Source organism: Oryctolagus cuniculus, chromosome 18 (genome assembly GCF_964237555.1).
Source record: "Oryctolagus cuniculus chromosome 18, mOryCun1.1, whole genome shotgun sequence".
Lineage (NCBI taxonomy): Eukaryota > Metazoa > Chordata > Mammalia > Lagomorpha > Leporidae > Oryctolagus > Oryctolagus cuniculus.
The window spans coordinates 38,809,347-38,951,578 of NC_091449.1; the positions used below are offsets into that span (position 1 = coordinate 38,809,347).

General features: G+C 48.2%; 3 protein-coding genes and 1 long non-coding RNA gene across 5 annotated transcripts; 3 read left to right on the forward strand and 1 right to left on the reverse strand.

Annotated features, from left to right (window-relative positions):
* Window positions 1-6,890: 6,890 nt before the first annotated feature.
* Window positions 6,891-32,287, forward strand: MMP2 (matrix metallopeptidase 2). The gene is given in 13 exon segments (NM_001082209.1): window positions 6,891-7,043; window positions 9,904-10,130; window positions 10,909-11,057; window positions 12,074-12,202; window positions 12,435-12,608; window positions 15,901-16,074; window positions 16,780-16,953; window positions 18,636-18,791; window positions 19,835-19,976; window positions 24,060-24,196; window positions 25,675-25,834; window positions 30,027-30,136; window positions 31,496-32,287. Coding segments are annotated over 13 exon segments (1,989 nt in total). The 3' UTR covers window positions 31,600-32,287.
* Window positions 32,288-34,159: 1,872 nt separating this feature from the next.
* LPCAT2 (lysophosphatidylcholine acyltransferase 2) lies at window positions 34,160-113,572 on the forward strand. 2 transcript variants are annotated; one of them, XM_070061931.1, is made up of 14 exons: window positions 34,160-34,435; window positions 49,863-50,002; window positions 53,115-53,332; window positions 54,924-55,036; window positions 57,138-57,198; window positions 58,181-58,239; window positions 60,767-60,801; window positions 64,706-64,760; window positions 73,951-74,033; window positions 77,269-77,394; window positions 79,318-79,471; window positions 100,323-100,565; window positions 107,378-107,513; window positions 111,600-113,572. In XM_070061931.1, the coding sequence occupies exons 1-14, from the start codon at window positions 34,271-34,273 to the stop codon at window positions 111,782-111,784; spliced, it is 1,773 nt and encodes a 590-aa protein (XP_069918032.1). In that variant the 5' UTR covers window positions 34,160-34,270; the 3' UTR covers window positions 111,785-113,572. The 2 variants fall into 2 exon arrangements, with proteins under 2 accessions (XP_069918032.1, XP_002711569.1); XM_002711523.5 differs by having other exon boundaries at window positions 34,162-34,435; window positions 100,467-100,565.
* CAPNS2 (calpain small subunit 2) lies at window positions 92,575-93,626 on the forward strand. Its single transcript, XM_002711524.5, has one exon. The coding sequence runs from the start codon at window positions 92,681-92,683 to the stop codon at window positions 93,455-93,457; it is 777 nt and encodes a 258-aa protein (XP_002711570.2). The 5' UTR covers window positions 92,575-92,680; the 3' UTR covers window positions 93,458-93,626.
* Window positions 100,247-119,161, reverse strand: LOC138846390 (uncharacterized). The gene is made up of 2 exons (XR_011383868.1): window positions 118,977-119,161; window positions 100,247-100,698 (listed from the first exon to the last, which is right to left on the reverse strand). It is a non-coding gene; the product is annotated as an uncharacterized lncRNA (long non-coding RNA).
* Between the last annotated feature and the right edge of the window lie 23,071 nt (window positions 119,162-142,232).

Sequence of the window (142,232 nt, forward strand, 5' to 3'; positions counted from 1 at the left end):
CCATGCCTTCTCTCTGCTGCTGGAAGTCCCATCTGGAGTCTACCCAGGTTCCTCTTGATGCAGCTACAAATGGACAACCCTGCGCTGAGACTCCCCAAAGTCTCCTGTGGTCTTGTCCTCTCTCTGCCTCCCTGGGGCAGACAGGAAAACTCTTGGGCAGAGTTCCTGAGCTGGGAGAGCCCCTGAGGACCGAGGCAGCCGACCCACCACCTGCCCAGCCCAGCTGGACACCCGGTGCTGTTGCGGGGCTTCCTCCCACCTCGAGGCCCACGTCTCCTTCCCCATCTCTGCAAACAGGGCTGCTCTCCCGGCATCCAGGGGAAAGCACTCTTGCATTCAAGCACTGACTCCCTCCATCAGTGTTTGTTGAACACCTGCCGCGTGCAATCCCCTGTTGTAGGAGCAGAGATGCAGCCAGCACCCCAACGAGTCGGTAAAGGAACAAGTCACACAGGGACAAAGTGTTTAAGTGGATGGACAGTCAAGGATGGCAGGTGCGCTGAGACCAACGAGATGAGAAGGGGGCAGGTGTTTGGCCAAGCACTAAGGACAATGCTTGGGGCATCCGCATCCCATATCAGAGTGCCTGGGTTCAAGTCCCAGCTCCATTCTGAGTCCAGCTTCCCGTGTGTGTGTGTGTGTGTGTGTGTGTGCATGCTGGGAGGCAGCAGGGGATGGCTGTGGCACTTAGGTCCCCGCTACCCATGTGAGAGGCCTGGACTGAGTTCCTGGCTCCGGGTTTTGTCCCAGCCCAGGGCCAGCTGTTGCGTGTATGTTTGGGGAGTGAACCAGCAAATGAGAAGTCTCTCACTCTCTCCACCTGCATCTCTAGCTCACTCTCCCTGCCTTCCAAGTAAATAAAATAATAAAAATTTAAAAAATGAAATAAGGGGCCGGTGCTGTGGCACAGTGGGTTAAGCATCTGCCTGCAGCACCAGCATCCCATATGGGTGCTGGTTCTAGTCCCGGCTGCTCCACTTCCAATCCAACTCTCTGCTATGGCCTGGGAAAGCAGTGGAAGATGGCCCTGGTGCTTGGACCCCTGCACCCATGTGGGAGACCTGGAAGAAGCTCCTGGCTCCTGCTTCTGATCAGCATATCTCTGGCTGTTGCGGCCATCTGGGGAGTGAACCAGTGGATGGAAAACCTCTCTCTGTGTCTCCTTCTCTCTGTAACTCTCTCGAGTAAATAAATAAATCTTTAAAAAAAAAAAATGGAATGAAAGACAGTAAGGCTTGCGGGACTAAGGAGCAGTGAGTGCAAATCAAACAGGAGTGGTCATGTCCGCAGGGTCTCAGCGCACTCTGATGCAGCTAGGATTCTGAGAAGCTGGGGAGGCAGAGGTAAGGCCTGAGAAAGAAACTGGGGGAATCTCAGGCCTCCAGCTCTGCAAAGGCACAGCTGCCCGGAGGGGGAGCTCTGGAGCAAGACTGCCCCGGGAGGAGGCCTGGTGGGTCGGCCAGGCACCGGTGCCCACCTCGCGATGGTACTTGGGGTGTGACCCGAAGGTCAAAAGTGTCTGTGCAAAGCCCAGGGCCCCACAGCTACAGGCTGCCAGCTCAGCCCTGCACCCGCGGCAGCTGAACAGACAGGTTCTTTATCGAAAGAAGTTTCTGGAAGCTGCCATCTCTCAGGAGCAGAGAATGCCAGTGTGGCTGAGTTTACAGAGCCAGGCCCAGAGCGCTGGGGAGGACGTCAGAGCTGGGTCCCCTAAAACTCCCTCCCCACAGCCCAGTGCCCTCCACCTCCCAGCCTCACCTCACACTGCCCCACCCGGGGCTCCTGTGCTCCAGCTTTGGTCTGAGTACAGCCAACCTGCAGCCCAGGGAGAGAGACCGGAGTGAGCGTGTTTATTCTCTGGTGCCTGTGGGCCATCCCCTCGCCCCAGGAACCCAGGGACCTGCAGACCCCCTGCCAGCCCCGCGACTCCAGGCCCAGGAGCCTGCCAGCTACCTCTCGGCTTCCGGGGCCCCGCACCCATACACCCTGGATTAATCCCCTTCTCAGTAAGCTGTGCTGCACTCGGGCTTATCCACGCAGCCATCTGCTCCGGGCTGGGCAAGGAGGGGTTGGGCCTTCGGAGCCTCTGCATGGACCAATCCACGGGCCTGAGCCAGGGCTGGGGCACGGGGCACCCTGCAAGAACTCTGCGGCTGCCTGGGGTGCCCAGGGCCCCGGCCAGAGCCCCGCCTCCACTCCTCAAGTGCTGTGAGTCCCCAAACACTCCTGGGCCTATGGGACAGGGAGGCGGAGACAAGACCAGGAGGGCAGGACCCCAGGCCGAGGGTCTCACTGGCCCCGGCTTCTCAACAGGTACCTCTTGCTGTGGGTGCCTTGTAGGCTACAGATGCAAACAGATCGAAGCCAGAACAAAAGGAAACTGAACTCTGGGCTCCAGGAGGGCAGTTACTGGTCCCCAAGTTGGAACATTCAAGACACATCTGGCTGTGGGTGTGTCGCAGAGGGGAGAGAGACCCCTGGGCTGGCTCAGTCCAGGCTCCTGCCTCCACAGGCGAAAGAATTCAAGGAGACACAGGGAAAGGGGGCTAGGAAGGCAAGACTGATGGAAACGCAACAGATAGTACACACCCAGGCGGGAGCACAGGCACCCTCAGGGCTCCGATAGGATTTGGGGTGTGGGGCCACGGGGTGGCAGAGCAGGTAAAGCCATTGCGTGGATGCCGGCATCCTACGTGGGCACCGATTCAAGTCCTGGCTGCTCCACTTCTGATCCAGGTCCCTGCTATGGCCTGGGAAAGCAGTGGAAGATGGTGAAGTGCTTGGGCCCCTGCACCTGCATGAGAGGCCCGGAAGAAGCTCCTGGCTCCTGGCTTCAGATTGGCCCAGCTCTGGCCATTGCAGCCATCTGGGGAGTGAACCAGCAGATGAAAGATCCTCCCCCACCCCGGCTCTATCTTTTGAATAAATAAGTAATAAACTCTGACTTTTGAACAAATAAGTAAATCTTTTAAAAAAAGACATTCAACATCATGAGTCACTAGGAAAGTATATATTTAAAAAAAAAGATTTGGGGTGATGATCAAGGCAGGACCTAATTGGATATTCAAAGGAGATGGAGTTAGGGGCGGGGCTCTGGGGTATGCCGTGATCTCTATTGGTGTTACGGTGTTTGGTGCATGATGGGAAGTGGAGCTCGAGGCAGTGCTGGGTTGGCACAGAAGGGGGTGGTGTTGGCTGATGCATGAGTGTGCACAGCCAGGGTAACGGCAGGCCTTGGGCCCTCCTCCCTCCCGCCCCTGCACCAGGCAGGGCTGGAGTCTGGGCTCTGCTGGCTTTGCCGTGGCTGCAGGCTCCAGGGGCCACTGTCTCTCAGGGGTACCCCCCCTTACGTCCCATCAGCTCCGTTTACAGCTGAATGTCTAAGTGCCGGCCCGGCCCGTGCACCTGCCACGAGCCTGCTCCCCGGGGTGGAGCTCCTGGCTCCAGGGAGCTCACAAACCCCTCTCGGGCTGCTGCTGCCCCAAGTGTCCCGGCCCCGCCAGGCTGGGGTCGCATGGCCACTGTGCAGCCGGGAGGGAGGCCGCATCCATAGACCCCAGACCTAGAGCTGGATGAAAACGAGTCCCAAGAAGAAAACTGAGGGCACCTGTTGAAAGCAGGAAGCTGGGGGCTTGGGCTGGCACGGGCGGCCCTGTCTTCTCACCCACGGTGTCTTGCGTATCGCTTCTGTCTCTTCTCCAACACAAACCCCATCTCCAGGCTGCTGTTCCTGGAGTTCACTGCAGCTTTCCTGAGCAAACGCTCGCCACACCACGATCCCCTCCAGCCGCAGCCTGTGTGATCTCGCAGCTCTGCCCTAACACAGCGCCACGCACCACCACTGAGCGGCTCAGAATCACAGGAAGCCAATGTCTCATCGTTCCGGAAGCTGCAAGTCCAAAGCCACGTGGCCGCAGGGCGTGCCCCCTCTGGAGCCTCGGGGGGAAGCGTCCTGCCTTGCCCGCTCTGGCCTCTGGTGCCTCGGAGCCGGGTCACTCCCACCTCTGCCTCCGCGGGGGCACAAGTGGCCACTCTACAGCCCTTGAACACATCTATTGGGCCTGGCCGGAAGACGGTGAGGCGTGTCCCCAGCTCTCAGTGGCGGATGATGAGAGGATCTGGTTTCCACTTGAGAATCAGCAGAGGGTCTCCTGGCCTTCATCCCGTGGCTTTGCCAGGTCAACCTGGGACGCTGGGGATTGCTCACCCAGGCAGGGGCAGGGCGATCTGAGATGTGCACAGGAGCCTGGAGCTGTGCCTCACCCATGAACGCATTGTCGCTAGAGCTACAGCTGACCCCTGCCGCCGCTATGCTGCGCACAGAAGCCGCCCTCTCGCTGCAGCTGTTCCTGTCTCCAGACAGGCCTCAAGCGCCTACCGTAGATGCCAGTGACTTTGGAATGCCCGCATCGACAATGGCAGTGAAGAGGAGCAGCAAAGCTCCCCTCTGCCAGAGGAGCCCCAAAGCTATGCTGCTTGGACCCCAACATCTTACTAAGGCTTTCCAGGAGAGGTTAACACCCAAGCTGGGCAAGCAATGGAAACAAGCGGAAGTGAGTGAAGTGAGTCCCATGCAAGGCAATAGAGAGTGGTGAGGACTGTGGCAAGACAAAGCACATGCCTCACCCGCCGGGCGCAGCCACTGCTCAGCTTCAGCTGTGTGCTGCCCAAACTGGCCCCCGGCTCGCCAGAGCTTCTGGAATGTCTCAAAGAAAACCAGAAAGTCGGATTTTTACTTGAAGTTTCCTAAATTTCAAAATGCTGTTCAGGCCGGAATCAGCCCGCAGGCCACGCGTTTGCAACCCCTGCTTGACTGAGACAAGTTTTTCCATTCTCTCTCCTGGCTCTCGGCGCTCCAGCTTGGCTCTCACTATCCACAGGACCTGGGCCCCAGCCAAAGGGGCCTGGGCCAGCAGGCAGCCCCTCCCCCAGCTGACCTCAGGCCTGCCCTCCCCAAAATGGCTGAGGCGTCCCCCTGGGGCTACTCCCTCCCCCGGGGCCAGGTTCTTCCCTGGAGGAGGCGTCCAGCTGGCCCAGGCAAGCCTGTGCATGTCCGAAGCGCAGAGACCCCATGTGGCAGACGCTTTTCCAGGCACCCCCGATCAAGTCCAGATGCATCACTGTGATGACGTCCATGGGCAGCTTGCTCCTCACTCTTCCTGCCCATGACCTTGACCCCTGCTGACCCTTCCAGCCCCACCCTTCTAGGCCCAGGGGACATCCTTGCGTCTAGGCCTTTGTGTGGCTCCCCAGATCCTGCTGGAACCCCACCCCCCAACCACCCACCCAGCACTCACCCCTTTAGCTCTTCAGGTCTCAGCTGGGAAGTCACTTCCAGGAAGCCCTCCCGAGTCGCCCATCACAGTTTTCCCATATTTAATTATCCTTCCTGAGACAGTGAACACACACACAAGCACATGCATGCAGACACACATGCACACACACCCACCCACACCCACGCACAATGCACATGCGCATGCACACACACGCACGCACACCCTTTTTCCCCTGAAGTTTTTCCCTCAACCACGCACCAAGAGTGTGGATTGAAAGAGGCGGTAAATACTGAGACAGTGCGTGTGTGCACAAAGATAATGCGGGCTGGGCTGGAGCTGAGCTAACCTGAACGACACCCTCAGCCATGAATCAGAGTCACGGGACCCACACTTGGCCCCCTTCCCGTTCACATGTAAATCTGACGCCAGGCACATGGCCCTGACTGGTTGGAACCTGAAGATGGCCCCTTGAGACTCCAAACTCTCTCCAGCTCAGCTCACCACCTGCGGAGCGGAGAAAGGACCATCTGCAGACCCTGTAACCTGTGGCCTGTGACCCTGACCCGTATTTTCACCTTTGGAAGCCCTGGCCTGCCAGACTGTTGGGGGGTCTGGCACTTGGAGCCCCATCCAGGAGCCTAGCAGGATGAGCGCCAGCTTTCTCCCACCATCCCCTGGGGTCCCTGTTTGGTCTGCTGGCCTCAGGAGCAGAGCATCAGGTTTGGCTGATAACGAGGGAGGGGGCGTTTCTTCCTGGGGACAGGGACCCTGACTGCATGCTGCCCATGGTGAACCCAGCACGGTGTCTGAGGTCAAGCAAGCCTCCCAAATCCTACAAAGGAGAGAAGAGAGACGTGGGGGAGGGAGGAGGGAGCCGGAGGTCTCCTCTCCAACTGTTTCCATCTCTTTCCATGGCAGTGCGTTCTCGCTCTCCAGCTCCAAACATCTGAAATCCGTTTCTCATCACCCCTTCCCACCTCTGACCCACGCCCCCCGGGCCTGGGGCTCCCGCACCGCTCCAAGCACAGCTGCTCTCCAAACTCAGGAGCTCCGGGGCCTCGCGCGACGGCGGCGCCAGATGTTCGCCAGCGGGGGGTCCTCGGGCTGCACGCCTGGAGTCAGGAGAGAGGTCGCGCCCCGAAGGTGGTCGCCCAGGCCTGGTGGAGCCAGCTGCGGCGGGGGAAAGGGGTGGAGAAAGGAAAAAAGAGGAGGGCGGCGAGTGGGGGGTGGGGCGGAGAGGGGCGGGCCCGAGTGCGCCCCCTCCCCCCGCCCCGGGCTGCCAGCGCCCTCCCAGCCCAGCCGGCCACATCTGGCGGCTGCCCGCCCTGTTTCCGCCGCATCCAGACTTCCTCCGGCGGTGCCTGGAGGCTACGCATCTGGGCTTTAAATATACAAAGGGATCGCCGGGACCTGCGAGAGCAGGCGGCAGCGGCGCGGGCTGGGACGCGGAGCCGGACCATGAGCCGCTGAGCCTGGCACAGTCTAGGCGATCGAGCCCGCGGACCCCCCGCACGCAGCGTTGTGCTGCGAAGCCGGCGCCAGCCAGGCGGCTACGCGGCCGCCCGTCCCGGAGCCAGCGACCCCCGCTCGACGCGGGGGCCCGGGAGCGCAGCGATGGAGGCGCTAGGGGCCCGGGGCGCGCTCGCCGGCTTCCTGCGGGCGCTCTGCGTCCTGGGCTGCCTGCTGGGCCGCGCCACCGCCCCGCCGTCTCCCGTCATCAAATTCCCCGGCGATGTCGCCCCCAAAACGGACAAAGAGCTGGCGGTGGTGAGTTGCGGCGCTGGCCTCGAGGAGCCAAGTTGAGTCGAACTTTCCGAAACGGAGGATGGGGGCCGCCCCCGCCCCCCCTCCCCGGACTGGGCACGCGGCGTGGGGGAGGGGCCGGCACGCAGCTTGGGGGGTCCTTGGCAAGCGATTGCGGAGATCTGTTTTGCAAACCCTGGGGCGGCTTTGATCAGCGACTTGGCAACCGCCAGGACGCATGGGGGCGAGAAACGGCGGTGAAGGGCTCGCTTTGCGAATAAGGGGGACTTTGTCTTGTAGTTTGGGGCGGGGGTGGCCGGGGAGGGGGGTGGGGCGGGCTTTTAATCGGCTTTGAGACGCAAGCGTCACCGTAGGCCTGCGACAAGCAACTAAAGGTGTTTCTTTTGCCAACGGGGACCTTTTTTGGAAAGGGGCGCCTTTGGCAGACAGTTCGGGTAAACTTTTGCACACGTGAGGATAGCCAAAGACGGGCTTGGCATGCTTCTGGGAGCGGCTGGCACCCGTCTGGAAAGGGGCCTTAGCCAGACAGCTCGAGGGGACCGCTCCGCCAGGAATCCGGCGTTTGGGCGCATCTTTGTCGCCAGGCTTCACGGACACCTTGGCCAGAAGGGGCCAGGCCTGGGGCTCGGAAAGTTTCCTCGAACTGCTCCAAGGGGTCGGAGGACGGAGAGCCCTGACCAGGCGGGCGGAGGGAGGGGCGGGCGCCAGAGGCCCCGGCGCGTGGGGCGGGGGCGGATGGAGCCCCGCTCGGGTCGGAGAGCGGCCAGCGAGCCCTCCCTCCTGGCCCGGCTCCCGAGCTGCGGCTCCGAAGTTGTTTTGCGAGCGCGCGCGCCTGGCTCCGGGGGCTCCCTGGCCACCGCGTTGCATAAGCGGAGCCGGGAGGCCAGGCATTGCCCTTGTCCCTGTGAGCAGCCCAGGTCGCGGACCCCTGGAGATGTTCTCTCCAGCTGACAGAGTATCTGAGTCCCTGCTGCCTCGGCCATGCTGAAAGCCTACCTTCCGTGCGTCCTGCGCCTCCCAATCTGTGCCTCACAGGAGACCGGTGTCCTCTTGTCGCCATGGAAACTGCTTCCTTCGGGATGGGGGTGTGACACCAGCCCTTCCCTGCTCCCCCAGCAACTGCACCCTCCTCTGGGTGGATGGACTGGGGGACTTCCTTAGGGAGCTACATTTTTTTTTTAAGCGGCTGTAAGCTGGAGTGGATGTAGCTGCTGGAGTCACCCTCTGCAGTCTAGGTGTCCATATTGCCCGAGGCATTGCTTGGGGAGGGGGCGTGGAATTAAGACCCCCTGGCTTCAGGTTGTGTAGGGACCAACTGGCCTGGTAATCTCAGTTTCCTCATCTGCAGGCACAGGAGAGGCCGTCTCCACTGCTGGACTGTGGTTGGGCCTCAATAAGCACTAGCCACTATTACAATTAAGTCATTGTTGTGCCCTCCTGACCACGCCCAGTAAGATCAGGGCCATTGTCATCAGACCTCCTGGCTCCTTTTGCCACTCCAGTACAGCACTTACCACAGTAACTTTTGCATTGATCTCCGACCATCAGATCCCCTGCCTTGGGATTTGAACCACAGAGTCTAGAAAGTTCTGTCTAGTACATCAGTTTATTCCCAACTGTAGCACAGAACTTGGCATGTGATAGGTGTCAAAAAGCATTCGCAGAAGAGCTGGCACTGTGGCAAAGCAGGTAAAGCCGCCGCCTGCAATGCTGACATCCCATACGGGCGCCGGTTTGTGTCCTGACTGCTCCACTTCCCATCCAACTCCCTGCTAATGGCCTGGGAAAAGCAGCAGAAGCCTGCACCCACATGGGAGACCTGGATAAAGCTCTTGGCTCCTGGCTGCAGCCTGGCTCAGCCCCAGACATTCTGTCTGTCTGGGGAGTGAACCAGTGGATGGAAGATCTTTCTGTGTCTTTCCCTTGCTCTCAGTAACTGTGATTTTCAAATAAATAAATAAGTCCTTTTAAAAAAGGATGCATTGAATTAAGCAGTGAGTTGGAGGGTCCCTGAACCTCCACAGGCTCTGGTTGTGGCCTCCGTCTGGGCAGATCCCTGAAAGACAAGACTGTTTTCTTTTTGGCAATGGCATTCCAGGATTTGAACCCAGTTCTGTCTGCTACCAGAGCCCATCCATGCACATGGCCCTTGATCTCTTTATAAGAAACAGGGGCCAGCATTGTAGCATAGAGGGTTAAGCTTCGACCCTGGCGTCCCATGTCAGAGCACTAATTGAAGTCCCAGCTGCTCCACTTCTGATCCAGCTCCCTGCTAATGCACCTGGGAAAGCTGTGAAAGATGGCCCAAATGCTTGGGCTCCTGCCACCCATGTGGGAGCCTGGGATGGAGTTCTGGGCTCCTGGCTTTGGCCTGGCCCAGGCTCAGCCAATGTGACCATTTGGGGAGTGAATCAGTGGATGGAAGATCTCTCTCTCCCTCTCTCTCTTTCTCTCCCCCCCCCCTTCCATTACTGTGTCTTTCAAATAAATAAAAATAAATCTTTTTCCTTTTTTCTGAGAAAGGAGGGACATGTCCCTAAGTCTCTGTTAGGTGAGTAAATGAGATGGTGGAGGTAGAGGAAGGGTCTACAGTATGGAGTTGCTGTGAGCATTGAGTGAGTTCACAACGCGGATGCCAGGGCCCGTCATGAGCGCCCAGCAATGCCAGGTCTTAGCTGTGCCCTCTAGAGCTGTTCTTCAGCTAGTGGGTGAGGAGCTGGTCTGAGAACTGAGGACTGCCCCCAGAGCTCTGAGAGCCCTGGATTAGGTCCTGTCTGTCCCCCGAGGGTGGGTGCTCCCTGCCACGGTCACTGCTGAACTATCCTAACATAACTCCTTGCCCTGGGGTGCTTGTTTCTTCCAGCAATACCTGAACACCTTCTACGGCTGTCCCAAGGACAGTTGCAACCTGTTCGTGCTGAAGGACACCCTCAAGAAGATGCAGAAGTTCTTCGGGCTGCCCCAGACAGGTGAACTGGACCAGAGCACCATCGAGACCATGCGGAAGCCGCGCTGCGGCAACCCGGATGTGGCCAACTATAACTTCTTCCCCCGCAAGCCCAAGTGGGACAAGAATCAGATCACATACAGGTGCCAGGGCAGGGCTGGGGCAGCCAGGGCCGGGGGGCTCAGGGACACACAGTCGTCTTGGGGGCTCTGTGAGGGACCTGTGGGGAGCTTGACACCTGGGGAAGTTTCAAGCAGAGTTCTCAGCCAACGGAGTGAGACCTGGACTTGGATATCACATTTGAACGCCACAGGGCATTGGGCTCTCACTTCTCTGTGATCTGAGTGTCGACTTTGCAGTCCCCAAAATGGGGCTCACAGAGCCGTTCCTCATAGGGTTGGGGAGAACATGGATGGAAAGGGTTTCTGTAGCCTTCGGTACACAGCAAGAGTGTTATAAATGCCTGTCACTGGGTGGCTGGCACAGGCAGAGGGAACTTGATGGTGGCTTGCTAATTGATGTTTTATTTTATAGAGTGGTTTTAATTGGTTGCTAATTAGGCTGAGAGCTCTGCTCTGTACAGCTGGTGCTAGATTCCAAGGATGAGGTTCCGGCTGTGTGTCCCATAATGCACTATTTATGTCCCTGTTCCCCCAGCCTGAAGTGGGAGATAAATCTCCTGAGACAGGACCTGCACCTGTTGGCTGGTCTGGAACTCAAGACCCTGTGGGAGGGCTGTTGTGTCAGTGAACTCTGCTCAATATGCATACACACACACACACTTACACACATGCACACACATACATGCACACATTTGCATTCACACACTTGTGCACCCTCATGTGCCTACACACGCATGCACACTTGTGCACACACTTGCACATATGCACACACGCCAACATGCATTTCTGCCACCTCCAGGATCATCGGCTACACGCCTGACCTCGACCCAGAAACAGTGGATGATGCCTTCGCGCGCGCCTTCCAAGTCTGGAGTAACGTGACCCCGCTGCGGTTTTCTCGAATCCACGATGGAGAAGCTGACATCATGATCAACTTTGGCCGCTGGGGTAGGCGGACAAGGGGCTGGTATGGGGGTTAGCATGTAGATTAGAGAGGCATCTAGAGGCAGCTTAGCTTGGAGAGTGGGAGATGTAGACACTGGAGCTGGTGTGGATGGGGCAGACCAACATGCTGCAGAGACTGGATGTGAGGGCAAGGATGTGGCATGCGGTAACCTGGAAGCAGTGCAGACCTGAGGTCAGCAGTCCACTGTCTTGTCCAGCCCGCTAGCCAATAGGTAATATGACTGTTGAAACACAGGCATGCTTTGTAGCAAACACGAAGACTCAGTCTCTTGGTCACGCTAGCCACAAGAGGCTGGTGCATAGACACTATGGCTGCCATCGCAAGAAATTCTGCTGGATGCTGGTGGTGCATCCTGAGGAGCTGTAGCTTCCAGAACAGAGCAGACCATGGGACAGTGTAGACCGAGACCCAGGGGACTAGAACTCGGGGTGAAGGCTTGGCGGTGGCTTGGTGGTGTGCACACTGGCAACGGCATGGAGATGGAGGGAGCTCGTGTGTGACACCGAGTGGTGGATTAAGGAAGGTCAAGGACATGGCACAGAGAATAAGGTGGACGTGGGAGTAGGCAGTGTGGACCTCTTGGTCACAAAATAGGCACAGGGATTTGGTGTTACGGATCTTGGGGATCGTATGATGTGAAGGTAGGGGTATGGTTAGGAGGGCAATGCTGCCAGGCGAGGAGCCAGTGTAAACTCAAGGGACAATGAGGGGAAGTGGCAAGGACACCATATGGCACCATGGGGGCATGGGTGGGGTCATTGATGGTGGTGTAGACAGTGGGTGAAGGTGGGATGCACACCAGGTGCCCTGTGGATTTCAAAGGGTATTGTAGACCATGGTTTGATAACACCCAGGTCAACAAATCTCTCCTGACTTCCTGTTTTGTTTCCTGTTGTGGGTAAACCCAGGGTACAGGGGAAGGGGACATGTTCTACGTGCACTAAAGGGCTCCACACCAAAGGGAGGTGTGGGCGCTGAGAGCCAATGTGTATTGCAGAGCATGGAGACGGATACCCGTTTGACGGCAAGGACGGGCTCCTGGCTCATGCCTTTGCTCCGGGCACTGGTGTTGGGGGAGATTCCCACTTTGATGATGATGAGCTGTGGACCCTGGGAGAAGGTCAAGGTAAGAAAGGGACCTCCACATGCCCCAGACCTCCTCTCCGGTCCCCTGCAAGTCTCCCTGTCACCTAGCAACAAGGACTATGGCTTCTCTGACAGTGCTGAGCACCTCTGTCTACATCGGTGGGATCCTGGAGATGGGAGGGCAGGGAGGTCAGGCACCTCAGTGAGTCAGAATCCCAGTGTCCAGAGAAAGGTCTGGAGCATCCAACCCTCACCCCGTGTGTCGCCCCCAGTGGTCCGTGTGAAGTATGGCAATGCCGATGGGGAGTACTGCAAGTTCCCCTTCCTGTTCAATGGCAAGGAGTACACCAGCTGCACAGACACCGGTCGCAGCGATGGCTTCCTCTGGTGCTCCACCACCTACAACTTTGAGAAGGATGGCAAGTACGGCTTCTGCCCCCATGAAGGTGAGCATCTGCCCTGGCCCCAGGCTTTCTACACAGGCCTCAAGCCTTGTTGAGTTTCCCACTATACCCCTGGCTCTACTCTCACCAGGACTGGCACTGTCAGTCAACCAGTGGCTCGATTTCCCGTATTAAGGCTCCATAGCCCTGAAGTGAGCCATCCCTGTCTCTCTCACCAGAACTACTATTTATGTAATAGTTTTATTAAATCAATTCAATTTTTAAAATGTATCACCATTAGCAGAACTATTTGTGAAGCCACAGGTTTGAAGTGGTGATTATTTTTTTATAACCTATATTAGAATTAAATTGAGAACTATTAAAATGGCTAGTGGTTCTCTAGAACCACTCTGAAGATTGAGGGCTCAAGGGCATGAGGAGAAACTTGGTGATGGATGGAAAACCTTGAAATGGGAGGGGGAGGTGGGACTCATACCATCCTGGTATCCAACCTGGCGTGGGCATTCCAACCAGTGTCAGCCGTCGCTCCTTCCCTGGTCCTGATGCCAACTCTGCTCATGAGTGCTTGTGTGAGTGTGTATGTGTGAGAGAGAAGCAGGACCGTGCCATCTGCTTCTCTCCAGCTGTCTTTCTGTCCCTTCACTCTATCACACTTGTGTCTGCATCTCTGTCCACACAGGCATTTGGCTTCACTTAGTATTTTTGTGTGTGTGTGTGTCAGTGTTTGAGAATTAAAATTTTTAAAGATTTTGAAGCCATATAAGGGCAAAAGTTTTAAAAAGTAGTAATAATTGTATTATGCATACTCAATCTTTTGAAAAATATCCTTGACATACTTCATAATCACAAATCATAAAAAGTATGTGTAACTTCTTAATCTAGTCATCATATTTGATGAATTTAGATCAAAAGCCCAGGAAATTCGGGGAAAATAGGAGTAAATCTAACACTGTTTCTAAGTGTTACCTTCTTTCTCATCTTACAGACAGTTGAGCCTTTATAAAGACTCTTCGTATTTTGGGTGATAATTGCACATGTTTGTGAATCTCTTTTTGACCCTGAACTAAACACCAAACATCTTAAAGGAAGGAAAGAAACATAGCTGTTAATTGTCTTCCTGCTTATGCTTTTATTACAAAAACTAAATTTCGTATTAGGTAAGAGTTCAAGCCATTGACCATTAGTAAGTCAGAAAGTTTTAAATAAAAGCATTTTCTGTATCTTGCATTTCCCAGTAGGGATTCAGGTGCCCTTAACCCTTCCATGAGCCAGCCCCTCTGCTTGCAACAGAGTGTCTTTTCAGTAGAAGGTCTAACAGCTGTGTTTCATAAGTTTGGGAAGGGTTTCTCCCTGTCTTGGACATAAGCCATCGGCTTGGTCTTTAGCCAGGTACAAGTACGCACAGCATGCACGTGTCTGCGTCGTGGGGCAGAGTTTCTCGTGACTCAGGCCCTCCTGACTGCTGAGTCAGCGTCTGATTCTGGCAATCCTTGCTGGGGGTGGTCCAAGAGGAGAGAGGGGCTCCCTGGTGGTAGAAATACAACTGAGGGGAGAACAGAGGTAGAGGGCTGGCCTCGGGCCAAGTGAACACTGCCTTTCCCCCACTCTGAGACCACCCTGGTGTCTGAACTCAGTTCTGCCTCTTCTCCAGGGCCCACTGTTTCTGACATTGCAGGACAAGGTTTCTTGGATGCAGAAGGGCTCAGTCAGATGGGGGCCCCAGAGGCCAGGGACTGGGCTGCATTCTGGCCATGGTGGAGTTAACGGGGGCTGGTGAGGTCACCTCTGGCGCTGTGGTGCACAGATGGTCCTTGTTACGCACTTGTGGTTTTGCTAGTTGGCAGTTGCAAAGACACACCATTTTGTAGCTTTGGGGTGGATGAGGGGATGGGGGAGCAGGAGGACCCAAGACAGACAAGTCCAGACGACGAATCCCTCTCTCTTCGTCAGCTCTCAGGTCCTGGCCCCCATCTTGGTGAGGTTAGAATAGCATCCTGGATTATAGATTAAAGATGGCCGGAGATCACCTCCCCCTCCCTCTCTTCTCCTCTCACCCTCTGCCTCCCACAGGGACTGCAGCAGGGCCACCCAGGGTTTCAGGACGGAAAGGAGGGGAAGCTCTGTGTGTGTGTATTCATGTGTGTGTGTGCTAATGTGTGTGTATGTGTATGTGTGCGTGTGTGTGTGAATGTGTATCTGCGAATGTGTGTATGTGTGTGTGAACGTGTGTATATGTGTGAATGTATTTGTGTGAATGTGTGTATGTGTGTAGATGTGTGTGTGAATGTGTGTATGTGTGCATGTATGTGTGAATGTGTATGTGTGTACGTGTGTGAATGTGTGTATGTGTGTGTACGTGTGTATGTGTGAATGTGTATGTATGAATGTGTGTGAGCATGTGTATGTGTGAATGTGTGTGTGAATGTGTGTGTGAACGTGTGTATGTGTATGTGTGTATGTGTGTGTGAACATGTGTATGTTTGAATGTGTGTGAACGTGTGTATGTATGAATGTGTGTGTGAATGTGTGTGTGTGAATGTGTATGTGTGAATAAGTGTATGTATGTGTGTGTATGTGTGAATGTGTGTGTATGTGTAAATGTGTGTATGTGTGAGTGTGTATGTGTGAATATGTGTGAATATGTGTATGCATGTATGTGTATGTGTGTACGTGTGAGTGTGTGTATGTGTAAATGTGTGTATGTGTGAGTGTGTGAGTGTTTATGTGGGTGATAAGAGAGGGATTGAGGGAGAGATTGCCATTGGTTTATCATTTTTAGTTATGATCCTCATCCAAGTCTTACAATTATGGGACCACAGCCGCCTCCTAGAACCAAAGCCTCAGTGTCTTTGTCCATGAAATGGGAAGGAACCCTTGTGTCCTGCCCACCACAGGCAGTGTATTCAGCAGTCCACACGGTATAGGTGTCGAGCAGGCAGAATGGACAGGGCCCTTGGGACTGGGGCAGGAACCGGAGGTCTCTTGGGTACCAAGTGTTAACCAGTTCATGGCTGGTGTCCATGGACTGGGCTGGCCAGGGAGGCAGGAGCTCCAAGGAGTAGCTCTTTATCGAAGAGTAGAGACGGTTGTAATACAAGAGCACGTCAAAAAGTTCACGGAAAAATGGAACTAAAAGGTGAGTTTATCTTGGAGCAGAAATGTTTGAAATCCACACTTAGTTTTCTCATATCTTTTCCGTGAAGTGTTCGGAGACTTCTTATATCTTAACCTTCGACTTCACGGGTGTGAAGCTGCAGGTGGGCGGCTGGCCAGCCCTGTGCCGCGCAGGCGTCTCCCTCTCAACAGCGTCTTCCCCCTGTCTCCCCACACCCAGCCCTGTTCACCATGGGTGGCAACGCCGATGGGCAGCCCTGCAAGTTCCCGTTCCGCTTCCAAGGCACATCCTACAGCAGCTGCACCACGGAAGGCCGCACCGACGGCTACCGCTGGTGCGGCACCACCGAGGACTACGACCGCGACAAGAAGTATGGCTTCTGCCCCGAGACTGGTGGGTGCTGCTGCCTGGCCCTGCACACGAATGCCCCCCTCCGCCGCCGGGCTCCCTTCCCGTGACAGTGGTGCTGGGCAGAATGCCTGGAGCTGGGCTGGCGTTGGCCAAACTCAGAACACACATTGGGCGTTAGAAGTCAGGTGACACCAAGATGTCAGCTCTGTGGCCTCCTGACCAGGGCTGTCCTCTCCCTCTTTCCCAGCCCGTATTGCCGCGTTCTGCTCTGTTTGCCATTCAGCACTCCCGCTCCCTCCACCCTCTCTTCCAGTATTTGCTGAGCACCTGCTTTATGAAGCCGATACAGAGACTGGTCTCTGCGGGACCCTGCCTGGGCTGGGGGGAGGTGCACCATCTAGGGCAGGGTGTTGCCACCATCAGCCTGGCACCGCCTCCTTGACCTCTGGCCCCTCTGCCCCGCCCATGGGAAGCTGGTGATGGAAGCTCTGGGACCCGCCTGGGTGTGACCCTTCCCACAGGTGCCTGCCCAGTAGGCATCCTCATCTCTCCGTCCCCCCTATGCAGGACATGGGGTTACGTCGCTGTCCCCTGCACAGGGTTACTGGGTGTTGAAGGGGTGGGATATGAGTGAAGCACTTGGTGCAGTGCCCGGGGTGGAGCGAGTGCTGGGTGTAGCTTGGTCACTGCTTCCTGGCGGTGGCCTCAGACCCTTCTGCCCCCTCCCCCGTGTCCCTCTCCCCACAGCCATGTCTACTATTGGCGGGAACTCGGAAGGCGCCCCCTGTGTCTTCCCCTTCACCTTCCTGGGCAACAAGTATGAGAGCTGTACCAGCGCCGGCCGCAGTGATGGCAAGATGTGGTGCGCGACCTCAACCAACTACGACGATGACCGCAAGTGGGGCTTCTGCCCTGACCAAGGTATGAGGCCCTGTCCACCGGGCAGAAATGCTCGCCAGAGCTGGAGACCTCCCTGGGGTCCCGTTTCAAGCAGGCACCACCTTCCCTCGTCCCCCAACTTGGGCAGAGATAGGTTTCCTGCTTAGGCCCCGCCCATCTCAGCAGAGACCCAGCCTCCAAGATAAGGCATCCGTGCCTGCGCCCGCTTCCGCCTCCACCCCTGCCAGGCATGGCTGCTGCTACCCATAGACGCCTGAGCTCCAGCACAGCCGGCCCTGCCTCTGGGTGGTGCTGGCTCCCGAGAGACAGCTCCACTGAAATAAAGAGATAGCCTGCAAGGGACTGGGTGGGCAGCAGAGAAGAGGGAAGGGGGCGTGGCCCAAGGCCTGCCCCCCCACCCCAGTCCGGAGACTCCTGTGGCCCTCCCTGCCTCATCAGCACCATCCTTTGCTAAGGTCCTTATCAGTGACGGGTGCTGAGGACGCAGGGACAACTCTCTGCCCTCCAGGACTCGGGCTGCAGTATAGAGCGGCCAGAGACAGCCCATGATCCTAGGGGGCCATCAGTCCTGGGGGCAGAGTGCTTGGGCCACTGGTGCACTCCAGCCTGCGGGGCCCAGGGTCACTGGGGGCAAAGCTGTCTGATGGTCCGTGATGGCCTGGGGGGAGAGGGCTGGTCCAGGGTCTGTCAGCCTTTGGTCCTTATCATGTTAGTGGCATTTATTTATTGCTGGAACTTGGCAAGCGGCAGAGGTGGGCCAGAGGAGTTTGTCTTATCCCTTGCAAAATGACACGCTAGGACGGATGATAATTTCACCTGCTCCACTGCGGCCTTCTCTCCCAGAGTGGACGAGCCAGCACTGACTGGTTTCGGCTCCCCTGGGTTCAGTATCAGTCGCCTGGGGCTGCCATGACGCAATGCCACAAATCGGTCACTTGAAACAAGAGGCTACAAGTCTAACATCAAGGTGCCGGGGGGGCATGTGCCCTCTGAAAGCTGCTCCCCTCACGTCTGTCCCTGTCCTTGCATGGCCCGCCCCCTCTCTGTCTCTTCCCTCTCCCTGTAAGGACGCTGGCTGTGCTGGCCTCAGTATAGGGTGCTCTGTACTCCAGGAGCACCTCCTCCGAATTTCCTTCTTCCTCACATCTGCAGAGGCCCGGTTTCCAAATAAGCTCAGATTCACACGCAGCCAGGGTGAAGATCTGAACTTAACCTTTTGCAGCGGCCACAACCCCACCCACAAGAGGATGTGACACGGGCTTTGAGCACTGGCTGAGCCCGCAGCTGAGAGGCGGCCGCTCCATCTGGGAGAGCTTTGACGGCTTGCCCAGGGACGGACTCGGCAGAGCCGCGGGGGCGGCCTCTCTCCACTCTCCCAGCCTCTTCTTGGCAGACCCCGTGCAGCAGTCCCGGCCCCCAGTCTTCACAGAGAGACGCCAAGAGGGGGGCCTTCAGTGTGGGGGTTGCCGGTCTGCTCGTCCTCTTCTCTGTAGCATGTGAGAAGCGCACGCTGGGAAGGGGCCAGGGGTCTCTGGATGATTGCACCGGAAAGCAGCAGGCTGCATCTGCTATCCCAGAATTCTTGGGAGAAGGAAACGTCTAGACCCCGTGGCAGAGCTGTCCCCGGAAGTCTCTTTTGCCAGAACCAGTTCCTGACTCCAGTGTCTCTTCCCTCCCCCTCCCACCCCTGCTGCGCCCCCCAGGTTACAGCCTGTTCCTCGTGGCAGCCCATGAGTTTGGCCACGCCATGGGGCTGGAGCACTCCCAGGACCCCGGGGCCCTGATGGCGCCCATTTACACCTACACGAAGAACTTCCGCCTGTCACAGGACGACATCAAGGGCATTCAAGAGCTCTACGGTAAAGTTCAGCTTGAGGCCCCTGAGCAGGGCCTGGGAGGGCGGCCCCGAGCGTGGGAAGCAGTGAGGTCCCATCTGTCCGGGCGGGACTGCTGCAGCCAAGGATGGGTGGTGGAGGGGGACCTCGCTCCTGGAGCGTCGGGGCAGTGCTCCAGGGGGCTGCTTGGCCAAAGCTGCCGCTGAGAGCCCAGGAAGGTGATGATCTTGACCCAAGGTCACGATGTCTGGAATCCAGGAGAGTTGCTTAAGGTCAGGGCACAGTTTTCCAGCCTGGGGAGTAACCTGAATGATGCAGGGGAGAAAGTTTCTAGTTTTCAAAATGTGCTTTTACCGTGTCATAGAAATGTCATACTTGAAACCAGGGAACTCTGTTCCTTGCACTTGCAGTAAGGCTAAAGTTTAAAATGGCAGCCCATTAAGAAATAGATGCAATATATAAAAAGACCCTGGTGGTCCCCGGGCCAGGCCAACACGGGGCAGGTTGTGCCAGACCAATGACGTTTGAGGCTCGCGGGCTTTGAGAAAGAACCCAGGAGCTGGAGGAAGAGGCGCTGGGCTCAAGTGCTGCCCCTTCCTGCTCAGCAGCTGCAAGACAGCGAGCAGATGCTCACCCCTCTGAGTCCGTGTCCTCATGTGGCTGGGCGGCAGGGGAGTGCAGGAACTGACCCTTGAGAAATCGCCGGCCGTCATGCTGGGCGCACGAGTGGCCCCCTGTGGGCATGAGAACAGAGCTTTGGGTGTGACTCCTTGGGCAAGAGACTCAACTTCTCTGGGGCTCAGCTTCCTCACCTGTGAAGTGGGAATCATATGGCAACCAGCTCTCGGGGCTGGAGTGAGGACTGACCCAGCGGAGGTCCACGGAGAGTTCTGGTTTCTGTTCACTCTCCTCTCTCCAAGCACAGACACCTTTATTTCTGCGGGGCTCGCACTAAGGCCAGAAGGCGATGACCCTTAGCAGGCTTGGGTGGGCAGCCCTGGGGGCTCACTCTGGTGGGGAGAAGTGCTGGAGCTGGGGAGAGCCTACGGCCAGGTGTCCTCCCCCAGGGGCCTCTCCCGACGCTGGCACGGACGCTGGCACCGGCCCCACGCCTACGCTGGGACCTGTCACTCCTGAGATCTGCACACAGGACATCGTCTTCGATGGCATCGCTCAGATCCGTGGGGAGATCTTCTTCTTCAAGGACCGGTGAGTGCGGGAGCTTCCTGTACCACTGTTCTCGTCTCCCTGCCCCGCCCCCCAACTGGAGGCCCCGCAGAATGACCGCTAGTGGACAGTGTTGTGCCACCAAGCTACCGATCTCGGTGGCTCGCTGCCCAGGCATTTCTTTAGCTCCCCTGTGGTCTGTGGATTTACCAGGGGTCTTGCTTCCAGCCACAGTTCAGAGTCAGGTGTGCTTTGCACGCTGTCCGTTCTCCCGAGGTGAGTTAGCAGCTACTTGTGGTAAATTACAGGGTGCGAGAAGCCAAATCCAAGCACACAAGCGCATTGAAAGCCTTCGCTCACATCACGTCTGAGCATATTCCATGGACTGAAGCCAATCACACAGCCTAGCCCAGGACCTGCTTTAAGGGTGGCCCTGGCAAAATCGCATGGCCACAAGCATGGATGCACAATTCCAAAGTAGCCGTGCAAGGGAGCATTGGGAATCATAATCCAGTCTACCACAGGCCTTCTCCTGGAACGGCCTTAACCTCGCAGGGCCAGATTGCTGCACGTACGGGGAGCGAGTGACCACAGGACAGAGGGACACAGTATCTCGCATGCTATAGATAGAGGTTTCTTCTCAGCTGACCAAGAGTTGAGACTCCTCCCACTGCCCTAGGCCCCTGGGGAATGGCAGGCAGTGTCCAGGACTGCATTAAAGGGTCCATCAGGTCATCCTGCCATCGTCCATCTGCTTACTCATCCGTCTACTGGTCATCCAGCCATCCGATGATGGAGTGTAGCGTTTGAGAAGCTGGTCCTGGAGCCAGGCCATCTGAGTTAGAATATTTCACTTGCTTGATCATAGACAAGTTAATGACGTACCTTTTTTTTCTTTGTATCTGGGTTTCTTCAACTATAAAATGGGGCCAGTGTTCCAGCTATCTCATAGGGCTCTGAGGATTAGACAAGCTTAGTACTTGGAATCGTGCCTGGCGCTGAGTCAGTGTACTCACATTATATTATCAACCGATAATTATTTGGTGTCCCCTCTGCCAAGGCCTTTACGAGCTGTGGAGCTGTGGGAGGGAGGATGGCGTGCTGGGGCTAGAGAGGCGACTTAATGTCTAGAACAGTGTTCTCAAAGGCAGGTGCATGGGCCAAGTCAAATGTGAGTGATAAAGGTGTTGGCTTCTGTCCCCAGGTCAGGGCCCTGTGGCTGGAATCCCTGGGGTGTGAGTCCCAGGAATCTGCATTTTGCAAATTCCCCCAATGATCCCGGTGCCCATCACCAGTGTGGTATGGGAAGCAGAGGCAGAGGAAACTGGCAGTCATCCATGCAGAATGCAAGCAAAGTGAGCACAGAGGCATTGGCAAAAGGCTTATGTGGCCACATCCCAGGCCAGGAGGGCTTCCCAGCATTCGGGTGGGTCCGTTAGTGGGGAAGCAAGCCTCCCACACACATGTACAGTAGTGGGAGTGACAGGTTGGGAGGGTGCAGAGAAAGCCTTCGCGACACCAATGTTCATGGCTTCCAGGGGGAGGGTCGCAGAGCCTGGGAGGCTGGAGGATAGTCCACGGACTTGGGAGGGGCCTCCTCCGCTCCAGGTGTGGAGTGCAGGTGCCCTGCCCTTCACGGGGTCTGCTGGCCAATGGGGTGATGGCAGGGGTGCAGAGGGAGGTGAGAGTCAAAACGCGGGAAAAGTGAGGTTCCATCGGGCCTGGAATGCTCAAATCAAGCTGTGTAATAACAGCTGTCAGTCTGCCCCGCAGCCCTGATATGGAGATGAGGAAGAAGTAAGCTGGGGCCCCACTGCCCAGGAGTCTGTTTAGCCTGGAGCACTTCCCACGAAGGAAGCCTTGACCACGTGCACGGATCTGTGAGGCGGGGAGCTAGAACGGGCACCTGCCATATCACAACTTCTTTCAAAGGGATTTTGATGAATGTTTAATGCACTCATCGGAGGAATCTGTAAATATTTCAGCACTGATGGTGTGCACAACTTGGTGTTAGGCTGTGGCGGGACAAGGACAGTGCCACGGGATGATTCAACCTGGACGTTGCAGTCAGGTCTGGATTGGAATCCTGGCAATGCCTTAGCCTCTGTCAGCTTCCTTTGCCCAAAGGGAGATCTTGACAGTTTCCCGTACCAGAGTGTGTCACTGCAAGCAGCGAGAGAAAACGCGAGCAGCTTAAAAGGTGGAGAGAAGTCGCTCTTGCAGGGTACAAAGTCTGGAGGAAAGGCCCTTTCCAGGGGCACAGGAGGCTTTGTGACTTCATATCTTGCCTTGGCATCGGTTTCATTGCAAAACCGGATCCCCTCTTGGTCACACGATGGCTGCCGATGATAACCGGGGCTACAGGCTTCCCTGTTCACATCCCGCAGAGAGGGGTGTGGGAGGAGAGGGAGGGGGAGAGGGAGAGGGAGGAGCCTCTGCCCCTGCCCAGCTCCCCAGATGTGATGCACCAGGCTGGCTCCAATCTCATCATGCCAACTGGAATCGTATGGCAACTGCTCAATCAGTTAACAGGTACCAGAGAATTCTAAGCTCCGATTGGCTCAAAGCAGTAGTTCTCAGACTTTCTCCTGTGTTAGAATCATTTGGAAGGCTCATTAAAGCACAGATTTGGGGCCCTGAGCTCAGAGAGGCTGAGCTGTAGACCCCAGGTTGAACTCAGTAATCGGCCTTTCTTTCTTTCTTTTTATTTTTATTTTTATTTTTTTTTGACAGGCAGAGTGGATAGTGAGAGAGAGAGACAGGGAGAAATGTCTTCCTTTTGCCATTGGTTCACCCTCCAATGGCTGCTGTGGCCGGCGCACCACGCTGATCCGATGGCAGGAGCCAGGTGCTTCTCCTGGTCTGCCATGTGGGTGCAGGGCCCAAGGACCTGGGCCATCCTCCACTGCACTCCCTGGCCACAGCAGAGAGCTGGCCTGGAAGAGGGGCAACCAGGACAGAATCCGGCGCCTCAACCGGGACTAGAACCCGGTGTGCTGGCGCCGCAAGGCGGAGGATTAGCCTATTGAGCCGCGGCGCCAGCCTGTAATCGGCCTTTTTAACCAGTCTGCAGGCGGTGCTGATGCTGCTGGCTTGGGGACCACACTTGGAGCACCAGTGGCTTGGACTGATTGGGGTCTACTCCTAGGACGGGGATTGGGCTCACGGGGTGGGGGTTGGGGAGGGGAGGGATGGAGCAAGAGTTGGGGCTCTGTGGAAGGAAGGCCGCCAGGAAACGGGAGTCGATGCTGGAGAGAGACTGAGAGTGCACGGATTCTCTGTGAGATTAAATTACAAGGCACAGAAAGTGCTCAGCCTCAAGAAGTAATCACTCTTGGCCGGCGCCGCGGCTCAGTAGGCTAATCCTCTGCCTTGTGGCGCCGGCACACCGGGTTCTAGTCCCAGTTGGGGCGCCGGATTCTGTCTCGGTTGCCCCTCTTCCAGGCCAGCTCTCTGCTGTGGTCCAGGAGTGCAGTGGAGGATGGCCCAAGTGCTTGGGCCCTGCACCCGCATGGGAGACCAGGGTAAGTACCTGGCTCCTGCCATCGGATCAGCGTGGTGAGCCGGCCATTGGAGGGTGAACCAACGGCAACAGGAAGACCTTTCTCCCTGTGTCTCTCTCTCACTGTCCACTCTGCCTGTCAAAAAATCAATCAATCAATCAATCAATAAATAAGTAATCGCTCTTACTCTTGCCAGAGTGCATCTGTCTATTCCATTTCAATTCAGGAAATACCTTAGGGGCCCTGTTTCCTGCCTGAGTTGGCTTCTAATTGAACAGGAGGGGAAATACAAACAAACCTTGCTGTTCCATGCACTTAGTATTGATGATTTCGAGAAGCCTGGGTATGGACAGAGGTAGTCAGGGAAGTCTTCCTGGAGGAGGCGGGGAGGAGAGCAAAAGGGGGTCCCTTCTCAGCCTGACAGGTGTAGAGGGGACTCTGCTCGTTCTCCAACCCCCATTCGATGTCCCCTCCCCTCCCATTGTGGAATTACCACTGGATTTGGTTTGATTTATTTCATTTCCACTCGTTGGGATGGTTTGGGGTGGGCTTCAGGGGCGTGTGCGATTAGAGCTGCAGAGTGACGCAAGGCGTGGCTTCCGACCTCCCTGTCTGGCCCCAGGTTCATTTGGCGGACGGTGACACCGGGTGACAAGCCCATGGGACCCCTGCTGGTGGCCACCTTCTGGCCTGAGCTCCCGGAGAAGATCGACGCTGTGTACGAGGCCCCCCAGGAGGAGAAGGCCGTGTTCTTTGCAGGTGTGTGGGGAGGGTCCCACGGCGCACCGGGGCTCCCCACCCCGCCTCAGACCACGTGCCCCGTGCCCCTGGGGGCGCTCCCTCTTGGCACATCCATTCTCTGATCCCAGCCCCCCAAACATGGGCGTCACCGGGGAGACTGGTTCTGACACCCGGCATCAGTACAAACCTCGGCTTCTTGTTAGTCCTCCGTCAGCCCTTCCGAGTCCTGTCCCAGAAGGGAAACGAAATCAGTGTCATGCGTGTGCACGCGTCCCTTGCACCTGGTTAGTGCTGCAGTCTCTGACAGGCAGCAAGCTTAAGTGAGAAATTTTAAAACTGATTTTTATTTTTGAAAATTTAAAAAAATTCTTTATGTATTTAAAAGGTAGCTGACAGAGAGAGAGAGAGAGAGAGAGAGAGAGATCTTCTATCTGCTGGCGTGCTCCCAACATGGCCTCAATGAACCAAGGCTGGTCTGAGCTAAAGCCAGACTCCAGAGCTCCATCCGGGTCTCCCACGTGGGTGGCAGGGGCCCAAGGACCTGGGCCATCTTCTGCTGCCTCTCCAGGCACGTTGGACAGGGAGCTGGATCAGAAGTGGAACAGTCAGGACGCAAGCCGGCGCTCTGATACAGGATGCTGGTGTTGTAGGTGGCAACTTAGCCCTTTGCACCATAACACCAGCCCCTATTTTCATTTGTATTTAACAGAAACTTGTTTTATGCGAGGTAGTTAGTTACGACTGCATGGTCATTTCACACCAGGGAGGAAATTTATCATTCAGTAAATGAGAGGTAGACAATCAAGAGAAATATTTAAAAATAAGTTTCCTTCTAGAAGATTTCAAAAGGAACTCATTGAAAGCAAAATATTAGGTAAGTGAGAGTCGAATGAGTCTCCGGAAGTGGGAAGGCATCGAGGCAGGGTACATAGCTGGTGTTTGAGCGCCTACCATGTGCTGGGCTGTGCCCTGCTGTGGCTCACAGGCACCTTGGGGTGACAGCCAGCCAGGCTGTCAGCAGGGACTGCAGTGTGGACTATGAGGGGGCACCGAGGGGGTCCCCAGGTGGTCTGAGGTGGGGTACGGGGGGCTTCCTCAAGCCGCTGGAGGCTCAGCCTGGGCTGCGGTGCTTAGTGTCCCAGGCAGCTTCCATCCCCCCCCCCCCACCGCGGTGATCCAGGGTCCTGGGCGGGCAGCTGCTGGCTCACAGGACACTCTGCAGATGAGGCCAAGGCGCCTCCTCATGGCAGGTGTGGCGTTTGCCCGGGCTGGATCTCCCCGCATTGGCTTGGCACCCTCTCTGATCAACTGTGTGTGGGACCTGATTCTGGATACCAGACCCGGATGGGAGCTGAGAGCCGTGCCCTGCTGAGGACGGCCCCAGGGAGGGCCTCTGGGCGGCACAGGTCGGGGCGGTGGCGGGTGTGTGGGGAACAGGCTGGGGCGGGGATTTCAGCAGCAGCCACCGACCGACGCATCCTTTGCCTCCACTGCAGGCAATGAATACTGGGTGTATTCAGCCAGCACCCTGGAGCGAGGGTACCCCAAGCCTCTGACCAGCCTCGGGCTGCCCCCGGATGTCCAGCGAGTAGACGCAGCCTTCAACTGGAGCAAGAACAAGAAGACGTACATCTTTGCTGGAGACAAGTTCTGGAGGTGAGGACAAGGGTGCAGCTGCCAGGTCTCCAGGGTCGGGTTCAGAGGTTGGTGGGCCACGGAGGCCCCCTCTCTGGTCACCAACCTGCCGGGGCTGCAGAAAGTCACCGGAGCATGGCCCTGCCTGGTAGCCACTGCTGCTGTATGGTTGTGCTTGCAACCCCTCCCCCTTCTCAGAAGTCTTTTGATCGAGCCATATCCATCTGGCCCACGTTCACATTTTGGGGTGACTCCTTGAGAAAGAGAGAAATAAAAATAATTGCCAGGACTGACTTCATGAGTCAGAAGCTAGTCCCGGGGCTCTAGGAGATGGGCGTGATTGTTATTATCCCAGTTTTTAAGATGTAGAAACTTGGGTTCAGAAAGGTTGAGTAACTAGCGTAAAGTGACACAGCCATGTAGTGACAGGCTGGGATCTGAACCCTGTTATTCTGGCTCTCAGAGAACAAGCCCGTCTTCACGTGCACTGTATCTGGGGTAACGGGGGTCTCAAGAGATGGAGTAGAGGAGGCAGGGGTGGCAGAGGGTGAAATGCAAAGATAGGAGCCAAAAAAAAAAAAAGACAGGAGCCAGTACCCAAAGCAGCAGTAGGCATCCTCTGGTCCACCTGCGCAGGCTCAGTCGCTGTGGACACAGACTGGCAGGTGCAGGTGGCCCTGTGCTCCAGGTCACCGAAAAGCAAGAGTCCAGTTCCAAGAGGCCAAGGTCAGAGGCAAGGTGCCTAGGGGTGCAATGTCCAGGCCCGATCTGTAGGAGGCGTCCCACACATAGAAGCTGGGTCATAATTCTTCCCACTGTCCATGTGAGGAAACCAAGGTCCAGAGAAATCAAATCGCATATTTTAATAATTCACTGCAACTTTAATTAAAATAACTCATTCTAAGTTATTTATAGATACAGGTGTTGGCACAGAGCCTGGATTCGGCCGGGTCTTCCAATGCAGTGCCCCCTTCCCTGTACCTGCCGGGTTGTCTGTCACAAGGAAGGAGAGATTGGTGCACAAACCGTTTGGGGTCTTTCCCTCCCCTTCCTCATAGTGGCCCTGAGTTCCTTCAGTGGCTGCCTCTGCGTCTGCTCCCTACCCAGAACTGTAACTAACAGGGCACGCCCTGCCCTGATGCCTTTGTCTGCCCCTCCTGGAAAAAGCTCGCTTCCTTCCCAAGGCCTCTCTCCTCTCCGCCTTCGCTCGGCTCCCCGCCCCCGCCAGCAGCTGCCCTGAAGTCAGGCGCTGCTTCTGTCCCGGGCCTGCCAGTGGCAGGGTGGAATTCCAGACCTCTTGCTAAGGCTCTAGGCTAGCTCAGCTGATTGCTATCTCGAGAAAGCAAACAGTCAGCCAGGAAACCACAGACAGGGCCCTCTGCTTGCCTCCTCCCCAGCACAGGCGGGGACTGCGAGTGGCAACTCAGGGTGGCAGGCCCGAACCCCCCAGTCTCACAGTCTCACATGGCTGGCGACAGGCACTCGGATTGGGAGAGCCCTGGCGTCTTTGAACCTCGCTGTCAGAAAGACGTTCACAGTCCTGCTCTCGCCATGCGCTCTGCAGATGCAGACGTGCAGGAGAGACGAGTCCGTGTGTGGACGTGAGTGCAGTACACACACGCACAAGCACAAGCACACATACAGGGACACACTCAGGCACACACCAGCTCGGGCGGCGCCTCGCTGGGTTTCTGGGCGGTTAGGTCCTTCTCAGTCCTTGTTAGCGAGAAACCCTCGTCTTCAAGGCAGGGTCCAGGAGGGACAGCCTCCCCTACACAGGACGCTCCAAGAGACTCCCTTAGAAGAGGCAGGACGATGCAGGGGCCTGGCTCGGGCCCTGGGCAGGGCTGCCACAGCAGACGACTCTCTCCCCCAAGGAGAGCGGGTTTATGAGCTTGAGACACTGTCGTGGTATGGAGAGAGATGGTGAGCCGCTACCGCCAGCGTGCCAGGGAGAGCTCAGATTCCACTCAACCCACAAATATGCCTTCTGTGTGCGCTGTCCACCAGGCGCTTGGCTGGCTGCTGGGGAACTGTGAAGGAACGACACTGAAACAGTGAAGGCGGGAACTGATGCGGGCAGTCGTGGGCCTGAGCCTGTGCAAGCCCCCTGCATTGCTCACGTAGAGTGGCAGGTTGTTAGCCCCGTTTTCCAAGTGTTGCAGTTGAGGCTCGAGTGGCAGCGAGATACGGCTGTGCGGAAGCTGGGACCCACGTGTGTGTGTTCCTGACACCTGCCCCACCCTGCGTCTCCTGCAGCTGCAGACAAGTCCCAAGCGTTACAGGGAACCTGTTCAAAACAGTGCGTCAGCGAGTGGGGCTCTGACCAGGGGATGATGGGGAAGGAGGAGAGTGAAGGTCGTGGCTCCTGCAGAGCCAGCTCTATGATGTTGCACTGCTGAGTTCCTCCTGGACGTAAAGATGTTGGAAGCAAATTAGTTCATGAACCTCAGTTCATGAACCTCAGTTTCTCCAGCCAAAAAGTGGGGTTGGTTCTTTAGTTTTCGTTTTTACTTATTTGTTTGAAAGGCAGAGAGACAAAGGCAGATCTTCCATCCACTGGTTCACTCCCCCAAAATGCCTACAGCAGCCAGGGGTGGGCCAGGCCAAAGCCGGGAGCCTGGCACTTCATCCGGGTTCTCCCACGTGGGTGGCAGTGCACTTGCTGCCTCCCAGGGTGTGAAGAGCAGGAAGTTGGAACCAGAAGCAGAAACAGGACTTGAACTGGTGCTGTGATGTGGGATGCCTGTGCCCCCTGCAGTATGTCAACCATCGTGCCAAACCCTAGCCCCAGAGGGGTTGATTCTTGTACTCTCCACCTTGTGGGAGCAGAATGAGAAAGACATGGGAATGAGTTCCAATGTGAGGCGCCTGTATCTGAGCCATCCTGACTGTAGGGGCTGGACCGAGAGGTCGGGGGAGGGGGCGTGGACACTGAGCTGGGGAACTTGGCTTTGGTAACACAGGTCACGAGGAAGTATGTTAGGTTTTGCAAGAAACAGTCTTGTGATGCAGCCGGCGTTCAGGAAGGTCTCTCTGGCAGTTCTTGGGGGTGATGGGCAGAGGCATAGAACCCCAGTGGAAGGAGCCTATGGAAGGGGAGGCTGGTGTGAGACTCCGTGGAGAAGTGAGGCTTCCGTAGAGAAGCAGAGAGCCAGCTAGCAGCACTGTCGAGGAAGGCTCGGAGCCACCAAGATGGAATTCAAACACAGATCTGTCCAGAAAATCAGCGCCTCGGAAACTTGAACTTGGCAGGTCCACACTGGGCGCTCGTTAAGTATTTGCAGAACAGTGAGTCCATTGAGTTTAAGTGGAGTGGTGCAGAAATCAAAATGACAGCAGCATTCATTAAAAACGTTTTTCAGAAAGTCGAAAAGACAGAGGCAGAGCTGGCCAAGGAGAAGAAGCTGCCAGCGGGTGCCCCAGGTATTCACCGGCATTGAAGGTGGGGCCCCGAGTGGCTGTGCACCCTGACAGCTGCAGCTGCGACGCCCTGTGACACATAGGCTTTGGGCTCACAGCCACCTCCCGCACTGTAACCTCACTCTGCGAGCGCGGTCGTCTCCCAGGACGTGACTGTCGGCTCTGCTTGATAGATGAAGGAGCAGTATTAGATCTAAGAGATCTAAGTGACGGAGTCCAAGACCCGTGGAGCAGGTCCCCGGCCTTGGGGCTCCTGATCCAGGGCTCCTCAGAATACAGCAGGGGTCAGAGTTGGGAAGGAAACTAGCATTTCCCAAATGCTTCTTAAAGACCACACACAGGCTAGACCCTATTTTACATGCGTTATATTAAATACAATCCCATTTTACAGCTGGTACAATTGAGGTTTCAAGAGCAACTTACAGCCCTGGAGCCAGACAGGTCTGGCTTGGACTACCACTTAGAAGCCGGGAGTGCTTTGTAAGTCTCTGGTCTGTGAGATGAGGATGACAGTGGTAACTGTCATTAGACTGTTGACAGGATTGAGTGAGAAGGTGTATGGACAGTGACTGACACACCAGCCAGTGTGTGGTCAGTGTTAAAAGCTGTGTTAACATTGTTTTTATGGCATCGTCCAAAGTCATGACATCAGTAAGTGGAGTTGGGATTCAGATCCAGGTCTGACTCCCTGTCCTCCCGTGACCGCTGGCTGCCTCCCTGAAGGACTGAGGTGGGGGCCGCCTGGCCCACGGAGAGGCCTGGCTGGCTCAGCATGTCCGGTTTGTTACAGATACAATGAGGTGAAGAAGAAGATGGACCCCGGCTTCCCTCGGCTCATCGCAGATGCCTGGAACGCCATCCCCGATCACCTGGATGCTGTGGTGGACCTGCAGGGCAGCGGTAAGCAGCCAAGCCCCTCCCTGCTCTCTAGGACCCCTGCGCCGAGCCTGGCCACAGCCCCTCGCAAGCACACACGCCCTCATTGTGCAGGGCAGCCATGCCGCGGCCCGGGGAAACAAACCAAGCCCTTCAGCCAGTGCTGGGCAGGATTCCAGACCCCCGACCTCTGCTCCCTCTGCCGGGCTCCTGGGCAGCAGGGCCCCTCACAGCTGCAGGGCCTGGAGCCAGGGCCGGGAGGGGAGGGGCCCTGACAAGGGGGCGGGGAGCATGGGCCCGTGCCCTCACTCCATGCTGGGTCTGATCCTGGCTCCTTTGCTTTTTGCCGGAGGGCACCCGTTAGCAGAAGGATGCACTGTGCTATGCAAGCCACTCTATCCTGATCACGTGCCAGGAATCCCCCACCCGACTGGTGCTCCCTGATCCCTTGGTGAACGAAGCGCATCCAGTGTCAACAAGGCTGGGAGGGGCAGTCGGAAACCGTGTTCCCAAGGAGGCCTCTGTGAGCTCTCCAGGGCCCTGGAAATGAGTCGAGTTCAGCTGTTTACAAGAGATGTCAGCTCAATGCCACAAAGGTTTTCTGAGGCCCTGCCATAGGGCACGCACATAGTCCAAAGCTCCCGTGGCTCCAGATCTCACCTGTGCAAGAGAAAGCAATGCACAGTCAGGTGCGAGGTTAAGGATTACGTTCAAGGATAAACATCTGGGTACCAGGGCTTTCAAAGAAGTCAGTGGGACCATGTGAGTCGGGAGTCGCACATGGCAAAGCCTCCACAGGCCGGGCGGGCAGCACTAGTGAGGAAAGCAGGCGGTAGGGAGTGGTGGCATCTGTGGTGACCCAGAGAGCGCATGGCTCATTTGCAGGGGGCCTCTGTTTCCTAGTTGCTGGCCTGTAAGGATCGGGGCCCAGGGTTGTGAGATACTCTAGTTAATGTTTAAAAGAAGCCAGAAACCCTTGTTTCATGTGATTTTGTAGCTGTTTACATATTGGCAGCTTAATCAGAATTAAAAGACAAAACAAAGTGTGTGAACCAAGTAAAAGCCATCTGTGGGCCCCGGAGGGCCGGCAGCCTTCTGGTTTGCCATCTCTGGGACATGGAAAGTGTTTACTCTGATGCCGGTGTGACCGGAGGCCGCTGTCATTACAGTCAATACCAGCGCTAAGTTAGCTCCCAGTTAGAGGTGCGCACGCAGGGACCGAGAGGCCTTCCTTCCACACCATTTCCTTTCCTCGAACCCTGGAAGGGTCTCTTCCGGTTTAAAGGCTTCTTGCTTACACCAGACAGACATTCTAGAACCTTCTGTGCCCCCTCCCCTTTGTCGGTATGGGGTGGTCACAGACTCTCTCCTTTCTGTGTTCAGGTCACAGCTACTTCTTCAAGGGCACTTATTACCTGAAGCTCGAGAACCAAAGTCTGAAGAGCGTGAAGGTTGGAAGCATCAAGACGGACTGGCTGGGCTGCTGAGCCGGGCCCGGGGGCCTGGCCGCCGCACCTGCACTTCCGTAGTTAATCAGCCTTCTCACCCCCACCTGATAATCTAAGATTCCAGAGAGCGGCTCTACCCTGTGCCCAAGGAAAGGTGCTGGCTGTTTTCCTCCCCGGTGCCCCTTCCCCTCCAATCCCGTCAACCCTCAGAGCCACCCCCAAAGAGATACTTTGGTTTTACAATGCGGCCCTGCCTTGGGCTGCCCTGGTGCTGCCACACTTGAGACTCATCTCCCTCCACATCCTTCGGTGGCTCACGGCACCCTCGGAGCCAACAGGGACTATCTCAGCAGGGCACTGGTGGCCCGACAGCCTGGCATGGGGCAGTGGGATAAGGGCACGGCCAGGTGGCCACCCCAGACACCTGGCTTCTCACTGCTGGCTGCCTTAGAGCCTCCCTTGCGTTAGCAGTTTGCTTTGTATGCACTTTGTTGTTTATTTTTCCACTTGGAAACTGCATTTCCTGACACAAGGACTCAGGTCATCTGAAGTCACTGCACGGTGCAGCGCAGCCCGCCTAGCGAAGCTCCCTTGTTCACTCTGCCCAGTCGCTGCCTCCACTGGATGGAGGAAAATCCAGTCATGGCTCCCTGCTCCGCCCTCCCCACTGTCCCTTCAACCGTTCCCTGTGGGAAATGTCAACAGGTGTGAATAAAGACACCAGCTGAGTGGCAGTGTTTGCATCCGTGTTAGCCAAGAGCTGCCATAGCCCCACAAAGAAGAAACTTACAACGTCCGACTCTGCTTCCTGCAGGACACAAGTGATGCTTGCTAGAAGGTCAGAGCTGCCAAGCTAACTAGCAAGGGAGCCACAGGTGCAGGTGTGTTGGCCCGAGTCCCTTTGTCCCTTACGATTGAGCGAGCCCTGGAGCCCTAAGACAGCAGCAGTTCTGTGACTGCCCAAGTTCTGCTTTCTCTCTGACTCAGTTTCTTCCTCCACAACACCAGTTCTTACGCTGCTGCTGCTAACAACAGCCACCGCCAGTACAGCCACCGAAAGAGGTGGGTACGAGCTGAGCCTTAGCGAGACCCAGAGAGAAGTGATTTGCTCAGGATCCTACAGCTATTAGGTGACAGGGTCTAGGTCAAGGGCAAAGGATGACCTAGAGGAGGAGCCACGTACTCCAGAACCTTCATCAGCAACACATCCCCGCCGTGCCCCAGCCACCCGCAATAGACACACCCAGGGGAGAAACAGTGTGCTTGCTTTGTAAACAGCCACTCTGAGCGGGTGAGCACCTGCACCTTCCTCCCAGACTACCCACTCCTGATCCCCTCCCGTACGGAAATCCTGCAGGGGCTGCTCCAGGCCTGGGGGTGGTTGGTTTTCAGAGACCCCTGCCAGCTCTGAGGTTGCATAGCCTGTTGCCTCAGGCCCCTTCTGGTGAGGCTGGTGGAGACAGGAGTGAGGAATGGACACGTCTCTCTGGAGGTGACTTTGGTGGGGTCCCCAATCGCCTTCTCTCTCCTGCTGGCCTGCCCACCGGCTCAAGTTCTTGAGTGACAGCCTTTCTGCATGGTCTGCCAGCCCCGACTGGAAGCTTCCATCCTGACTACAATATTATTATATTATTGAGGTTCTCTGTTAGGAGAATTAAAAGGTGCCGTGTCGAGTGCTTTTCTACACTGTGCATGTGTTAGTTTATTTACTCCTCGCGACAACCCTATGGTGTAGGGGGTAATCTGCCGTTCCTCGGAGGGGTTCAGAGACTTAACTCAAGACCACCCATCTGTCCAGGAGGGTTGGGAGATTCTGCGATGGGTAAGTTTGGGGGAGCAGCCGTCTTAGGCTCCAGCCTCAGATTGTCATCCTGGCCACTTGCCTGCTGACAGATTGTTCCCTGTCCTTTCACTCTGGGCAGGTCCGCTCCTGCGCCCCTCCCCCCTCTGCCATCTGTGTAGGTCCAGACAAGCCCCTGACTTCCTCCGGCTGCAATGGAGCCCCCGCCACAGTCGCTTCCCTTTTTTGGGCCAGGTTCCTCACAGCTGTTGGTCTGCCTTCTTGGAACAGCAGCTCAAGCGCCTCTGTGCGCCCCCGTCGGTCCATAGGTTTTGAGGGGGACAGATCCCACTCCTGCACCAGTTTCTATATGAGGACTCCCACTCCTAAACAATGCACACCCAGCTCGAACTGGTTTGCTCCCTGACAAAGCACACTTGAAATCAAGCACTGGTAACACGAATCCAGGATGCAGGAATTCAGGGGGAGTGGATGCTCCTGGCGTGGCTGGATCCAGCTGTGTTTATCCCAGTTGTGTTTATTACCATCTGCTAAAGGAGGTGGGGAGGTCCATGGAGATGGCCACTTGGCTAGCATCGCAGAACCAGTAAAATGCATTGGAAATCCAGTCTGCCTGGTCCTAAAGCTGAGAACGGCCTCAGTGGCTCTCTTCGGAGTCTTAGGGATGCTTGGTTTGACATTGGTCCCAGGCAAAAGCATTCACCTCCAAGGGGGGCGGAGCTATATAGCCGAGGAGGAGGAGTCAGATAAGTAAAAGGGTGGAGCTAGAGCCTGGGGGCGGGGCGACAGCTGCCGGCATCTAGGTAACCGGCGCCTGCGCAGAGGCCCCGGAGCGGCGCCTCGGGCTGGGACTCTGCCTTGCGCGCTCTGTCCCTGTGGCTTTGCTCGGATCCGACGGCCGGTTCCACCATGAACCGGTGCGCCGAGGCGGCAGCAGTGGCGGCCACCGTGCCGGGCGCCGGGGAGGCGGGGCTGCGGCCACCCATGGTGCCCCGCCAGGCGTCCTTCTTCCCGCCGCCAGTGCCCAACCCCTTCGTGCAGCAAACGCGGATCGGCGCGGCGAGGCGGATCCAGGTGAGGGGCGTGCGTCTGAGGGGGGCGGGAGTCGGAGGCAGGAGCTGTGGATCTGGGAGCTGCGGGCATCGCAGGGGCTGGGAGTCTGACGCCGGCGGAGATACCTGGAGGATGCGGGGCAGGCCACCTGCGAGCAGGATCCCAAACACGAGGGGCGGAGCCAGGGCGGTGGCCGAGACGTCCAGTGCCCGGGAAGGGGCGATGAACCTGCCGGAAACTTGAACTTGAGCTCTTGCGCTCGTGCGCGCGTGTAGTGGGTTGCAGATGCAGACCTAGCCCAGTAGGGTGGGGTTCGAGAAGTCTTATTTATTTATTTATTTTTGGTTCAGGGAAGGAGAGGAGTCAGCTTGGGAGGGGTGGAGTGAAGACGGCAGAGAGCCCAGGTCTGGAAATAGAACAGGTAAAGCTGGAATGATCTTCTGAGCACAGGCATTGAGGCTAGAGAATCCGAAGCCCAGGAATGGGCTGTGAGCCGGAAGGTGTTCAGCGGCCTTTGGTCCTGTGCCGGTCTGCACCTGTGGGGATTCAAGGCTGAGAAGTAGCCCCGAGTGGTGGCTACCACTGGTGAAGACGGCCCCGGACGCAAAGCAAGTTCCTTTTCCTTCAGCGAGCAGTCGCAGGCTCTCTGCCAACTTCCTCCTCAGTGGAGTTGGTGCTGGGGGTGGGGGACCGCATCTGTCCTGTGCAGCCTGCAAGAGGAAGAGTGGTTTTGATGTTTCTGGTCTGCGTCGCACACTGCTTTACTTTGGATTTGATAGAGTAGAACTTGGGCACGGCCTCTGCCTGCAGAGCTAAGACCAGTGGGGGCTAGAGGAAGGGGTCGGGGGGGTGTCTGAAGAAGGATGTGAGAGCAAGAAGATGTGGAATATGGCAACCAGAGCCTCTTGCGGGGCCTGGAGCCTTTTTTCTAAGGAGGGCCATAAAAATGAACAACTTAAAAGTGATGGGGGCTGGCACCATGGCTCACTTGGTTAATCCTCCGCCTTGTGGTGCCAGCACCCCATATGGGCACCGGGTTCTAGTCCCGATTGGTCCTCTTCCATTCCAGCTCTCTGCTGTGGTTCGGGAAGGCAGTGGAGGATGGCCCAAGTGCCTGGGCACCTGCACCCACATGGGAGACCAGGAAAAAGCACCTGGCTCCTGGCTTCAGGTCGGCGCAGCGCCAGCCATAGCGGCCATTTGGGGGGTGAACCAACGGAAGGAAGACCTTTCTCTCTGTCTCTCCCTCTTACTGTCTATAACTCTACCTGTCAAAAAAAATTAAAAAAAAAAAAAAGTGAACCTGCTGCGGATGCATTGAATTTTGTGTCCCTCCTGCACTGTCTTGGCGAGGCCAGCCCAAATGCTTTTGCTGGCCTTCTGTGACCCACGGGCTGGTAAGAAACCGAAAGCTTAAACAATTTGACCTTCATGTCTGTAAATAGATAGATGTTCCCGTTGAGTCTGGGAACTTCCGAAACACTTCTAACTTGGACATTGACCATCGTCCAAGAGTAAATTTAGCCTGATCTGGTCAGATCACTCACTCTTAAAAGTATGGCCATCTATTTGGCTTCATATTTGGGAGGGAGGACTAGAGTGGCATGTGTATACGTGTTTGGGTAACACCTACGGTAAACTGTTTTTTCCACCTGGCCTGGGACTGTTTGGAGAGCTCATTCCCATAACTCATGAGAGCTATGGGATTATGGAAAACTCAGGACTCCTACACAAAACACCTGGTCATTATTAATTGTGTGACTTTGACCCAAGTCACTTAACCTCTCTGAACTACAGAGAGGTTATTGTTATGTAAATTGTAATATAATACCTCAAAGGAGGCTTACAATTGAGCTAATGTGTGAAAAACCTGGTATCGTTTGCTGATCTTAATACAGATCATCTTTTTGTGCTACTTGTTACCTACAAGTTGTATACTGTATTTAAAATTTTCTACTTGGATTGAATGTAATTGAACATTCTGGGTGTTAAATTAAAAACAATCCAAATAGACCTGATAAACCAAAGAGATGTCAATGGTTTGAATGGTCTGTGTATTTCAAAAAAGGTATTTAGAAACCAAGAAGGTTCCTATAGCTTGAATGGAGTGGGTCAGAGGCACATTTGAATCAGCCTGGTTGCAAAGCAATGATGCCTGCATTCTCCACTTTAAAAGATGGGCACACTTTCCCCTGAGTGTGACTTGCAATGATTAATTCAGAATACATTTATTTTAAGATTTTATTTATTTGAGAGACAGACACAAAAAGAAAGAGCTCCTTTACTCTCAGTGCCTGCCTCAGCCGGAACTGGGCTGGCTCAGGCCACAGCTGGGAGCTGGGAAATAAATCCGGCTCTCCCCTGGGGGTGGGTGGCAGGAGCTCAGAGACTTAGGCCATCACCGCGCCCTTCCAAGGCCTGCATTGGCAGGGAGCTGCACTACACCCAGGCATTCTGATGTGGGATGCAGGTGTCTTAACAGCTGGGCTAACCACCCGCCCATTCCAACCCGCTCCGTTCAGTCTTAAATGGTGGCCCATATCTGGCATCTGGCTTAAGCACTGTTGTCAGTTTTTGCATCTCCTACTTTGTGTCCCTTTTCTTTGGATTTTTTTTTTTTTTTTTTTTTACAATTTAAGGATCTGTTACCTTGGGGTGTGGGAAAAAAGAAGTAGCCTGTAGCCTGGCTTTCAGGTCCTTGATAGAATATAGAGTTGAAATGGGTGTTTGCTTGTAATTGTGGCATTATTTAAGTTGAATGTCATATTTGTTGAAAGCCTGCAATATAGTTCACAAGTGCTAATCTCTAGGAATATAGCAGTGAACAAGAGAACTAGGACCCTACCCATCTAAAGCTTACATTCCATTGAGAAGGTTAAAAAAACAGGATATCTAATTCCATGTTCAGTAAGTGCTATGAAGGAAAACCTAGGCATAACCCCAAGGGAATGCTTCCCTACAGAGATGGCATAGAACCAAAAGGAAACATGATGCAGAGTCCTCATAGATTGTCAGTCTCCTTGGAATTACTGATAAGTACTGTTACTTGTAGCAAGCCTTAAAGATGTCACAGAAAATAAGTTGCCCAACATCTGACAACTTGTTCGGCTAGCATCCATACTGGTTGTTCACAGTGAATATAAATATACCTTACTTTATTATTATTTTTTAATATACCTTACTTTAATCTCACTCCAACTCTTTCTTCAGGATCTATGCTATGGTTCTTGCTTATTGTCAATACTATTTCTTGGTCTTCTAGCTGTAAGACTTTTCAGAAAACTTGGGCAATGGTCTGCCAGAGTGAATGGGGAACTTTCGTCATCTGATCTCCCTGATACGGTTCCCCAAGTCTCCGTCACACCACCCACTCCAAATAAACATACATTCATTTAAAGCGGTGTGCTTACCATGTACACAGAGCTTCCATTTCCTAGATCCCAAATCCCTTCTATATAATAGTTCTGGAGCTCCTGTTTGTCTTACTTTATACCTTTTTTTTTTTTTTTTTTTTGGACAGGCAGAGTTAGACAGTCAGAGAGAGAGAGACAGAGAGAAAGGTCTTCCTTCTGTTGGTTCACCCCTCAAATGGTTATACAGCTTGCACGCTGCTCCAATCTGAAGCCAGGAGCCAGGTGTTTCCCCCTGGTCTCCCATGCGGGTGCAGGGCCCAAGGACCTGGGCCATCCTCCACTGCACTCCCGGGCCACAGCAGAGAGCTGGACTGCAAGAGGAGCAACCGGTACAGAATCTGGCGCCCCAACCAGGACTAGAACCTGGGGTGCCAGCGCCGCAGGCGGAGGATTAGCCTAGTGAGCCGCGGCGCCGGCCCTACCTATTTGTTTTGTAGGAGATAGAGTGATAGCAAAATTTTATGATATTTATGAGTCAGAATCATTTAACTGGGCCAGCTTTGTTCCCTGGAATGGTGAGTAGCTGAAATCAGGTAAACCTTTCCACAGTCAACAATTATAAATCCTGGTCAGTATGCACAGTCTCTCTGTCTCTCACACACACCTCTCTCTCTCACACACACACACACACACACACACCTCTCTCTGTCTCTCTCACACACACACACCTCTCTCGGTCTCTCTCACATACACACCTCTCTCTCTCACACACACACACCTCTCTCTCTCACACACACACACCTCTCTCTCACACACACACACACACACCTCTCTCTCTCACACACACACACCTCTCTCTCTCACACACACACACCTCTCTCTCACAACACACCTCTCTCTCACAACACACCTCTCTCTCTCTCTCTCTCACACACACACACCTTTCTCACACACACACACCTCTCCCTCTCTCTCTCTCTCTCACACACACACACACACACACACACACTATGTGAAGGCACTAGACACAACAGAACAAGACAGTGCAGGAGGCTTTCTCTTCCTTGAGAGACTAGTCCTGCCTATTCCCGCTGAGGGTTCTTACTTCACATCCTGGGAGGGGATGACGGGAAAGCCTCGGTCTCACTGGCCTGAGATAGCAGAGGAGAAGTAAGGGCAGTAAGAGTGACTGGAAATTGAAGGAGGAAATCCCAGCATGGGAGAGACTGCACCTGACACACAGCGCCTCTCTAATCCGTGGCTGATGCCTGAACTCTGTATCGGCAAAGGAACCTTGGAGAACCCAGGAAGAAAGCCACCGCTAGGACAAAGCCGGGGAACGGACCTTTCAACTGGCGACTGCCCCAGGGGAGGCACAGTTAGAATAAGACCGAGTCAGAGGCCCGAGTAGACACTGCAGGCTTTTTCTTGGACCCTCGCACAGGTGATGTCCAGATGAAAAGCTCTGTCAGGACTAAGGCTTCGGTCTGAGACTAAGGGCAAACATCAACCAGATTTTCCCTCACAAGTCACAAGGTGGAGGTAATGAGTCAATGTTTTACCTACCTGCTAGGGAAGGCGACACTCTTTCAGAGGCAGATGGCAGAACCTGGAGTACCATGCAAAATGGCCCACATAAAACCATACTAGAAATTCACAGAAATACAAATAATAAAAATAGAACCTAAAATGCCACCCTGTTGTAGGGATTTGCAGGTGACACTTAGAGCATCTGTTATAAACGTGTTCAGGGTCATAAAGGAAAAGAGTGTCCCAGTAAGAACACAGCTGGAAGGGCCTTAGCTGAGAAATAGAAAATGTAAAAGAGAACCAAGTGGACGTCCTGACACTGAAAGGAATTATGCCGGGAATAAAACATTCCCTGGATGGGCTTAACAGCACATTGGCAGTGGTGGAAGTGAACCTGAAAAGGTCATCAGAATCATTCAGACTGAAAAGCAGCGTGAAAAAAAATAGAGATGATCAGACCTCAGCAAAGACACCTGTGGGCAACGATTCCCCAGCTGGGCTTGTTCTGGGCGCTTGTCCCCACACGTGGAAGAATTCAGGGAGGAGACGGGAAAGTGAACAAGAAAGCAGCATTTATTTAGAGGGATAGTACACACTCAAACGTGAGTGCAGGCAGCCTCTCTTTATGAGGAGGGAAGAGCTGCTGCCCCCACCAAAGCTGGGGTCGTGCCTTTGCAGGACTGGGGTGATGCCATAGTTGGTTATCCAAAGGGGGTGGACTCTGGGTGGTGCTTGAGTGTCACTCACTTCCTTATCCCTTTGTTGGGTGGGAGGGCGACTCCTGGAGGTGTCATGGGGCTGCAGCATACACACGATCATCATGGCGTCTCATGGCATGATGGGAAATGAGGCCCAGGTGCATGATGGGGAGTAAGTGTGCTGAGTCTACAGCCATGTTGGATCGGTCTGGAAGAGGTGGGGTGTGTGCATTGTGGGGCTTGGCAGCTTGCTGCTGTCAGTCTTTCAGCTCCTCTCTGCTCACACGCTCCCTTCCTGTCCACATCAAGATAAGAGCCTTAGAAATTATTTTTTGGGCCTGCATGTGGTGTACTTGGTTGCAATGCTGCTGACATCCCATATGAACAGCAGTTTGAGTTCCTGATGCTCCACTTCTGATCCAGCTCCCTGCGAGTATACCCGGAAAAGCTGTGGAAGATGGCCCAAATACTTGGGCCCCCTCCACCAATGTGGGAGACTCACATGGAGTTCCTGGCTTCAGCTTGGCCTAGCCACAGCTGTTGTGGCCATCTGGGGAGAGAGCCAGCAGATGGAAGATATCTTTCTGTCTCTCTCTTTCTTTCCCTTTCTTTCACTCTGCCTTCCAAATAAATAATTTAAAAAAAAATTTAAAGATAAAAATCATTTTCTGGATAAAAGCGGTGAGAACTCTGGCAAGAATTTTTAAAAATTTAAATATAACTAAATTTTCAGAATCAATTTTGCACAGCTCTGAAAATTAACCATAAGTTTTCAGCAACCTAAATAGCATTTATTCAAGAAAAAGTGCTGACTTCCGGTGGGAACAGTAAGCGTCGTGAAAGGTTACTTCCCCTGCTCCCATTCTCTCTCCGCAGCTCATTCGTATCCTTGAAAACCAGGGTCCCTTGGTTATAGCAGAAACCAGCACCTGGCATCCAGTAAAGGGGGAAGTCTAGCAGTGGGCTCCTTCAAAGCGCCATCCCCAAGAATTGTCCATTATTGGATCTTCTGGTGGCTGCTTGGAATACCACATTTTCTTTTTTTTTTTTAATTATTTGTTTATTTATTTGAAAGTCAGAGTTAAACAGAGAGAGGCAGAGAGAAAGGTCTTCCTTCCATTGGTTCACCCCCCTAAATGGCTGCTACGGCTGGCGTGCTGCACCGATACGAAGCCAGGAGCCAGGTGCTTCCTCCTGGTCTCCCATGCAGGTGCAGGGCCCAAGGACTTGGGCCATCCTCCACTGCCTTCCCAGGCCACAGCAGAGAGCTGGACTAGAAGAGGAGCAACCAGGACAGAATCTGGCGCCCCGACCGGGACTAGAACCTGGTGTGCCGGTGCCGCAGGTGGAGGATTAGCCAAGTGAGCCGCGGTGCCGGCCGAAATACCACATTTTCAAGGCTCTCTTTACTTAGCCTGCCTTGGGAGCTTACCCAATGCAAATAGCCTTTTTCAGATTGTTTTTGAAAACAATCAGAAGCAATTTCTTTACATCACAGCTGCCTGAGGCAATGAGTAACAGCTAGAGCAAAGAACAGCCTAACCAGGAAACTTGAGTGGAAACAGGCAGGAGATGAAATGTCCATGGAGGGCTTTGAGAAGCGCTGGCATAACTGACATATCACCGGGGGTCTAGAATATCACTCAGTCACCTAGAACTCTGCATGCCAGAGGCTGTACACATGCTCTGAAAATGCTTGTGTTGCCCCAAGCCCCGCCTCTCATTAACCTCTAGGTTCTGCACATGCAGGAACTGGAGGCTAAGGCACAGGCTGAGTTGAAGAAGAGCCCACATGCACACAGAGACCCTTTGCAAACACCAGGAAACTAATTGGCTCCAGTCTCTTAAGGGGATCCCTATCTGATCATTAGCTGAATACTAAGCTAACTGTTTAGAAAATTCAGTAATTACACATGACAAAGAATAAAAACTTCACAGAATTTGTTCATAAAAGGCACTAAATAAATAAAAACAGAAACCATAGCAAACCCTGGTAGGCCAAAGGGTATTACATTTCAGAGTTGCTATGTTATAGTGTTTAAAAAGTTCAGTTGCTCCTCTTCCAGTCCAGCTCTCTGCTGTGGCCCAGGAAGGCAGTGGAGGATGGCCCAAGTGCTTGGGCCCTGCACCCGCATGGGAGACCAGGAGGAAGCACCTGGCTCCTGGCTTCGGATTGGCGCAGCACGCGGGCTCTAGCAGCCATTTGGGGGATGAACCAACGGAAGGAAGACCTTTCTCTCTGTCTCTCTCTCACTGTCTAACTCTTCCTGTCCAAAAAAAAAAAAAAAAAAAAAAAAAAAAAAGTTCAGTCTTGGGGCCAACACTGTGGCATAGCTGGTAAAGCCACCGCCTGCAGTGCTGGCATCCCATATGGGTGCCGGTTCGAGACCCGGCTGCTGCACTTCTGCTCTCTGCTATGGCCTGGGAAGTCCTTGGGCCCCTGCCCTCATCGGGGAGACCCGGAAGAAGTTCCTGGCTCCTGGCTTCGGATGGGCTCAGCTCCGGCCATTGCGGCCATTTGAGCAGTGAACCAGTGCATGGAAGACCTCTCCCTTTCTGCCTCTGCTTTTGCCTCTGTGTAACTCTGCCTTTCAAATAAACAAATAAATCTTTAAAAATCAAAAAGTTCAGTGTCATTATAAGAGAATCGCAAGTTATGTAGAGAATAAAGTAAGGCCCATAAATATAAAGCAAGCAATTGATACAAATTTTCCCTGATGAAGCCCTAATTTTGAAAGTACTCTATAAAGGCTGTATAAATCATATATTTTAAATATGTTCACAGAACTAAAGGAACTCATATGGAAAGTACGAAAGGAAAGCATGAGATGATGTCTTAGCAGAGAGAATACGAATAAAAAATTTTTTTCTTAAAAAAGAAACAACTTGAGGGCTGGCATTGTGGTACAAGTTAAGTCACCACTGGTGACACTGACACCAATGTTGTATTGCCGGTTTGATGCCTGGCTGTGCTGCTTCAGATTAGCTTCCTGCTAATGCAACTGGGAAAGCAGAGGGTGATGGCCCAAGTGCTTGGGCCCCTGCCATTTCTATGGGAGAAGGATGGAGTTCCTGACTCCTGGCTTCAGCCTGTCCCAGCCCTGGCTGTTGTGGCCATTTTGGGAATGAACTAGTACATGACAGATTTCTCTCTCCCTCCCTCCCTCTCTTTCTTTCTCTTTTCCCTCTCTCAATAAATGAATGAATCTTTAAAAACATTTAAAAGGAGGCCATCATTGTGGCATAGTAGGTAAAGGCACTGCTTACGATGCCGGCATCCCATATGGGCACCAGTTCATGTCCCGGCTGCTCCACTTCCAATGCAGCTCCTTGCTAATGGCCTTAGGAAAGCAGCAGAAGAGGGCCCAAGTGCTTGGGCCCCTGCTACACACATAGTAGACCTGGAAGAAGCTCTTGGCTCCTGGCTTTGGCCTGGCCAAGCCCTGGCCATTGTGGCCATCTGGGGAGTGAGTCAACAGATGGATGATTCTCTCTCTCTCTCTCTCTCTTTCTCTCCCTCTTTCTCTATAACTCTTTCAAATAAATCTTTAAAAAGAAGCAACTTAAAATTCTGGAGTTGAGGCCGGTGCCACAGCTCACTAGGCTAATCCCCTCCACCTGCAGTGCCGGCACCCCGGATTCTGTCCCGGTTGCCCCTCTTCCAGTCCAGCTCTCTGCTGTGGCCAGGGAGTGCAGTGGAGGATGGCCCAGGTCCTTGGGCCCTGCACCCCATGGGAGACCAGGAGGAAGCACTTGGTTCCTGGCTTCAGATAGGCGCAGCACAGTCCCGTAGCTGCCATTGGAGGGTGAACCAACAGAAGGAAGACCTTTCTCTCTCTCTTTCTCTCTCACTGTCTAACTCCACCTGCAAAAAAAAAAAAAAAAAAAAAAAAATCTGGAGTTGAAAAGTATCGTAGCTGAAATGAAAAACTCACTGGAGAGGCCCAGTAGCAGACTAGATCAAGCAGAAAAAGAATCCGCAAACTTCAGTAGAGGCCAAGTGAGATTATCCAGCTTGAGGAATAGGAAGAAGATGAAAATGAGCAGTCTCAGAGAGTGTGGATGCTGTTGTGTGCACCAAAATATTCCTAATGGAAGCCCCACAAGAAAGGGGAAGGGCATTTTTTTTTAAGAAATATCAGAAAACCTGCTGAATTTGGTGAACAGCATTAATCTGCATGCCAAAAAGCTCAAGAAATTCCACATGGAATGAATTTAAAGACACCTGCATCTGGAGATAGCTGAATCAAAGTTTGGAAGCCAAAGAGAAGGAGAAAATCAGGAAAACAGAAGCAACTCCATGTACCAGTGATCCTCAGTAAGATTAAAGGATGACTGCTCAGTTTGAACAGTGGAAGCCAAAAGGCATTGGGTGGCATCTTCAAAGTGCTGAAAGCATAAACAGTGAGAACAAAGAGTTGTATAGTTGGAAAACTGTCCTGAGGAAAGGAAGCAGAGATGAACAAAATCTGTATTTGTCAGGAACACATGTGACCTAGAAGAAATACTAACAGGAGTCCAGGCTGAATGAAACGATGCTAGACACTGATTAGGTCTGTATAAACAAAGAGCACTGGTACAGGGGATTACATTGGTAGGTACAGAAGACAGAGTAGCGGCTGGTGCTTGGGTCCCTGCACCTGCGTGGGAAGAAGCTCCTGGCTCCTGGTGTCAGATCAGCCCAGTTCTGGCCATTGTGGCCATTTGGGGAGTGAACCAGCAGGTGGAAGACCTCTCTCTGTCTGCCTCTGCCTCTCTGTAACTCTGCCTTTCAAATAAATAAATCAATCTTAAAAAGAAAAAGAAGATAGTGTAAAATTCGTTTGTTGTTTGTAAATATTTTTTCTTCTATTTGATTTCAAAAACAACAACATAATGCAATGAATATAAATCTATGTTGGTAGACATGCAATGTATAAAGATGTAATTTTTATGATAATAATAGCAAATACTTGTAGAGGGGGAAGGGAGTTGTTAAGAGGCCAGTTTTGTCCACTATTGACGTTAATTTGATATTATGCAAGCTAAATTAGTGTAAGTTAAGAAGGCAATATGTAGGGAACCTCCAAGAAAAACTAAATCACAGTAAGAAAAAAGAATATGTAATTATTATTGCCTCTAGCAAAGGTAATTAGGCTACAGAAATAACTGTATTTCTTTGCAGAAGCAACAGGCTGAAAATGAAATGGAAGAAACAGTTCAGTTTACCCTAGCATCAAAAATAATACATTTTAACAAAAGAGTTACAAGACTTGTACACTTAGAACAAAAGAAGTCATTAAAAGAAATTAGAAAAGAACTAAATAACTGGAAAGACAGCCCACATTGGTGGACTGAAAGACTTAACTAATATTCCCCAGCTTGATCACCAAATGCGATAGAATACCTATCAAAATATCAGCTGATGTTTTTTGCACAAAGGGACAAGTTGATTCTAAAATTTATATGAAGTGTAAGTGGCTTCAAATACCAAAGAGTCTTGAAAAAGAACAAAATTGGAGGATTCAAACTTACCAGTTTCAAAACTTCCTACAAAGCAGCTGTGATTGGCTGTGTTACACTGGTACAAGGATTTACACAGAGATCAGTGGAACAGAGCAAAGATTCCAGAAGCAAACCCTATGTCTATGGCCACTGATTTTCCACAAGGAAGCCGAGATAGTTCAGTGAGGAAAGAACAACCTTTTCAGCAAATAGTCTGGGACAACTGGATTGACATGTGCAAGAGAATGAGTGACTCCTCCCTTCACACAAATTAACCCCACATGGATCAAAATCCTAAATGTAAGAGCTGAAACTAAAAATATATATATAAAAAAGGTGTAAATCGTCATGACCTTGAATTAGACAGTGGTTTCCTAGGTAGACAGCAAAGGCACAAGCAACCAAAGAAAGAATTAATTGAACATCATCATAATTAAAAACTTTATGCTTCAAAGTATACTACCAAGAAGTTGAAAAGACAACCTATAGAATGGGATAAAATAATTATAAATTATAAATGTAATAAATAAATTCAAATAAATTATATATTATAAATATAATTATAAATTATGCATCTGATAAGGGTATAGTGTTGAAAATATATGAAGGAGCTATTCAGCAATCAAAAAGACAACCCAGTTCAGCTGTCAACCCAGAATTCTATGTCCAGGGAAAATATACTTCACGAATTAAGGGCCAATGAAAGTATTTTCAGGTAAGTAAAAAATGGAGGGAATCTATTGTCAGACTTGCATGTGAGAAATAGTATAGGAAATTTTTCAGGTTGTAAGAAAATGACACCAGATTAAGAACTGGATATACAAGAAAGAATGAAGAACACTGGAATTATTAAATATGGAAAGAGAAAGTAATGTCCCTTTTCCTATCATCTTAATTTAGTCAAATAACTAGAAAATGTCATCATTTCATACAAAAATTATAATATCATAATTTTTAGCTTACATGTATGCAATGTAGTTATAAAACCAAATGATACTGGAGATGGGAGGTGGAGTTTACTGCTTTTCTTTATGCTGTGTGATGTGACGTAGTATTAGTTTGGAGTCGGTTGTTGTATGTCAAGGACACACGTTATAATCCTCACAGCAACTGCTGACCGAAATTACAAAAAGTGTGGATGTGTGTGGGGAGCTGCTTAAGGCCCAGCATTTGGCACAGTGCTGAGGACACTGTGGGCAGCAGCCACCTCCCATGTCAGAGTGCCGGTGTCAGCTACTGGCTGTGCTCTTGACTCCAGCTTCCTGCTAACGCGCACCCTGGGAGGCAGTGTGTGCTTACTCAAGTAGTTGGATCCCTGCAACTGACATGGGAGACCTGGACTGGACTCCTGGCTCCTGGCTTTGGCCTTACCTACTTCTTGCTTATTGGGGGCATTTAGGATGTGAACCAGCAGCTAAGAGATTGCTGTCTGTCTGTCTCTCTGCTTATCAAATAAAAATTAATACATGAATAATTTATAAATTTATAAAAAGGTATGGCTAAGGAGGCATTATAGGAATTTAAATGGAAAAGAAATAGCAAAACAACAGGCCTGTACCCAAATGCATCCAGGATTACATTAAAGGTGACATTTATAAAAGACTACCAATACCAGTTGTTGGCAAGATCGACAGCAACTCAATTTCTCATACATTGCCAATGATACTTGAAAGTGATGCAATATGGGCAGGCATTTAGCTTAGCAGTTAAGACACTCTCATCATGCACTGGAGTACCTGGGTCAGTACCTGGCTTTGAGTCCTGATTTTGGCTTCCTGCTAACTCAGAACCTAGGTGACAGTAATTGACTCTCTGCCACCAACATGGGAGACCTGGGTTGAGTTCTTAGTTCCTGCCCTGGCCCAACCTGAGTCTCTGTGGGAGTTTAGGGAGTCAACCAGAGGATGGGAGCCCTTTCTCTCCCTTTTTCTGCTTCTCTATCTCTTCTTCTTTCTCTGCTTCTCAAATAAGTAAGTAAAAAACCAAACACAATAAAATACAATGATAACAGCCACTTTGGAAAACTGTATGGAAGTTTCTTGTAAAATAACATCTGTGATCCAGCAATTGCATTCCTAGGTATCTGGCTAAGAGAAATTACAACATATATCCAGAGAGAGGCTTATGGAAGAATGTTTATAGAGACTTTATTCTTATTAGCCCACAACTGAAAACAACGAAAATGTTCATCAACAGGAGAATCAATAAGCAAATTCTTATGTGGTGAAACAGTGGGCTGATACTCATTTGTATGGCTTTCACATTTTTTGCAACAAAATAAACTTTTAATTGCATTCTTCATGAACTGTTTTAAAGAATCCTCTTACTGCGCCATCAAGGAGAATGAATTGCTGACATATGTGACAACATGATTGGATTTTAAAAATTATGTGACATGGAAGGAGCTGGATGCACAAGAATGCATAATGTTTGATTCTGTTTATGAGGCATTCTTGAACAGATAAAGCCAGGCTGTGGTGCTGGAAGTCCAGCACTGGTCGCCTAGGAGCATAGGTATTGCCGGGAAGAGACACAAAGTGGCTTTCTAGAGTGACGCACGTATTCTGTATCTTGATTGGGGTGGTTGTTACATTCTTTACATTTCTCAAAGCTGAATAAATTGTACTCTCAAAATTTGTATACTTTTTTGTATGTAATTTTTATCTCAAACACAAGTGTGTACAAGTAATTTAACAGATTTCAGACAACTGGAATACGAGGGTGCCTCAAAAAATTCACGGAGAATGTGTTTTATGAAAAAGCTATGTGGATTAAAAAATTATTTCACCAAAATAAATTTTTCTTTTAATTCTATTTTCCATGAACTTGTTGAAATGTCATTGTGTTTTTGCCTTTTTTTTTTTTTTTTTTTTGATAAATTATCTGCATGGGCCAGTATAGGCAGCAGGGGGTGGCACTGTTCAAACAGTGTTAGTTGGATTCCAAAATAGGACAACATGTTATGTGGAAGGAGAATTTCCTTCACCTAAAAGGCAGTGTGGTACAAGGATTAGGAGCCAAGTCTTTCTTTTTTCTTTTCTTTTTTTTTTATTTTTTGACAGGCAGAGTGGACAGTGAGAGAGAGAGACAGAGAGAAAGGTCTTCCTTTGCCATTGATTCACCCCCCAGTGGCTGCTGCGGCTGGTGCACTGCGCTGATCCGATGGCAGGAGCCAGGTACTTATCCTGGTCTCCCATGGGGTGCAGGGCCCAAGCACTTGGGCCATCCTCCACTGCACTGTCTGGCCACAGCAGAGAGCTGGCCTGGAAGAGGGGCAACCGGGACAGAATCCGGCGCCCCGACCCGGACTAAAACCCCGTGTGCCGGTGCCGCAATGCGGAGGATTAGCCTAGTGAGTCGTGGCACCGGCCAAGGAGCCAAGTCTTTATAACCAAGCTGGGTTCAAATCCTGGCTCTTCCACTAACTTATAGTATGATTTAAGCAGTTTAGTTTATGTCCTGTGCCCCTCATTTCTTCTGGGTAAAACAATGTAGGTTTGTTAGAAGTAAATAAGTTACTACATGTTAAGTGCTTTGAGTGGCTGGTACATAGTAAGCATTGCTATTCTTGTTTATGTACTTTTCATTCTTTTTTTATTTGACATATAGAGTTAGCAAGATAGAGAAAGATCTTCCTCCCCTTGGTTCACCCCCAAAATGGCCGATACGGCCGGAACTACACCAATCCGAAGCCAGGAGCCAGGTGCTTCCTCCTGGTCTCCCATGGGGTGCAGGGCCCAAGCACTTGGGCCATCCTCCACTGCACTCCCGGGCCACAGCAGAGAGCTGGCCTGGAAGAGAAGCAACTGGGACTAGAACCTGGCGCCCATATGGGATGCCGGTGCCACAGGCGGAGGATTAGCCCAGTGAGCCACGGCGCCGGCCCTATGTACTTTCATTCTTACTGATTTCACTGTTACTCTCTTCTCTTCCCTCTCCTTACTGCTGTGATCGGAAAGGGCTGGCTGCTACATAAAGCAGTGCGTTAGCCTCTTCACATTCTAATGCCTCTTACTTCTGCTGCTAGCTCTCTAAAAGGAGTTTCCCCTCTCACCTTGCCAGCACCTGCTCACCCTGCGGGACTGCTCAGGCTGCAGCTCTCCCAGGAAGCTGTCCTGGTTGTGGAGTCGGGCACAGTTTCCCCAGCATCCTTGGTTCACTCTCAGTGTCACAGTGATCAAGGTGGCATGTGATTTTCTTCACTGCTCCTTATGCACATAGTATGCTGTGTAAGGTCAGGTATAATGTCTTATTTTTCTTTGTGCTTAAATCTTTGTCTGGTACAGGAGTGTTCAGTCCATCCTTGAGTAAATGCATGAATAGTATAGAAACCTTCCGATGGTGACATATTGAAAGTGTCCATTCATCTGCTTTTACTTTCAGATTTGCATTCTTGGAATTATCCTACTTCCACTTCGTGTCTTACTAGTGGGGATAATTCTGTTGCTGGCCTGGCCATTTGCTGCGATTGCAACAGTGTGCTGTCCTGAGAAGCTGACCCACCCAATGACTGGTTGGAGGAGGTAAGAAAGTTATATCCAGATATTAGGTAAATCAAAAGTTATGTTCAAGTATTAGGCAAATCGAGATTACAAAAAGGATTCGGCATAGTTTAGCCAGTGACCAGTAGTTTTATCTAATTGTTAACCACTCAGTTGTAATCATTTACTTTGATTCTTGGATGAAACTGGTGTTAATTTAGCCTATGTAGAAACTACCACCAAAGCACATTGTGATAACCTTGTGAGTTGTCATTTCCTAATGATAAAATGTTTCTTCTGCTGTGCCCCGGAAGTAATACATCTCTGGTTCTTGAACATAACCCGGGTAACATCCTGGAAACCATTGCAACTGTCAGGTCCTTTGCTTTCTTTTGCTCTCCCAGTTTTCACATTTGCTCTTGTCCCTCTGCAGTAAGAACATGCTTTCTGCACTGGTGTCACTAGCTGGGTCGACTCCGTTATCCTTTATTAATTAATGATTATTAGAACTTACGATATAATTATTCAAATAACCTAGCTTTTCAAAAACCATTAGCTTTGAGTCAGAATGGAATTACTTCTCAAGCATCATGTGATAAGGATGGTATTAGAGAAGAAACTGTGCATTAATGCAGCTCCCCGTAAAAGTTCACTTCTGTTGGACAGAACCAAATGATTGCCATCTGTGTGTTCTGAAAGTGGGGCCTGTTAATGCAGACCTCCTGGGTCCCAGATCCACAGATGGATTTCAGGGCACTGTTGAACTCTCTGAAAATTGTCTGCGATGTTTTTTTCATACGTGAGGGTGTGTTCCTTTCATCCAAATCTCAAATGTGGAGACGTCCTCTGAAATTTCTGAGAAACACTGTTCCAGAGACTCTTTAGGAGAGATTTAGATTGCTGTTCGGTTCAAGTTCTAATGAACAAATATCAATATCAAACACAGGGCTAGTTTGAAGTGGAAATGAATCCAGTGGTGGAAATGCCCCAGAGAAGCCTCCACCCTTGCCCATTGCACTTCTTTGTTTTATAACTCAAGGTTGCGTTGCATAAAACAACACTTCAAGAGATGTTTTTCACAACCCACAAATTCCTTTTAAATTACCTCTTTGGTTTGCGTTGTTAGTGGCTTGTGAAAACCTAGGGTAATGGAAGGAATAGTCTAATCATCTATAAAATAGATTTAATAAATGCTAGAAAGGGAAGGTTTGCTTTTGTCAATTCAATTGGTATCTTTATCTCCTCTCAGACAGCTCGTGTTGAAGTTATTATGTGGCACCAGGCTTTGAGTGGCTCTGAAGATGGGCTATTTTGAAACATAGTTGTCAGAAGTTACATCACGCTAGATGAAAACCGAGAGGTGTGTGACTTCCGTGCAGGGGCGCCCTCCCTGTCCTTCTGTGAATTGAGACTGCATCTCTAAGTTTAAGGGAAAGTCGGGGAATACAATTCTCTGTGCCCTCTGGAAAAGCACTCTGTTTTTCTGTGTCCCACTTCTCCTTGCTGTGAAATAGAAGTCACAGAAATGCCCTCTTCCTAACAGCTCCTCACTCTGTGACTGCGGGAACGTTGAGAGAATTAGGCAGGAAGGTCGTTTTTTAAAGCTCTCCTTAGATACCTCATGAGTGGTCAACACATCTTTGGTTTTTCGAGAAGAGCTGCGTGCTGGTTCATGGGCTGAGCTAGCCATCCTGCGCTTGCCCTTGTGGGAAATGTGTTGTTGTTTCTCTGCGCAGCTGAGCTGTTCAGGGTCAAGGTCTGGATCTTGTCTTGCGTGTCCCCTCCAGTTCCTGGCACAGTTAGATGAATTAAGTAATCCTTAATGACAGACTCTTTTTAAAGAGTTTCTGTACTTAGGTTAATTACTATTGCAAGCAACTGAGCCGATACATTGCCTTCTTAAGATTCTGAATGATGGCTAATTGCCGTGTGAGGGTTCTGAAAGAATTTGGAGACACTGGCCTTGTTATTTATTACCCCAGTGTAGATTCCCGAGATGACCACTTTGTTTTTTTTTTTATTTTTATTTATTTTATTTTTTTTTGACAGGCAGAGTGGACAGTGAGAGAGAGAGACAGAGAGAAAGGTCTTCCTTTGCCGTTGGTTCACCCTCCAATGGCCGCCGCGGCCGGCGTGCTGCGGCCAGCGCACCGCGCTGATCCGATGGCAGGAGCCAGGAGCCAGGTGCTTTTCCTGGTCTCCCATGGGGTGCAGGGCCCAAGCACCTGGGCCATCCTCCACTGCACTCCCTGGCCACAGCAGAGGGCTGGCCTGGAAGAGGGGCAACCGGGACAGAATCCGGCGCCCCAACCGGGACTAGAACCCGGTGTGCCGGCGCCGCTAGGCGGAGGATTAGCCTAGTGAGCCGCGGCGCCGGCCCCGAGATGACCACTTTGAAGGCCAGTACTGAGTGGGCTGTCTCAGTGGGGGAGTATGTGTGGACGATTCTTTTCTCAATCCCTTTACAGTCACAAAATAACGGAGCTGCTCTTTAGCCACACATCCCTGGGCAAATCATTTTACTTCTCCATGTTTCAGTTTCTTCATCTGTAAAATGGAACTAAGAAGAAGTCATACCTAGCTCATCAGATTAGGCTGGAGATTAAAGAGATAAACACGTGGAAAGCATCTAGAATAGTGCTGGCACCTGGTAGAAAACGCTTCCTGAAAGTGTCAGCTACTCTTCTTTTTTTTATTTTTATTTTATTTTGACAGGCAGAGTGGACAGTGAGAGAGAGAGACAGAGAGAAAGGTCTTCCTTTTCCATTGGTTCACCCCCCAGTGGCTGCTGTGGCTGGCGCACCACGCTGATCCGAAGCCAGGAGCCAGGTGCTTCTGGTCTCCCATGGGGTGCAGGGCCCAAGCACTTGGCCATCCTCCACTGCACTCCCGGGCCACAGCAGAGAGCTGTACTGGAAGAGGAGCGACTGGGACAGAATCCAGTGCCCCGACCGGGACTAGAATCCCGTGTGCCAGAGCCGCAGGTGGAGGATTAGCCTGTTGGGCCATGGCGCCGGCCATGCTACTCTTCTGAGCTCGTATTTTACAATGAGATGCTCTGGCATGTGTTGGTCTTACTGTATTTTAGACTCAAGTTCTGCTGCTGGCTTCAATGAGCACAGCTAATTATGTCTTTTTAATATTTATTTTCAAGGAAAATTGCTCAGCGAGCTTTGAAGTTTCTGGGTCATGCCATGTTCTTCTCGATGGGATTTGTAGTTTCTGTGAAAGGAAGGATTGCGAGTCCTTTGGAAGCGCCCATTTTTGTCGTGGCCCCTCATTCAACATTCTTCGACGGCATCGCTTGTGTTGTAGCTGGGTTACCGTCTTTGGTGTCTCGAAATGAGAATGCACAGACCCCTCTGGTTGGCAGTAAGTACTTGCAACATTGGCAACACATTTTCATGCACGTGCTTTAAGTGAAAACAATCATAAATCATTTCACTTGTATTTCCTTATTTTAATGAGGTACTATTGATCTTGAAAGAATGAACTGATGAGCAAGACTAGAGACTTGCCCACCTGTAGCTTCATAACTCCTTTAAAAACTCGTCTTTATCACCATCCCCCATCTTGTCTTTCTGTTCTCGTATATTTCCAGAAAGGTTGGCTTTCAAAAACTAAACACGCTTGATTTTTGAGAGAGAGAGAGAGAGACAGAGAGTGAGAGAGCTTAACCAAGGGATCTGTGGCAACACAGGTTGCATGCTGTTTCATGCATTTTTCTGTAGGGTATTAGGTGATAAATATATCAAGTCTTTTCTCTTCACTCTGCTTCCTTCATTACTATCCCCCCACCCCCACCATGTCCGTAAGGGACCTGCGTGTACATACAGTAAGTGCTTCCTGCCATAAAAAGTAAGGAAGCAAGCGACGTGTTTTTCCCACCAGATGCTGATTCCTCACCCTGAGGAATCCGTCTCCGAGTAACTGGTCCCAGTCGTCCGAGGGTACTGCAGGCACCGAGTGACGAGAGCGTGGCTGTGGGGGTTGCGTGTTGCTGCCTTGCTGCCTTGGAGAAGTGACAGTAGTTCGTGTGCCTCTGTCATGCAGCTAAGCACTGCACCTTTTCTTAATGGTTACCTTTATTTTTATGTAGTTGAAATGTAGAGAGAGAATTCTTCCATCCACTGGCTCACTCCCCGTATGCCCACAGCAGCCAGGATTGGGCCAGGCTGAAGCCAGGAGCCTGGAACTCTATTGGGTCTCCCACATGGGTGGCAGGGGCCCAAGCACGTGAGCCATCATCTGCTGCCTCCCAGGACGCATGCACAGGGAGCTGCATGGGAACCAGGAGCAGCTCGTCCTCACACCAGCACTCTGACATGGCATGTGGGTGTCCCCAGCGGAGGCTTAACCTGCCTGACCACAGCGTCCACCCCAAGGCGCTGAATTTTTGTTTGTTTTTTGATGAAGCTGGCATGCTTTGTATTGCAACAGATTTTTGCTACATTGAGGTTTCTTTTGCATGTGCTAGGAAGCTATCCTCTTAGAAGACTGATGTGTTGAAAATTTTAATGAAATGAGCAAGAACTTCCCTCTACTCATGTTTACAGTGAAGTTGGGTAATCTGTTTCTGTGGTATTTCTATAATAAAACAAGGTGATCTTGCAGTGTGGCACAGAGGTGTAATGTTGAGGGAGGAGCTTGCGTTTGCTTCTCTTCTATTCTTGCTGCTTTCTTCTATTAAATCAATGAAATATTTTAAGCATAAATATCCACCTCTTCTCCCAAAATTAGAAGCTAAGTTCTTGTAAACTTGTTTAAAATTTTTATTTATTTATTTATTTAAATATTAAACTATTTATTTATTTAAATAAAATTTGATTTTATTTAAAATGTTTTCCTTTGATTTGCTGTCACTATAATTTCCCATAAAATTTGTTTTATGATTTATCCAGTGTTATTGCTGTGGTGGTGTTAGCTGAAAAGACTTGGTTGTGACTTTATGTTTGTTTTAAAGGACTGTTACGGGCTGTGCAGCCAGTGTTGGTATCTCGTGTGGATCCGGATTCCAGAAAAAACACAATCAACGAAATAAGAAAACGAGCAACATCAGAAGGGCAGTGGCCCCAGGTAATGGGGCAGGAGACGGCCTTTTAAATAGATTGAGGGTTTACTGTACATCTCTAGACCCACTCATTTGGATCGCCCTATCCTAGGTAGTTTTAGTGTGACAGATGTAACCATCATAAATGGAGCAGTGAGTATTATGTAGTCCTCTTTCTTGTGAGATACTCTGTGGACTTGAGTGTATCGTTCTTTTTTATTCTCTGACCTCTTTAAATGATTTCTTTACCTTGTGTCATAAAATATGATCCTCTGCCTGTGACTTTAATTACCATTAAATTATGAATAATCATATAATTTAGTGCATGAGATACTAAAGCTCAATTATACTCAACAATATAGTTGGCCGGCGCCATGGCTCACTAGGCTAATCCTCCGCCTGCGGCCCCGGCACACCGGGTTCTAGTCCCGGTCGGGGCGCCAGATTCTGTCCTGGTTGCCCCTCTTCCAGGCCAGCTCTCTGCTGTGGCCAGGGAGTGCAGTGGAGGATGGCCAAGTGCTTGGGCCCTGCACCCTCATGGGAGACCAGGAGAAGCACCTGGCTCCTGGCTTTGGATCAACGCAATGCGCCAGCTGCAGCACGCCAGCTGCGGCGGCCTCCAATTGGAGGGTGAACCAATGGCAAAAGGAAGACCTTTCTCTCTGTCTCTCTCTCTCTCACTCCACTCTGCCTGTAAAAAAAAAAAAAAAACAAAAAAACAAAAAAAAAACCAATATAGTAGACCTACTGCCTACTGAAAAAGTGAGCAATAACTTTAATCTTGCCTGAAGTACTCAGGTATGTAGGTAGTGCTTTCTTGGTCAGTGGGCGTTTCAGAATCCCCTGTAGAGCCCCTGCAGACTTGACTGCCTCGCTGTTCCCTTCCGGGAATACATCTGAGGGTGAGCGAGAGGCGATACTTCCTGCATAGTCAGCCTGGGGTGATCCTGGTCAGTATTCCTCCATCTTGACCCAGTTGAAAACAAGTGATCCCTCACAGCCTCGCCGTCTGGTAGGGAGCTTCTGCCTCAGGTGCCATGTAGATATGAAGTACCAGGGAGAGTATGAGAACCAGGAAAAACGATTGGGAAGAGCCAGCATTTACAGTGAGGATTTGCTTTCTCTCTTTGGATCCGAGGAATACATCTAGGATTGGTACGCAGGATGTACAGGGAAAGACTTTAGCTCATTTCGCTCATGTCGAAGAAGAACTTCTGTGTGTGGAGATAGAATGGTCTGATTTAGAATCCTTTTCTAGAATGTTTAGGTATTGGCTGAGCAACCACTTGGGGGGGATATTGTAGAAAGAATTCAAGCACTGGAGAATGTTCCGGGACTCTTAATGCCTCTCCCAGCCCTGAGAATTTATGATTCTCTGTATTCATTTGTTGTTAGAAGCGTAGCTGTAGAATTTCCACAGAAAATTATTATAAAACATGTGTCACTAACTGCTCTGAGTACAGGGATTTTCTTTTTTATTTTATATACTTAGCAGTTGGCTCATGGCTGATTTAAAGGTTTCAGAAAATCAAGCTGTTATTTATTTAATGGAGAAACTATCTGTACTGTATATCTTTTACACGGAAGATGTAAAGACGTCTATTAAGAGCTAAAAACATTTCCTCAAAAAAAAAAAAAAAAGACATTAAGTTGTATTCCATATGTCAGCTAATTCCAAGGAGCATTAAGCACATTGTGTTTCTGTCTTTGTCCTCAAGGCATCCCTGAACTGTATGTTATGGGAGTGAGAATCATTTAATAGGAAAGTGGGAGTGAAGAAGTGGGACAGGATCTGGTTCAGGATGTGTGGCAGCAGCATTCGGCAGAGCCTGATGTAACCTTGACCATGACTTTTGGTTATTCAGATTGTTTGTCTCATCACTAAGTATATTCTTTATTCAAAGTGAAGTCCATTTCTCTGATTATCTTATTGGTAGTCAGACCATGCTTCTTTTTAGGGAAAGATAGAATAATCTGTTTATAGTTTGTGTGAGACTCAAGTGTTAGCCTTGTATTTCATTTCTGCTTTTTAAGTGTTCACAGCTGCTTATGAAATTGTAAGAAAGCAAGTAAAGAGATAATCTATTAACTAGCCTGAAATATTAAATCTATTTCTTTTCTCTCAAGATACTAGTTTTCCCAGAAGGCACTTGTACTAATCGTTCCTGTTTGATTACTTTTAAACCAGGTGAGATAAATTAAATTACGTATTGTAACAAAGTAGTGTGGAAGATTTCTCAAACCTTGGATAGTAGTAGAAACAGCAACTCTTTATTTTGCTCTGAGAATTTCTTCTTTTTGTATAAAAAGTGTTTAATCCACAAAACAATTTTGCTTTCTCTTTGCGTATCATTACCCTTTCTTCCTGGTAGAGTCCCCTGCACCTTGTGTGTGTGTGTGCGTGCGCGTGTGTGTGTGCACGCATGCATGTGTGTGCACGCGCATGTGTGTGTACCTGTGTGTGTTGCACTGAAACATGACATTTTAATTTTCCTCCAAAGAACTCTCCCAGACACCTGGAATCCAGTGTCACTAAATAGGATACCGTATTTTATTGTCATTATAATATCTTCAAAGGTTCACTTCTGTTTATGGTTAAGAACTCAGTCCTGAGTGCCGCTTGGGCTGTAACTCGTAACACTGGAACATGTTTTTGTGTCAGCTGCTGGAATGCTCAGCTCAGGGGCAGTTCTTCTTGCTTCATGCATTTGATCTCATGTAGATATTCTTATATCCTCTTGATTTTTGTCATAGATTTTGTTTATCCTGTTGAATAATAGGTATTTTAGAAATGAAAACATATGGAGGAATATGAAGGTACTTCAGAAAGTTTGTGGAAAAACAGAATTAAAAGATAAAGTTTATTTTGGTGCAAAAAATTTAAAATCCATGCATAGTACTTTCATAATAGCCATTTCCATGGTCTGTCGAAGACGCTTTGTTAATAAAGATGTAAATATTTTAAGTGAATTAGGCGCAGCATTTAACATTTTGCTTAACTATTTCTTAATGTTAAAATTGCTCATTTTGGCAAATACTAAAAATTTACTCAAGTTTAGCAAATAATTTCTGTTATGTATACTCAAACTGTGTTTATTATGAATTTTTTCTTTATTGTAACACTTTTCTTCACACGAAAGCCGCATCATAAGCTTTCCATGTGGTTCTAGGAGCCTTCATCCCTGGGGTTCCAGTGCAGCCAGTCCTCCTGAGGTACCCAAACAAGCTGGTAAGGAGAATATTTTACTGCGGGAAGAACTGCTCACATTCCACACAGTGCCGGGCCTCCAGGCCCCTCTTGATAGTTGCAGATACATGGCAGAAGCAGACTCATTGCGCTCACTATGTCTAGTTTTTAAACATTTGCAAGATAAGCACCCATTTGTGCACAGGTGTTGAACATTGTTGTGCTATTACTAAGCCGTAGGAAGACGTTCCTTAGTCTCTGTCGTCACTGGGGTGGGGTCAGTAAGTCTCAGGTGTAGGACCTCAGTTAGGCTGGAGTGGAGAAATTTAGGATTCTCACTAAGCCTCGCCGGAGACTTTGCCGTCAGAGGTGATGCCTGGTGGTGGGGTGGAAGCAGGAGGAGACATCTGGGAGCTGCTCAGTCCTTCTCTGCTGTGTGGCCCTTGGCAAGGAGCCTAGAACATACCAGAATATACCAGAAAAGCACTTGGCACCCTACAAAAAGTCCACAGTTGGTTCAGGAAAGTGGTCTCTGCTTCAGCCAGGTACATTGTCATCTCTGAATATTGATTTTTTTTAACTTTTATTTAATGAATATAAATTTCCAAAGTACAGCTTATGGATTACAATGGCTCCCCGCCCATAACTTCCCTCCCACCTGCAACCTTCCCCTTTCCCGCTCCCTCTCCCCTTCCATTCACATCAAGATTCATTTTCAATGATCTTTATATACATAAGATCAATTTAGCATATATTAAGTAAAGCGTTCAACAGTTTGCACCCACATAGAAACACAAAGTGAAAAATACTGTTTGAGTACTAGTTATAGCATTAAATCACAATGTACAGCACATTAAGGACAGAGATCCTACATGAGGCGCAAGTGCACAGTGACTCCTGTTGTTGACTTAACAAATTGACACTCTTGTTTATGGTGTCAATAATCTCCCTAGGCTCTTGTCATGAGTTGCCAAGGCTATGGAAGCCTTTTGAGTTCGCCGACTCTGATCATATTTAGACAAGGTTATAGTCAAAGTGGAAGTTCTCTCCTCCCTTCAGAGAAAGGTACCTCCTTCTTTGATGACCTGTTCTTTCCACTGGGATCTCACTTGCAGAGATCTTTCATTTAGGTCATTTCTTTTCTTTTTTTTTTTTTTGCCACAGTATCTTGGCTTTCCATGCCTCAAATACTCTCATGGGCTTTTCAGCCGGATTCTGGATATTGATTTTACAACCCTTTTCCTAAACAAAGACTTTTGGTTCTTAGAGGAACATTCTTTATGAGGAATTTATATGCTACCTAATTTATTAGCTATCTGTGATATTTAAGAACTCTTGATCAATTCAACTTTCTATTTAGTGGCTGGTTTTCTTTCTTTCTTTCTTTCTTTCTTTCTTTCTTTCTTTCTTTCTTTCTTGATTTATTTGAAAGGCAGAGTTACAGAGAGAGACAGAGAGAGAGAGAGAGAGAAGTCTTCCATCCACTGGTTCACTCCCCAAATGGCTGCAACAACTGGAGCTGGGCCAATCCAAAACCAGGAGCCAGGAGCATCTTCTGGGTCTTCCACATGGGTGCAGGGGCCCAAGCACTTGAGCCATCCTCTGGTGCCTTCCCAGGCCACAGCAGGGAGCTGGATCGGAAGTGAAGCAGCTGGGACTCGAACAGGCGCCCACATGGGATGCTGGTGCTGCAGACAGTGGCTTTACCTGTTATGCCACAGTGCCAGTCCCAAGGGGCTGGACATCTATGGATTAAAAAAAAAGAATTAAAATCTATTAAGTTTTACTCATTGTACTTCTCTGCCTATAGGTTTGAATCTATCATCTACTCAGATGTCACACTGCACTACTTTAATCTTTTCTACCAAACAACCTTTTTTTTTTTGAAAACAGATAAATTCTATTTTCTTTTTCTTTGGAAGCAAATTGATATTCAGATATGTTCATATCAGGAAAAAACAAACTGAGCATGTATAATAGTTTTCCAAAAAATTCAGAACTTGTTTCATCAAAAGATAGATGGGGATATAAAAAAGATGAATATTTGCTCTGTGGATATATAATCCAAGAATTTTTTATACCAGTTCACTGTTCTTAATAATAATAATATGCAGGGCTGGTGCTATGGCGTAGCGGGTAAAGCCGCCACCTGCAGTGCTGACATCCCCTATGGGTGCCAGTTCGAGTCCCGGCTGCTTCCCTTCCAATCCAGCTCTTTGCTGTGGCCTGGGAAAGCATCTGCGTGGGGGGCCCAGAAGAAGCTCCTGGCTCCTGGCTTCGGATTGGTGCAGCTCCGGCTGTTGCAGCCAACTGGGGAGTGAACCAGTGGATGGAAGACCTCTCTCTTCCTCTCTCTCTCTCTCTCTCTCTCTCTGCCTGTGCCTCTGTGTAGCTCTGCCTTTCAAATAAATTAATAAATCTTTAAATAATAATAACAATATGCATATTTTAATTTTCAAAATGTTGCTTTTAATTTCAAAGGAAATGTACATAAATCCTAATATTAAGATCTTTGCTTTCTGAGATCCTTTCCCTCTGGACTAACAACTTAAATACTTTGTTGTTGTAGGATACCGTGACGTGGACGTGGCAAGGATATACATTGTGAGTTGCTCAATGGCTGTTACTAGTTTATTTGAATGCTATGTGAGTGAAGAAAAAGGAAGATCGTGTAGTCCTCTTTATTGTTGTTTTGAAAAAACCTTGTTTTTCTAAAAGTAAAGATTCCTGATCAGTTTGAAATCCTGTAGCTGGTGAGTCTCTGCAGAGTCACTGTCTCCATGTGTCTCCTACGTGCAGAATTCTGGTCCTGTGTCATGTTCAAGTGCGTGTCAGGTGTGTGTTCACCAGTCAGGACTAGTCCAGGGACGTGGTTATTTAGCGTCATCCTTAGCTGTAATTTTGTAGTTTCACTTCCGTTGCAGATTGAGCATTAATGTCTCCATCCTGATTTTATATCTGGGTTTGCGTGGTTGAGAACAATTTAGTAGGACGGCCTGAAATAGTCATGAAGGGCCTGATAGGAGGGGGAACAGCTAATGAGGCTTTCAGTTCTGCTGTCGGATTTTGAAAGCATGGGGTCAGCGGTTTCTGTAAGAACTAGAAAGAGGAAAGAGAGAACAGCTTCGTTATTCAGCTTCGCTTAAGAGTGACATCAGCCTTGCACGTGGGATCTTGACTTTTTCTCACGATCTTTGGTTTCGTGCCGCCTGGATGAGCATGAACCTTTCTGAGGGTCGGTGATGGCCCATGAAACACTGCGGCTGAGGACTTTCCTGGGGGCTGGCCAGTCTTCCTCTATGGAGTACCGAGCTCTCAGGGCACTGCTGATGGACAGAGAGGGCGGCCGCCTGGCACTGTGTAACAGGAAATCCTCCCAGCCTCCCAGCCTACGCTGGGCTTCTTTAGATGGCTTTTACATAATCCAACCAACTGCTGAAAGTCAGATTAAAAATACTGCATAATTTCTCCATTTGTGTGTGTGAATTGCTTTGCCCCAGTACATTTAAATCAGAATAGATGGGCCGATGGAATAAATGTTGACACTTGCAAAACATTTATATTCCTGTTAGGCTTCAGTCCTTGGTAGTAGCAGTTAAGCAGACAACACCAACAAGAACGTGAATTGGAAAGGCTGTCTGGACAGTACATCATCTTTAACTCCAGGAAAGCAACTCATTCAATAGGCTGGGATACATGTTTCATGTCCACTGGTCTTGTAATCCTAGTTTTCAGTCTTTAATACAAAGGAGAATTAGGAAACACAAGTATTCTGAGAGCATTTTAGAGAAAGAAGGGCCCATGACTCAGGTGGGTGGCAGATTTATACTCCCCGGGATGTGTCATGCGGTGGGCCCCTTGACAGGTAAGCTCCTACAGAGACAGTGACTTGGGCTACAGTAAGTATGATTGATAGCTAACTTTCTATCATCTATCTATCTATCTCTATCATCTATCTATCATCCATCTATCATCTATCACTATCTATCATCTATCTATATATCACTATCATCTATCATCCATCTATCACTATCAATCTATCATCTATCCATTATCTATCATCTATCTATCTATATATCACCTATCTATCTACCTATCTATCATCTATCTATATCTATCATCTATCTACCACCTATCACTATCTATCCATCATCTATCTATTGCTATCTATCCATATCTATCATCTATCAATTTGTCTGTCTATATCTATCTATTATCTATCATCTATCTGTCTATATATCATCTATCTATATCTATCATCTGTCTATCTATCTGTGTGCAGCAGTCTGGGGAGATGTGGAGGTCAAGGAGAAGGCACCCTGGAAGGGGTGTCGGGGTAGGAACTAGAGTGGTTTCCTTCATCTCGGCTTCTACCTGGGAAATGTGTGATAAAGGGAAAGGAAAAGCGGCGGAGAGAACACGGAGAACGGGAGACAAAAGTATGCTGAGAGGCAGAGATTGCTTAGGCACATAAACACACACGAAATCTTCAAAATCCACGGTTTTGTTTTGTGCGGTGCCGTCTTGTACTTCCCTGTGCCAAGTCTCATCTCTGGCTTTGTCTTCTGCTATACTTAATGTTGGTGTCAGTGCTGTGTCTGTTACTTTGCTTTTTTTTTTTTTTAGGATGGACTTATTTATTTGCAAGTGAGAGTTATAGACCCCCCCCCCCCCCACACACACACACACAGGGAGAGACAGAGAGAGGTCTTCCATCCGCCAGTTCACTCCTCAAATGGCCCCAGTGGCCGGGGTGAGGCCGGGCACAAACACAGGGACCGTCTTCCACTGCTATCTTAGGCCGTTAGCAGGGAGCTGGACCAGAAGTGGAGCAGCTGGGACTCGAACCGGTGCCCACATGGGATGCTGGTGTTGCAGGCGGCGGTTTTACCCGCTCCGCCATGGCGCCCACCCCGTGTCTGTTACTTGTAGACCAGATTTCTCAATTGCCCTTGCTTCCATGCCACTCTGGATGTAAATTCTGCGGAAGAAACTTCACAAACCCAACACTTTTTAGACTGATAGAAAACAGCTTTTCCACCCCTGCCTCTTCTCTTAGATTATTCCCCGTCTCCTCTTCCTGAAGATACCTGCTTTGGTGTGTAGTGTGGATAAGACAGTTTAATAAAATCTCATGGGTAGTTTTGGAGGTTTTTTTTTTTCAACAACACTTAGAGTTTTCAGAATAGAATATCTATCTCTTTAAATAATTTAAAAACTATTTTATGGTAGATAATATAAATAGACTTTGGAGTTTATAGATTGTAAAAGACTTTGCCCTTTCATATTAACAATTTATAATTAATTACGTAAGTGATAAATCTATTTCCTAAATTCCTCCTTTTAACTAACTTCCTTGTTTAAACTCTTAACTTCCTCAAGTGTCCCTTCAGATAGTTTTTACAGATAAATCAAGTTTTACTTTCTGAGTAACAACCAAAGGAAGGTTGATTAGCTGTTGCCCTGCGCATGGAGTCTGCTCCACTCTGCCCGATTTCTGGGCCGACTCTGATGAGACTAAACCAGCAATCAACTCCCACAGAAATTGTATCCAGAGTGCAGATATGTGCTGGAGGCTGCAACTGCAAGCCTCCACGTCAGAAATTATCTCCGAGAGGGTTGGTCAGCTACTTTGAACGAGAGCCTTTGTCTTACTTTGCAATGAAGTTTTGAAACCTCCCAAAAGATTTCCATAGAACTCAAAACACTTATTCATATCTGGGACAATTTTTAAAATTATTTATTTTCATTTTATGTGGAGGACAGAGAGACAGAGAGAGATCCTCTGTTCGCTGGTTCACTCCCCAAATACCTGCATCAGCTATGGCTGAGCTAGACCAAAGCCAGAGCCCTGAACTCCATCTGGGTCTCTGATACGGTGGGCAGAGATCCAAATACTTGAACCATCACCTGCTGCCTCCCAGGAATTGCATTAGCAGGAAGCTGGATCAGAAGTGGAGTAGCTGGGACTCAAACCAGGCCCTCTGAGGTGGCAAGAGGGTGTTCCATGCGGGAGCTTAAGCCACTGGGCCACAGGCCCACCCCAGAACAATTTATCACATTGCTGCTTTCAAGGAAGCTGTCACTAATTTTGTGTGTTTGTGCATGTGTGTGTGTGCGTGCACATATGAAAAGAGTTTAGAAACCTGATATTCTACTCAGGAGTTTTCCTAAAATACAGTTATATACTTTAAACTGTGGCCCTGGGTCATTTCCCTAGGGATTTAGGCACGTGAGTTGGTGTTGTCAGGGAAACCTCACATCTGAGGTTTGCGTGGCTCCGATGCACAACACATATTTGTTATTGCATTTCGTGGTTTAGCTTTTGAATGTCAGGAATAGTTCTAAACCCAAGAAGTACTGTAGCTGCAGGGTAGCATTTCTAAATGAAAAATAATACCTGGAGTATGCTGGGGGTGGTGCTCATGTGTTCAGAAAGGACTGGTGACTGATGCTAAATGATGCTTTGATTACTCTCCATGGACAGCCCTCTCTTTTTTCTCTCCAGCCTCCAGCTGTGCGTACTGACCTTCTGCCAGCCCTTCACAAAGGTAGAAGTTGAGGTAAGTCATTCAGAATGTGTCCTGGAAACCTGGGATTTGGCCTCAAATTTCCAGCCTAAAGACCAGACTCAAATGTCTGCCACCTTTAAAATACGCTCTTGGTGTGGGCACTTGGTCCTTGGTTAAGACTGCACTTGGGCATCCACTTCCCATGGCGGAGAACTTGGGTCCCAGTGCCGTTATCTTCTCCTGATTCCCTCTTCCTGCTAATGTGCTCCCTGAGGGTCAGCAGGTGCTGGCTTAAGTAGTTGGGTCCCTGCCACCCACATAGGAGAGTTTGGATTGAGTTCCAGGGTTCTGGGTCAGGTCCTGTCAAGCCCTTGTAATTATGGACATTTGGGGAGCAGACCAATGGATAGAAGACCTTTATCCATCTGTCTCTCTTTTTTCTTTGTCTTGCAAATAAATTTACCAATAAAATAAAAATAACTCCTGGTCTTTGACAACTTGTGTACCTGAATCCAAGTCTCTGAGCATCATGTTAGGAAACACCTCTAACTCCTGGGAACTTCCAACTGGAAACTAAGCACCGTGGCTGGCCAGAGTCACACCCCGTTCCCATCCCTTTCCTTCCCTACTGCTGACCTCTGCAGAACCCAGTGATGTGCTTTCACACCCTAAAAAAGCAGGTGATGGTGGCTGGCCGTCCCCCAGCTCCTTGAAGAGTGTGTTTGTGTGTGTATGCTACGGAAGCTGAGCGGTGCAGCCTGCCTCGGGGAGGGAGGCACCGAGGTCAGAGCCTCACTATGGAATCCTTGTGCACGTGGCAAGCCTGGGGCCGTCATATCTGGGAGGCAGCCCCTACTGCCACTCCCAGGAGCTCTTTCAGTGTGAGTTGCAGCAGCAGGTGGGCTGTGGAGGAGAAGTTGGAACATTCTGAAAACTCTGCCCAGATTTTTAAGATGCTGCAGGTTGGCTCCAGAACTGTTTTTAGTTGCTGAATGGGAGTAGAATGGCCCTGAGCTCTGGATATGGTGAGAGAGAGAGAGAGAGAGAGAGAGAGAGAGTGAGAGAGGTCTTCCATCCATTGGTTCACTCCCCAGATGGCTGCAACCGATTGGAAACCAGGAGCCAGGAGAATCCTCTGGGTCTCCCATGTGGGTGCAAGGACCCAAGCACTTGGGCCATCTTCTGCTGCCTTCCCAGGTGCATCAGCAGGGATCTGGATTGGAAGTGGAGCAGCCAGGATTTGAACTAGCGCCCATGTGGGATGCCGGCGCCACACTCACTACACAGCAATGCCAGCCCCTGCCCCTCCTTTCAATAGCTGCTCACTCGAGTCAAGTAACCCTGGTCTCTTTTTCCAAACACCAAGAAAACCCATACTTAGAACAGCCATACAAATCTGGAAAACCTCTCTCTCTCCCCCTCTCTCTGTCTCTCTCTCTCTCACCCTCCCTCCCCCCTTCTCTCTCTCTCTCTCTCACCCCTCCTCTCTCTTCCTCCCTCTCTCCCTCCATCTCTCTCTCTCTCTCTCCCACACACACACACACACACACACACCCCTCTTTCCTCTAATTTTACACCTGTGCAGCCGAAACAAGATCTTAGCCCCAGATACGTGCAGATGCACACAGAGCTGTATGTCGCCGTCTGGCACATGTGTCTCTCAGTGGGCAAACTGCATTCCAACACAAGTATGCAAAGTCCTCATGTTTGAGCTCTGACTGCCGTTATATTTCCTCTCTGCGTCACGCGTTTCTTCCTTTCTTTTTGAAATGACAGTGTTTGCATTCTCCAGCTGGTTCTGGGACCTGCTTGGATAATATTCTGGGGCGAAGAAAAGAATATGCCCTTTGTTCCAAAGCTTCACAAGCGCAGTGGCTCTCCGCCAGCGGACAGTAGCTGAGTCGGGAGGGATTTGAGGTCCTGGGATTGTGGCGTAGGGTGAGAGGGAGGGAATTTGTAGACTTGAGATTTAGTGTTCTGATTTTAATTGTATTTCTTTTAGATTTAAGATGCTACCTTTCACCTGGGGGCCTCCCAACTACTTCATGATATTGGAATATTTCAACTCCCCACCATTCAGATATAGCGAAAACTATGTCTCAGCAACCTTCCGCCTCTAAGGAAGCTCACACGCTGGCTTGGGGCTTTGAGGGGCCAGGCACTGCCTCGGGAGCTGCAGCCTCTCCGCCAGTGCGCTGAGCAGAATGTGGTTCGCAGTCTCCAGTTGCAATTGTCTGGCAATTGGAAGCATTACCCTCACTTTTTTTTTCCCACCTTTAAAACTGTTGGACGATCTTGTGATTATCTTGAACTTGTTTTAGGTCTTCTTGAATATTAAGTAAACCTAATTCAAGATGTATTGTTCAAGAATGTAGTATTAGTTTTATAGTTTTTAAAATAGACTGAATTATTAAAGGGCCCTGTTAGGCCCTCCTGCTCCTGTGAGTCACAGGACGTTCCAGCACGTCAGCTGCTGTGCCCTTGACTTTCACAAGCCTCCCCTCAATCATAACGACTCCCAGACTCTTTGATTAGCAAGAGCTTAGGTATCTAAAATTTAATGAATATCATATTCACAAGCATTTCCTCACCGCTTTCCTCATCCCACTCCGATTCCCCGAAGTAAAGACTTCTTTTTGGAAAGCTTATTATGTTCTTGACTCTTGGGTCTGAAAAATGCAGTCAGTTCCAAACCGCGTGCCCTGCGTAACTGGCCCCCGGCATCCGGGAGCAGCGATGCAGGCGTGCATCTGCAGAGCGGGGCTTCCGTGAGTCACTCTTGCGTCCTCAAGTGATGTTAGTGCCTGAAGGAGCTTGACCAAACGGCTGCTTTACAAGCGCGCCTGGACAGCATATGGCCCAGGGTGCCGGGAATGAGCTCGCTGGCCTAGGAAACACTGCGAAATAGGATGTAAATTGGGAATCTGCTTGTTTATCTCATGAGAGGGAACATGTGCTAAGTCAGACTATTTAGCACCACGTGGGCAGCAGCTAGTTTATGAATGAAAACTGGCTGTCCAGTCAGTGTCTTTCTCCCTAGGCTGGGTATCATCTCAGTTTGCATTCAAAGTGAGTTGACTTCAGAAGCCTCCCAGTACACAATTTGTACATAAGCACGTTCTATCTTTAGGGATATAGACTGGTTTTGCTTTAGGAAAATTCTTTTAAGAAGCTTATGGTGAGATTCTCATGGCTAGCATTAGACCTAACATACTCCATGGTGGACAGTTCATTATCTTAAATCTAGAAAGGGTTTTTTTTTTTTTCTTTTAAAAGATTTTATGATTTAGGAAAGTATTATAATTAATAATGAATGTTAAATCAGTACCTATTAACATATATATATATATGTATCACTTTTAAAAATCTTCAGACATCTAATTACTTGAAGGATCATATACCTTTGTATGGTTTATTTAAGTATCCAGATACACTAAAATTATTTCTAATTGTGAATTGAAAATGAAAACTTCCCACGTGCAAATACATATCTTTTCACACACGTGTGCACACCACATATATACTTTATAAACAAAGGTAATTTCTTCTAGGCACAGGTAGAATTCTGGTATTTGTAAGTGCTGGCAGAGAAGTGGGGTGTTATAAAAAGAGTGCCATCTGAGGCCAGTGCTGTGGTGCAGTGGTTAGGCTGCCTCTGCCGTGCCGGCATCCCATATGGGCACCTGTTCAAGTCGCAGCTGCTCCACTTCTGATCCAGTTCCCTGATACTGTGCCTGGGAAAGAAGTGGAAGATGGCCCAAGTGTTTGAGTCCCTGCACGCACATGGGAGACTTGGATGAAGTTCCAGGCTCCTGGCTTCTGCTTGGCTCAGCCCCGGCCTTTGCAGCCATTTGGGGAGTGAACCCACAGATGGAAGATCCATCAATCTCCCTCCCTCCCTCACTCCTTGTAACTGGGCCTTTCAAGTAAATTAATAATAATGCAGAAGAGCATTATCTGGAGTTTTGGTTTCAGTTCTGTCTCTACCTACCTTGATGTGCTTGAGAAAATGACTTCACTCTCTCTAAGCCTAAGTTCTCCCCTTCGAAACGGGCATCTGGGTGCCTTCTGGAACGTGGTACAAGTTCGATGTGTACTGCCTTCCCCACCTAGATGTTTCTGTTTTGGGAAGGAAGCAGCAAGCATCAGTCATAAATATCTCCTTTATTTGCATTTGATCTCTGTGAACAGAGAACCACAGGAGAACTCGAGCTGCGCAGTCGTTGGATTGACCTTTTGAGACCCTTTTCCGTTACGAAGGAGAGAAGGAGACGATTGCAGAGCCGTCGCTCGTCGGCCCTCTCTGGCTCAGCGTCACTTATTTTGTAGAAGGAATGTACTTGATGTGGTCAAGGAACAATGACTAAGCCAGCGGCTGGTACTGGACATTTATGGAAAGTTCTAGTTCTGGTTAGTGGTGGCCTTAAATCATAGGCTGAGGACTTTTGACTTTTTCTTGTGTGACCTTCAAGGCCAAGAGGAGATGGAACCAAAGAGACAAATATGTCCATTATTCCAGTCCTCATCTGCGGACGGGATGGTGCAGAGGAAAACACGGTAGAGGAATAGAGTGTTTGGCGGAGAAGGGTTGGCTCTGGGGAGCCAGTCTCCCGTGCGGTGAGAAGGAGCCGGTGCCGGCTGTCTTCTTCCTGCCATTGGGAGTGAGCCATGCTTGGGCCAGCGGTGTGCGGGCGAGGTGGAATTGCAACTTGAACAGCGTGGAGGCTGCCTGGCTTTCTTTGGCATCCCTCAGCGGTCTCCAGCAGGAGCGGGAAGGCAGGGTCAGGAGAGGTGACCGAGTGCTTGTGATTGGCACTGTTTATGAGAGCTTCTGGCTGACAGCAGGGCTGCTCCGGGAGGCCTGGGTAGGTCGGCAGGCGCTTGTTGCAGGAGGGGAACGGATCAAGAGGGAACAGCAGGTCCTCAGGTGGCCCTGGGCTGTGAGAGCCTACGCAAGCCAAGTTAGGGGCCCGTGAAGGCACTGTGATGGGAATCTGACTCCCAGGAGATCAGCACCAGGTGTGTGTTTCCATGACTGCGGTGGAGCCGAGGCCCAAGTCTGTGACCAGGTGAAGGGGCCGTGAAGTCACAGTGAGGCTGGGGGACAGCGAGAGCAGAGGGAGGCAGAAGAGAGCACGTGGGACCCCGAGGGCCCTGGCTGCTCACATGTGTGTCAGAGGCGAGCACGGACGCGGGCAGCCGGGGTCCCATGGGTCATCTTCGTTTCCAAGTTCAGGGTCTGTCACACATGAGCCTTTACTGGCTTTGTGCACAATGGAAATGGGACGTGGAGGGCCCAGTTTATCCTAGAAGAGGTAACTTTTTTTTTTTTTTTTTTTTTTTTGTAATTAGAATTTCCATTGATTTCTAAGGAGACTTGGGACTGCCAAGGCCTAGGCGTGTCAGATCTAACCTGCTAATTATTTTGTATTCTCAGTGGAATTTTTTCCCTCGTGAATAAAATGCCATGCCAATATGAGAGTTACTAGAAGTCATTTTATGAAAAATGGTCCGTGCATGAATAGAAACCAAACCCATAGTTCACTGTATTATGTTTGGGTAACAATGTAACAGCAATTTCTTTTCTAGGGTTTTCAGAATGTTCTTTTCTGAAAAAAAAAAAAAACACATCCAGTGTTTTTTAAACAAGTGTCCATCCATGGGGACACTTATTTAAAAAATACAGAATTCTGTGGCAATTTAAAACTTTAATTGTTTATGCTATTTTATGAAAATTGATTTTAATTTAGTTTTCTTTTTTGGACTTCTTATTAAGCAAATATAAGAAATGTTACCAGGTGAGGATAGAGGGAACTTTTAAATACTTATTTACAGAGGTGGTTTATGGTTCTGGATCTATAAGTGACGTGGCGACCCCTGGTGGTGGCTTAGTTTATTTCTCCATCTTAAAGAGTAGCTGGATGCTGGAGAACCACACCTAGAATTCCAATGGGAAAGGACCTTGGAGACCACCAAGTCCAGGTTTTTCGGTTGGCAGGAGAGGGAGCTGAGTCCGCAGAAGCTAAAGGACTTTCCCAGAGTCACGACAGAGCCTAGGCAGCGGCCCAAGCCAGGTGCTTTCCCTGCAGCGTGCCCTTGTCCCCTTGCAGAGGAAGTTAATAAACGGTCAGCGTGACAGTTAAGTGACAGCACGTTATTCCCTCATTCCTACACACTTGTGCTACACACGCTGCTCGTGTCGCCGCCTTCCTCCCCTTCCTCGCTCCCTCATTCTGGGTCTTAAAGGACCGTCTGGGCTTTCTGTGTGCTTTTAGCCACTTCCTCTTCGCATGTCCCCTCCCCACCCAGGCGTGGGCATTTGGCCCAGCGTGAAGACCCCTGCATCCCACGTTGCAGTGCCCGGATGCCCAGCTCTGGCTCCTGCCACTGCAGGCCCTGGGAGGCCACGGGTGATCACTCATGGGTTCCTGCCACCCATGTGGGAGACAGGATTTGATTTTCCGGATCCTGGCTCTGGCCTCAGGCTCAGCCCCTGTGGGGAGCAACTGAGACTAGACTAAGTTACTGGAATTAAGACTTATTCTATGCATCTGCTCTCCCACAATATGGCGCTGGGGAGGGAGCAAACAACCTCTACGCAGCTGCCTCATCAGTTTGACTGATAAGCGGCAGGAGCTGATCCTGCTCCTGATTGGAGGAGAGCAGCGTGCTCGGCGTGTGGGCAGCAGAGTTGGGATTGGTGGAAGAGGACTATAAAGGAGGAGAGCGACAACATGCACCAGGAACATCTGAGGGAACACCTGAGGAACATCTGAGCAGCCCCGAGAAAGCCGGCCGGTGGTGTGCCACTCCTCCACGGAAGCGGGGAAAGCGGCGGGGGGTGCCACCCCTCCACGGAGGCGGGGGGGGGGCAGCTAACCCGGGACGGCGTTGTTCCTCCACGAGTGAGGGAACAGCAGCTAACCCAGGAAGAGCTGGGCAGAAAGAACAGCGCAGGGTCCGGTGTCGTTCCTCCGCGAATGGGGGAATGACAAGCCCCCGCTGTTCTGATATTTCGTTAGTGATTGGGAGCCCTCTCCCTTTCTCTCTCTCTCTGTTTCTCAAATAAATAAAATTTAAAAAAGAAAAAAAAATACTTAGACCTGGTCCTGCCACTCCCTTACCTAAACTTCATCTCTGAGTCACCAAGGCCCACGGGCATCTTAGCAGGATTTGAAACACAGGTCCCTTTGAAAAAGTGGGGCTTCGTTAAGCACATCTTTCTTTGTCATTCAGATTGAGGCCCTGCCACTGGTGTGTTGGCTGTGGCTATATTGTTATTGTTCAACCTCTGCAAGCCACATTCTTTATCAGATGGATAAAGTAGACCTTGCCCCAAGGAATTGTTGACAGAGTTAATGGTGTAAAGCCCAAGTACCCAGCACACAGTAGGTGCTTAATGAATGGTGAGTTACTGGTGGATTTCGCTCATTGTACCATGAACTTGTGCCCCCTTGCATAGGGAGCTTCCTGAGGGCAGGGGTCTCATTGCCAGGCTTCAGGGCTTAGTGCAGTGCCCAGTGCAGAAGAGATGCCTCAGCGGTATTTGACAAACAGATCTGAGCCATGGGCCTTTGAGCAAGTCTCTCATCTTTGTGAACTCCAATTCCTTTCAACAAAAAGAGAGGAAGAATTAACACAATGAAATAATACATATAAAGCACCCAGCATGGTACCTGGGCCATAGTTGTAATCCAACAAACAGAAGCTGTTGGCGGGGCCGGTGCTGTGGCATAGCCAGTACAGCCACTCCCTGCAGTGCCAGCATCCCACATGGGTGCTGGTTCAAATCCTGGCTGCTCCACTTCTGATCCAGCTCTCTGCTGTGGCCTGGGAAAACAGTAGAATATGGCCCAAGCGCTTGGGCCCCTGCACTGGTGTGGGAGACCCGGCAAAGCTCCTGGCTCCTGGTTCCTGGCTCCGTATTGGATCAGCCCAGCTCCGGCCATTGCAGCCATTTGGAGAGGGAACCATCTGATGGAAGACCTCCCTTTCTCTGCCTCTGTAACTTTGCCTTTCAAATAAATGAAATAAATCTTAAGAAGAAGCTGGGAACAAGTGATGGCCCAATATTGGATTCTGTGCCCCCTAGGCAGAAGACCTGTGTGGAGTTCCTGCTTCCTGGCTTCTGCCTGGCCCAGCCCCAGTGGGCATTTGGGGAACGAATGAGTGGATGGGATGTCTCTCTCTCTCTCATTCTCTCTCTCTTTCTTATTCTCCACCCCCCTTTCAAATAAACTTAATAGTTAAAAAAACATGGATCTTATTTAGGCAAGAGGAAGGTCCTATTAATCTTGCCTGGTGTGTGGTAGATGCTCAAAAAAATATTTAATGACTTTAATATGGCACCAAAACCTTTTTGGGTAAGAAAACTATAAAGACAAGGATGGTACAAATGAAGTATCACAGACTTTCAGGTGGAGAAGAAGTAAAATTAAAATGATAAAGTTTTGCCAGCGCCATGGCTCACTAGGCTAATCCTCCCCCTAGCGGCGCCGGCACACCAGGTTCTAGTCCCGGTCGGGGCGCTGGATTCTGTCCCGGTTGCCCCTCTTCCAGGCCAGCTCTCTGCTATGGCCCGGGAAGGCAGTGAAGGATGGCCCAAGTGCTTGGGCCCTGCACCCCATGGGAGACCAGGAGAAGCACCTGGCTCCTGCCTACGGATCAGCGCGGTATGTAGGCCACAGCACGCCAGCCGCGGCCATTGGAGGGTGAACCAACGGCAAAAGGAAGACCTTTCTCTCTGTCTCTCTCTCTCTCTCACTGTCCACTCTGCCTGTCAAAAAAAAAAAAAAAGATAAAGTTTTTTCTAAAGCAGAAGAAATGACAAAATACAAAGTTCAATCAACTAATACAAATATTGTTGCTACATGGATATGAAGGAGAGAGGAAAAGGATAAAAGGGGCGTGATCATGTGAAGGGGTGGGAAGTGCAGCTTCCCACTTAGCTCCAGCTTTGCAGCTTCCGGAACTCCAGACTTTGGCCCCCTTCGCCCTGACAACAGGCAGGGAAGCGGGCAGCCCGAGCCCGCTGAGGAGCTGAGGAGCCCGTTCAGTGAGACTAAGGGATGCAGACCCAGGAGCCCTGAGTCCAAGCCCCTGAGCCTTGCGTCACATGTGCCGCCTGTGCTCTGGAAAGGCAGTGGGCGGGGCCTGTTGCTGGCGAGCTCGTACATGGATTTCCTTGCTTCTACCGTCTGAGGCCCAAGAGTTGTGATGCCGAGGTCTGTTTGTCTTCCAGTTCATGCCTGTGCAAGTCCCAAGCGATGAAGAAAAAAGTGATCCTGTGCTTTTTGCCAGTAGAGTCCGGAACTTAATGGCTGAGTAAGTGTCTGCATACAATTATAACCAGTAAATAGTATGAAAATGGTGGGTAGACGTCACTTAACATAGTTTTAAGGCTTTCTGTTTCCCCTGAGGGCTGTCAGTCCCCAGCTCATTTTGGTAAGTAAAATGATGCACCAGGGACACGATCAGTAAGTCTAGAAATAGTTCCCCTGCTGGCTGCCCCAAAGATGGAGGAGGGTCCTTGGCTGACCGGAAGAGATCAGTCAGTGCCTTCTGCAAGGTGGGCTCTCCAAGCTGACCCCTCACCGTGAGACGGCCTGGTGGTGGTCTCGGGTGTCCGGCTCTGGCCCACCTGTAGTCTCCATATAGGAGGCTCCATATGGGATAGTCTTCTATACAGGGCAGGAAGGGAACAAGATGCACAGAGACACAGAAAAGTTACTCCTGGAAGGGATGGCTGTAAGTGTAAGTTTTAGAAAGTGCAAAACCTAAGGTCAATCATTTCCTGCACATAGGGCGTTTTAGCTGGCACCTCTTCCAACTAGCAGGATCACCCCGGCTTGCCACGGGAGAATGCGTTATACTGTACCTCCCTCCACCCAGGCAGCCTCAGAGCACTGCCGGTGTGCACACACTCTGTGGGCTGCAGCGCCCACAGTCACCCCTAGGAGCTGGTTTGGAGCTAACAGGGCAGCAGCAATGTTTATTCTCCTAGGACAGATCCAGTAGGAACTCTGAATTGGCCTTCAGACGGACTCTGGCTTTACTGCCAGATTTATTTACAAATGTATGTGTGCTTCTTCCGACATGTATCTAAACATTCTTAGCAGAATCAATTCATTTTTTAAAAAATAAATATTTAGGGGCCAGTGCCGTGGTGCACTAGGTTAATCCTCCACCTGTGGCACCGGTATCCCATATGGGTTCCAATTCTAGTCCCGGCTGCTCCTCTTCCAGTCCAGCTCTCTGTTGTGGCCCGGGAGGGCAGTGGAGGATGGCCCAAGTGCTTGGGCCCTGCATCCGCATGGGAGACCAGGAGAAGCACCTGGCTCCTGGCTTTGGATCAGCATAGCTCCGGCTGTAGCGGCCATTTGGGGGGTGAACCAATGGAAGGAAGACCTTTCTCTCTGTCTCTCTCTCTCACTGTCTGTAACTCTACCTGTAAAATAAATAAATAAAATCTTTAAAAATAATATTTAAATGTTCAGCTAAAAGAGTCTCTTACCAAGTATAACCAGGTGTGCTTGTTGATCTAGTTTCTAGATCAGCTCCAAATTTTGCTTTTATACTATTTTTTCTTTCTTATGTTTTCATACCAGCTCAGATCCAAAAGGTAGGCACTGAGAAAATTTACGTCAGCCATCTTGGCTTCCTAAAAACAGAATTTGCAGATGTTGAGGCCTAAAGGCCTTACATAAAGAGGAAAAGAGACTGTGATTAGCTGTCCCCTCCTAGGTTCCTTCTCACACGTGACGTGGGAACCAACCTCATTACCTTGCCCTTGTCGTGGTTTTGATTATTTTTTTAAACATTTATTTATTCATTTGAAAGGCAGAGCTACACTGAGGGAGACAGAGAGAGAGAGAGAGAAGGAGGGGGGAGCTGGGCCGATCCTGGAGCTTCCTCCAGGTCCCCTACGTGGGTGCAGGGGATTTCCCACTGCTTTCCCAGGCTGTAGCAGAGAGCTGGATCAGGAGTGGAGCAGCTGGGACTCCAACCAGCGCCCATATAGGATGCTGGTACTGCAGGCAGTGGCTTTACCTGCTACGCCACAGCACTGGCTCCTGAGGTTTCGATTATGAGATTCAAGGAGGATACTACATGATCGAAGCTTTTAAAAATGTTGAAGAGCGAGATAGATGTAAGGTGGTGGTGGTTACAAAGTGTGTGCTAGGCCCTTTGCCCGTGTCACCTAAAATTATCCTCGCAGCAGCTCCGTGAGTCAGGAGAGAGACCCAGGAAAGTTAAGTAGTTTGCCCCGAATTGTTGTAGCTTCTGATGGGCTGGGTCTCAACCTTGCATGTCCTGTTGCCAAAGCCAGGCCCTGAGCTGTTATGCTGTCCTCCTTATCAGTGTGATTTCCTGAGTATATTCTTACACCAAAATATTTCATCCAAAACAGCCTATGTATGAGGTGGGGCCACGGTTAGGGTGCTGGTGTCCTGTACAGAGTGCTGGGTTTCAGTCCCTCTCCGCTCCCGAGTCCAGCTTCCTGCTAGTGCACACCCTGGCAGAGAGCAGGTGATGACTGAAGGAGTTTGGTCCCTGCTGTGCACGTAGGACACCTGGCTTCTGTCTTGGCTCAGGCCCAGCTCGGGCTGTTGCACATACTTCGGGAGTGGATCAGCAGGGAAGAGCTGTCTGTCTCTCTCTTTCTCTGTGCTTCTCAAATAAATAAATAGATCTTTAAAATTAATTAATTAAAAATAGCCTATAAAAATGTTTTAGATAGAACTCAGCATTTTATTCTGAAAGCATTATTCAAAATCAAATATTCCTTCAATAAAATCAAATACAGTTGAAGTCATAACTTTATGATTTCCACTAAATATTTGTGCATAAAATCTTAGTGAAGAGGAATCGTTCAGAAATTTATTTCATGTACTCCACAAGTTTTCCTCTTTTTCAATTCTTATTCATATATATTTTTTCCAAATCTAGTTCCCCGTCTTTCTGTCTCTGAGCAGTAGTGAGGTAGGCAGTTGGAGTTCCACTGTCCTTTGAGGAAGAAATATCAGCTTATTATCAATTTGCTTTGACATTTTTAGAAAATTGTGTGTAGCAAGAAAGTGATTGTTAGTTGTAACAGCTGGAGAAACACAGTAGCTAGCGGTTTGGATAGATTGCTCACTTGAGCTGCCATCTATCTGTCCAGGGGTCCCCTGCCATCCTTACAGTAACCCCAGGAGGGGAGTGACTCCTATGTACAGACGAGAAAGGGAGGCCGTAGCTAAGTGCTGGCAGCTCCACGTCTTGTAAAACACAGCGGGACTTGAGCCTGAGGGTTCTGATTACTTCCCGCTGTTGGGCTCTTCTAGTTAAAGCTATCAGCCAAGCAGGTAAATGTGTGCAGATACAGAGGACGGAACTGAGCCTAGTGAGTCTGTGAAGGAGCAGACAGGGCTCTAGCTAGAAAAGCCACAGCTACTGGTCTAAAAAGTCCTTAGTGCTCTTCCACTTACTGTGATTTGTTGGGCACGTCAGGCCTCCTGGGAGAAAAGTCATTGCTTTATGGAACCTCGCGTTTCGCTGTGCTTCTCCCTGTTTTCAGAGCGCTGGGGATACCGGTCACAGACCACACCTACGAAGACTGCAGGCTGATGATTTCGGCCGGACAGCTGACGCTGCCCATGGAAGCCGGGCTGGTGGAATTCACGAAAATTAGTCGAAAACTGAAGTGAGTGTGCGTGGCAGTCACTGGGCTTTCCAAGGCGTCCTCCGTGTTTCTGCTTCTCTCACTGTCGGTGCTCAGCTCTAGAACCCACATCAGGAGAGCCAGGGATGCAAACTGGTCTTCGATTTTATCCACCCAATTCTGTGTTTTCAGCAACAGTTAACTCAGAGCCAGGGCTGGGAGGGACGTGATCCCCACCGACCCGAACTGCCAGCCCAGCCATCGTGGGAGGAGGGCGTCTTGGCTGATGCTGGCACATGGTGCCGAGCCCCCCGGGGGAAACATGAACACGCCCTACTGACCTGTCTAGTAGCAGTTCTGACCATCACTGATTGGTGACTACTTAACCTAGATTTGCCTTAAAAAAAAAAAAAAAAAAAAAAAAAAAAGAGGTAAAAACTTTCTGTGTGCTTTTATGATCTATTTAAACCAGTTGGAATATTCTCTTTGACCTATCTCGTATAAAAGGTGGAACCTGATCCTAAACAGAATTTATTGATTTTTAAAACGTATTTGTTGATTGATACAGATTTATTTTATCCATTTGAAAGGCAGAGTTACAGACAGAGAAAGGTCTTCCATCCACTGGTTCACTTTCCATATGACTGCAATGACTGGGCGTCAGACCAAAGCCAGGAGCCAGGAGCTTCTTCGAGCCTCCCACATGGAGGCAGGGGCCCAAGCACTTGGGTCATCTTCCACTGCTTGCCCAGACACATTAGCAAGGAGCTGGTTCAGAAGTAGAGCAGCTGGGACTTGAGCAGATGCCCATATGGGATGCTGGCACTGCGGTGGCAGCTTAACCAGCTATGCCACAATGGCAGACCCTATTGATTTTCTTTAAAAAAGATTTATGCATTTACTTGAAAGGCAGTTATGTATATACAGAAAATGAATCTTCCATCTGCTGGTTCACTCCCCAAATGGCCACAATGGCTGGGTCTAGGCAGGCCAGAGCCAGGAGCCTGAAACCCCATCCCTGTCTCCCGCATGGGTGTGGGGGCCCAAGCATTTGGGCCATCTCCCACTGCTTTCTCAGTGTATTAGCAGGGAGCTGGAACAGAAGTGGAGCAGCTAGGACTTGAACCAGTGTTCCTATGGGATGCTGGTGTTGTAGGCAGCAGCTTAACCTGCTGTGCCACAACACTGGCTCTAAGAATTTATTGATTTACTAGATCTTGGCATCTTTCCTGGGAAGGAACTGCAGAACCAGTTACTATGTCAGAGTTCAAGTTCAATGTTTGATACCCACTATAGAACATGTTACTTATATATTCCAGATAACAAAAATGCATCTGTTTTGATACTATGGACAGAATATTCTTTAGATTTGACAAGTTTATAAAGTTGCTGACTGTGGATAATTCAGCAAGTTAGTTTGCTTGTTTAATTTCACATGGCAAAGACAGGATGTGGTGTAAGCTAAAGTGTAAGTTCCAGTGTTTTATCACCTTGATTTTTATGGCTAAACTTGGAGCAAATGTATTGAGCCTAATGAATCTCCCATCACAACGTTGTGAGACATGAACTTGTCATCAGTTTGGAAGCCCCTTTACGAAAAGAGCTGTAATTTCTTTTGTAATAAGTGACTAAATACGATTGATTTATTACGTAATGGTTAGGTTAAAATTTGCTTTCTTAAGGTTTTTCATGAGTCACTGTTATTCCAGTACATTGTTATTCTTCTCACTGACTTTTCTTTCTCTCAGATATTTGGAATAATTGTTGGTTATACTACTGTCCTTTAAATAATGAAATGCTTGCCTACATGTTCTTTCTGTATGTACTTTTCACTACCTATTTTATTCTGCTTTGCAAAGTTACCACTTAAAATGCTTTTTCCTCCAGCACATTAATAAAACAATGTGCATAGGATGTCCCTGAGAACTGTGAGCAGTGGATGACCTGCATTTCTTCTTTGTTTAGATTGGATTGGGATGGTATTCGCAAGCATTTGGATGAATATGCATCTATTGCCAGTTCCTCAAAAGGAGGACGAATTGGAATCGAAGAATTTGCAGAATATTTAAAGTTGCCCGTTTCAGATGTCTTGAGACAACTTTTTGCGCTCTTTGACAGGGTATGTTAAAATTTAATCTCTAAAGTTTTTACCTTGCATGTTCCCACAGAGCAGAAATCAATATGGCAGGCATTTGAAAAACTTTATAGGTCAGTGTTAGGAGATTCAAGACTAAAGCTATGGGCTAACCGCATGATTTTGTTTTTCCCTTGTGTGTGTGTGTATGTAATGTAACATGTATGATAATGTTTATTTCAAATATCAGGTTAGAAATATATTGTAAACATATAGCCATATTTGTAATATGGAATTGGGAGAGTTTACTTAAGAGTTGGTAAAATTGGAGACTTTGTATCGAAACTTTTACATTGATGACCTGGGTGGTGATAGTCTTTTCTGAAGGCTTTTGAACTTGCCCCAAAACATGTGAAAACCAAATAGATTTTATTTCAAAGATGTTTTAGAACCGAGGTTTCAATTAAAATCCGGCCTCTGCCATCGTACTGGGGATATGGTTTGCTGCTTATGAACATGCAGTGAGATCACTGAATTGTCAAAAAGTTTTCTTAGGAAAAATAGATCACCTACTTTAATTTTTTAATATATAAAATTGGTAGAAGAATGCATTCGTTTCTTTTCATTATACTTCTGTGACTTCTAAAGAAGAGGCACAGAACCAAGCATCTCATAGAGGCTAAAGTCTCAGAGGCTAAAGAGTCTCTCTTGGCTAATACTACATTCCAAATACACAACATGTGCTGAAAAAAAATATAAAAATTCCCTTAATGCTCTTCCCGCACCTTTAACTCCTGAAAATCACTGATCTGTTCTCCACCCTGTCTCGCTTTTCCAGATGCCTGGGATCAGATGGTAGACAGTCTTTGGAGGCTGGCTTCTTAACTTACCATAATGCATTTGAGATGTAGATGCTAGACCTCTCAATAATGTACTCCCTTTGATTCCTAAGTAGTATGCCATTGTATGAATGTAATGTAAGCTCTTACCCAGTTGAGGGACATTGGGTGTGTGTCTAATTGGGGGCAGCTTTGAATATAGCTATAATCTAACATCCCTGTATGTTTCTGTATTAATGTGGGTTTTCATTTCCCTTGCGTCAATGTTTAGGAATGCGAGCTCTATTTTCCATTATCTGAAGATGCCTGGATTTGCATTCATTTCTGAGAAACATTTTAATTGTACAGGGGGACTTCAATAAGTTTCTGGAAAATAGAATTAGAAGATAAGTTTATTTTGATGCAAAATTTTTTGAAATCCACTCATAGTGTTTTTTTTTTATATTATACATTTCCCATGAACTTTTTTTTTTTTAAAGATGTATTTATTTATGGCAGGGGGAGGAGAGAGAGCCTCCATCTGCTGGTTCACTCCCTCAAATGGCCACAACAACCAGGGCTGGGCCAGCCCAGAGCCAGGAGCCAGAACCTCCCTCTAGATCTGCCATGTGGGTTGGCAGGAGTCCAGGCACTTGGGCAGTCCTCAGTTGCTTTCCCAGGTGCATTAGCAGGGAGCTGGATTGGAAGCAGAGCAGCCAGGGCTCTCATTGGCACTCCAAGCTGGATGCTGGTGTTGCAAGTGGCAGTTTACCCTGCTGCACCAGGCGAGGGCCCTCATATGTCAAATGCTGTGTCACTGTCTTTCCTCACCCGCCCTCCTGCCGTGGTATTTTGTCCTGAGATAGCTCTGCTTTTCATAGTGTGATGAAGGAGTCTACTAATCTGGAGAAAGAGAGGGAGAGACTAAACTGGGCTTATTCCATCTTGGCTGGCACCAGGAACCCCAGTTCCCATTACCCACCAGGAAAAGATATTTTACAAAGAAATTATGGCCTGATGACAGAAACCAGAACAGGGCCCTTCCTCTCCCCCCACCCCCCAGAGCACACCAGTGTTCCTGGTAACTTGTTCTGTGATCTGGAGGACCCATCCTTTGGCACGACGCCGTGAAGCAGCCCCCTGCAGGCAGCGTGTGGGCCTCTCTCCTGGGCTCCTTGCAGCCGGCAGTCTGTCCCGCGTGAAACAGACATCGAGGTCACAGTTACCTCCATGAAGTGCAAGGAAGCTTCAGGGGAAGGGAGAAGGCAGATATCGGATGTAGCTGGGCCAGCTGGGAAATTTGAGGTACCTGTCTCTTGCACGATGACTGGTCCATCTGTGAGATTCTTATAGCATCCTCCTGTGCAAGTAATTTTAAATGGAATATCTTCATATTTAGGACTGGTGATGAGATGGAGTGTGGAAGGGACCCACAAACAAGGGCAGGAGATGGAGAAATGGAAAAGGACATGAAAGAGGGACAAGGTGGGGTTTCATAGCACATCTTAGATTCTGTGCTCACCACGATTTTTAATCAAAATTAAGAAAAAAAAAAAAAACCTATAGAGATCGCCCTGTCCTTCAGGTAGCAAACTGTCATAACTAGCAAGGACAGAATTGTGATGACACGGGTTCCGGCACCTGCCAGCCTGCCCCTTGCTTCTGTGGCACAGGAAGGAGGAGTGTCAACCACCAGGCAGCTGGGGTGACTCACCCTGAACTGGAGGAGGCAGTGGCCCCAGGCACCTAGTCAGGACACTGTGAAAACTGCAGCCTGTTTGGTCCATCACATTTGTGCACGGAGTGCTTTGACAGGTGCACAGATCATCCAGAACTTGGAGTTCTCCTTACTGTTTTGTATGGTGCGACCTAGCTTCAGGTGGAAACCATACGCTGGCCTTTCAAGTGCTTTCCTTATGGTCTCCAACATGCTGGAGGGTCAAGAAGATAGTCTGAGGAACTAACAAGTAATGCTTGATACTCCTTTCCTTCCTCCTCTCTCTCTCTCTCTGTGTCTCTCTCCCCACCCCTCCCCGGCACACCTGCACGTCTGTGCCTGTGAAGATCTGCCTTGTTTGGTTTCGCGGAGCTGGATTGTGCACTTGTTGCCAGGCCTGGGGCGCATCCTTCCAGGCTAGGCTTGTTTGCCCCGTCCCTGTAGGTGACTCAGCCAGGAAGCTTTCCCTGGGGAAGGCCAGGGAGCTCAGCCACCAAGCTCGCTCTCCCAGCAGCTTATCTTGCTAAACGCAAGGCTTGATGCAGGTTGAGGGGTGGAAGAGGGAGGGTGGGAAAGAGAAAGGGCGGGTGTTCCTGTTGCTCCTTCAGCAGCTGCAAATTCTTGCCTGCAAAATCCTCCTCCCCTCTCCCCTCCTCTTTTTTTTTTTTTTTTTTTTTTTTTTTTTTTTTTTTTTTGACAAGCAGAGTGGACAGTGAGAGAGAGAGAGAGAGACAAAGGTCTTCCTTTTGCCATTGGTTCACCCTCCAATGGCCGCACTGGCCGGGCCGGCGTGCTGCAGCTGGTGCGCCACGCTGATCCGTAGGCAGGAGCCAGGTGCTTCTCCTGGTCTCCCATGGGGTGCAGGGCCCAAGCACCTGGGCCATCCTGCACTGCACTCCCTGGCCACAGCAGAGAGCTGGCCTGGAAGAGGGGCAACCGGGACAGAATCCGGCGCCCCGACTGGGACTAGAACCCCGTGTGCCGGCGCCGCAGGGCGGAGGATTAGCCTAGTGAGCCGCAGCGCCGGCCTCCCTCCTTTTCTATTCTCAGTCTTTCCCCAAGTCGAATGCAGTCTGTGGTTGGAACTCGGAGCCTGGAAGGAACAGATCAATATCTCTCTACCCTCCCCTTACTCTTCCTTCCCGCCTGTATCCTTGGCTAGTTTACAAAAACTTCATAATGGGTTTGTTTCAACTTGTCCTAAAAAAAAAAAAAAAAAAAAAAAATTTGATGCTGTTACCTTCTTCTAATAAGTTCCTCAGATTCTCCGAGAGCAGATGGTTTGACGGTCTGGTAGAACTGTCGTGTTCATCACCAAAGCATGGCACGGTTCACTGGTTTGGGGCATTTCCTCCGAAAAATTCCCATCCTTGTCGGGGAAAGACCTTTCATCTTTGGGTTTGATTCAGCGTCTCTGTTTCTGTGGACGGGTCCTGAGCTCTTTGCATCAGAGGTTAACTGGGGCTTAGTCAACTGTCCAGACGTAGAGTGGGGGACCTGACCCGAAACAGTGGTTTAAACTATGGCTTCTCAACACTTTTTGTATGCATAATTGAAATCATTAGCATATTTGAAGGGACTTAAAGACATTTAAGGAGACAAAATGGCACTGGCTAGGCCAGACTGATACGATGTTTTAGCAGCATCGTTGTTCTCCTTCAGAATGGTTGTGGAGCTGAATTGTGTACCCCTTGATAGCAGCCTCTTGTGAACCTATGAGAAAAAGGCTTCAAAGAGCTCAGTGGGACCATAGTGTTTATTGCTAGCTCGCCCATACGCCCAGTCACCTGCCGCTTTCTTCTGACTCCCAGTGAGTTACGACTCTCCCACACTGCATCTCACGATCCAGGCAGCTGGATGCTGTATCTGACACTACTACCGTGACAGCAAAAAGGCTCTCCTGGCAGAGCTGGGAGCCTTTTTCTGTAACGGGCCAGATAGGAGCTATTTTTCACTATGCAGGCCCTACGCTCTCTGTTGCAACTGTTCATCTCTGCCACCGTACATGGACAGCATGTAGAAGAATGGGCATGGCTGTGTCCCAGTAAAACTTTGTTTACAAAACAGGTGCCGGTTGGGCCCCCCCCCCCACCAGCTGTCAGTTGCTGGTTCCTGCTATGTTTCCTAAGCTAACGAAAGCAAAGCGTGCTGGCAGGTTTGAGGACCGAATTGAGATAGTCCTTCAATTGAAGAATCGTAGGCAGTGTGTGTAGTGACAGCTGTCTTAATTGGCGGGATGCTCCACATCTGATTTAAAGGGAATTGCTATGATTATTCTTGACTGATCTCTGTGTCTACTGTTAATATTCTGCCACTGTACAAAAAAGGGGTGCAGAACAGAGATGAGACGGTGTGGGTTCAAGTCTGTGTTCTATCTCCTCTCTCTTCTGCACCCCTTTTTCTTACCCTTGGCGCCCCGTGCGAGGAGGCACCAGTCGGTGCCCTTTTTCTGGTAGCCACAGTGCTGACGAGTGGTGTGCCATCGTCTTTACAGTTGAGAGGAAAAGCACCAGGGCCATCCGATGCCCATCCCTCGGCTGTGCTCCGCCACGGGCTCGCGCACTCTCCCCACCAGTACTGTTCCGCACCTAGTGGGTCCTTGCCTTGCAAAATGTAGGTGGATGGTTAATATTTTCACTCTGTTAAAAAAAATGAGTGTGGCTCTTCCCAGTTTTGCTTCTCTGGAGTACTCTGTTCTGAGCATTTCTATGGACTTTGTTTACATATTGGACGGGAAAGGTTTGTGTACACTTTAGCACTTTGGCAAGGTAGCCTTTTCGGCCATTGTAAACTTCTGTAGATCTTTTATTACCGTTTCACATTATGTGGAACGCCTGTGTTTCTTTATCCCAGGTTCTTCCTGTCTGCCCTGTTCTTGGTATTGGTTCAAGTGTAAATCCTGAGCGCCAGGAATAACAAGCATCCCTGTTTGCCTCTTCCTGTTGGAGAGGCGGGTGCTGCAGGAGCAGACATTCCCAGGCTGAGGGAGGAGAGGACCCGAGGTGGCTGCAGTGGTTGGAAGTGAGTGGCATCGACTCCATCCTCTACAGGCCCAGTTCAGGGCTGAGAGCTGGCAGTGTTTCTGAGTTCAGCTGTACAATGTTCATCTTGATTCCAGTCCTAGTGAAGTCGGATTTGTTATCTGAAATCCATTCTGTAAGTGACCAAATTTGCAGGAAAGGGCTGTAATTTTATAGGCAGACAGATGAACTTTTCCGTTCCGCTGTACAAGTTGTCCTGAGCGTTTGATAGTTTTCTTTGTCTTAGTATTTCCTGCTTCAGTTCTCCGATGGACTTCGCTCCCCTTTCAATCACAGCACTTTCTCTGAGCGTTGGTACATTAGAACTACCCATTGAGACATGGGGATTATCTGCTTTATTTTTGGTCTCTCAGTGCAAGGATTCCTGGGAGGCGAACAGAGGAAACAGGAGACTGCAGCAATTAAAACCTAACTTTTTTTAAAAAAGATTTATTTTATTTATTTGAAATAGTTACAGAGAGAGGTAAAGGCAAAGACAGAGAGAGAGGTCTTTCATCTGCTGGTTCACTCCCCAAATGGCTGCAACAGCCAGAGCTGGGCCAGGCAGAAGCCAGGAGCCAGGTGCTTCTTCTGACTCTCCCACGTGGCTGCAGGGGCACAAGCACTTAGGTCATCTTCCACTGCTTTCCCAGGTGCATTAGCAGGGAGCTGGATTGCAAGTGGAGCAGCCAGGTCTTGAACTGGCGCCCATGCGGGATGCCAGTGCTGCAGGCCAGGGCTTTAGCCCACTGTGCCACAGCCCCAACCCCAAAACGTAACTTTTTTACTGGAGTAAGTGAGCAATCTGGCCTCCTCCAGGGGCACAGGGACATCAAGAATGGGGCTTCGTGAAAAAGAAATTGTGTCAGACCAATTTCACTTCCCCTGTGATGGAGTGACAGTCGGAGAGGACAAGGATAAACAGATAGTCTCTCTATGGAGCTGAGAAAGGCTTCTGATTTCATCTGTGTGACATTCTTATCAGCAGTTAGGAAGGTCTGGTCCCCACCACAGTGCAGCTGGGCGAGAGCTGTGCCTGCGGTGGGCGTGGTCACGCTTCTGTTCAGTCCCCTCACCTGGGAATTCTGTTTGGAAAAGTGAGGGGCGGGCGGGATAGGTTGCAATTAGCAGGACTGGGAAAACCAGATAACGTGTCAAATGGGGCTAAGGGTGAGTCATCGTGTCTTTAAAGGTTGTGGAACCAGACCCAAGATAAAGAACAATTACATGAATACACAAGTATGGCATGAAAAGGCTTAGGCGCCAGGAGAAAACTAAGCACTACCTAAGAATGGGGCCGCTCTCACTGTTCCATGGCACTGAACATCTACACTCAGACTTGTAAAGCTAAGGGGACGTTTGGTGTCAAATTGTCCATCCTCCTCTTTTTTCTAGAAGGCTGCCAGCCAAGAGAGAAAGTTACCTGCTCAGAGCCACACAGCCGACTCTGTGGTTCATAAAATTCCTAGTTCAGTGCTCTTTCTAGTACAAATGGTCACTGTTGACTGTTCTTTTAAGTATAAGTTTCTAGACACATCTTTTTATGTATCATTAATTCACCTAGGTTCACCTAGAGTTTCCTTTTCTAGATTTTTCGTATCATTGGAGTCACTCAATATATGGGCTTTTATTTCTGGGGTCTTTGACTTACTATAGTGTTTTTAGGCGCACTCAGTTGTAGCAGGTGTCAGTAATTCACCCCGATTCGTAGATGGAGCCTATTCCTTTCTATGGCTAGATCACATTTTGTTTATCTCTGCACCCAGTGGTGGACATGTAGGTTGCTTCTACTTTGGAGTTCTTGTGAGTAATGTTGCTGATAACGTTTGCGTGTCATTGTTTACTTTTTAAGTTCAACAACTCTCCCCCTCGCCAGCCCCCCCACCCAGGTGGAGGTGATACTTTCCACCAGGTGTGGCTTCTTCTTCTCTTGCCTTTTTTCTCCAGGCCTGGCCAGCAGAGTTCCCCTAGACAGGAACTAAGGTTGCTATTAATGTCTAATAACTAGCCGTAGGGAATTAAATATCCCAGAGAAAATGGGCCTCGTTAATCTAATAACAGTCTTTTGTTCTATGATGGCTTATGAGAAACTGTTCCCCAAATGCCCTTCATCTTCACAGAAAATAAATGAAAGCAATTGGATTTGAACTGCAGCAAATAAACCACTTCAGATGGGCATAAGGAGGCACATTTCATATGACAGTGGATGCTATCAAGTTAATTCGCAATATTAGAAAAACAAAGCCCATGCTGGTTCCTCTGGGAGGAGCTTGTATGAATGGATTTAAATCTGAGGCCAGATCCCCTAAAAACAAGACAGTCTTTTCGTGGGACTCTTTCTGCGTGGCTGCAGAAGATATCTGTCCTTCCGCTCCTGCACTCGCCTGTGAGAGGGATTCTGCTGCGTGGCCGTGGCAGTGGGATTCCACCTCGCCGGTTCTCTGATCTCCCGTCGCCCCGGCAGGAGACGTCCGCACGGTGTCCTACCCACCTACCCACCTACCCACTGCCTCTTGAGGACACTCTCTCCACCAGCACCTCTCATTCTGTTCTGTTATCCCTTTACACCCCTTGTCTCGCGGAGAGCCTGGCAGCGGTGGTCAGGCCGACACACAAGCTCTTCTCTAAGTAAATGCTCCCCTTGCCTTTGCCTCAGCGGAAGTCACTGCTCCCCTTTTGGAGCCCATACTGGTTTGATAATACATACGTGGGACTGGCCTGTGGGCTCGAATTACACGCTTAACCCTCTGAGCCTGGATTTCTTTATTTCTTTGTTTATTTATTTATTTCTCTCTCTCTTTCTTTCTCTCTCTCTTTCTCTCTCTCTTTCTCTCTCTCTCTCTCTCTTTTTCTCTCTCTTTCTCTCTTTCTCTTTCTCTCTCTCTCTCTTTCTTTCTCTCTTTCTCTCTCTCTTTCTCTTTCTCTCTTTCTTTTTCTCTCTCTTTCTCTTTCTTTCTCTCTCTCTCTCTCTTTCTCTCTTTCTCTTTCTCTCTCTTTCTCTCTTTCTCTCTCTTTCTCTCTTTCTCTCTCTCTCTCTTTCTCTCTCTCTCTTTCTCTTTCTCTCTCTTTCTCTTTCTCTCTCTCTTTCTCTCTCTTTTTCTCTCTTTCTCTCTCTCTCTTTCTCTCTCTCTCTCTCTTTCTCTCTCTCTTTCTCTCTCTCTTTCTCTCTTCCTTCCTTCCTTCCTTTCTTGGTTTGTTTGTTTGTTTGTAAGATAGAATTACAGAGAGGGGTGAGACAGAAAGAGAGATCTTCCATCCGCTGCTTCACTCCCCCAAATAGCCTCAACAGCCAGGCCAGAGCCAGGAGCTTCTTCCAGGTCTCCCACATGGGTCCAGGGGCCCAGAGACTTGGGCCATCTTCCACTGCTTTCCCAGGCACTTGAGCAGGGAGCGGGATCGGAAGCAGAGCAGCTGGGACTTGAATTGGTGCCCACATGGGATGCTGGCGCTGGAGGCCACAGCTTAACCAGCCGTGCCACGGCACCGGTCCCAGAGTTTTTCTTTCTTTATTGGGAATACTTTTATAAATTCCAGAGGAACTCTGCAGAAGCTAAATACCAAAGCATATTGTATGCAGATGTAATGAGTTAGTATTAGTAGAAATGTGGACATAGGCTTCAGATTATAATTACAACCAGTTTTCTGTGAGTCTTCTTGATCCTTGAGAACCACAATCCTGTTGTATCCTAGGCACTGAGTTCAAGTCCTGACATAGCATCATCAGATTAAATCACTTTATTGTAGGCATAGAAGATGCCATTATTATCGTCTTATAGATTTGAACTTGAAACTCCAAGTGCTAGATGACATAATAGTTTATTCATGAAGACCAGACCACCTTTTCCTGAGGTCACCAATAGCGAATTTCTGAAAGACTGGTACTCTGACTCAACCTAGGGTCAAGCGGAGAGCTTCTCGAAGTATTCTCTGAGATGACTCGTCACAGACTGACTTCTGAAGACAATTATTAAAAATGTGAAATCAAATCTCACAAATGCAGTATGGGGGGGGGGGAAGCCAGACACATGAAACAGAAATGAAAGAGGAGATATAAATAACAATTTTACAGAAATAAAAACAAGTGAAAGTGAGCACCCTGGAGAGTTGTCTGCCATCAAATTGGATCACCTAGATGAAATGGACAAATTCACAAAAATACACTATCTCCTGAACTGAATCATAAAGAAAAAAAAAAATCTGACCTAGCAGGGAGATTGAATGAGGGACCAAAAGAACCCAATGGCTTCATTAGTGAATTCTACCAAACATTTAAAGAAGAATTAACACCAGCCTTTCTCACACTCTTCCACAAAATTAAAGAGAAAAAGCACTTCCCATCTCATACTCTGAGGCCAGCTTTTCCCTGACACAAAAGTCAGATAAAGATAATATAGGAAAAGAAAACCGAATGTTGATGCAAAATCTCCAACAACATACCGGCAAACAAAATTCAACAGCGCGTTAGAAGGAGTGTCCATTTAGCCTCGTGGTTAAGATGCCCATGTCCCACATCAGAGTCCCTGGGTTGAATTCCCAGCTCTGGCTCCTGACTCCAACTTCCTGCTGATACAGATCCTCAACAGCGGTGATGGCTCCAGGAATTGAAATTCTTCGCCCACGTGGGAGCCCTGCATTGTGTTTCCAGCTCCTGGCTTCATTCATGACACAACTGCAGCCATGCAGGCATTTGGTGAGTGAACCAACAGATGGAAACTAACTCCCCCTCTAGCTCTCTTTCTTTCTGCCTTCCAAGCAAGTAATTAAAATTTTTGATAATAAAGGAAAAGATTATATATACCAAGATCAAGAAGGATTTATTCTTATCATGCTAGGGTGGTTTACTATATGAAAAGCAATCAGGGTAATATACCACATTAGAAGAATGGGGCGGGGGTGGAAATCACTTGATCATTTCAACTGATACAGAGCACACATTTGACAAAATTCAGTACCTTTTCATGAAAACACTCAACAAACTAGGAATAGAAGGGAAGTGCCTCGACATAATAAGTACCATATATGAAAAACCCATGGTGAACAACATACTCACTGGTAAAGACTAAAAGTTTTTCCTGTAAGATCAGGAACAAGACCAGGATGTCTGCTTTCGCTACCTCTATTCAACATAATACTGGAAGTCTCCTTAGCCAGAACAGTTAAGCAAGAAAAAGAAGTAAAAAGTTACAAGAATTGAAAAGGAAGAAGTACAGTTATCTCTGTTCATGGATGACACGATCATACTCAAGAAAAACCCAAACAAACCCAAGTTGTTAGAACTAGTAAATAGATTTAAATTTAGCAAAGTTGCAGGATATAAAATCAATACACAATGTCAGTTGCATTTCTATACACTAACAACCTGAAACAAAAATTGAAAAAGCAATTGTATTACAATGGCATCAAATAGAATAAAATATTTAGGAATACACTTAATGAAGGAGGCTAAATACTTGTACAGTGAGGTGGGCATTTGGGGCAGTTAAGAAACTGCTTGGGAAGCCTGCACCCATATCAGAGTGCCTGGGTTCAAGTCCCAGCTCTGCTGAGAATTTCTCCTTCCTGGGAAGCAGCAGATGATGGCTCAGGTGAGTCCCTGAGTGAGTCCCTCAAGCGAGTCCCTCCCCTCACATGGAAGACCTGGACTGAGTTCTGGTCTCCTTGTTTTGACCTGACTCAGCTGTGGCTGTTGTGGGCATTTAGGGAGTGCACCAGTAGATGGAAGAATCTCTCTCTCTCTCTGTTTTTTTAAACAAATGAATGAATGAATAAAGGAATTTTTTAAAAAAGACCTGTACACTGAATGCTATAAAACATTGCTGATAGAAGTTGAAGAAAATATAAATAAATGGAAAAGTATCCCATGTTCATGGATTAGAAGACTTAATATTGTTAAGATGTCAGTAGTACCCAAAACAGTCTACAGATTAAATCTCAACAGTGTTTTCACAAAAATAGAAAAATCCATCCTAAAATGCATGTGGAATTTCAAGGAACCTCGAATAGCCAAAACGATCCTGAGAAAACTGGGAGTTGCTGTTCAATGCGTGCAGTTTCAGTTTGGGAAAATGCAAGGTTCTGACGATGGGGAGTGGTAGGAATGCAGACATCGCAAAGCCACAGAGCTGTACACTCACAAATGGTTAAGATGGTGACTTTTATATACATTTTATTACAATTTTAAAACATTATCAGGGTTTAGCATTCAAAAAGAACAATATATTATATATTCAGGGATTTATTTAAGATGCAAAAATGAATCTATGGTGTTAGTTGTGAGGACAGCAGTTACCCTTGGGAGAGAGGCGCCTGAGTGCTGCTGTTCTGTTTTCTGATCCGGGTGCTGCGACAGAGATGTGCACTGTTGGCGAGATTCTTGAGCTATATATTTTCAGCCTGTTTCTTCTTCTATATGAGTATTTACAAAACAGATTCCAGCTAGATCAGTCATGGATCCACGGAGTCAGGGACCCAGGGACCTTGAATTTTAACAATCTCCTTTCCAGGGTTTTTTCTATTTTTTTCTTTTGAGATTTATTTATTACTTGATACACAGAATTAGAGAGAGGGAGAGGAAGAGAGAGAGAGAGATTTTCCATCTGCTGATTCACTTCCCAAATGGCTACAACAGCTGGAGCTGGGCCAGGCCAAAGCCAGGAGCCAGGAGCTTCATCCAGGTCTCCCACATGGGTGGCAGAGTCCCAGGTCCTAGGGCCATCTTCTGCTGCTTTCCCAGGTACATTAGCAGGGAGCTGGATTGGAAGTGGAGCAGCCAGAACTCGGAACTGGCACCTATATGAGATGCAGGCATCGCAGCTTAACCCACTATGCCACAGCACTGGCTTCCTGTGTTTTCTTAAGAACATTGGTTTAAAAGTAAAGGATTGGGTAAATATTTTTCCAGGAGCCAAGACATTTTCAGTTACACAGTAATAATAAATATTCCTTAGAAAAGAAATTCATGGTTTGGGGCCAGCATTGTGGCACAGCAGGTTAAGCTGCTGCCTGCAATGCCAGCATCCCCTATGGGTGCCGCCGACTGAGTCCCGACTGCTCCATTTGTGACCCAGCTCCCTGCTAATGTGCCTGGAAAGGCAGCCAAAGATGGCCCAAGTACCTGGAACCCTGCCACCATGTGGGAAACCCAGATGGAGCTCCTGGCTTTGGCCTGGCATAGCCCCGGCTTAGCTGCCATCTGGGGAATGAACCTACAGATGGAAGACTAGTCTCTCTGTGTCTCTCCCTCTCTCTCTGTAATGCTGCCTTTCAAATAAATAAAATAAACCTTGACACAAGAGATTCACGGTTCACTTGAGCCCCTTACCTCTTCCTGTTAGGAAACTGACTGTCATCTCTCAAGGGCTGGGAGAACTAAGAAATCCATGACAGATGGACATGTAGAATTTCGTGTTTCCTGGTTTAAAATTTTACTTTAACGTTTCATAATCGTACATAGGTTATTTATGAATACTTGTCTAAAAGAGTGGAGAGCAGTTTTGCTGAGGCCCCTAAAATACGGCAGGTGCTAGGACCTCGTGGGATTCAGGAACCCTCACCTCCCGTCTTGGGGCGTGGTGTGGTATGAGCGGGTACAGAAAAGCCAGTTCTTCCACATGCAGCGGCTTGGGCTCTGTTTACGCTCTCCTCACTTACTGTCTCTGAGCCCTCTGCAGCTGTTGCATTTGCACACCGAACAGAAACCATGTTTCTTGCAAAGGCCCTCCTGGAAGGGGCAGATCGAGGCCTTGGAGAAGCTCTGGGAGGCCTTCTTGGCGGAGGTGGACAGCGAGGAGGCCGAGGAGCAGGAGGAGGAGGAGGAGGAGGAGGAGGAGGCAGCAGCGGCCTCGGAGGGATAGTCGGAGGCATTGTGAACTTCATCAGTGAGGCTGCAGCTCAGTACACCCCAGAGCCGCCTCCCCCGCAGACGCATTTCACGAACGTGGAGGCCTCGGAGAGCGAGGAAGTGAGGCGGTTTCGGCGACAGTTTGCACAGCTGGCCGGACCGGACATGGAGGTGGGTGCCACTGACCTGATGAATATTCTCAACAAAGTCCTCTCTAAGCACAAGGACCTGAAGACCGACGGCTTCAGTCTCGACTCCTGCCGGAGCATCGTATCGGTCATGGACAACGACGCGAACGGGAAGCTGGGCTTCGAAGAATTCAAGTACCTGTGGAACAACGTCAAGAAGTGGCAGTGTGTTTTCAAGCAGTACGACAGGGACCACTCCGGGTCTCTGCGAAGTTCTCAGCTGCGGGAGGCGCTGCAGGCAGCCGGCTTCCAGCTGAACGATCAGCTCTACCGGATGATGGTCCGCCGCTACGCGGATGAGGACGGGGGCATGGATTTCAACGACTTCATCAGCTGCCTCGTCCGCCTCGATGCCATGTTCCGTGCCTTCAAGGCTCTGGACAGAGACGCGGATGGCCTGATTCAGGTGTCCGTCCAAGAATGGCTGCAGCTGACCATGTATTCCTGAAGGGGGCGCTGCAAAGTCAGGACACTCGCTCAGAGCCTCACCGTCCACACTGCTGGTACCTGTCCACCAGCTGCTGTTTCCTGTCGAGCTGTTTCACACCCCTACGTATTTCTGATCGTGGGCACCTTTCCTGCTTTCATTAAAACACGTTGTTTTTTTTCCATGAAAATTGTGCCGAGGGTTGCTGTGTCGTCTTTCTCAGATACTGGGTTTGTATGGACTTATTTCTACATGGGATGGGGAGGAGTGCGTTCCAAGGGAGTAGACTTAAGGGTTGCTGCTTGTTTAGTGAATGAACTCCACGGATAAGAATGCTATCATTGTTATTGTTTAAAAAAATTTCAAAATGTAAACCTTGGAATAAGTTAAGAAAGCAATGAGGAGATCAGTTTTTCCCTTTCAAAGGGTGAAGAGAGAGGTTCAGAGTCTGTTTTTCTCATAATTTCACATCTGGTCTTTCTATTATGTTAAAAAAAAGTGCTTTCCAGAAAGAATATTTACATAGAAACAGGCTCAGAAATGTGAAATAAAGCAATTTTATATAAGGGCAGCACTTTTTAAGATGGTGGCATAACTATTTAAAATTCCAGAATTCTTTGATTGTGTTTCTCTAGTAAAATAAGCATATTGTAATTTTGTTTTGCTATATTTGTAAAGAGGATTGAGGGCATTGGGGGTGGAAAATGGTATACCTTTAATTCAGAATGCCATTGGCTGTCTTCATGAATCATTCATGCTTCCTACAAAATCAGGCGTGCCCAGCTGGTGTCAGCCAGCTCGTGTCCTATCTTGTCCTGCCTTAGAGCAAGGAAAATTTTTGTGCTCATCTTGGAAAACTGTGGGCAGGTAAGGAAAAGTAAAACAAAGATTGAAAACATACACATAGCAATCAGTTCAGTGTAATATAAAGCGAGTCTTTATTTCCGTGGCTCTCGGCCCTGGCTGCAGTGTAGCATCAGCAAGCCAGCTCTTCAGCCATGCCGACACCTGGGTCCCACTTCAGTGAGGCCAATGAGACTCCCCACAGGCAGGGCCCAGAGAGAAACAGTCCTGAAGCTCCCCTGGTGATCTGATGACAGCCTCGGCTGCTTTATTTATTTATTTATTTATTTTTATTTTTTGACAGGCAGAGTGGACAGTGAGAGAGAGAGACAGAGAGAAAGGTCTTCATTTGCCGTTGGTTCACCCTCCAATGGCCACTGTGGCCGGCGCGCTGCGGCCAGTGTACTGTGGCCAGCGCACCGCGCTGATCCGATGGCAGGAGCCAGGTACTTATCCTGGTCTCCCATGGGGTGCAGGGCCCAAGGACTTGGGCCATCCTCCACTGCACACCCAGGCCACAGCAGAGAGCTGGCCTGGAAGAGGGGCAACCGGGACTAGAACCCGGTGTGCCGGCGCCACAAGGCGGAGGATTAGCCTAGTGAGCCGCGGAGCCGGCTTGCTTTATTTTTGTACTTATTCATTTCTTAAAGATGTATGTATGTATGTATTTATGTATGTATGTATGTATTTGAAAGTCAGAGAGAGAGAGAGAGGTCTACCATCTACTGGTTCAGTTCCCAGATGGCTGCAACAGCCAGGCCTGGGCCAGGTCAAAGCCAGGAGTCTTTTGGATCTCCCACGTGGGTGCAGGGCCCAAACACTTGGGCCATCTTCCACTGCTTTTCCAGGCTGTTAACAGTGAACTGGATCAGAAGTGGAACAGCTTGGACTCGAACTGGCACCCATATGGGTTGTTTGTGTTGCAGGTGGCAGCTTAACCCGGTGCCCAACACTCTTTGGCTGCTCTCCAAATCATCTCCCAGTATTTGTCAAATCTATCTCAGCAGAAACTCAGGCCCAACAGAAGAGTCAGTGTAGCAGACTCCAGGAAAAGAAAGAGAGAAGCCTAAGGCCCTGCCCCAAAGCTGGAGTCGTCGTGCCGGTCTGGGTAGAGCCCTTGGTTTGGCTTTCCAGTTTTCATGAGCAAGAGAATCCAGAATGGCAGTGCGAGCGGACCCAGCTGGCGAGGCTGCGTTTGCAAGGACGCAGTTCACCTGCCTGCTACCCCTTCTGTTTCTCTGGTGGCGAATGCATCCCCTCCATCCCAGGCTACTTTGGGGAGTCCTCCTGAGCTTGGAAATAAGTTTTTCCTTCCTCTTTTAACTCATTGTAACTATGGGAATGAGGTATCCAGCCCGTGAATAGCCCTCCAGCTGCCTGCTAGAAAGCTCCAGTGGCATTCATCCTCCGTGTTCCCTCCTCGTCTCCAGCACGTAATGTTTAGGAAGCTCCACACACATGTGATTCGGACCTGAGCCAGGCACAGCCCTTACAACCACTCTCCTCGAGGGACTTGGAATTGAACTTGGGGGTGGGGAGAGTGCTGCTTAGGTCAGGTATGGCTGTATGAGCACGAGGCTGCTGCCAGCAAGTGCATATGTCTGCATCAGCCTCCCTGTTTTACCACGAGCCTGGGGTGGGGGAGGGTAGCGGAGAGGGGAAGCTGCCAGGACGGACTGAGAAGATGAAGTTGCTAGTTCAACCTTTCTGCAGGACGGCTGTGGAAAAGACAGTGCTGTTGCTCCGCACACTGCACCCTCCATCAAGGTTAGCAGGCATCTCACAGGAGGGCTGCTAGGAGGGATTCCCTGCTTTTAGGCTTCGCTGCCATCAGGCTCGCGAGAGAGCATCCTGAAGTGACCCAAGTTCCTCTCCTGGATTTGTACAACGCTTGTGTAAATAACCCCAGTCGCCAGAGTGGAAGAGCGAAAATCCAGTCCAAGCCCTGGACTTTTCCAAGTTGCCAAATCTTTGGCCCTGTCTAGAATTAGTGGACTAAAAAGTGATTGAATTTCTTATTTTCATCCAATATTTGATGTTTTCAAGGCACATTTTCAGTATAAAAGGATTTACTTGACAGCTTTTTAAAAAAGATTTACTTCTTTATTTTGAAAGAGTTACAGAGAGAGAAGGAGAAATGGAGAGAGGTCTTCCATCCATTTTGTTCACTCCCCAGATAGCCACAGTGGCCAGCGCTGACTCAGGCCTAAGCCAGGAGCCAGGAGCTTCATCTGGTCTCCCACATTGAGGGGCAGGGGCCCAAGCACTTGGGCCATCCTCTGCTGCTTTTCCTAGGCTGTAGCAGGGAGCTGGATCAGAAGTGGAGCAGCCAGGACTTGAACTGATGTCCATATGGGATGTTGGCATCACAGGCAGTGGTTTAACCCAGTAAGTCTCAATGCCAACCCCACTTGACAGTCTTAAAAATATATCCACTTCTGTATGGAATTGTACTTGTAGCCAAGATGAAGGTCTTTTTTTTTTTTTTTTTAAGATTTATTTATTTAAAAGGCAGAGTTACAGCAAGAGAAGGTAAAGAAAGGAGAGAGGGGCTGGTGCTGTGGTGTAGTGGGTAAAGCCGCTGCCTGCAGTGCCGGCATCCCATATGGGTGCCGTTTGAGTCCCGGCTGCTCCACTTCTGATCCAGCTCTCTGCTATGACCTGAGAAAGCAGTAGAAGGTGGCCCAAGTGCATGAGTCCCTGTACTCGCATGGGGGACTCCACTGAAGCTCCTGCCTCCTGGCTTTGGCCTGGCCCAGTCCTGGCCATTGCACCATATGGGACTGAACCAACTAATAGAAGATCTCTCTCTCTCTCTCTCTCTCTGTCTCCCTTTCTCTCTGTAATGCTGCCTTTCAAATAAATAAATAAATCTTTAAAAAAAATAAGAAAGGAAAGTAACTTTATCTTGGTATAATCCCCTAAATTCTGTAACTTGTAAAAGCAGGAGAAAATGTGCTCCGAACAGCAAACCAGAAACAAAATGTGTAAGGCGTCTGAAAAGTATTTTTAAGATATATTGAGTATTTTTAAAAGTTTGTTTACATAGCAATCCCAGTCAGAAATCTCAGTGTTACTGCACGACTACCCATAGTGGGAACTTAAAAGCAGCCTGTGGGGGGGCTGGCATGTGTCCTCGTGGGCTAAGCTGCTGTCCGCCACCCCGGCGTCCCGTGTTGGAACACTGGTTTGGGTTCCAGCCGCTCTGCTTCTTCTGGTCCAGCTCCTTGCTAATGGGCCTGGGAAAGCAGCAGAGGCTGGCCCAACTGCTTGGGCCCCTGCACTCATGTGGGAGACCCGGATGGAGTTCCTGGCTGCTGGCTTCCGCCTAGTCCAGACCTGGCTATCACAGCCACTTGGGGAGGGAACCAGTAGATGGAAGATTGCGCTCTCTCTATCAATCTGCCTTTCAAATAAATAAATAAACCTTTAACAAAATTCTGTGGAGGCATTGGGAGGCTATTAATATTTATTTATTTATTTATTTAGACAGGCAGAGTGGACAGTGAGAGAGACAGACAGAGAGAAAGGTCTTCCTTTGCCGTTGGTTCACCCTCCAATGGCTGCCGCGGCAGGCGCGCTGCGGCCGGCGCACCGCGCTGATCTGATGGCAGGAGCCAGGAGCCAGGTGCTTTTCCTGGTCTCCCATGGGGTGCAGGGCCCAAGCACCTGGGCCATCCTCCACTGCACTCCCTGGCCACAGCAGAGAGCTGGCCTGGAAAAGGAGCAACCGGGACAGAATCCGGTGCCCCGACCGGGACTAGAACCTGGTGTGCCAGCACTGCAAGGCGGAGGATTAGCCTAGTGAGCCGCGGCGCCGGCCAACTACTGATATTTAATATGCCTATTGATACTGAAGAACTTTCAGAATTATATTGTTATGTTTAATTTTAGGTTAAATGTTATGTTTAATTAAAGTTAATTCAAATTGAATTTAATTTTACATTTAGTCTCTCCCGTGTTGTTCTTTCAAATAAATAAATAAATTTTTTTTTTTTTAAAGAAATTTAAGGCCCAGACTGTCACCTTGTTCTGTGACTCATAGTAACATTAAGGAACTGTTACATTTCCATTTGTATTCAACTTCTATTCAAGACTTCCACACGGCAATTGCAGAAGATATCTGTGTTGAGCAGTCAGGCCATGGTGCAGAAAACTAAATGGTAGTGGCACAAGAGAAAATGATGCCCCTTGGCCGGCGCCACGGCTCACTAGGCTAATCCTCCGCCTGCGGCACCGGCACCCCGGGTTCTAGTCCCAGCTGGAGCGCCGGATTCTGTCCCGCTTGCTCCTCTTCCAGGCCAGCTCTCTGCTGTGGCCCGGGAGTGCAGTGGAGAATGGCCCAAGTGCTTGGGCCCTGCACCCCATGGGAGACCAGGAGAAGTACCTGGCTCCTGGCTTCGGATTGGCGTAGCTCTGGCCGTAGCAGCCATTTGGGGGTGAACCAACAGAGGGGAGACCTGTCTCTCTGTCTCTCTCTCTCTCTCACTAACTCTTCCTGTCCAAAAAAAAAAAAAAAAAAAAAAAAAAAAGGAAAGAAAAGAAAATGATGTCCCTTGAAACACTGTCTTTTCTGAAACTGCTGGGGCAGTTCAATGTAGCTATTGATTGTAGTGATTGCGCTGGCGTATACAGTTGTCAAAACACAGCAAACTGTGCTCTTGAAATGGATGCATTCAGTTGAATGTAAGTGGTAATAGTGGTAATAAAGCTGATGAAAGAAAAGATTAAAAATATTCTATTATGGGCTGGCATCCAGGCAGAAACCGAAGTCAGGCGACCTTTCTTGTCTCCGAAGCAAACCCTGCACCTGGGGGAATCCTGAGAGCCTTGGAAGTGAGGTGAAGCCACGACTCGGCTTGGCTCCTGCCCTGCAGTTAGGGCGGGGGATACAGTGAACGTGACCCTTCACATTCTGGCTCATGGCTGCTTTGAGAGGCTGATATGCTTGGAAAAGCCGCCCAACACTGAGAGACTTCGCAGCCCAGCCATGGGCTCCCCGCGAGGAATGCTCACCGCTGCGTTCCAGAGTGAGGATTCTGTGGGCCCAGAGTGCTGCATGCAGGCATTTGGGTTTTGGGTTTCTGAGTGCCTGTGTGGGTGCTGGGCACTCTGAATCCCATGCTGCTGCACACAGACAGCAGCCCTGGCTGGAAGGGCCTCTCGGGACCGGAGTGGAGATCCTTAGTCACAGCGGAAGAGCACACTCGGTGACGCCAGCTGTCGTGTGTCAGTCTGTCCAGGACTGCAGTGGCATTGTTGGTGTTGGTTCATGGTTTAGCTGGGAAGGTATTACTTGAAGATGTGGCTGCCGAGACGATCCTACAGCCTGGGCGGATGATGCGGTACCTGTTTATAGTTCTCTCCCTCCCTCCCTCCCTCCCTGTCTCCATCCTTATTTTCCCTTTCTCCTCTTCTCCCCCTCTCCTTTCCTTAGCTGTCTCTGTTCTCTCTTGCTTCGGTCTGCCCTGGCTCTCTGCCTTATGCCTCCCTCCCTCCCTTCTCTTTCTTGAGCTGTCTGTCCACATTTTCATCCTCCTAGTGTTCCTGTCTAGGTGAGCAGTTCACGTGTAGAGAAGGCTGTGTCCCAAGCCCTTCCCGTCTGCTGCCCGGGTGAAGTGCCTCCTTAGTGTGTTCCCGCTGCTTACGTTTCCTTTCCACTGGCTTCCAAGTGTGGAGTCTTCTGGGGCCGGGATCCCAGGTTTGCCTCATTGCTCCTGGCTTTACTGCAGATTGAGCCTGGAAGAATTTTGCTGTGATCATGCCTTTCCCTCCCATTTCCTACATGCACAGCGTCGCTTGGTGACCCTTTAGGACCCTCAAGGACCCTCTGGTGTTGGCCCTGTGACAGGACCCTCACTAATGCTTCAGGCCCAGTGCAGATGAAAGTCCTGGATCCTGCCTCCCAGAGGGGCTACCATCAAGGCAGGAACCCACCCTGGGTGCCATGGGGCCACTCTAAATGGCTTCAGTGATAAATGTTTGTATTTATTGTGCAACAGAAAATGCATTCTCATTATATTGCCTTCTGAATCGAAAACAGGTGGGCCACTTGCTCGCTGTTCCGTCTCAGCGGGAGGCTTTCTCCCGGCAGGCTCCGTGCATAGGGCCCAGCTGCACCCGAGCCTCGCCCTGGGGTGTGATGACCAGTAGCTCCTCCCGACTGACGCCTCCCATCCTTCCGCAGAACAACGACGGTAGCATCGACTTCCGCGAGTATGTGATCGGCCTGGCTGTCTTGTGCAACCCTGCCAACACGGAGGAGATCATCCAGGTGGCATTCAAGGTACTGGCAGCCCCACGCAAGCATCTCGGGTTGACTCTGAAGCGCGTTATTCGGAAACCAGTGAATCTCTCAGACAAGTCTATAGATCTGCTGTGACAGATACAGGGGCGTAATTCGATCAAAGCTGTTGCTACTGAGAAAGAAAAAAACACACACATCCATTTAAGCAAAAAGTCTTTGAAAGAGGCCTGGTTAACAGATCGAAGAGCAGCGATTTTGGCAAATGAACTTAAAACGGTATTTCTTTTTAGCTTTCCCAATTTGAAGCCACATAGCATGGTTGATTAAAACAAGCAGCACCTGTCACTGTTCCTCCTGCCCCACTATCTGGAAAGTTCTAACTATCCTTGTTTTCTCATTCTGTGTGCCAGTATTTCGAGGGGTATTTTCCTGGGGGAAGTTGTTTTGTCCCCGTAGTGTTAGGTGAACACCACCACAAATGTCCCGAGCTTCCGCCCTGGGACTCTCCCTGCAGTGTTACACTTTCAAGGGCCTCAAAAGTTCATGGAAAAATGGAATTAAAAGACGACACACATTTCCTTGACCTTTTTGAAGTTCTCTCCTGCATTTTCAGAGCAACCCAGGATCCAGGTTGGGAGCAAATGAGTCCACTCCACGCACACAGGTGCAAAAGGAGAGGGAGAATGCATTTCCCACAGGGAGTTTTCAGTTCTGAGTGGGAAAGTGCTTCGGCTCATTTTTAAATACGATGCGCCCTAGGGATTCTGTGCCTGCATGAGCAGCTCCCAAGAAGAACCGAGTCTTTTTTTTTTTTTTGGACAGGCAGAGTGGACAATGAGAAAGAGAGAGAGACAGAGAGAAAGGTCTTCCTTTGCCATTGGTTCACTCTCCAATGGCTACTGCGGCTGGCGCACCGCGCTGATCTGAAGCCAGAAGCCAGGTGCTTCTCCTGGTCTCCCATGTGGGTGCAGGGCCCAAGCACTTGGGCCATCCTCCACTGCACTCCAGGGCCACAGCAGAGAGCTGGCCTGGAAGAGGGGCAACCGGGACAGAATCCGGCGCCCCAACCAGGACTAGAACCCGGTGTGCTGGTGCCGCAGGCGGAGGATTAGCCTAGTGAGCCTCGGCGCCGGCCTAACACCGAGTCTTGATCTCCCTGCTTGTCTTGCTCTGCTGTGCATCTGATTTCTGTCGAGTGCCAAGTCTCCTGCCCCATCCACCCCGAGAGCCAAGGATCTTCTCTGTTTCCCTCTCCCACCGTCCTCTTCCCGACTCTCTGGAGAAGGTTATCCCACTGTGACCCCAGCACGTGCTTTCCCCTCTGTTATTACAAAGACTCTTCCCCCAATGTCCTTTCTCATGTCTTAGCGGTCCCCACGGACAGCCCCAGGAATTCTCACGTGTTCCATCCCTATAAAAGGGTGCCTTTCTTATTTCTGATTGCTGTAAACTGAGTTAACTGCTGGGCCTAGAAAGAACCCAAGTGGTTGATGCTTAGCAGATGGTCACAAGGCAAGGTCAGAAGTTTTACCAAAGCTGAAAACTTGCAGCTTTCATAGACTCACTCATCATAAAACCAAAAATTACACACATAGCTAACTCATTCCAATCCAGATACTTCTGTTGCTGCTTTGGGATCCTATGTGTAATTACAAGCTTACTTGGAGAAACGCTCACTTTGGGTTTACCAATGAAAGACCTGATAGAAAATTTCTCCCTTAATCACAGTAATTGCTGTTTTTAGAGAAATCCTGAGATTTTTATCTGGCCTAGACCTTGGTCTGGGGATGGAAGAGGGAAGGAAGGAGGACTTAAGCCTATAATTAGCTCTGTTTTTGGTAAGGCAAGGGCCAGGCTTCATATTAGCTATTTTTTACCCCTCCTTTCAGGTGTTTTACGTTTTAAATATTTTTCCATACTTTTGTTTTTCATTTAACAGAGGCCTTTTACACATAGCATCCTTTTCAGAGCCTTTTATCTGGGTAGCACTTCCTCTTCCTTTTTTTTTTTTTTTTTTTTAATTTGACAGGTAGAGATATAGACAGTGAGAGAGAGAGAGACAGAGAGAAAGGTCTTCCTTCCATTGGTTCACCCCTGAAATGGCCGCTACGGCTGGTGCACTGCGCCATCCGAAGCCAGGAGCTTCCTCCTGGTCTCCCATGCAGGTGCAGGGGCCCAAGCACTTGGGCCATCCTCCACTGCCTTCCCAGGCCACAGCAGAGATCTGGACTGGAAGAGGAGCAACCGGGACTAGAACCCAGTGCCCATATGGGATGCCGGCGCCACAGGCAGAGGATTAACCCAGTGAGCCCCAGCGCCGGCCCAGGACTTCCTCTTTTATCTCATTTCTGCCTTTTAGAGGTGGACTATTAGAGTTGAGAGCCATAGGGCCAACTCTGGTCAACTGACAGCAAAGTGGAATTGGTTGTAAGGCTGGGCGGGAGGCTCAAGGGGAGACTAGGACCCCAGGCAGCTCCAGGGGGCCTGGCTGCAGGAGCTGCCCTGTATTTCCCCTTGGGCCCCGCAGTTGAGAAAACTCTGACTGTGTTCACAATTCAGCTGCCAGGGTCAGTCCACACGTCCTGGGCCATGCACTTGATGGGGAAGGCAGGGTGTTTTGATCGAGGGTCCCGCGTTGTTCTGTGCAGTGAGGAGATACCATCCCCCAGAGGAGAGGGGGTGTTGCACTTTGTGCCAGAGCCCAGATGGTGAGGTTTTCCTCTGAACCGGGAGCTCTGTAAGCAGGGGACTGTTGGAGTGATGAGGAAGTGGGGGAGACTGGGGAGTCTGGTGAGAGGGGTGATGTGGGGCAGGCGGCTGTGGCAAAGGAGAGGAGATGAAAGCCTGCAGGATGGACCAGGCGGAAGGAGCTCATACAGAAGTGAGAGCCACCAAAGCCCCAGACGCAGCCCTGAAGGTGTGACGGGGCCCTGGCTGCCACTGTCGGAAGTCCGAGGCACATACAGAGGCCGGGCCTGTGCTGTCAGCTGGCTTCCGGCTGCCTGGGGCTGTTTACCGAGGTCGTCAAGACCCAGCACACCGTTTTCCTTCTTGTCGCCCTGCTCTGGCATTTCATTCCTTGCCCGTTATCACCTTCAGAATCTCCTTGTCTTTCCTGAAAACCCTCCCTCGGTTTCCAAGATGCATGCTATTTTTTCCTGCGGCTCCTGTCTTCTGCCGGTTCCTTGCTCCTGTCCTGTCCCACTCTCGCTGTTCCCAGGGCTTCGCCTTCCTTGGTACATTCTTTACTGATGAGCTCAAAGACATGCACAGCTTCCATTCTTACCAGCCTCTTATCTCGGGCCCCACCAGCCTCCCAAACGGATACCTGAATCCCTTCCTGCTGGCACCTGTCACTCAGATTAACCCATCCAAGTCCAGGTCATGATCTCATTCTGTTTTCCCATTCTTGGTTAACATGCCCGGCTTTCCCCCACTCGTCCAAGCTAGAGAACCCCAGTCTCTTGGCTTCCTCCTTTCCATCACTTTGTTTCCTCTTATGTAAGTCCTGTCTTCGCTTGCTTATAAATTCTGCAACTTTTTGTCCTTCCTGCTTCTCTACTCCAGACTCTCAACTGATTTTCCTGCCTTTCATCTTATCAGCCTCCTCCCCCAAACCTCCTCCTCAACACTGCTTCAGAGGATTCCCTGACTTCATGTATGATCACGCTACCCCCCACATTATCTTACAGGACTAAGTGAGGCATTGTATGAGAGACTTTAAGGAGTCCGTGGTGTATATGACGGAAAAACTATGCATGGATGTTAAAAAGTTCCTATGCCAAAATAAGCTGTTTTTTTAAAATACGTGAAACTAGACACTCCCTAGGGGAAGAAGAAAGAACATCTTTTATTACTCTTATCCTTTTTAATTTGAAAGGCAGAGGGAGAGAGAAAGAGGGAGAGAGAGACAGCACTCCCATCTGCTGGTTTATGCCCCAAATACAACAGCCAGGGCCAAGAGTGGACTGGGGCTGGGCTGGGACTGAAGCCAGGAGCCAGGAACACAGCCCAGGTCTCTCCCATGGGTGGCAGGAATCCAGTTACTTAAGCCAGCACTGCTGCCCGCTATGGTCTGTATTGGCTGGGAGCTAAAGTCAGGAACTGAACCTAAGCACCCAGGTGTGGGAAGCCGGCATCTTACTTATTAAGCTAAGTGCCCAGCCCGGAGCTTATTTTTCATTCCATTTTTCATGAGTTTTCTGAGATACCCTTGTGTCTCTCCCATGGTCTGATATCTGCTTATCCCTTACTGTCCTAACTTGAACCCAGGCAATCACCTGCCACTCCTTGTATATTCTGAGAACATAGCTTCACGTTCCACCACCCAACTCAAATGTCAGCTTCTCTGACCTCGCTGGGTAGGATTCCTCACTCTGCCCTCATGTCCCTGCGAAATTACTATGTTAAAGCCCCTGTTTTATTTTATTTTAATTTTTATTTAAGTTACATAAGGTTATATAAGTCTGTATACATAAGGTCATATATACAGACTTGGAACACAGTGGCACTTCCTCCCCTCCCTCCTGTCCATGCTCCAAACCTTCCTCCCCCTCCCTCTTGCTTTCCCACTCCTAACTTTTACAAAATCTGTTTTCAGTATACTTAATGATCGCATAGTTGCCCCTGAAGAATCTTAAGTCCACCTTCTCAGCTATTGTATTTTTTAACCTTGTATTTAATGAATATAAATTTCATGAGTATATCTTTAGGAATATAGTTATTCTTCCCACCATACTCACCCTCCCACCTCCACACCCTCCCCACCTCCTCCTCCCTCTCCCATTCTCAGTCCCACTCTCCATTAAGACTCGTTTTCAATTAACTTTGTACACAGAAGACCAACTCTATACTAAGTAAAGATTACAACTGTTGGCACACCTGCACACACAAAGTATAAAAACTGTTTGAGAGCAAGTTTTACAGTTAAATTTCTCAATACAACTCATTTAGGACAGAAGTTCTGCATGGGAAGTAAGTGCACAGTGACTCCTGCTGTTAATTTAACTATTAGCACTCTTATGTATGACGTCAGTGATCACCCGAGGTTCTTGACATGAACTGCCCAGGCAATGGAAGTGTTTTGAGTCCACAGTCTCTGTCAGTTTTTAGGCAAGGCCATAAGCAAAGTGGAAGTTCTCTCCTCCCTTCAGAGAAAAGTACACCCTTCTTTGATGGCCTCTTCTTGCTACTGGAGTCTCACGGAGATCCTTCATGTAGGATTTTTTTTTCTCCACAGTATCCTGGCTTTCCATACCTGAAATGTTCCCATGGGCTCTTCAGCCAGACCAGAATGCCTTAATGGCTGATTCAGAGGTCAGAGTGCTTTTAAAGGATTGTCATTCTATGAGTCTGCTGTGTGGACTGCTTCCCATGTTGGATCATTGTCTCCTTTTTAATTCTTTTTTTTTTTTTTTTTTTTTTTTTTTTTTTTTTTTTTTTGACAGACAGAGTGGATAGTGAGAGAGAGACAGAGAGAAAGGTCTTCCTTTTGCCATTGTTTCACCCTCCAATGGCCGCCACGGCTGGCGCGCCACGGCAGGCACACCGCGCTGATCTGAAGACAGGAGCCAGGTGCTTCTCCTGGTCTCCCATGGGGTACAGGGCCCAAGCACTTGGGCCATCCTCCACTGCCTTCCCGGGCCACAGCAGAGAGCTGGCCTGGAAAGGGGCAACTGGGAAAGAATCCGGCACCCCGACCGGGACTAGAACCCAGTGTGCCGGCGCTGCTAGGCGGAGGATTAGCCTATTGAGCCACGGCGCCGGCTTAATTCTATCTATTATTATTACCAGACACTTGATCTTATTTATATGATCCCTTTAACACTTAATCCTATATACATGATCACTTTAACACTTAAGGTGGCATTTTTACTGCCCAGCTGAATGGAATTGGGGTCCCCTGGTAAGTTTTTAAACTTTACACTTAGTAGTAAGTCCATAGAAACATATGCAGAATTATGCGATTTTACAATTATAAACTTCCTCCTCCCTCTCTTATTCCCACTCTTATTTTTAACCAAGATCTATTTTTCATTTGACTTTATACAATATGATTAATTCTATGTTAGGTAAAGAGTTCAACGAATGGTATCAAGAAAGAAATAATAATAATAATAATAAAACTGTTCCTCATCAGAGAGGACAAGGGCTGTTCAAGTCATTGCTTTTCAAAATGTCAATTTCACTTTTACATGTTTCCTTTTAGGTGCTCTGTTAGTTATTACAGATCAGGGATAACATATGGCATTTGTCCCTTTGGGACTGAAAGCCCCTGTTTTAATTATGTCTCTTTCCATCACTAAAATTTCAGTGTGGTAAGAGTAGCAGAAACCAAAATTTCTTTAACTGTATATCCCCAGCCTCAGGCATAGCAAATGTTTGAATTATTGGGGCCAGTGCTGTGGGTTAGTGGGCTAAGCCTCTGCTTGCTGCACCAGCATCCCATATGGGCGCCTGTTTGTGTCTTCTTCTGATCCAGCTCTCTGCTATGGATTGGGATAGCAGTAAAAGATGGCCCAAGTCCTTGGGACCCTGCACCCACATGGGAGACCCAGAAGAAGCTCCTGGCTCTTGACTTCAGGTTGGCCCAGCTCTGGCCATTGCGGCCATTTGGGGAATGAACCAGCAGATGGAAGATTACGCGCGCGCTCTCTCTCTGTGTGTGTGTGTGTGTGTCTGTCTGTCTGTCTGTCTCTCCCTCTCTCTGTCAATAACTCTACCTCTCAAATAAATAAATAAATAAAATCTTAAACAAATTCGAATTATTAAAGAGTTTTTTTTTCCCCTAAGAATATCCCGGACCATTGTTGCCCCAAGGAGGCTAATTATACGTGTGTTTTATCCAACAGCTCTTTGATGTTGATGAAGATGGCTACATAACAGAGGAAGAATTTTCCACCATTCTCCAGGCTTCTCTTGGAGTGCCTGACCTGGATGTTTCTGGTCTCTTCAAGGAAATTGCCCATGGAGATTCTATTTCCTATGGTGAGTAGGCAACTTGACCTTGAATCAGTCTAAAAGGAATGTGGCTTGACTCTCCTAGAAAATAGTTATTTTCCTTGACTAATTACATTAAAAATAGAAGTAGTGTAAATGAGCCTAATAACAGTAGTGTAATAGTACTAGTACATGAAGCCAATATGAAGGACTTATTTGCTGGGTACTCTTCTGAACATGTTAACGATATTAACTCATTTATTCTGCACAACAAACCTATTTAATCAATGTTCTTAATTATTATTATTTTTCTGAGATACAGAGAACTTAAATAACTTCCTAAGACCATCCAGCTAAATAATATCAGAGTCAGGTTCAAATGCAAGACAGTTGGGCTGAGAGGCTGTACCTCAGTGCCTCTCATGTCTGCTGGTCCCTCTGTGAGGGCCTTTTTCTTCCTGTTCTCCATGTAGCCAGGCACATCTGAGCAGGTGGAACAAGCCGGGTTGTAGCACCAATTGAGAAACATGAACCAAGGTCCCCACAGTAATAGCTGCTAGCCCATCTATTAATGTGTACTATTAGTGGCCTATGTTAGTGTCCACACTCATGGTCTCCTGCCATCTTGGTAGCAAGCCCTGTGTGATAGGGACAACCATGGATGGAGCCCTCCTGCAGAGTGGCAGGGCCTCCCAGCTGTGATCGTCCTCTCTCCTCATAGCTGGAACCCACACAGTAAAGCAGTATTGCACAGTACTGCAGGCTGGCAGATTGGTGTCCCTGTGTTTCATGGAGCAGCCATTAGAAACACATCTCCGTGGAGAGGCCTAGGTAATTGTTCCCTGCCATAGTTTTGATGTGGTCCTAGACATCAGGCTGGCTTATCTTCCCCAGTCTTTCCCCCAGGCTGGAGAGGGCTTCCTCTTTAATTACTTTTTCCTTATGGTGTTCAAAGTGTTTGAGTGTGTTGACTTTCCTGGGACAGAGAAAGTAGATCACATATTTCTCTTACTCTATGTTTTTAATTACTATAGTCTTGGCTGCCTTCTATTCTGTCTTAGATAATTGAGTGCCTAAGGCCCTCATCTATTGAGTTTATCTTTGAAAAAAATAAATAGAAAGGATCAAATGGGGAACTACGCATGTATATACTGGGATCAAACTTGCAGGTCTTGAACCCATGTGCACTAATTCTTCTCTAACCATTTCCTTTCATAAGTGAGACTTCTGTTACTCTGAACTATCACATTTTGAAAAACTACTTATAACAACCGTTTTAATGGAAACTAGTGCTAAAAATGATTGGTAGGTGGCCATAATCTCACCTGTTAACGTAAGTAATTTTTAGTGATCCCTGCTTTGTTTTTGAGCTCAATCCTTTTCTTTATAGCACAGGCTGTCTCCCCTTCCTCAATGTTGTAACCTTCGCTTTATTTTTTTGCAGGAATGTTGAAGTGTAATTGCATTTTAAAAACATGCTCTGACATGTGTCACGACTATGACTGTTTACATTGTTTAAATGCGATCCTTAAGTTGTTCTCTTTCTTGGTTTTTCATTAGCAAATGTAATGCCCCAATTCCACTTCTAGTCAATTCACGGCACTTCTGGAAACAAGGTCCTCTCTGATTCCACTGACATCCCCACAGAGGGTCACGATCTTCTGGAGCAAGTGCACGTGCTGGCATCGAAGTTCTTGGCCTCAGTGGATCAGCTCTATGCTCCTGGCTCTTTTTTTTTTTTTTTTTTTTTGCAGGCAGAGTGGACAGTGAGAGAGAGAGAGACAGAGAGAAAGGTCTTCCTTTTGCCGTTGGTTCACCCTCCAATGGCTGCTGCGGCCGGCGCACTGCGCTGATCCGATGGCAGGAGCCAGGTACTTATCCTGGTCTCCCATGGGGTGCAGGGCCCAAGCACTTGGGCCATCCTCCACTGCACTCCCTGGCTACAGCAGAGAGCTGGCCTGGAAGAGGGGCAACCAGGACAGAATCCGGCGCCCCGACCGGGACTAGAACCCGGTGTGCCGGCGCTGCTAGGCGGAGGATTAGCCTAGTGAGCCGCGGCGCCGGCCGCTCCTGGCTCTTAGAAGTCCCTTACACATGCTGTGTCCCCATCCTTAAAATAGTCATGGTTGAAAGGAGTGATTCAGGCTCAATCCTGACTAGGTCATCACTAAGACCTGTGTTTATTTGCCAGAGTTGTTGGTTTGGGTAATGTTCTGTGAAGCAGACTGTTGGTTATGCAGGATTGTTTTAAAAGTACAGATATGAATGGGCATTTGGCCTAGTAGTTAAAATGGCCACACCCCATATTGGAGTGCCTGGGTCTGAATCCTGGCTCTGCCCCCAACTTTAGGTTCCTGTTAATGCACACTCTGGGAGGCAGCAAATGATAGATCAGGTACTTGGGTCCCTGCCACCCACACCACCCACATGGGAGACCCGAATTGAGTTCTAGGCTCCTGGCTTCAGCCTGGCCCAGTCCTGACTGTTGTAGGCATTGGGGAGTGAACCAGCAAATAAAATCTCTCTCTCTCTCTCTCTGACTTTCAAAGAAATGAAAATAAATAAATAAAAGGAAGAAAACCACTATAGGTAAAAAGAAGTCCTCTATCCAGAGCTCTTGTGACCTGATTGCTGGATATTGTACACTTTCCTGGCTGTTGCTGATTGTAGGTCAGGTCTCGGCTTTTCCAGGCTGCGTTTCCCCATAGGCTTAAAAGCCAGTAATAGAAAGTCCTGGGTAATAGAATTTTCTTTTACACCATTTTTAGTTACTGAAGAACAACAATACATAAACACACAGCACAGTGCAGTTTGATGAAATGAGCACCTATGTAATTATCCTTGAGGTCAGGGAAGAGAGCTTTTCAGAAGCCCAAAGAGCCCTGCGTGGCCCTTCCCAGCTGGGACCCCTTCCTCGCTCTCAGAGGAGGGGGAGCCTTCAGCAGGATCTCTGGCACAGTGAGTTAAGCCACTGCAGCCCACGTCAGAGTGCCTGGTGTACGTCCTGGTTACCACACTGCCCACCTACTTTCAGCTAATGCACTGCAGAGGCATCTGGCTTCGGCCTGGCCCAGCCCCCGCTGCAGCCGGCATTTGAGGACTGAAGCTTTCCCATCTCCCTTCTCCTCCCCTTCCTTCTCCCTCTCTGTCAGTAGACCTTCCAAAGAAAGACATGCACCTGTTAGAAAAATCAAAATGAAGAGGAATCACTGCCTGGCATTGCTTTACATTCCACCACAAGATTATATACCTTTAAATATTGTATTTTGGTGTGTCTAAGCTTTTGAACTTACATGACGTGTTCTTTTGTATCTAGATTTTTCACTCACCATTATGACTTTAAGATTCATTCACATGATTGCCAAATGGCTTTCTTCATTTTCATTGCTATACAGCATTATGTCCACGAATGTGCTACAATTTATTTAATTCACTTCTATTGGTGATACACTTCGGAGTTCCTTTTTTTTTTTTACTAATTATGAATAATGTTGCCATGAACGTTCTCATACATGTCTTATAGAACACCACATGCACAGATTTCGCTAGGATAACTAGCTCGAAATAGAATTAATAAGCCATAAAATATACATCTCTTCAAGTGAATTAAATAATGGGAAAGCTGTCTTCTAAAGTGCTGTACAATTTATAGACTCACCAGCAATGTTTGTGAGTTGATTTACAGAATTTTGCAATAATTATATTATTATTACTTTTTAAAGATTTATTTTTTATTTATGTGAAAGACAGAGTTACGGGGAGAGAGAGAATCTTCTGTCTGCTGGTTCACTCCCCAAATGGCCACAACAGCTGGAGCTGGACTGATCCAAAGCCAGGAGCCAGTCCATACCCAGGCACCAGGAGCTTCTTCCAGGTCTTCCACGTACATGGGTGCAGGGTCCCAAGCACTTGGGCCATCCTCTGCTTTTCCAGGTGCATTAGCAGGGAGCTAGAATGGAATGGAGCAGCCGGGACTTGAACTGGTGCCCATATGGGATACTGGTGCCACAGGCGGTGGCTTTACCCACTAAGCCACTGACTGCTCTGATCCCACAATAATTGTATTAAGCTTATTTGTTTATGTACATTATGCCGAAAGAAGATTCACCTCAATTTTTTTTTCTGCCTTTCTAGAGGAGTTTAAAAGTTTTGCCCTGAAGCACCCAGAATATGCTAAGATATTTACCACATACCTGGACCTCCAGACGTGCCATGTGTTCTCCTTACCCAAAGAAGCCCAGACAGCTCCCTCCATGGCAAGTAATAGAGTCAGCCCTGAAGACCGCGCGGAGAGTGCCTCGGACAAGAAGGAGGACTGAACGCAGCTCAGTCCCCAGGAGGGGAGCTGTCCTGGCTGTCCCCGGGCGCTGTGCAGGACTCACTGGTGGTGTTTTTAATGTGCTTACTGGGTAGTGATGGGTAAAATGGAAAAGCTTTTTTATATAAAAACCATAGACTTTCTTACCAAAGATACCTTTATATTAATGTGCATAAATCCAGTCATATTCCCTTTCTTTGGTATTACATTGTGCTTTACTGATGAACATACTAGTGATAACTGCTGGATGTTTTTATGGGTTTGCAAGTTTAATTTGCATATCCAAAAGAATACAAGGGTCTTAGTATTGGTGAGCATTAATCAATACTCGAAAGGATTTAAAAATATATACATGCTTCTTTACCTACTGTCCTAGAAACAATGATATTCTGTTATTTCCAGTGCCTCCCCATTCTAGAAGTACGAATGAAGAGTTGAGGAGGGTTGTGGAACTTTTACACCTTTACTTCACAGTTGCACTTGCCCATGTAAATTTCAATGTCTTGGGTCCCTGAATCTGGGAAGAGAGAGCTCTGTTAATCAGCTGGGACTTCTTAAGAACTCCTGTCGCCATTAGCATGTACCTCTAGCGTGGATTCCTTTAACCACCCGCTGGGGCAATCATGTCCTTTCCATGATCTAAAGTTTTAGAATTTTGATTTAAGGACAACAGCTGTGGCCGGAGGCTAAATGGGAATTGCCTTATTGAAGGTAACACTGATTGCCTAATGAGAAAATGAATTGTTTGCCACCGAGTTGAATCTAATTTGAGTTACATGGCTCAGAAGGTAGCGCTTGCCCAATAAGTGAATCAGATTTGTTCTATTTATATAATAGTCGAATTAATATATTTTACCATTCAGGTGGAGGTTTTATTCTGTTAAGTGTCCTCTCTAATTTTAGAGATTGTCTGAAGGATCTGCATGGAAAATACAAAAGGTTGTAAAATATCACCGAAAGCTAAGACCGCAAATAACCCGCCTTATTCATATAAAACCAAGCTTTATGCCCAGTGAGTCACAACAGCAACATTTTCCCTTTAGGTCAAGCAATAATTTCCCTGAAGTGCCATTTTTATTGAATCTCACACATTCAAGTTATTAATATCATTCATATTTGAGATTTTGGACAGAGAACCGATTGGTTCATGTAATGTACCAAAAAGAAAAAAAAAAAAAAGTTGGTTCACATTCTGAATTCAGACTGAAACCAAACTGTTTTGGCTGTGTTTCTCAGTGTATTTATTGATGATCCCCCATGAGTTAGGGTTTTAAAGTTGACAAGTCTCATGAGAGGTGTTAGAATTTATATTTTGTCCAAAGTCATGACTCCCAGTTAGTCTTACGCAGTAAGCACTCTTGTTTTCTCATTGAATAGGTGCATGTGCGTTTGGATAATTGAACACCAGAGAAGTTCATCTCTAAGTTAATGTAGTTAGTGGCTGTTTTATATATCTACAAGCTATTTAGGTAAAGGGTAAAATGAGCTAAAACAGGAACTTCAGTAACTCGGACAGCATATCTTTATTACACTGTCTACCATGTGTGGTGAATGTATGTGAAACTCAGGTACCTTGACTTATTTTTAATCACAGAAAACCCACATATTAATCCTGTTAATCATGAGAGAGTAGCATTGCAAATTAAAGGCTCTCTATGAGACTGTTGAAAATGATCCCATTGTTTTCCTGTTGTAAAATAATATTTTATATTCTGTAATTCCACTTCTGTAAATGTAGGATTCCTATTTTATGTTTATGTTACCAAATAAACAAACTTGCTACATAAAATTCTTGGCAATTAAAAAATTCCTGTTTTGCCATTCAGTCTCAGATATAATCTACCTTTTTAATATCATGGCGTGAGTAAAAGTTTGCATATTTATGAACATGATTCATCATTTTTTGTTTGCATTTTAGCTTTATGAAATGTCAGACATGATTTGACTCTAATGAAAAACTCAGATTTTAACCAAAATAGCCATAATTATTATTCTTAAAGGATTTAACTCTGGACTGGTTTCAAAAATCATGATCATTAATATTAACTATAGACTAGGTCTCTGCTTACATAGCCCGCTAGCAAAGATCTCTTTCAAAGATTTTATCCTTTTAAGATTTAAAGTAAGGAATCCAATTTCATTAAATCAGTTAAAAGCAATGTGTTTTTATATAATGATTTTGGAAAAGAGTTACTCTTTTTTTTTAAAAAAAATATTTTTTTGAAAGGCAAAGTTACAGAGAAACAGAGGCATACACACACAGAGAGACAGAGAGAGACAGAGAGACCTTCCATCTGCTGGTTCACTCCCCAAATGGCCCCAAATGGTGAGGGCTTGGCCAGGCCAAACCAGAGGCCAGAAACACCATCTGGGTCTCCCTCAGGGGTAGTAGGGACCCGAGTGCTTGGGCCATCTTCCACTGATTCCCCAGATGCATTAGCAGGGAGCTGCATTGGAAGTGGAACAACCAAGATTTGAACCGGCATCCATGTGGGTTACCAGCACTGCAGGCAGTGGCTTTTACCCACTATGCCACACTGCTGGCCCTAAGGGTTACTCTTTGAAGTGAGAAATACTAGGTCCTAAAACCTATAAGCCATACAAATTTCCATCAAAGCAGAAGGATACCGACATGATGAGTGTGTGTTGAATTCTCTATGGGAAGACTGAGTGACAGCCTCTGATGGGGCTTTAAAGGAGACTGCCTTCCAGGGAGAAGACACATGGTGTGCTCTCGGTAGGAGGCACAACAGTCAAGCTATGTGGGCCCCAGACTCAGGAGTGTTCCAAATACTTGAGAGTATTCCAAACACTTGAGAGTATTCCAAACGCAAGGTGGCCAATTGAAGGCAACCAGTGGTTGCTCCAGTGCAGAGGCACTGCCTGTGTTGGAACAGATGGACTGTATTTCACAGTCACTAGAGGATCGAAAGATACTAACAAAGGGGCTGGCGCTGTGGTGTACTGGGCTAAGTCTCTGCCCGCGGCACCGGCATCCTATATGGGCGCCTGTATCCTGTATGGGCACTGGTTTTTGTCCTGTCTGCTCCACTTCCGATCCAGCTCTCTGCTATGGCCTGGGAAAGCAGTGGAAGGCGGCTCAAGTGCTTGGGGCCCTGCACCTACGTAGGAGACCCTGATAAAGCTCATGGCTCCTCGTTTCAGATTGGCCCAGCTCTGGCCATTGTGGCCGTCTGGGGAGTGAACCAGCACATGGAAGATCTCTCTTTCTCTCTCTGTCTCTGCCTCTTTCTGTTAACTCTGCCTCTCAAAAAAACAAAGGAAATATTAAAAAAAAAAAAAAAAAGAAAGATACTAATAAAGAGCCATTCCCCAAGAAAGCAGGCATACATGATCTTGGTTGGATTGTTTTCCCTTTTCTGCTTACTTGGGTGAAACTTCCAGTTGACCAGTTAAATTGTAATATCAGAGGAATAAGTAAGTGCTAAGTGATGGCTTGAGAGAGGCAAAGGCCCTCACAGAGTTCTTGATACACAGCCAATCTTCTTATCCCAAACTTTGGTAAATAACCTGGTAATAACCCCACTTAAGGTAACTCTGGTTTCTGTATAACCATTATTCTCAGGAAACTTTCCAAGTGTCTGTGTAAGGATTACTGAGGTTCTAACAAATTGTCTCCATTGCATTTTGACACTTAGCTTGCAGTTTTTAATAGCGTGTTAACTTTATCATTTCCTTATCATTATTATAAAAGAATCTATGCATGCAAAAGAACATAAAAAGTAGAGAAGAGAGCAAACAAAAGAAAATCATGTTTACTTCTGCCATCCCAAATCAGCTGTCATTACCTTTTTGTAGGTATTATTTTTGAAATAACAGTGTGCTTGTACATGTACTTTTGTATCCTAATTTTTCACTTTAATGTCTTCCAATATACATTATTATTATATTATATTATCATATATTATATAATACTTGAGATATACTTGAGTATAGTATAATATTATAATTATATTATTACATTATATGTTATATATTACATTCTGTCATGAGTGGAAATTTTTAAAAATGTACCTAAAACATGCTATGTGTAGTCATCCTTCTAATATTGTACATAAGAGCTTATTTTCATTTTGGGACTCTTTTTTTTTAAAGATTTATTTATTTATTTGAAAGAGTTACACAGAGGATGAGAAGCAGAGAGAGAGAGAGGTCTTTCTGTTTCACTCCCCAGTTGGCCGCAATGGCCGGAGCTGCTGTGATAGGAAGCCAGGAGCTTCCACAGGGTCTCCCATGCAGGTGCAGGGGCCCAAGGACTTGGGCCATCTACTGCTTTCCCAGGCCATGGCAGAGAACTGGATCAGAAGTGTAACATCTGGGACTTGAACCAGTGCCCATATGGGATGCTGGCACTATAGGTGGCAGCTTTACCCGCTACACCATAGCACCAGCCCCCATTTTGGGACTCTTAAAAACATCCAACTCAGGCCGGCGCCACGGCTCACTAGGCTAATCCTCCGCCTTGCGGCGCCGGCACACCGGGTTCTAGTCCCGGCCGGGGCACTGGATTCTGTCCCAGTTGCCCCTCTTCCAGGCCAGCTCTCTGCTGTGGCCAGGGAGTGCAGTGGAGGATGGCCCAAGTATTTGGGCCCTGCACACCATGGGAAACCAGGATAAGTACCTGGCTCCTGCCATTGGATCAGCGCGGTGCGCCGGCCGCAGCACACCTGCCACGGCGGCCATTGGAGGGTGAACCAATGGCAAAAAAGGAAGACCTTTCTCTCTGTTTCTCTCTCTCACTGTCCTGTCAAAAAAAAAAAAAATATCCAACTCAATACTCTGTAGTACTTCATGGTTAGGAATAGTTTGCTAAAAGACTTATTTATACTTTCTGAGTTTCAGGTTAAAAACTCCTTAAAGACTATATACATATTAAATTTGTTTTTAACTAATTTTATTACAGAAAAAAATTGATACCCTAGATTATATAGAATATGGTAATTTTAACTTCATGTAGTGGTTAACAGGTTCATGTCATTTAAACGTAAATAGATTTCAACGTTTAAAAATACTTACTTTTCCCTTTGTAAAAGTAATGAGTTTATTATTAGAATAAGCAACAATCATAAAAATCCCTGCCTATTTAGAGTGCTTATAGTATCAGGCATTGGTGCTAAGTGATTTGCAGGCATCGACTTGACCACTCAATGAAACACACCTATTTTTGTCCCTAATTTAACTGAACAAAAGGTAGGGCTGTCCTAAAGTCAGTCATGAAATATCAAAGTTTAGAATTAAACCAAATTGTGTCTAATTCCAAAAAGCCCAGACTTTTAATCATTTATATAACTGCCCTGTGTTTTCCTGCTTGTGGGTTCTAGAGATCACGTTTTGACTTGATGCTTGACGTGCGACAGAGACACAGGTGCTTCAGGAAAGCTCTGAGTTGACTGAGGTGGGGAGGCTGGGCGAGCCACAGTCCAGTGAAGGTGACACGCCTGGTGGCCAGCGGTAGGCTGGCTGAAGGCACGGAAACCTTCCCCTCTCCTTAACCAGAGGGTCTGAAAAGCAACAGTGAGATGAACTTCCGATGCGTTTTTCTTCTGTGGCTAGTGACGGACAATGAACTCTACTTCTCGTGGGTCCCTCTGCTGCGGTGGCCTTTCAGCCGCATCTCGTCTCAGATAAGCAAACGAGTGTATTCAATAAGGTAGATTTTGAGGAAACTGCGGGCCGAGTCAGAATTGAAATCCGTCCGACCATGCTTCCGGCTATTATGGAATGGCTCATTTGCTCCTCTCCCTTTCTGGTAATTCCCTTGCCTGACAGGAAGCATGGTGATCAAATCAGAAGCCAGATATCACTTCTGCAATTGGATTTTTTCAAAGGCCACCCATTGCAATTGGGATAAAATCAAAACTATTCAAGATGGCCGACAGAGTGCTGCGTGCTGGGGCTCCCGCGGGTCTGGACCTGGCCCGTGCACAGCCCGCCCGGCGCGGAGCCCCAGCATCGCAGCTTGCTCCTCCTCACACTCACCGAAGCCCGGTCCAGCCTCGGAGTCCTCGCACTGCCTTCCCTGCGCTAGAAATTTTTACCCCGTGCTTTTCACTGGACTTTCTCTTCTTCATTCAGACTTGTTAAAAAACACCTTCATGGAGATAGAATTCACATACGTACAGTTCACTCACTTCCAGTGTCGCAGAGTTGGATAAGCAGCACCACAGTCTAATTTTATTTTATTTTTATATATTTTTTGACAGGCAGAGTGGACAGTGAGAGAGATAGAGAGAAAGGTCTTCCTTTTTTGCCGTTGGTTCACCCTCCAATGGCTGCTGCGGCCGGCGCATCGCGCTGATCCGATGGCAGGAGCCAGGTACTTCTCCTGGTCTCCCATGGGGTGCAGGGCCCAAGCACTTGGGCCATCTTCCACTGCACTCCCTGGCCACAGCAGAGAGCTGGCCTGGAAGAGGGGCAACTGGGACAGAATCCAGTGCCCCGACCGGGACTAGAACCCGGTGTGCCGGCACCGCAAGGCAGAGGATTAGCCTAGTGAGCCGCAGCGCCAGCCACACAGTCTAATTTTAGAACATTTTCAGTTTCCTTCAGATGTTAAATCAACTGTCACATCAACAAACAGAAATTCCCATCCCCAAGCAGAAAGTCCCACTGTGTTTCTACAGACGCTCTCAATGCACTCCCCGCCTTGCCGTTGCACTTAAACTTAGCTGACGTTTGCTGCTTGCTCCTATATTTGTTGTTGTTCCTAGTGTTGTGTTCCCAACACAAAATGAGCACTCAGTAGTTGATGAGTGCGTGGATAACGATAACATTATCTTTTGCTGATCATGCCTTCTCTCATGTAAGACTAGAAATAATCTTTATAGCAAACTGCAAAACCTGGAATCCTGATCCCTAAACCTCATCCACAAGCCCAGACTCAGAGAATTTCTATGTGTTATCACTCATGCAGAGTTATATAACCGGCGAACAGTAGGGCTGCAATTCAAACCCAAGGCTATCGGGCTCCAAATAAGGGAACTTTATTAGGCCGGTGTAACTTGAACCCGTAAAATAACCAAAGAATTATATGACAGACGTAAAGTTCCAGAATCATGGCAACTGGATCAGCTGAGAACCCTCTGACCACAAAACCCCCAGAATGCTGAGCACAGAATCAAAAACGCATTTTGAAAAGCACGGATGAGCGGCGAGGGACTGAGGGAGCTCACCAATGGCCAAGAGTGAAAAGCGAGCGGCACAGCTGGACTGTGGGGGCGTCCGTCACGCCTGTCCATCTCGGCGACGAAGAGGCAGCTAGGGGAGACGGGAGACGGGGCTTTTGTATAAAGTGGGAGTCCAAACCAGGATCTCAGGGGAGAAAAGGCAGACTTTAGAAGGGCTACACCCTCAGAGTGAACTGGAAAAATCCATCTCTGGCAAAGACAACAAGGAAATTTTTTTTGTCTTCCTTGGATTTTAGGTTGGGTGGGGAAATTTCCCATAATTTCTTTTTTTGTTTCAGTTATTTTAAATGTCTTGCAGTTCGTTTTGTGGCCTGGTGAATGTGTACCCTTGAAGAGGATGTGTAAGGTTCTGTTCATGTACGTTAGATCCAGTTGGTTAGTAGTGCTATGTAACTCCTCCATACCCTTCCTTATTATTTTTGTTTGTTTTTGGTGAAATAGTGCTATGATTATTGGAAGAGGGATTTTGACATTCCCAACTGTAAGTGTGTTTAATCAGCTGTCAGTTTGACACTCTGACATTTATACTCCAACCATTTATGCTTTTTATACAATCTTGTGGATGGACCCTTGAATCGTTAAAATATTCCTCTTTAGTTTTAGTAACATTCCTTATCCTGTTATTAATGTAGCCACTCAATGCCATTTTCTTATGATTAACATTTCTATGGTTAATCTTTTTGCATCTTTTTCCTTTAAATCTCTGTCTTTCTTTTCTTTCTTTTTTTTAATTTATTTTTGACAGGCAGAGTGGACAGTGAGAAAGAGACCGAGAGAAAGGTCTTCCTTCCGTTGGTTCACCCCCAAATGGCTGCTGTGGCCGGAACTATGCCAATCCAAAGCCAGGAGCCAGGTGCTTCTCCTGGTCTCCCATGCAGGTGCAGGGCCCAAGGACTTGGACCATCCTCCACTGCCTTCCTGGGCCACAGCAGAGAGCTGGACTATGTATCTAAGATGAACATTTGTATGCCATTTGGACATTGATTTTTTTTTTTGGACACTGATTTTTTTATGAGGTGTGAAAGTGTCTTTTAACTGGAACTCCTATTCCTGTTAAATTTACTGTAATTATTGGTAGATTTGGTAGGGTTTGAGTCTACCATCTTGAGTTTCATTTTATGTTCCATGTCTGAACTTTTTTCTGATTTTTTTTGATAGACCAATTTCTAAAAATGCTATTTCATATTTTCTTTTAGCTTATTAGCTATGTAATATATTTGTTTTTAATGGCTAGTCTAGAGCTTATAATGTTTATCTTTAACTTACTACAGCCTACCTTCAAATTATAGTACACTTTTTATACATGTGACCCTTACAATATACTTTGATTTTACCTCAACCCATTATTTATGTTATTGTCATAATCATGTATGTTTAAACTTCACAAGACATGTTGATCAGTTTTGCTTTAATAGTCATTTACCTTTAAGAGAAAGTAAGAATTTCAGGAAAAAAGATAGTTTATATTTATCTGCATATTTACTGCTCCTGGTGCTCTTCATTTCTTTTTTCCATTAATTTTCTCCCATCTAAAGAACTTAATTGAATGATTCGTATAGTATAAGTCTCCTGAAAATAAATTGTCCAACTTTCTTCTGTCTAAATATATCTTTATTTTTGCCTTCATTTTTGAAGAATATTTTTGCTTTATAAGAATTCTAGGTTGTTTTTCTTTTCAGTACTTTGAAGATTCCATTGTCTTCTTTCTTTTATTGTCTCTGATGAGAAGTCAGCAATAGTTTTCAGAATTCTCTTGTATATCATACATCTTTATCATTTATATTTGAACATTTTTATTTTTATTGTTGATCTTGAGAAATTTTGTTAGATTTCCTTGGTGTGATTTTCTTTATAGTTATCCTTTCAGGCTTTATGGAATTTTTTGAATCAGTAGGTTTAGCATTTCCACCAAATTTAGAAAATTTTCAGCCATTATTTCTCCATATAGCTTTTCTGCTCCTAATCTTTCTTATTTCTCCCTTTCATTAAATATATCTTAGACCACATGGATGTCCCATAGGTCACTAAGTCTCTGTGCATCTTTTTCTTTTTTTAAAAAAAGTGTTTTATTTGTTTACTTGTAAGAGTTACAGAGAGACAGAGGCAGAGGAAGAAAGAGAGAGGGAAAAGTTTTCCATCCACTGTTCACTCTCCAAATGGCTGCAATGGCCAGAGCTGAGCTGATCCCAAGCCAGGAACAAGGAGCTTCTTCCGGGTCTCTCACATGGGTGTGAGGGCCCAAGGACTTGGGCCACCTTCCACTGCTTTCCCAGGCCACAGCAGAGAGCTGAATGGGAAGTGGAGCAGCTGGGATTTGAACAGGCATCCATATGGGTTGCTGGCAGTGCAGGCAGTGGCTTTACCACAGTACTGGCCCCAGCTGTTCATCTTTTTCAAATTTCATTTCTCTGTGTACTCCAGATTTGATCAATTCCACTGTTCCTTCATCAAGCCCACAGACTGTTGCTTTTACAGTATAAATTCTTCACTTCAAATTCTGTCTTGTGCTTCTAGAGTTTTCACTTGGTGCTGTTCACAGTTCCTCTTCAGCTAATGAGGATCCCTATTGCTTCCTTGTATATTCCCAGATACCTTAAATTTCTGCTGTATATTTGTGATTGTACTTTTAAAATCTTTGCTTCCTGTTTCATAAACTCTCATTTCTATTTGTATCAGCTGACTTTTCTCCTGGTAATGGCTCATATTTCTTTCACAGATCCAACGATTTTGCTTGGTGTACTGGAGTTAGATATTACTTTATTTAGTGTCTAGATTTGACTGTCAGCATTATAAAGTGGTGAGTTTTATTTTGCCAGGTAGTTAATTTACTTGCAAATCAGCCTGGTTCTTTTGAGGCTTGTTTTGAATTATTGTTATTACTGTTTGAAAGGGTCTGGGCCAGCACAGTGGCTCACTTGGTTAATCCTCCCCCTGCGTCGCCAGCATCGCATATGGGTGCCGGGTTCTGGTCCCAGCTGCTCCTCTTCTAGTCCAGCTCTCTGCTGTGGCCCGGGAGGGCAGTGGAGAATGGCCCAAATGCTTGGGCCCCTACACCCATACAGGAGACCAGGAAGAAGCTGCCGGCTCCTGGCTTTGGATCGGCGCAGCGCCGGCTGTGGCAGCCATTTAGGAAGGGAGCCAACGGAAGGAAGACCTTTCTCTCTGTCTCTCTCTCTCTCCTGTCTACTCTACCTGTCAAATAAAAAAAAAGAAAGAAAAGAAAGGGTCTACAGTGTTCTTTACTCTTGGTTTAGATAACCATTATGTCTAAAATGTGGCCTTTTTTGGGTCTCTTTTGAATGTCCTGGTTATTCACCAAGGTCTCCCTGGTTGTTCAGAAATCACAGCTGCCCCAGTCTTGTGACTCCTCCAGGAGTTTTTCAGCTCACAATGTTTCCTGTACTTGTTCTTTCTTTCTTCAGGAGTTTTTCCCCTTCCTCATTAGATGTCCTTTATTTGGCCTCATGCAGTCTTGCCCTGAGCACGTGCAGTTTAGCAGTTGCATTTGCTTGGTCTGCCATAACGAAATACCGTAGAGCTGGTGGCCTAAGCAAGCAACACGTGTTGTCTCACAGTGTGCAACTAGGAGGCCCAGAGTGCTGTGCCATCAGAGGTGGATCCTTCTGAAGTTGTGTGGACGACCGACTGCCTTTTCATTGTGTCCTCTCTTTCATTGTGTCCTCCGTGTGTGTGTGTGTGTGTGTGTGTGTGTGTGTGTGTAGAAAGCACGAGAGAGGTGGATGTTGGGGGAGAACTTGCTGGAGTCTTCCTCTTACTCTGAAGACATCAGACCTATCTCATTAGTGCTCTGGTCTTTATGACCTTATTCGACCTTAATTACCGCCCTACAGGACCTAACTCCAAATACAGTCATTCAGGGTTAGAGTTTCAACAAATTGTTCTGTGGGGATTAGGGAAGGAGACACAATTCAATCTAAGACAAGAGTCAACCAAGACTTCAGGGGTTCTGTATCTCTTTCTATAAACAACTTTTTTTTTTTCATTCTCCACCCTTCCAACCAGCTCAGCCTCCCCAGGTCCCAGTCTCTGTCTCCTTAGCACAGTGACCTTCTGTGTTCTCCCTGGGCTCTACCACCCTACAAAACAGTCTGGAAGCTTCTCTGTTAAACAGAAAGCCAGAGTGGTCATTGGCTCACCTCATCCGGTTGCCTTCTCTTAGGATCCAAGTCTTGTGTTACCTATTGCCTCAAAGTCTGAGAACAGTTGTTTTGTGTATTTTGTTCATTTCAATAGTATTTGATGGCAGGAGGGCCAGTCCCGTATTAGTGATTCCATCCTAGGTAGAAGGAAGAGCTGTAACTACCCCCAACACACACACTCACATATATTCAAGCATGTTAGGTCACAGACTTGGCTTCCATGGTCTTTGAAGTTTGACAAGGTCTGGAACCCCACAATGAGAACTGAAAACAAAATTAATGGGGATATTCTACAAAAAAGAAAAGCACATGTACTTTTTCTCTGGTGGGACATATCTTCAACCTGACTTCTCTGTCTCTTCGCTTCTCAAGTAAATGAATAAATAAAATTAAAATGAGAATCAACATAAACAAACAACAGGAAGAGAATATTTGGATTACAGAATTCTTAGATATAAACATTGAAACAAAATTTTACATGTTTAAGGAAATAAAAGATGAAAATACGAGAAATGGACATAACACCATAGAAAAAGCATATTTGAAACAATTTTTAAAAATAGAGCTTCAGGGACTGGCACCATGGTACACTAGGTTAATCCTCCACCTGCAGCGCCGGCATCCCACATGGGTGCCAGTTCTAGTCCCGGTTGCACCTCTTCCCGGTCCAGCTTTCTGCTATGGCCTGAGAAAGCAGTAGAAGGTTGCCCAAGTACTTGGGCTCCTGTGCCCTCATGGGAGACCAGGAAGAAGCACCTGGCTCCTGGCTTCGGATTGGCGCAGCTCCGGCCATTGCGACCATTTAGGGAGTGAGCCAACGGAAGGAAGACCTTTCTCTCTGTCTCTCTCTCTCTCTCTCTCACTGTCTATAACTCTACCTGTCAAATAAATAAATAAAATCTTAAAAAAAAGAAAAAGAAATAGAGCTTCAAATATTAAACAATATGTTATACTAAATACTGTAAATATTGACACAGCTTTAAAAAAATTGGGGGGCTGGTGCTGTAGTGTAATAGGTTAAGTGTCTGCCTACGGCGCTGGCATCCCATTTAGGCACCAGTTCAAGTCCCAGCTGCTCCACTTCCAATTCAGCTTCCTGCTGATGGCCTGGGAAAGCAGTGGAAGATGGCCTAAGTGTTCGGGCCCCTGCACCTGGGTGGAGACCTGGAAGAAACTTCTGGCTCCTGACTTGGATAGGCCCAGCTCTGGCTGTTGCAGCTGTCTGGGGAGTGAACCAGTGGATAGAAGACCTCTCTCTCTGTCTCTCCCTCTGTCTGTAACTCTGCCTCTCAAGTAAATAAATCTTAAAAAAAAAAGATTTGGAAAACTGATAACATATTTTTGAAAAACTATCCAGAAAGATTCATACAAAGAGAAAAAAATGTAAAAAAAAAAAAAAGAAAGTAAAAAATAGAATGGAATGAGGATATTTCAAGTACATTCTATTGGGCCTGGAAAGGCGTTATTTGAAGCACTAATTGGTAACAATGTCCTAGAGCTGATAGATATGAATCTCTTGGATTCAGAATTTATTACAAATTTTTTGTTGTTTATGTTCAACTAAGGAAGGTCAAATAGTAATAAGATAAACATCCAAATTGAGAAAGAAGAGATAACTGAATCAACCCAAATAAAGCAGAAAAATGAACAAAGACCAGGACAGAAATGAATGAGACAACAGGTAGGCTTTAGGAGACAATCACCCACCGTGCCGAGAACCAGGACGACAGCAAACCGACGGAGAGACACCAAGATGACAAAGGTGTCAGAATTATCTGGCAAATTTTTAAAGCAACCATCATAAAAATGCTGCAAGAGAAAATTACAGATATATTGAGCCGGCGCCGTGGCTCAGTAGGCTAATCCTCTACCTTGCAGCGCCGGCACACCGGGTTCTAGTCCCGGTTGGGGCGCCGGATTCTGTCCCGGTTGCCCCTCTTCCAGGCCAGCTCTCTGCTATGGCCAGGGAGTGCAGTGGAGGATGGCCCAGGTGCTTGGGCCCTGCACCCCATGGGAGACCAGGAGAAGCACCTGGCTCCTGGCTCCTGCCATCGGATCAGCGCAGTGCGCCGGCTGCAGCGGCGGCCATTGGAGGGTGAACCAACGGCAAAGGAAGACCTTTCTCTCTCTGTCTCTCTCTCACTGTCCACTCTGCCTGTCAAAAAAAAAAAAATTACATCTATATTTGAAACAAATAAAAAATAAAAAAAGCCTAAGCAAAAAAAAAATAGAAGCAAATGGAAATTTTAGAACTGAAAATTACAGTAACAAAAATCAAAAGCTCAGTGATTGGCAGGGACAGAGGAAGGAGCCAGCAAGTTGGAAGATAGAGTGATAGCAACTGGCTCATCAGAGAAGCGTGGACCTAAGGAGGAACAGCACAACCTCTAACACTGATCATGCCCCAGACAGAGCCGAGAAGGAGGATGATACCATAAAAGTTCTCTAAGAAATAATGACCGAGAACTTCCCAAATATGGGGGGAAATACGGATTCAAGAAGCTTGATAAACCATCCCCCCTCCTCAAAAAAAAAAAAAACAAAAAAACAAAGAAATATATATCGAGATATAACAGCCAAACGTCTGTGTCTAGACACAAAAGAAAAATCTTAGAAGCAGCAAGAGGAAAGTGCTACCTTACTTATGGGCTCGGAGAGGACAATTCAGATAATTGTGATTTTCTCATGAGAACCATGAAGGGCAAAAGGAAGCGACAAGTTCTTCAAGCACTGAGAGAATAGAACCATCAACTCACACTCTAAATCCAAACAGGATGTCCTCTGCGAAGGAGGGGAGATCAGGGTGCTTTCAGGTAGGGGAAAACTAAGGATTTATTCTTAGCACACCTTCCCTAAAAGAGTGGCTAATGGAAGTTCTCTAAACATAAAGAAAGCAATAAGTTGGCAAACTCAAACATGACAAGAGCCTAGGGTGATTACTGATGCCATAAACAAGAGTGTCAATTTGTTAAGTCATCAACAGGAGTCACTGTGCACTTACTCCTCATGTAGGATCTTTGTCCTTAGTGTGCTGTACAATGTAAATTAATGCTATAACTAGTACTCAAACTAGTACTTTACACTTTGGATTTCTGTGTGGGTGCAAACTGTTGAAATCTTTACTTAATATATACTAAATTGATCTTCTGTATATAAACATAATTAAAAATGAATCTTGATGTGCATTCATGGAATGGGAGAGAGAGCTGGATTATGGGAGGGTCACGAGTGGGAGGGAAGTTATGGGGGGGGGGAAGCCACTGTAATCCAAAAGCTGTACTTTGGAAATTTATATTTATTAAATAAATGAAAAAGAGAAGAAGACAGTAAATGAAGAGTAATTGCGGTAGACTTCCTTCTCCTTCAGAGTTTTTAAATTATTTCTTATGATTTAATCGGATACTGTGACGCTGATGCGGTTCTGTGTCGAGTGTTTAAGATTCACAAGTCTGGAAGGAAAGTGTCACTCCCAAAAGAAGACAAGACAGTCTGTCGTTCCTGTTCCCAGTCACCACTGTAGCAGAAGTCTTAGCAGGCACAAGAAGACAAGAACTATCAGGGGTGGGAGAAGGAAAATAAAAGGTTCAAACCCAACCTGAGAACCTACAGAAAAAGTGTTGGAATGAATTAGCGAAGTCGCAAGATTGCTATTTATAAATTGCCTTCCTACACACTGGTAATCAACCACTGGAAAATGAAGTGTTTAAAAGAAAGACACATGGGGGCTGGCACTGTGGTGTAGGGAATAAAGCCACACCGCCTCTGGTGCTGGCATCCCGTATGGGTGCCGTTTCGAGTCTTAGCTGCTCCACTTTTGATCCATGCTCTCGCTATGGTCTGGGAAAATAGTGGAAGATGGCGCAAGTCCTTGGGCCCCTGCACTCCCCTGGGAGACTTCGAAGAAGCTCTTGGCTCCTGGCTTTGGATCAGCGCAGCTCCTGCCATTGCAGCCATCTAGGGAGTGAACCAGTGGATGGAAGACCTCTCTCTCTCTCTCTCTCTCTCTCTCTCTCTCTCTCTGCTTCTGCCTCTCTGTAACCCTACCTTTCAAATAAATAAATAAATCTTTTTTTTAAGGGAAAGAATTTATTGGGGGAAACCCGACAGACTGGAGGGAAGGGGCGAAGAAGGAAAAGAGGAAGAAGGAGAGTGTAAGAGAGAGAGAGAGAGACAGAGACGGGGTCAGGGAGAAAGAGAGTCACGTGTTCAGGAACAGGTCCTTTTAAAACTAAATAAATCTTTTTTTAAATGAAGAAAGACACATGAGAATAAGTCTCAAATAGATTCACAAAATTTTACTGACAAAATTATGAAACTCAAAATATATCCAATAATGACTAAGAGGAAAGAATAGGGAGAACAGATTGAATTTATAGGCTGACTTCATATGATAAACACGTAAATTTCCCCCTCAGTAGTTACATAAATTCCAGGCAATTATAATAACCCTGCTGTGGTGTGTGCCATGGGTGTGGGTGGCTGGGTGGGGCGGGTATAGAGCCGATGCGCAGATTCTAAGAAACCATGAGCAGATAGATCGTGGCCCAGCCAGCCAGCTCAGGTTAAGGTGCCGTTTGTGATGGCGGAATCCCATACAGGAGTGCTGGTCTGAGTCTGGGCTACTGTGCTTCTGATTCAGCTCCTTACTGACAGGCCTGGCAAAGCAGCGGGAGATGGCTCCAGTGCTTGGGCTCCTGCCAGCCACACGGGAGCCAAGGTTGGAGTTCCTGGCTCTTGGCTTTGGCCTGGCCCAGACCTGACTGCTGTGGCTATCTAGGGAGTGAACCAGTGGGTGGAAGACCTCTGTCTCTTCCTCTCTCTCTGTCTCTCTGACTTTTAAATAAATGAATAAATAAATCTTTGGAAAAAGAAGCTCAGAAACTTTCAAGTGCGTATCAAAAGACTGATAATGGTCAAGAGGTTCCGAGAAAATGACAAGTTTCATGTGTTCAGTATAGGGGAATTTGCCACATCAGATACAATAGCTTACTACAAAGTCATAGTAATAGAGAATAAAATCACACAAGGATAAGGAAGCAGATCAATAGACTAGCAACAAGCTCACCAAAAGGGTCCCATTTTACTCTGCTTACCTTCTTCATTTGTCTAAATTCATCAGCAAGTGTTTGCGGGTCACCTACTTGGCGCAAGTCCTGGCTGTGGGTACCAGGGGTACTGTGGGGGACACGGCTAGCAGTCCTTATCCTCAGGGCCACATGGCTAGTGGAAAAGACAAACTTTTTTTTTCAAAGATTTATTTATTTTATTTGAAAGAGTTACACAAAGAGAGAAGGAGAGGCAGAGACAGAGAGGTCTTCTATCCGCTAGTTCACTCCCCAGATGGCCATAACAGCTGGAGCTGCACCAATCCGAAGCCAGGAGCCAGGAGCTTCTTCTGGGTCTCTCACGTAGGTGCAGGGGCCCAAGGACTTGGGCCATCTTCCACTGCTTTCCCAGGCCATAGCAGAGAGAGCTGGATCGGAAGAGAAGCAGCTGGGACTCTAACCGGCGCCCACATGGGATGCCGGCACTGCAGGTGTCGGCTTTACCCGCTATGCCACAGCACTGGCCCAAGACAAACTTTTTTAAAGCAGTAATGACATAGGCGCTGAAGTTCCATAAAAGGAAAACAAGAGGTACTCTGCCTTTCAAATGAATAAATCTTTTATATGTACAAGTCTTTCAGTGGGTGTATATTTTTATTTCTTGAGAAAATGTCTGGAAACAGAAAGGCTAGTCCATGGAGTACCTGCAGGTTTAGCTTAATAGGAAATTACAAAACTTTTCCCCAAAGTAGCTGTACCAACTTATGTCACCATCAGCAATGGCTAGCACCTCTGATGGCTTAATGGTCTTGCTAACACTCAGAGGTATCAATATTTTTAATTTTTTAATTACATTTTGAAGGAAATTGTTGATTTCATCGAAGTTGGTGCATTTACTGCAGTAAAGTTGTTCATATTATCCCAGTGTAATTCATTTGATGTGTGTACAGCCTAGGTGGTAGCTTCTCTCTTAATCCTAATATTGATAAATTGCATCCTCAATGTTTATCAGTCTTGCTGGGTTATTTTTATTAAATATGTAATAGTTTTTTTAAATTGACAAAATTAACAGCTTTATTTATCTTGACTTTGTTAATTGCTGCTTATTTTTAATTTGATTTGCATTCTTTATTATCTTTTTTCTGGTTAAGGTTTTTGTTTGCTTATACTTTTTCTAGGTGCTTTACATGATTTCCTACATCACTGATTTTTAAACCTTCCTTCATTTCTGTCCAAGACAAAATTTCAACCAAATAAGCTTAAAGATCCAACTGGCTTTTATTAGCCATTTGTGTATATATACACACAAAAAGGAAGCTTCTCTGTTGGGAGTAACAGCATAGCCAGTTTTTAGAAGGTAGCTTGAGCAGGAACAAAGAACAGAATAATAGAAAAGCAAATTGGCTAACACCACGTGGCTTCAGGTCTCTTTCTTTGTAAGGATTAAAGCCAAGGGACGTCATGATTATTGTCAACTCAAGTCCACTGGGTCCTTTCCAGCTGGTACTGTGAATCCAGTGTTTTCTAATTTCTCTTCTGGGAATACTTTTCTTCTTCAAGTCTATATATATTCAAATTATGTACTTATTTAATTATGTTTATTTAAATAGAAGAGAAAGAGGGAGAGGAAGATCGAGCTTCCATTCACAGGTTCACTCCCTAAATACCCTCAATAAGCTGAAGCTGAAGCCAGGAGCCCAGAACCCATTCCAAGCCTCCCCTGTGAGTGGCAGGACTCCCAACCACTTTAGCTGTCACCTGCTGCCTCCAGAGTGCACATAAGCAGGAATCTGGAATCAGAAGGGAGCCGAGACTTGAACCCAGGCACTAGCATATGGGATGTGGGCAGCTCTTTTTGTTTCTTTAAGATTTATTAATTTATTTGAAAGGCAGAGTTACAGAGAGGCAGAGAGAGAGAGAGAGAGAGAGAGAGAGAGAGGTCTTCCTCCACTGATTCACTCCCCAGATGGCTGTAACAGTCAGAGCTAGGCGGATCTGAAGCCAGGAGCCAGGAGCTTCTTCTGTGGGGCTTCTTCTGGGGTCTCCTACGCTGGTATGGCCCTTGGACCATCTTCTACCGCTTTCCCAGGCCATAGCAGAGAGCTGGATCAGAAGTGAGGCAGCTGGGTCACGAATCAGTGCCCATATTGGGATGCCAGTGCTGCAGGCGGCAGCTTTTACCCGCTGTGCCACAGCGGTGGCCCCATGGGATTGTGGGCATCTTAACCACTGTGCCAAGTGCCCACCATAAGGCTATCTTTTCCTGATACTAACACAGCCACTTTGGATTACTGTTGATTATTTATTGCATTGTAAATGTTTTCCCATCATTTAGCCTATATATGCCTCTGTATCTGTTTAATTAATACTTTTAAAAATATTTAGTTATTTATTTGAAAGGCAGAATTACAGCAAGAGATAGTGGGACAGAAAGAGAGAGAGAGAGAAACAGAGAACTATCTTCTATCTCTCATCTATCTTCTGTCTGTCTTCTATCAGCCATCAGGTTCACTCCCTTGATGGCTGGAATGGCTGGGACTGGGCCATGCAGAAGCCAGGAGCCAGGAGCTTCTTCTAGCTCTCCCATGTGGGTGACGGGACCCCAAGCACTTGGATCATCTCCCACTGCTTCCTCAGGCCATTAGCAAGGAGTTCAATTGGAAGGGGCACAACCAGGGAACGAACTGGTGTCCATATGGGATTTCAGCATTGCAGGTAGTAATTTTATCCACTATGCCACAATGCTGGTCCTCCATGTCTTTGTATTTAAGGTATGTGTCTTATAGATATTATATAATTGGATCTTGTTTTCTTTTCTTTTTTTTAACTTTTATTTAATGAATATAAATTTCCAAAGTACGACTTATGGATTACAATGGCTTCCCCCCCATACCGTCCCTCCCACCCACAACCCTCCCCTTTCCCACTCCCTCTCCCCTTCCATTCACATCAAGATTCATTTTCGATTATCTTAATATACAGAAGATCAGCTTAGTATACATTAAGTAAGGATTTCAACAGTTTGCTCCCACACAGAAACATAAAGTGAAAAATAATAGATGATTTTTTTAAATGATGATGAAATCAGATCAGACCTATTGTCATGTTTAATTCCAGTGAGAGTCAAGTTGGGAATTGATAATTTCTTTTTTTTTTTTTTTTACAGAAGATCAGTTTAGTATGCATTAAGTAAAGATTTCAACAGTTTGCACCCCCATAGAAACACAAAGTGAAATATATTGTTTGAGTACTCGTTATAGCATTAAATCTCAATGCACAGCACATTAAGGACAGAGATCCTACATGAGGAGTAAGTGCACAGTGACTCCTGTTGTTGACTTTACCAATTGACACTCCTGTCTATGGCATCAGTAATCTCCCTATGCTCCAGTCATGAGTTTCCAAGGCTATGGAAGCCCTCTGAGTTCTCCGACTCTTATCTTGTTTAGACAAGGTCATATTCAAAGTGGAGGTTCTCTCCTCCCTTCAGAGAAAGGTACCTCCTTCTTTGAAGACCTGTTCTTTCCACTGGGATCTCACTCACAGAGATCTTTTTGCCAGAATGTCTTGGCTTTCCATGCCTGAAATACTCTCATGGGCTTTTCAGCCAGGATCTTGTTTTCTTACTCATTCTGACATTCTCTGTCTTTTCATTTGACTAGTTAGTCCCTTTGCATGTAGTATAATTATTGACATACTTGGATTTAGTTCCACTTTTGCCAGTTTTCTTTGTCTTCTTTTAGATTAAATTAGTATCTTTTTAGGATTTCATTTTGCTCCATCAATTGAATTTTTATTATCTCTTTGCATTATTTTTTGGCAGTTGCTGAAGGGCTTGCGTTCCACAACTTACCAAAATTTATGTGGCACTGTAGGAATTTTAAACTTTATAGTTCCATTTAGAATGTTATTTTAACATAATTCCACACCTCCCACTTTCTGTGCATTATACTGATATTGCCTCTGTATTATTGTAAGTCCAGCAGCTCCTTTTATGATGCTTGTGCTGAAGAATCATGTGTCATGCACTACCTGTTCAATGTAGAAACCCTAACTGCCCTGGGGTCCTCATGAGTGTCTGCCCAGACTGGCCTGGGAATCTCATTGCATACTAGATGCACTCCTGATCTTCCTTTGTTTTTCTCTCCAAATGCCTGTAGTTGTCATAGGTTGGAGGTCAAGGCCTAGAGCCACAAACACAACCCAGGTCTCCCACATGAGTGGTGGGAACACAACTACTTGAGCCACCACTGCTGCCTCCCAGGACCCGCACATTAGCAGAAGGTATAACCAGGAGAAGCTGGGCACTCTGATGTGGGACATGGGTGTCTAAACCACTGGGACAAATGCCCATCTCCCTTGCTCCTGATCTTGATTAGGACTTTGTGAATGATTTTTAATTGTCATTACTATTTAGTTTGGAATCTAGAACTGGCCTGGAGTCCATCTTATTGTCTGCCTTGTTGATCACACTTGAGTCACCCTTGTTCTTTGTGTAATATTGGCCTGGAATTCCATTTGCATTTTGGCACCCGCTCTTCTATGTCTCTAAAGTTTCTAAACCTGGAGCTTCCTCAAACACTATGTTGCCAATAAAGAGATCAATTTCTACTTCAACAACATAAAATAATCTTATGCCTTTGAATAAATAGAGGAAAACTATAAGTGCATATTTCTGTATTCATTTGAATACTTGCCTGCATATTTATCCTTCCTGTAGCTACGCACTTCCATATGGTGTCATTTCCTCCCAAGCTGCGTTCATTTAGCAATCCTTTTAATGCAGTTCTGCTTGTGAAAAATTCTCTTTGTTGATGTAAAAATCTATTTGGCCATCAGTTTTGAGATATAGCTTCACTGACTATAAACTTCTGGGCTGACAGTTTTTTGCACAACTTTAAACATATCATTTCCATTGTCTTCCTGCCTCCATTGTTTTGCAAAAGAAGTTAGTTGTCATGTGCACTCTAGTTTCCCTGTATGTAATCTGTCTTTCTACTTGAATTGTTCTCTGCCCTGGGAGGTTGACCTGTGTAGAGGATATGCCCCTTGCCCTCTTATGTCCTGTTGGGTCCAGTCAGTGTGCAGAACTGGGAGACCAGAGGGAGGGAGGAGCATGAAGTCCAAATATTTTTCCCACTAGCTTCCTCTCTGTAGTGTTCTTCTCAGGCTGATTATATCCCTTTGTTCAAAACCACTGCTCCTTTCAAGGAATCTCTCTCTCTCTCTCTCTTTCTCCCTCTCCCTCTCTCTCTCTTTCTCCCCCCCTCCCCCCGACTCTCCTACCAAGATTCTGATAACTGCTTTCTCTCCTTATCCCTTAGGGCCTAAGGGTGGTAGTGGCCTTCACTGGTACTTACCCCAGAGGACTGTACTACCCCATGTCGTGTCCCTATATCAGGCACACACCTTGGTGAGGTAGACCCTTTATGAATCCCTCTTCAAATTAGCTTAATATGACTGTGCTCTTTCCTTCATCCTTAGAATTCAGGTCATTCCCAGCATGCTTTGAGTGCTCCAGGGACACACAGTTTACTAAATCTCATGAGAGAGGCCTGGAAATTTTTCCTAAAAGAAGCAAAATCCCAGCTGAGTCTGAAAGCCTGCAGTAGCAAGGTTAAAGCAGAAGTGAGAGCCAAGGGGGCCTAGTGGTCTAGGTACTATACACACTTCAGCCTGACCAAGTCAGAGAGAGCCTAGGAGTGAGGGAGAGCTAAGCGTGGGGAGGGCCTTGTGAGCTGTGGTTAGTGGTTGTAACTCAGAACCCAAGCAGAGTGATATTTAATGCTTGGATTCTGAAATATATTGCAGTTGGTAACATTTCCAGGAAAACAGGAAATTTGCCTAATTTAATAGCAGAAAAACCACATAAGTCCTATTGTCTCAGAAAGGCCTAAAGATTAATAAACTGCTCTCTTGAACAAGGCAGCCAATTAGATGCCCTGAAACAGTGTCCTTTCCTTGCACCCTTTTACCTGTTGTGAGAGGCCCTATTCTTGATCCCTTCAGTGTTTCAGTGCTAACCTCTCTACAACACTGTGAGAAGTGTTGAACCTAATCTAGCAATTATCTTCTTCATTCTCCTTCCATTTCCTATAAATTCAGTACCTGTGTCTACTTGTTTTCTGTGGTTGGAAGACTCACAAGACAGCTTTTCACCCAGTTTCAAGCATCACAGAGTGAGTGTGGGAGAAAGCTCTGCCTCCTGGGGGCTGGTGTGTGGTGCAGTGAGCAAAGCCTCTGCCTGCAACACCCACATCCCACGTGAGCACTGGTTCATGTCCCAGCTGCTCCACTTCCGATCCAGCTCCCTGCTGATGCACCCAGGAAAGCAGCGCAATGTGCACCTAGGAAAGCAGCTGAAGATGGTCTAAGTGCTTGGGCTTCTGCACCCACATGGGAGACCCAGACAATGCTCCTGGCTCCTGGCTTCAGCCTAGCCCAGTTCTGGCCATTGTGGCCATTTGGGAAGTGAACCAGTGGATGGAAGATCTCTCTCTTTCTCTCGCTCTGCTTTTTAAATTACTAGAAAATAAATAAAGTTTTTATTTCTTTATTTGAGAGATGGAGTTACAGACAGAGAGAAGGAGAGACAGAAAGGTTTTCTATCCACTGGTTCACTCTCCAAATGGCCACAACAGCTGCAGCTGAGCCAGTCCAAAGCCAGGAGCCAGGAACTTATTCTGGGTCTCCCCCATGGGCGCAGGGGCCCAAGCATTTGGACCATCTTCCACTGCTTTCCCAGTCCATAGCAGAGAGCTGAACCAGAAGAGGATCATCAGGGACACGAACCAGTGCCCATATGGGATTTCGGTGCCGCAGGCAGAGGCTTAGCCTACTACGACATAGCACCAGCCCCTAGAAGGAGGAAAAACTTGAAACTAAGACTCTTCTAGGAGGAAATATAGGGAACACTTCAACACACTGGCATAGGTAATGATTAAAGAAAACCAAAAAGATAGAAAGTAGTGCTTCCTGCCCTTGCCGGTTCCAGCTAGCAGGGACAGCCTTGTCCACAGTACACCAAGCTTCGGCCTGTTGTGTCAGTGGGTTAGAGAGTGGGAGAGTAAAGAGGAGGCGGAAGAAGTCTCCTGACTGTTCCCCACAGCCGAGAGTGGGAATGAAAAGTGAACACAAGGCCCTCTGCGCCGATAAAGAACCAGAGCCCCTCCGGCCCAGAACGCACCTGCCGTGCATCCTCCCACCCCAGGATGCACTGCTGGCGCTGACTTACCCAGACGCTGGCCTCGTTACCTGCTGGCCCCTCCTCCGCCGGGCAGCCAGTCAGGGTGAGTGCGTCTGAGAGGGATGCGGAAAGCGGGTGAACTGAAGAATAACGTGAGGAGCTGGGGCAGTGAGCCTTTTCTGGTCATCTCCTTGCATCAGCGTGGCTGAATTTTAGTCCTCTTCTCTGTAGGAGAAGTTTCCCCTCAATATATTCCACACAAAATTTGCTTCAGTGGAAGAAGCATTCGTAATAAAAACTGCACATTTTTCCTCCTAAATTTCTTGGACTCATCTATCTGTTGTCAGTGTTTCAAGCTGGAAGCTACTCCAAATTATATGGAGATCAGTGCAGCAAAATCTCTGAGCTGAGCATAATTCTTAGAGAAAAGCCACTTCTGTTGCGAGGTGAACACAGGCCTTGTGCCTCATACTGATGGGGTGTCCTGAAGTCATTTCGCTCTCTTTGGGATCACTTTCAGACTCACAGGCTGGAGGAAAACAAGTCATTTGCCAAAGTTGAAATAAAATGGACAGGAAAAAGTTTGGAAGGCAAAATCAGATTTCTGGTACAGATAATTTCTTGTGTTTTCTCAGAAAATAGATTCGATCTGAAATAAAATGCAACATTTGTTTCATCACCCGCCCGCCCCATCCTCCTGCGTTGGTTTGTTTTTACAGGTGGCGCGTCCCTTTTCACCTAAATTCTGCCATGTTTGCAGGCCTCTCCTTACCTACCAGCCCTTGCCGTGATGTTTCTGGGCAAATGAATCACTCGGCACTGCCGACTCCAAAGCTTCTTGGTGAAAAATCGAACGGCAGAAAATGCTACAAAGGAATTGCTATCGCTTTTCCCAAAGGCAATCTGGTTCTTCGTTTAAGCAGAATCCCAAGCTATGGGAAAGCTGCCTGCAAAAGTGCCAAGACCACTTCTCCCCATCCTCACCCTGCTGTGCCTGCGCCGGGCACCTTGCTAACAAGGTCAGAAGCAGACTTCAACGCCGTCCAGAAGTGGCTCAGAGGAGAGGACCCAGACAATGGGTGCTGTCTGCACGATGGCTCCCGGGCCACAGAGGACCTTCTGGGGAACGGCTTTGTGTTCCAGCTCAGGTGCACTCGTAAACACATCCAAGCTTCGTCTTCATTCATTCACTCTTTGATTTACTAGGTCATCAAATAATGAGGCCAAAATGTTTTGTTTCCGTTTTTATTTATTTTTAAAGAGTTATGTATTTGTTTGAGAGGCAGAGTTATAGGCAGAGAGAGGGAAAGATAGAGAGAGAGAGAGATCTTCCATCTGCTGGTTCACTCCTCAAATGGCCTCAATAGCTGGAGCTGAGCTGATCCAAAGCCAGGAGCCAGGAGCTTCTGCCAGGTCTCCCACGTGGGTGCAAGGGCCCAGGCACTTGGGCCATCTTCTGCTTCTTTCCCAGGCCATTAGCAGAGAGATGGATTGGAAGAGGATCAGCCAGGACACTAACCAGAGGCCCTATAGGATGCCGGCACTTCAGGCAGAGGCTTAGCCTACTATGCCACAGCATCAGCCCTTCAGGTTTGTTTTTTTTTTTTTTTTTTTTTTTTTTTTTTAATTTATTTAAGAGAGAGATCGTTCCTATCATCTGGCTCACTCCCTGTATGCCTGTGATGGCTGGAACTTGGCCAGGCTGGGTCAGGAGCAGGGAACTTACTCCAGGTCTCCTGTGTGGGTGGTAGAGATTCAACTACTTAAGCCTTCACCTTCTGCCTCCCGGTGCACATTAGCAGGAGGCTGGAACCAGGAGCTGAGCTGAGACTCGAACCTAGGCACCCACTCGCTCCCATGTGCAATGTGTGCATTTCCAAGTGGGAGCTTGGGTGCTGCACCCAATGCCATCTCCTGTTCTGTGTGTGGGGTGTGTGTGTGTGTGTGTGTTTTATGGTTCTCAAAGTACCATCCAAAAGAAGTTACCATTTTGGACCTAGACTTGCCTTAAAGAAGCAAGAGCCCTCTTTACAAATGAGGAAGTGAGGCCGGTGAGGGCCTGTGAGACCCAGTGACCACTTGCTTCCGGCTCCGGGGCAGGGCCAGCCTAGGCGTACGACTCCCCTAATGCCCAGGTCAGCTCTCATCCTCACCTACCTGTCCTAAACCTCAGCTCCTGCATCCCCAAGAGGAAACTCTCCTCAAGGCTTTGCCCGCTGCACAGGGGCTTGCAGAGAGGAGAGGAGCTAGGAGAGGCTGCTGAACCAGTGAGCACGCGGGGGGCGATGTGACCTTGGATGGAGCCCCCGCCCTCGAGCCACATCAAAGCCCACACTTCCTGAGCCATTGTTTGTGCATTTATGGATGAGTTCCTGCGGAGGTCAGCCAGCCCCAGCGCCTGGCAGCTCTGACGCAGGGCGCCCTGGGGTGGGGCTGGCACCGAGAGATAGAGAGGGGAGATGGAGTGTTCCAGGGGTGGGAGGAAGAGCCTTGTTTATTCCCAGGGAGCTTGATCACCAGGCGTGGGCCAGGACGTCTGAGCATTTTGGGGGTGGGAGGTTGTGCCCAGAAGAGGCTGCAGAGGGCAGGGGCACCGGAAGGACTCCGGGAGGCAGGGCCCCGTCCCACAGCCCATTTTGTCTCCACTCACCTTCCTCCAGGCCGGCTTGTAAAGAGAGGCTCCTTGGGTCCCTGTCTCAGCGTTCACCCTTCACTGTCATCACTGCCACCTTTCGCACCCTCCCCAGGCCCAGTTTCCTCATCTGAGAATTGGGAAAATTATCTCACCGACATTTGTGAGGGTCACCCCAGATCCAGCTATTCTCTCCCTCTCTCCCTCCCCTCTCTCTCTCTCTCTCTGTGTGAGCGAGTGTACATGTAAGGCAGGGAGAGACTGAGAGTGTATAGTAAGAAAACCCTGGGAAGTGTTACATCCTCGACAAGTGTATTTCCTTTAAGGCTGACACTATTAGCTGAGCTTTAGAACATCCAGAGACTTGGATGGGTGTCATGTACGTTCTTCTCCCGAGGATCTCTGAGCTCCGTGGGCTTCTTGCCTGGATTCTCCTGATATCCTGGGATACTGGTTTTAAAGATGTGTGGAGAGGGGCAGAGCTGGGACAGGGAGGTTGGGAGAGAAGCTGTGCTCACCCACCTCCATTGAACAGCCCAGGAGAGATGCACAGAAGCTCCCTGGCTGGTTCGGGGCATGGGCCAGTGAGGCTCTTCGTGCAGCGTGAGTGGCAGGTGGGTGGGGGATGGGCTGCAGTGAGTGCTCGCTAGGTGCTGGGTGCTTGTGATCCTGGTGACAACTCCTGGTGTGCATTCATTGCCTCTTTCAGAACAAGCGTGCATTTCAGTCTTGTCAAATGGGATCCCTTAATGAACTGGGGGGGGGGGGGGTATAAGCCTATTTTTTTTTTGACAGGCAGAGTTAGACAGTAACCTATCTTCTAAAACTTGAATCAAATAGGTTACTTTTGTTTCCCCTTGAATGATAAAGGAAAGCTGAGTTGCAGCTTCTCACTGTCCCCAGCATCCACTCAGAAGTCTGTTCCAACAGAAATCTACTATTTCCTCTTTATCATAATTAATGCAGTAGAAAAAAGTATCTAATATTATTCTATTCTCTGAGCTGAATGGATTGGTCTTAGGGCGGGGCTGTACCCCATCAGAAAAGACCACACCCAACTGTGACACCACCAGGGGACGAGGGTCTTTTATCTCAGCCCAGTAAGCCACCAGAAAGCTTCCAGCCCACATCTGGAGCAGCTCACTATAGGTATTCTTCTTCAGAAAAGAGAAGGCCGGCACCGCGGCTCACTAGGCTAATCCTCCGCCTGCGGCGCCGGCACCCCGGGTTCTAGTCCCAGTTGGGGCACCGGATTCTGTCCTGGTTGCTCCTCTTCCTGTCCAGCTCTCTGCTGTGGCCAGGGAGTGCAGTGGAGGATGGCCCAAGTGCTTGGGCCCTTCACCCGCATGGGAGACCAGGAGAAGCACCTGGCTCCTGGCTTCGGATCAGTGCGGTGCCGGCTGTAGCGGCCATTTTGGGGGGTGAACCAACAGAAGGAAGACCTTTCTCTCTCTCTCTCTCTCTCTCTCTGTCTGTCTCTCACTGTCTAACTCTGCCTGTCAAAAAAAAAAAAAAAAGAGAGAGAGAGAAAATGACAGCTCTTGGGTCCTGAGCTAATAAATACCCACCTATTTGCAGATAGGACGGGAGTGTCTGGTGTACTTGGGATGCTAGAACAGCTTTAGACAGGAAATACTCAGACACGGGCCAGCAGCCTGTTGCGTTTACATTTGTCCCTTATTGGGCATCTGGGTTGACCAGGGTTGGCCAAAGAACCTTCTTGGATTTGAGCCACTCGTGATGGCATCTTCATCAGTTTTGTCTCTGGGGTCATTTCTCAGCGTGGAAGAGGCCATGGCTGGATGTAAAAAGAATCTTGGTACTTGTGGGCTGAACAGTGTCTGCTGCTGTGGTGCAGCAGGTTGGTGCCCTGGCCTGAAGCCAGCATCCCATATGGGCGCTGGTTTGAGACTTGGCTGCTCCACTTCCAATCCAGCTCTCTGCTATGGCCTGGGAAAGCAGTAGAAGATGGCCCAAGTCCTTGGGCCCCTGCACCCGCGTGGGAGACCTCGAAGAAGCTCCTGGCTCCAGGCTTTGGATCAGTGCAGCTCCAGCCATTGCAGCCAGTTGGGGAGTGAACCATCTCATGAAAGACCTCTCTCTCTCTCTCTCTGCCTCTCCTCTCTCTGTGTGACTAAATAAATAAATCTAAAAGAAAACAAACAAGGTCTTTGTAGATGTAATGAGCTCATGTGAGATGAGGTGGGCTGTAAGGACACAGCCTTGCCCGGAGTGAGGATGACTGTGATGACAGTGGCCAAGGCCAGAGCAATGCTCCAGCAAACCAGGGGATGCCAGGGATTGCCTTTAGACCCGGAGCTGGGAGAAGAGAGGAGGGGCTCCCCGACGGCTTGCAGAGGGAGCAGGGCCCTGTCGACAGCCTGACCTCACACCTTGCCTCTGGTAATGTAAGAGAACACACTTCAGTAGATTGAAGCCAAACGTTTGAGGTCCTTCGTCAGGCTGAAGTTACACCTTGACAATAGGGACTCCATTTTGGAGCACTTGAGTCTCCATTCTGGGAAGACAATTCTTCCCCACCCTAATCATGAGACTCTGATCTGAAACTATGATCTAAACACTCAGACAATAGCAGTCCACTACATCATGCCTGGCAAAGCATAGAAACCCCCTAGCATGATCGCTCAAGCTTGGAAGCCGATAGGCTGCACCTGAGTTAATGATACAAATGTAATTTGTCTATGTCCTACATATGATTTAAACCAATACCCAGGTTAATGTCAAGATTATAATTGAAAGCCGGCGCCGTGGCTCAATAGGCTAATCCTCCACCTTGCGGCGCCGGCACACCGGGTTCTAGTCCCGGTTGGGGCGCCGGATTCTGTCCCGGTTGCCCCTCTTCCAGGCCAGCTCTCTGCTATGGCCAGGGAGTGCAGTGGAGGATGGCCCAGGTGCTTGGGCCCTGCACCCCATAGGAGACCAGGAAAAGCACCTGGATCCTGGCTCCTGCCATCGATCAGCGCGGTGCGCCGGCTGCAGCAGCGGCCATTGGAGGGTGAACCAACGGCAAAGGAAGACCTTTCTCTCTCTGTCTCTCTCTCTGTCCACTCTGCCTGTCAAAAAAAAAAAAAAAAAAAGATTATAATTGAAATAGTTAAGATTGTATCTGGTATTGTGAATTTATAATTGATGTTAGTTTCGCATAGGCTTTAGGTTAGCCTGACCCTGGTATCCATGTATTCCCCCTGATCCTAGAAACAATGTATTCCCCTCCCGATTTTGCGGCCTTTGCCTTTATAAACCCTGTTGCTTTGGACCTCGGAGTCGAGAGTTCTTTGGGGCATGAGCCCACTCTCATCCGCTGGCAGTAAAGGGTTCTAAAATGTATCAGTGTGTGGCGCTGCTCTGTCGGCCCTTGCTCAGGCACAGCAAGACAGCCTTAGGAAGTGACTACAGTGCTTTCTGTTAATGTTCTCCAACACAGAGCTGAGGCAGCTTCAGCCGCAGCCCTCCAGGCTCCCAGACCCCCAAACACCTGCCAGAGAAGTGGGGGCCTTTACCTCTCAGGGCACTGGGAACCATGCAGGGGAATCAAGATAACCCCTGGGATCTTTTCTGGTGAGACCTGAATGCCCAGCCAGTCACCCAGAGGCTGGTGCGCAAGACCTGGCCTAGGGCGTTAGCAGCTTAGAGTCCAGCAGGGGATATGGAGAGGCAGGAATGACGCTGGGACTGGAATTCCTGAGTGCATGGGAAGCATGTACCAGGGGTTCCTGCGGGGGCTGTAAGGTCAGAGGTACCAGCATTGAGAGCTGAGCAAGCAGATTTCTCCAAGCAAAGAAGAGGAGAAAAGAGCCTTGCAGGTAGAGGCCGCCACTCATGCATGGGGGAGGAATTAGGAGAACCTGTGTGGCTACAGCTGGGCTGTGAGCAGAGGAGAGGGTGACAGAGCACCTGGAAGACAGCCAGGGCCCTGGCTGGAAGGAGCCTTGTGGGCCAGGTGGAAGACTTAGACTTTCTCTTAGGGATGAGTAGCTGACAAGACCTCCAATGTCAAGAACGCAGAACGATGTGCGATGTGACCTTCAGCCGAGGTTTTGAACCAGAGGAACAAGGTGCACATTTCTGCTCCACTTTTCTTTCTTTTTAAAAATTGTTCATTTATATATTTGAAAGGAAGAATGAGGGAGAGAGGAGAGAGAGGGAGAGAGGGAGAGAAGAGAGAGGGAGAGAGGGAGAAAGGAGAGAGGGAGACAG

Coding starts and splice junctions, on each gene's coding strand:
- LPCAT2 (XM_070061931.1), top strand. CDS start 34,271: ATGAACCGGTGCGCCGAGGCGGCAGCAGTGGCGGCCACCGTGCCGGGC. Junction 50,003..53,114: donor CCAATGACTGGTTGGAGGAG/GTAAGAAAGTTA, acceptor TTTATTTTCAAG/GAAAATTGCTCAGCGAGCTT. Junction 79,472..100,322: donor TTTTTGCGCTCTTTGACAGG/GTATGTTAAAAT, acceptor AATCGAAAACAG/GTGGGCCACTTGCTCGCTGT.
- CAPNS2 (XM_002711524.5), top strand. CDS start 92,681: ATGTTTCTTGCAAAGGCCCTCCTGGAAGGGGCAGATCGAGGCCTTGGA.